A 144,179-nucleotide genomic window follows, 5' to 3' on the forward strand; every position below is an offset into this window, starting at 1 on the left:
CATTTGACATTTCCATCCCTTCCTCTTTCTTGGAATTCTTCTCCACAGCTTTTGCAGTAATGATCCCATTACTCGCTCAGTCCTCCCTGACTCAATCTCATTCTGCCTGTTCTTAGAATCTAGTGTTTTCTAGGTTCTGTCCTTCTCCCTCTTTTCTGGCTTTGGGATAATAAAATGACAATTATTCATTTCAGGTACTATGATAAAACCCAGGGATGCAAAATGACTAAAACATCACCACCTACTAGGAATCCTTGGAAGGTTATCTAACATCTCCTAGCCTCAGTTTTCTGATACAAAAACGGGCGTCATACATACCTGAGGTCCAGATCTGCATTTCCAACTCCCTACCATACATCCCTAGCTGCAAGACCAAAAGCAAATGATGCAACACCCCCCCGCAATCTCTTCTACCTCAGTAGTCCCCTGCATGCTTAATGCAAGAAGAGCATTCCTGTCGTCTAGACACAAGCTAGAAACCTGGGACCATCCTTTGCGTCTCCCTTTATTTCAACCTCCACACCCAATAAATCTCCAAGCCTATCACTTGTCTATCAGAAATATTGCTTAAATACCTGCCACTCCTTCACTGCCTGGCCCAGACCTCCTCATTTCCCACAAATACTATTTCTGGCAAATACTACAGTAGCCTTTGCTTTCCTTTCCTCCAAGTTCTACATCAACCCTAAAATTCATCCTTCACAATGCTGCCAGAGCAACTAAAAATACAAACTTGATCACATCTGCTCTAAAAGACTTCAGCAGCTCCCTGTTGTCTAAAGGGTAATATCCAGACCATTCGTAAGACACTTCCTATTTTGTCCACAACCTCCATTTACAGTCTCATTTGCCTCCTCCCCTCACCTGGTCACTCTCAGTTTAGCCACATGTGTTACTGGACGTTCTCCAAGAGGAGTGAGGTCTGTGTGTCTTGGTTTATGTTGTGCACCCTCCTCATGGTGCTTTTCTCCTGTTCCCCCACATGGCGACATCCTCCTGGGTTTCAAGACATGATGGAAAGGCCCCCCTCTTCCTGAGGCTTCCGTTGACCCTTCTCAGGAAAAATAAAGCACTTCCTGTTCTCACGTGCTCACTGGACTTTGTTCCCTCTTCCTTTTGTAGCCTTACCAGTTTGCATCCATAGGTGTTTGAGAGCTATCTGCTTGTGGAGTAAGGACTGCTTCTCAGGCATTTTACTATCCGAACAGCTCACCATGGTCCTGTGGCCAGCACTCTACAAATTTATGTTCCATGAGGAGAGCAATGAAACAAAGAAACTTGCAGAATGTCTCTGGGTCCAGGGTTATATGGCAAAGCTGGTCTTGTGTTGGTACGGGCATGAAAGCAGTATTTGTTCCTCGTCCCAACAGATTCCAGAATATTCACACTTCGACTAATCCTGAATCCTGTGACACTTGGTCTAAGGCACAAAGCCACAAAGAGAACCATTGAGTCCACACGGGGGCAGTACAGTCACTTCCACAACCTACCCACGGTGCCTGGTTGGGGCCAGGTTTCTCACCCTGAAGGTCCATTTCTAGCCAGAACTACAGACCCAGCTTCAGCTTCCGAGGCTCAAACTCAAGAAGCTAGTTTTCCTTCACCTCTTTTTCCTGGGCTAGAGCCCCAGACCAAGAGTAGAAGGCTTTAATTTTAAGGTGATTAAAATAAAAAATCATATGTAGGGGATAATCGTGAATTGCTTGCTCCCAGCACTGGAGCAAGATTAATCACTCTCTGTTCCTAAATAATGAAGACACTTCCCTACAGAAACAGCGCCGTCATGTACCCAGATGGGCACTACCTTTTTCTGTGGGTCCCCAGATGTGTGCGATGGGCCCTAAGCAGAGCCACATCCATGCTCCCCGGGGTTTTATGCTGGTTAAAGACAAGTGGGCGATTACTCCCAGACCCACGCACAGCACCAGCATCTCTAGTGTCAACAGTGATGATAACTTTTCCACAAAAATTTTCTTTCTGCCGCATTCCTCTTTTAAGAGCAGGCAGCCACAGCTGTGACCAGTCTGACATTCCTTTCCACTTGTTTTTAATAATGCCTCTTGAGTTAGTTTGCGAAAAGATTCTCGACTGAGATTTTTCTTTCTATCTTCTAAAGTGCTTATTACTAGAAGATTCAACTTTTCGATTCTCTGAAGAAAATTCTTTCCTAGGAAAGGTAAGAGGTTAAAGAAAATGTAGCTAAAATTAGTTCCCTTTTTGGCTCTGCAAAAGGGGTTGCAGCCATGGAAATAGTCAGAAGCAATAACTTAAGGCTTCAGAAATGAGCTCTTGACCGTGGTTTGAAAGCGCTCTCCATGAATCCTATTTCATAATTACCGCCTGATTCTTATGGGGCACTTTACAGCTTGAGTGAGTGTCTACCAGTTTCGTTCCTCAGGTGAACCTTCTGGTTAACTGTGTCCAATTTTGAGGCATCGTGCTGAACTCTCACCCTACAATTTATTTGCTGATGACTATTTAATTATACCTGCCAGCCTTCAGAAATCTCAATGATTAAGAATTATAATACTTTGTTTTATTAATCTGCCTGGATTCCTTTTCATCTGAGGAAATCAAAGTGTTTCTTGTTAATTTTCAATATACCTAGAGGAATTTGGTAGCGAGTGTTAGAATAAAATAGAGTTACAACGATGATAATTACCTCCCCAAGGTCATTTTAAGTCACCAGCAATTGAGATAAGAATTTAGAGATTTGGGCGGTCTGTTTTGCATAGTTAAGACGAACTTTGACCATAACGTATAAACCATATTGTCTATCATCAGATAGGATCGACAGGTCCTTGCCGCTGTGAGCAGGAAATGCTATGTCTGTGTGTATACAGCATGTGTCTGTATATATAAACGAAACACTCTATCCCCACAGTTAGCACTTCTCATCTCTAAAATGCAGAGAGCACAGGAGAGCTGGACCAAAGTTGGTCCACAAACTTCCAATGACTCTTTGAGATTCTCGTGTTCTTTACCAAACAACAGGACCCACCAAGATTTACAGAACAATCTGGCTAACATTTGAAATTGAATGTTATCACTTCTACTTTTCCTAAGAAAGTCCTTGCTGTGAGGCCACATGCTCTGTGGAAATGGAAGGAAAGGGGAAGGAATGAGAGGGACAGTGTTGATCTAGAGTCTAAGTAATGTTGCCACAGATTTCTGTGTAATTAGCAATGAATTTCTATTCTTTAATAAAGGTGACAAGTGTCTATCAAGTTGATCGCTTCTGGAGTTGGGAAATGGGTGTGGTGGTAAGGGGGGGAGGGAGGGGAAGAAGGGTGAATATGCAGAGACATGCCTCCCCACGATTAGTCAGGTAGAACATGAACCTGCCGATGGAGATAAATGTTAGGAGCTGAGGAAATGGGTAGAAGTAAATATCTTCTCCAAAAACAGAAACCAGACTAGAGGCTGTGGACAGAATTTGCCTCTAATATTTGTATTGTAATACTCAAAGGTAGTTGGGCCGACGTAAAAATGTGACACTATCTGATCACCTAGGTAGTCTGAGGATAGTATGTATCTGGAGGAGATTTTGTTCTATTTTCAGTGCTCTGAAGGATCTCCAAAATTGTTCAGCTAAATTTAGGTTGTCCCTTTAATTATCTCTTTACCATTACTTACCTATTACTGCCTCTGAATGATGGCTTCCTGCATTTTTCACTTAAGGGTAATGAACTGCTCTCTTAATCTCGTCCCATCATTCAACTTTGTTCCAAGGAGGTTCTATAGAGACAATTTCCATTTTAATCAGAAGTAAATGGGACTATTGCCTTTCAAGTGGACCATCTGTGAGTTTACCAGGAATTTTATCAACTTTGATCCTTATTCAATCTAACTTTCCACCAGAGCTTCCAGTACAGTTCTTTCAAGCCTGCAGAAAGCAGAGCTCAGAGCTCAGGGTGTAGGAAATTCCCCGTGCTCCCCATGCCAGTGCACGTGCTCCAGCCAAAATGATTCTTTTTATGAATCCTCATGTGGGAGAGGTAGGGGTAAGCCAGTGGGAAGGTAAGAGAAGGAATGTGTGGATGTAGTCTGCAATACCAGTGTCAGTCTAGGTGATGGTGGGCACTGGGAACTTCTTCTGGATGAGCTGGGAGCAAGTCCTTAACATGACTCCAGTCTGAGAGTCCTTTGGGCTACCAAGGTCGTCTTAAATGGACACTGCCCTCTCCAGTGTGATAGTCTCAAAAGTCCTGATGCCGGATTGGGCTGAATGTGTGGGCGAGGCAGTGATGTAATCGTGTGGACAGGTCCAGGCACTACCCACTCCACAGCAGGACCAGGAGACACATGGGGCGTATCTATGGTGGCATCGGCAACTGGGGTAGATGGGTTGGGCAGCAGACAGAGCCTTCTGGCGCCCAACTTGTGCAGGCCACCGCACAGGCTTTGCTTTTATAGCTTCCAGATGACTTCTCTGGCCTTTGAAGTGGAGTAGTTTAGGATGCCTGCGGATGCCCCTGTGTTCAGTGAACAGCCCCTGCTCTCCATCCAGGGACCTGCTGTCTTCCTGTCCTCTAACTCATTCATCTTCCACACTTGGACAAGGAATCTTCTTGGATATCCAAGCTTTTCCAAGCTCCTAGTCTGTTTCTTTCCTTTTTTAAAAAAAACAATTTTATCGATCAAGGCAATTGACATACAATAAACTGCACAGATTTAAAGTGTACAATTTCATAAATTTTGACATATGTATTTACCCAGGGGAAATGGTTACCTCAGTCAAGATAATGAACATATCCTTCACCCTAAAAGTTTCATAGTGCCCCTTGGTAATCTCTCCTTTTTGTCCCCATTCCTAGACAGCTACCGTTACTATAGATTACATTTCTAGGATTTTATGTAAGTGGAATCATCTTTTTTTTGTCTTCACTTAGCATAATTATTTTGAGATGCATCCATGTTGTTGCGTGTATCCATAACTCATTGCTTTTTATTGATGAGTAGTAATCCATTGTATGGATGTATCATGATTTGTTAACCTGTTGAGGAATCGTTCCTCTTGTTTTGTTTTATAAAATCATAAAGTGTTAGAGCTGTAAGGGGTTTTACCAGATCACTTGATCTAAGAAAACCCTTGTACAGATTAGATAAGTGAAGCCAGAACACTGCTTAAGAATTTCCTTGGAGATTATTTAAAATTCAGATTTATACCTCTTCCTGACATTTGATTCCAATAGGCTGGACCCAGGATTCTGCACTTTCAACAATACCCTCTGGTGATTCTAATCCAGATATGTGGTCTACTATGTTTAATACGCTGAACTAAATGATTTAAATAATTTGCTCAAGGTCATAGAAGGTTAGGAGCAAAGGCTGGATTTAAGTCTGCAGTTTTTCATTTCTAAGTTCAGGGTCCCTTCCAGCACATCATGCTGACACCAAATAACATCCAACACATGGACGCTGATGCTGTCTGGCAGCGTGAATCACTTCACTTGCTAATGAGAGAATCCTGCAGCTCTGGGAGTCTGAGCTGCTCTCCTCTGTTTCCGGAAGAGGGCACTGATGATAAATCCTTTCTTTTATGCAAGTTCCTTTCTTTCTTTCTCTCTCTGTTTCGTTCTCTCTCTCTTTCTTTCTTTCTTCTTTTCTACCTTCCCTCCCTCCCTTTCTCTCTTCCTTGTTTCCTCCCTCCCTCTCTTTCTTTCTTTTTGTTTTTCTGGTCACCAAAGTTGCAAATACAAAAAGCAGTGAAGTGAGACAATCATGGTATGGGGAATTATTTTACTTTGATAAAAAGACAAAAAGAGAAATTTCTTGACTTCATTACATTTTCATATAACCTTACCCATAGGTGTTTTCACCTATTGGTTTCTGGTGTTTAATTTTGTGACTCTACTTTCTCTCAGTGACCGTCTTGAAACTGTAGAGGTACACAGGGCTGAGTAGAATATGCAAAGTCAAGGATGCTGAAAATTTAACCAAAGCTGAAGAAACTTTGACCTTTAGGAACAAAAACAACAAAAAATGTTATCCAAGTAATTTTATTCCTTACCTCTTTCTCTTGAGCGTGTTGGGAGTAAGCCATACAGCCTCAGTTGATATGTTTTTCTCTTAGGTTATGATAATTTCAGGGACCTTTGGGCTGCCTTTCTCCAAACTCTGAAAATTTGAACTCAGACAGGAAAACCTGAACCCTGACTTGATACCTGGTGGCTGAGAGTGTTGCTTCTGTTGCACAAAGCTAGCTAAGCAAAGATATTAAGATTGTGAAAAACCAAGCAATAACATATCAGTTGAAAGAAAAGGGGAGCATGGGTCCAACTCAACCTCTCAGAAAAATTTGATTCATCTTTGATAGTTTGGGCATTTTCCTAACAATACTTTCATGATGAATTGGATAATTCAAATATATTTGCTACTTTTGAAGCCCTAGAATGAAAGCCGGCCTTTTCCTCAGTCAATGAGATGAAATAAGAAAGGGCTTGGAGAACTCAAAAGCTTACTTGGGCGAAATTGTGAGAAGGCACACTGTGTTTCCAGGGACCCCAGACTGGCTTCCTCCTCTTCCAGAATCTCTTCCTGCCCTCTTCACCAGGTATGGGCATTTCAGTGTTTTCCTTATTAGACCCTTAGTGGGAGTTACATGGGGTCTTAAGTATCCTGTGCTATCTACATTCACATTTTAACTTTAACTGTGGGCATGAAGGGCTTTGTCTTGAGTCACAAGGCTTGGTAATGAGAAAGAAGATTGGTAATTAGATAGAAGTTCTAATCTGTGATCATCTATTCATCATTTGTGAGCCTGTAGGAAAGTCATTTAACCATTATGAGTCTGTTTCCTCATCTGTAAAATGGTAATGATGATCATAATCTGCACATTTGTGAGTGGCTGCAGTAATTAGAGATACTATGTATAAAGTGCCTGGTCCATAAACGGTGGTTAAAGGGATGTCAAGGAAACGAGTGTTAGGCATGCAGGAGATGGAAACTTTTGAACTTGGCTTTTCCTTTGGACAAGAGGACTTCCAGAACAAGTGAAACTGGATCACCAGAATGGAGAGTGATGGCCACCTACTCAATTAGGTTGGCTCTGTGTGGTGTGCCCCACCGCTGTGTGTCTACCTAATTTGTCTACATGTTCATTGTAATCATGGAGCCTGAGTCTTGGGAGCATTTGTAAGAGTCATAAAGCTAACTGGGTGAGTGTTAAATTGAGAAGGGACTCCAACATACTTGTAAGTTTAGCTATTTCAGTGTCACTGCATTTGACACACAATTATACAATACATGCATATACAGAGTGACAAATGATTCTGACAAGGAAATGAATCTTGTTACTTTATGGTCACACTTCTATGACAGTACAATTTTATTTTGCCAAAATGTATAACTGTGTTTATGCACATATACACACTCCGTCATGGCCTATTTCTATACCCAACCCAAAATAAACACAATAAAAACTGTCTCTTTACAATCCAGTTAGTTATTTCTTGCATGTGTTATGACAGAAGCATTCACTGGGATTTGTGTTCTTGGGTAATGAGGAGCTGTGATAGACAGTAACAGAAGAGGCTTCAAGTGGAAAGTTCCCCCAGATTTTCTCACTGCCTCCCTCCAAATTTGATATGCTATGATGTTTTTAGTCTTATTACTACAGTGTCTGGGTGGAGATGTTGAGAAAGAACAGATGAAGCACTAGAATCTAAAAATGAGTAAACAGCTGTCAAGAGAAATTCTGAAGAAGTGTCCTAAAGCTTGGAGGTTTTAAAGAGTTCATTCTTGGCATCATTGCCTATAATCAGTAATTAGTAACCCATTGAAATGGCATTTGTTAAATACCTACATTATAGGTAAAGACTATTGAAATTGCATTAAGCCAGTGGGAAAACATAGTGCAATATTCACTCTAGAATAGATTTCAGTCGCTGAGAGTAGGTAGTTTGCCTGAACCCAAGTGGTTCTTGGGAATCAATAACCTAATTAGCTCCAGGAGACAGATCTCCAGACTTAGCAGAGTGGTACAGTTGCTGGAACATCTGCCCACGGGCACCCACCTTAGTGGAGAGATCATTTTTTTGCAAGTATTAAAGCTCAGAAGAATTCAGAAAACAGCTTTCCAGGTGCTGAACAACTATTTATCAATATTACAGTTGGACTCATTACTGTTCCTGCCTTGAAGCTTTTGCTGAAGCCTCCTTCCAATCAGTCAGCTCAGGGTTTAATCTGGTTAATCCCACTGAGCACTGGAATCCTTTTTCTGCTATAGTTTTTCCTCAGTCCAAGGAGAAGGGACAAATGTTTAGCTTCACAAGAGGTTTGTGTTCTCCAGCACTGCAGCAATGGCAGACATATGTGGCAAAAAGGAAGCAAATTGTTTTTCTTTTTCGATGGATAGATGAGAAATGTTTGTAGTTTCTTAAACTCAGGTAAAGTTAAACCATGTGTGTTTCTGTTGCATGGCTTAACTGCTGGGTGTGTTAAAGAAGTTAGTTGATGATGACGATCAGGTATGGTGGCATTTTCCCATTTCCAGAAGTGCTCAGTTTGAGCAGATAGTGGGTACAAAGCATAGGGTTTGTAAGCCCAGGCCCCCATAAAACTCAGATTAGAAGGTTGTCTTTAGGGCTGGCCCAGTGGCGCAAGCAGTTAAGCGCGCGCGCTCCACTGTGGCGGCCCGGGGTTTGCGGGTTCGGATCCTGGGTGCACACCAATGCACTGCTTGGCAAGCCATTCTGTGGCGGTGTCCCATATAATGTGGAGGAAGATGGGCACGGATGTTAGCTCAGAGCCAGTCTTCCTCAGCAAAAAAAGAGGAGGATTGGCAGATGTTAGCACAGGGCTGATGTCCTCACAAAAAAAAAAAAAAAAAGAAGGTTGTCTTTGCCACTGCCTATCAACCTCCTTTCCTATCAATCAAAATATTTGTGGAAATTAATGGTGGTCTGAATTATGTCAGTGGCATGAGATAGAGGTAAAGGGATGGCTTCAAAGACATTAAAAAGGTAGTATCAAAAGGATTTGGTGACTGTATTAGCTTCCTAGGGCTGCCACCACAAACTTGGTGGCTTAAAACAACAGAAATTTATTCTCCCACAGATCTGGAGGCCAGAAGTCTGAAATCAAGGTGTTGGCAAGGGTGTGTTCCCTCCAGAGGCTTCAGGCAAGAATCCTTCCTTGCCTCTCAGCTTCTGGCGACGCCACACATTCCTTGGCTTCTGGCTGAACAACTCTAGCCTCTGACCTGTCTTCACATGGCCTTCTCCTCCTTCTCTATCTTCTGACTATGTCAAATCCCCTCCCGCCTTTCTCTTTCAAGGACACTTGTCATTGGATTTAGGGAACACCCAGATAATCTAGGATGATCTCATCTCAAAATCATTAACTTAATTATATCTACAAAGACCCCTTTTCCAAATAAGGCCACATTCACATGTTTGTGGTTAGGACATGGATATATCTCTGTGGAGGTCACCATTCAAGTCACTTACAGTGACCACCTGAATATGTTAGTTTGTTTGATTGAGAAGGTGCCGGTGAGGATGAATCCCAAGTCCCTGGTCTGGACAGATGGGAAGATCGTAGTTTGGCATATACCTAGAGAGGAAACAGAGGAGATGCTGTTTTTTTCATTTAGTTTTGGACACTGAGTTTAAGTGGGGGATAGAGAAAGTGGAAACTGGACATCACCATTTTGCCTCATATCATCACAGTCTTGAGATTTCCAGTAACGCATCAGTGTTATTCAATTAGCAGTCATGAAAACAGATAAAGGCTACAGCACTTCTGAGTTAGGTCTTAGATTATTCTATCACCTTTGCAAAACTTTACTTTAAAAATACTTCAGAATAAACAGTAAGATGTATGAATGAAATTAATTTTTCCTTTATATCCTACCAGCAGTGAGTTAGCATTTAAAGTATCCTGATCAGGAATCCACACCCCAGGAATGATTACCAAGCACTTTAAATATTTCTGTGGAAATCTGCACATGAGGATTTGCTAAGCAGCATAAGAAATAATTTTTCACTGATGAAATGAGTGTATTCAACTTATATGTAGACTCTCAAGTCCAACCACCTTTGCATGAAGACTTATGGGAATCTGGCAGGCCCAGCCACCCAGCCCAGCCACTCCAAAGTTCCCTTCGAGAAGCCCTCAAATGTAGACCTCATTTAGTCCCAGGTCCCACACTTCACAGAGCACCTTCTCCTGATCAGAATATGGCCTGTTCCCACCATTAGAACATCATGGCATCTGCCTTGGAGTGAACCTTTCATGCAAAGTGCCTGTTGGCCTGTCTGAGGATAGAGAGTGTGACTTCCCCAAACTTACCAGTTGTAGTTGACTGTTTTTGTGCCTACTTGTTAATAAATTTGAGTATTTCACAGAATTTGGCTTCAGATTGACTTCATCTTAGCCAACCGCTTGTTGAACAGGATGTGGGGAAGCTGAGGTAGACTTACCTACTTCTAATCCCCAGAGGCTATTGGTCAAAAGTTTTATTTACCAAAAGTCTCAGGCGGGCCGGCCCAGTGGTGTAGTGGTTAAGCTCGCATGTTCCACTTTGGTGGCCTGGGGTTTGCTGGTTCAGATCCTGGGCGTGGACCTCCTCACCATTCATCAAGCCATGCTGAGGCAGTGTCCTACATAGAAGAGCTACAACTCTACAACTATGACATACAACTATGTACTGTGGCTTTGGGGAGAAAAAAAAAGGAAAACAAAAGAGGAAGATTGGCAGCAGATGTTAGCGCAAGGCCAACCTTCCTCAAAAAAAAAGTCTCAGGTATTTGTTGAATGAACACATTAGCATGGGTAAATTTGCAACAGAATCGTTGGCCTTTGAGCCCAGATCCCTGCAAGGACAGTTGACAATACACTGCGGACCTGGGTAAAGAGATGGGCTGGCTGATTGCCTCATCCATAATCCGAAGACAATGGTCTGCCTGAAGTCAGGTGTTGTATAGTCACTGCATAAAACCTAGAACTCAATGATTTCTCTGATTCAAGAGATTGGATCCTCTGAGAGACAATCTCAGAATTAAAAGTGTACTAACAGTGGACTGCAGTGCTGTGTACACAGCAAGCTCAGGGTTTGATGAATATATATGTGTGTGTGTGTGTGTCTTGACTTGCATTTGCAAATAGAGAGAGTGGTGCGCCAGCTTCAGGGATTCTTTAGCCTTGCAAGATCTTCTATATGTACACACACACACACACACACACACACACACACCCCACGCCTGAATGAGAGGAGATAGCCTTTCTGGTGCTTTATAACTGATGCTTGAAAATTGGAGGACTAATAAACGATTGCTATTTGATATTTGCTTCTATAAATGCATAGTATTCTTGATGATTGAAGTAATAGTTATTACTAGAAAAATAATAGCTTTCAAAATTCCATTTATTAAACCTATGTGATTTGAAGGAGTTACAATAATACTGCATCAGTTTAGAAACTACAAAAGGGAACAGTTCTAGTAATTTAACAGTGCTGTTGGTTCTCTGTATCATAATGTCACCACTGGTCTATACTTCTGAAGGTGTGCATAACTGCAACAAATGGAAAGAATTTATTGAAGAGAGACCATGGAAGTATTATAAGCAAATGTATAGTAAGGGTAAAATTCTCTAAAACATTTTATGTTTCTAAGAGTAAAATTTGCATATGGAAGAGAAAATGGCTTTCATAAATGAGGGAAATGTGTCAGTTTTAGGGAAGACTGCAAGCAAAGAATGTGAAATACTAGCTCCCTACTTATAACTCTTAGCTAAATCTTATCTTCTCCCTATTTTTGGTGAAGGAATTAAAGAGTAGGCAGAAACAGGAGATGTGTTGAAACTTTTTATTGGAATTATCCTTCTAAAGAAATTTATGCAATAACTTAAGGGCAATCATTTGGACTTGACACTTCTCTTGAAGTAGAGCCAGCGAGTATCACATAGCTACCCAAGTCTCAGGTCTGAACAATGCAAGAGGCTCTTACTCTGATGGGAAGAGGAGGGGGAGGCAGACTCGGAAAAGAAAATCGGGAAAGAAAGAATACAAACCCAGTGGAAATCTCCATTTTTTCCTTATAATCATGGACTCATAGAATCTTAGCAGCAGAGGTTCCCTAGAGGTCACCTCATTCTGTCCCCTCAACCGCATTGCAGACAGTGGTCACCCTGGCCCACTTCCACTTAGGGCAGTCTTTACACCTCACACAGCCCTGATTGTTACAGTGCTTTCTCTCACGGTGAGTCCAGCTCCCTCCCTTTAGATTTGATGGGCCCTGCTTCTGTCCTCTGGAACACCTGGAATAACTCTTCTCCCTCTTCGGCCTGACAGTTTTCAAATATTCAAAGACAGCTGCCATCTCCCTTCCCTGTCTTAAAATGAATAAATAATCAGGGACAGTTAGACATGTCTGAGGTTTGGGATGGCAGGGCCATTCTAGGGTGTGTCACACCAGCCCTATGCAGATGTAGGGAAACAACCTGACAACCTATGGGGTTGTCCCTATATCTAGAAGGGTCCCTAAGATAGATTTATTTGTCCCCATCTCAGTTTCTTTGGTCAAAAGCCTTAAGAAAAAGAATTCTCATGCTATTTTGAATACTTTGTTCCTAAGTGAAAGCTGAAAAAAGTCTGGGCATCATGAATTGTGACATGATTTTTAAACTGCTATTTTCATTCATTATTAGCCCAATTTTATGTCTTGGTTTTATGCTGCAAAAAGAATGAATATAGTGTAAACAAAAGATTACCATGATGTTTTGGTAATGCTTAGACCAAATGATTATTATTATTTTTTTCTTCCCCAAAGCCCCAGTAGATAGTTGTATGTCATAGATGCACATTCTTTTAGTTGCTGTATGTGGGACGGGGCCTCAGCATGGCCAGAGAAGCGGTGCGTCGGTGCGCGCCCGGGATCCGAACCCAGGCCGCCAGCAGCGGAGCGCACGCACTTAATCGCTAAGCCACCGGGCTGGCCCGATTATTTTTTATTTACATTTTTTTCTTAAGAATCCCAGAGAGACAGCCTTACAGGGACTTGCAATTTGAATGTAAAATGGCAAGTATAGTAATCATCCACTCAGCATTCTTTTGGACATCTACTAGTGTTGTGTTGTCTGTAATTTACTTTAAAACACTTTAACTTAGACAATGATTTAGTTTCAGTAGTTGTACATCCAAGCGATGCTTAGTTACCATTTGAAGTGCCCTGATTAGGAATACACTATGGGAATGGATATCCAACATTGCAGAGACATGAGTCACAGGCCCACACCCCAGAGGAGCTGCTCCAGCTCTTTAGCTAGTTTCCTTCTTAATTTTTGATCAACACCAGAGATTTTTTAATGATTATATTACTAGAAATATGTTTGTGCTTATTAGAAATGATTTCTTTATTGATAAGATTAGTAAAGAAATGTGGATGTGCTGAAAGTATTGTACAGGAATTCCTGCTCTCTCATGCACAGGGTATAAGAAGCTCACAATCCCAATAACTGTAGCCTTCAGAAGGGCACTCCTGACTTCTGACTCTGACCTGGTAGGCTCCAATTTAGAAGATTTTGGTCATTTGACTCCTATTAAAAAGTTAGATAAATCTCGCCACTATAAATAAGCCTTTCGTTCAAGGAGCCATCAGAGCACCTGAAAGTGTAGAGATCTGGGACTTTGTTAAACTTAAAGAACAGTTTCTAGGACTGCTTTTGTGCCTCCTTGTCTGTATGTATGGCAGAATTCCATCTGAGACTTACACCGTATCATTCTACCCGGCAGTAAGGATATGGGAGAAAAGACCAATGGCCCTCACCCACCTCTAGTTGTTGAAGGTGTGTTAGATTGGATAGTTGTTCAAAAACATTCACTCTCTCCCCCAACCTCCCCCACCCCCAGGTAAAGAGTACACTTCCCCATGCTTTGACCTCGGGATGGGCATGGGACATGCTTTAGCTAATGTGCTATTAGTGTTCATGACAGAAGCAGGGGCCTCAATTGTGCTTGTGCAGGAGGCTGCCCTCTTGCATCTCTGCCAAGACCATGAGCAGGACATGTCCTAGGTGGTGCTATGGGATAAGGAAGCTGAGAAACACAGGGAGCAGACCTGGACCCAACCTGCAGCACAGAGTTCCCAGCCATCAGCAGAGCTGTGGCAGCGGACCCACAGAGAGACCTCCGTGTTTATTGTGGAAGGCCACTGAGACACTGTGGTGGTTGTTACATGGCAATTGTTGACTGGTATACGAGGCTATCAGTATTTACCCCCCTAAACCTAACAATCACGAATGTCCAAATCAGATTAGGTACTAGGCACTTTACAAATATTACTTCATTCAATTCTCATAACAAATCTGGAAGGTAGGCATTATTTTTCCTATTGTATAGATAAAGCAATCAAGGCTAAGAGAGATAAAACAACTTGGCCCAAATCACAGAGGAGGAACAGGACGAGAGTTACCTCCCAGAGTCCATCCTCTCCCACCACACTTCATGGCTCACTCTTACCGATTTGCTTAGATTGAACTGAACATTAACCAAAGCTGTATCTGTGCACACAGCAAGAGGGACAAAAACTGAACCCATGAACCAGTGAGGGTCATTCATGTGCACATTCATTCATTCAACACATGTTTAATAAGCACCTACTATGTGCCAGCACATTGCGATATGTCCTGGGGATTTAGTGAGACAGATGGAAGACATTGTCGCTGCCCCCACAGGGCTTACACTCTCATCTTATGATAGATGTGCTTGTTAAATACATGCTTCAAGTTTTGTTTGTGGTGTAAGGATTACAGCCTCATTTTACACTGTGTCTATAAACAGCGACCCTAGACAGAGGAAACTCCCTGTCTTTGTGCAACTTTTAACGTGGTGACCACTAACTAGTTGGAATGCAAGTAACAACTACTCTCAGAAATACATTCAGCTACTGAGGATAAACCTGAGTTGTTCCACAGAGCTCTCTCGTATATCATAGGTCAAAGAGTTTGAGAAGACAAAGTTGCTCCTACTGTTCTACAGGGAGAAAAAAAAAAAAGCCAGGGGATATTATAATTCTTGTAATAAACATTATTAAACCCAGATGATTTCTAAATTTTAGAATAAAAATAATTAATCTACTGAAAGAATGGTAAACCAGGAAAGATGAAAAATTATAATTAAAGAATGGGAGTGACATTTGGTATCAGAGGCACTCAGCAGACTATCTGAACAGTACACTAAACAAAGTGAATTATTTCTACTATAATAATGGTATTTACTATAATACAATGGCATACTAGAAATCTAATTGCAACCTGCCAAGGATTTAAAAAAACACAGTTATAATGTAAAAATACAAAAAGAATAGATATGATCTGTATTTTTAAAAGAACATGGTAATGCTACTATATGGTTCAATTTTCAGATATCAGGATTTAATACAATAAGAAAAGACGGAGAAAATGAAAATTGGGGAGACTTTTGAATAGGTGCTTTAAGAAGGAGATTTGCAACCGAATGGAAACAGGCTGATTTTGATTATACTTTAATATGAGATAAAGTAAAGATGGGGTAAATCCAGAGTAAAACATAATTATAAGTTTCTGCATAATCCCTGGCAAAAGTATTAAAGATTAGATTCCAGAATTGTGTTAGTAGCTCCACACAACTTTGAGCATTCACGGTTACTCACTGTACATTAAGCATTGTCAGAAAACAGATAAAAATGTATTCCTAGATGGAAATAATCATAAAGGTATTTAATGAGATATCTGGATTTAAAGGTTTGCCTTCCTCTTTCTGAAAAAGAAAAAAAAATAATAATTCTGCTCATAATAGAAAATAATCCATATAAACACCAGAGTAGGAGTAAGACAGAATGCTATGAATTCATTTCCAAGTAGAAACTACTTTTTCTATTAAGAAAGTATGAACACACCATGCTTTATACTGTCCCTTGATTTCTTTTCACAATATCTTTTGCATATGTTGATGAATTCCCACGGGAGCACATTCAGCTGGGAAGACTGATAATGAGTCACGGAGGTTAATTGACCAAAAATTCAGACGAGCAATGCCTAGCTCCACAATGGCTGAGAAAAATGGGCGTTATTCATCCTAACATAAAAATAACCCACAAACGTGAAGCGAAAAATCAACAGCCCTTAAATTAATGACAATCAGTAGATTTGCAGTATTACATACAGGTGAGAATAACAGCGTCATTATAGGCAAGTATCTGAGATATGGGAATATCTGATTATGAAGAGTCTGAGATTGACCAGGTCAGTGTTGATAGAACTGTTCATGAAATGTGGTACTATCTCTTCTATACTCTAAGAAACCAACAGCACGGTAATAAATCTGGTGATTTTGGTGCCTTTTTTGTCTGTCTACCTCCAATACAGAAGCAGGTAGACGTACACAAAATAAGCTTCTACTAGAAACTATGATGGGTGATAAACACCATCTGCCATAGCTAGGTCAAATGGACTTTTAAGGGTTGTATTTTGTAGGAATGGAGAGAGAGAGAGAGAGCATTAGAAGATATTCTTTTCAGAAATGGATGCAGACATTTTTGCAAGTGAAATGAAAAAAAAACAAAAACCTGAGGCAGTGTAGGTAGGGAAATATATGTAAAAGTGCATTCCTGCAGTGATATAGGAATTTCTCTGAAGATATTGTTTTAACCTTATCCATTTCAAGGTATTTTTCTGGAATATGTGATTAAATAATGATAATATTGACTTCTTATATTTTAAAAAGGATAAGGATATGTTATTTTATTATTTTGTTACTTTTTGAATTCATTATTAAAGATATTGACATTTGAAGTGGTTAGAGTACTAGAAGACTTAGATATGGCTATGAATTTATTATGTGTTAGAAAAATGTGTATTTTATTTCTGATTACAATGGTAATACATTGTGGGAAATTTGGATAATCAGAACCATAAAAAGAAGAAATTGAGGGGCTGGCCTGGTGGTGTAGTGGTTAAGTCCATGTGCTCTGCTTTGGCGGCCCACAAGTTCAGCTCTTGGGCTCAGAGCTATGCACTGCTTATCAAGCCATGCTGTGGCAGGTGTCCCACATATAAAGTAGAGGAAGATGGGCACGGATGTTAGCCCAGGGCCAATCTTCCTCACCAAAAAGAGGAGATGTTAGCTCAAGGCTAATCTTCCTCACCCAAAAAAGAAAAAAATAAAGAGATTGACAAATCTATAATCCTATTACACAGTTATAGGTGTTATCATTTTGGCATATTTCCTTCCAGTAATTTTACTGCTCTCTTTAAAAAAAATATACATATTATATGTACAAATTTGTGTTCTAGTTTTTCTAAATAACACATCAGAAATAATTTCCTATGTGATTAAAATTTTTAATGAAAATCATTTTTAATTGCTGTGTAATATTCCATGACATAAATGGGCTCTACCTTTAATTTTCTGTTTATTTATATATTTATTTTGGGGATGTTAAATGACCTCAGAACAAGTGTCTTTGAATTTCAGAATATTTTCTTAGCAAAGATCTTTAGAACTGGAATTACTGAGTCAAAGGCTAAATATTTTATATGATGCTATGGCAGACAGTGGCTAGCTATTTTCCAGACTTGTTTGATTTTCCTTCTGGGCACAGAGATAGAGTACATTTCTCAACCTCCTTTGCAGTTAGGTGTGGACTCATGAAGGAATTCCTTCCAAAGAATGTGGAAGAAGTGATGAAATGACGTACAGGGCTTCCAGGCGTGGCCCCTCATCACCTCTCACACAATGCTAAGGCCTCTCTCTTCCCTCATCTGCTGGCTGTATGTCATTGCAGGCTGAGCTTAGAAGGCTTTTGCTGAAGACAGCAGGGCATCTGCCAGGCTGTTTCTGAAAGATTGTGGAGCAGAATACCCTGAATTTCCACTGCCTCTACTTGATATTATGTGAGCGGGAAATAAAATTCTATTATGTTAAGCTACTGAAATTTGTGGGTTTATTCCTTTTAGTACTAGCACAATCTTAACTAACAGGAATATTGGCCTTGGAAATGAGGTACAACTCTCTAATAAAAACCTAAAATATGTGGCATCAGTATTGGGTGGTGAGGAAACTATGTCAGAGGATGGGAAGATGGAGACCCATGTAATACAGTGGTAAAATATGTGTTAAAGCTGCCACTGGAGATAGCTTGAAGGCAGATCAAGTACTCACTGAGCCTGTAGTTCTAGGGAAAGAGACTGGAAAACAGGATTTTGTGGTGTGTATTGGTTGTTACTGGTTTCAATTAGGAAGATATTAGAAGAAAAAAATGAGTCAACAAGTAGACAGATGATTTTCAAGCAGAAATAAAAACAAATACAGAGAGAAAAGAGATTTGGGGCATCAAAGAGTTGGAAAAGCTAGCTGTTTCTAGACCTCAAACAATAGGAGAAAAGATTGAAAATGTCTTTAAGTGATGGCCCTGTGACAAACACCAGATTAAGGGCATAGTCTTGGTTCCCAAGACTCTCGTACTCCTGTATGAACTCAAGGATGCTGGCATTAGGTTCTGTGCATGCGAGAGAGGCAGCATGAGGGTGAGGAAGCAAGGAAAGAAATCAAGATCAATAATTATGTTCAGGAAAGTATTTTGGGTGGGGTTCCTGGCATGTGGAACTGTATGGAAGTAAATGGATTAGAAGCCTACTAAGTAAAAACATATTGACAAAGAAATCATAAGCCTGGACTGAAAAAGCCTTTGACTGCTTGAGCCTTAAAATCATCCTTGGACCCCCAAACCTGCATGAGCAAGAAATGGGCTGAAAAAGCTGTCCGGTCCTCCTGGAGAAAGTCTCCACTCCCACTGCAAACATGACCAAGAAGAAGGACCAGGACAGACCTCCCAGAGGGCAAAACCAACAACCGTGGAGAAAAATGGACAGAGAGGCTTCTCACATAAAGCAGAATCAAGGTCTAGCCAAAGCATTTCTCCCCCCAGACGTAGGAGTCTTCAGACTTCTTGCCCAGCATGAGTGCTATAGACCAATGACTCCCGTGTCCAGAATCTTCTCTTTTTTGAATGGAAGGATTTTTTTTTTTTACAATTATCAAAAATCCTGTTTGGCAATAAAAAAGGAATGAAGTACTGATACATGCGACAAGATGGATGAACTTCAGAAACACTATGCAAAGTGAAAGAAGCCAGAACAAAAGACCATATATTGCATGATTCCATTTATATGATGTGTGGGAAAAAGGCACATTTATGGAGGCAGAAAGCAGATTAGTGGTTGCCTGGCACTGGGGTGGGAGTGAGGAATGATTACAAATGGGCGTGAAAGGCCTTTTGGGGTGCTGGAAATATTCTGAAGCTGAATCGTGGTGAGAGTTGCACACCTCTGTTAATTTACTAAAAAATAATTGAATTGTATACTCAAGCAAATTTTATGATTGTAAATTTATTTCAGTAAACCTTTTTTTTTTTTTGTGAGGAAGATCTGCCCTGAGCTAACATCGGCCAATCCTCCTCTTTTTTGTTTGTTTGTTTGTTTGTTTGTTTTGCTGAGGAAGACTGGCCCTGGGCTAACATCCATGCCCATCTTCCTCTACTTTACATGGGACGCCGCCACAGCATGGCTTGACAAGTGGTGCGACGGTGCGTGCCCAGGATCGGAACCAGCAAACCCTGGGCTGCCGCAGTGGAGTGCGCACACTTAACTACTTGCGCCACCGGGCCAGCCCCTCAGTAAACCTTTTTTTTGGTTTATTTAGATAACCTGCTGATGAACATGGAGGAAAACAATGCACGGTAAGAGTGAAATTTGTTGTAACCTTTTTGGAGACATTTACTAATACATATCAAAACTTCAAATGTTTGTATTCTCTTACCTAGCAATCCCACTCCTAGGAATTTATTCTAAGGAAATAATTGGATACATGCTACAAGGTTGTTTCTTGCAAAGTTGTTTACAATATTGAATAATTGAAATAACTTAAATGTCTGTCAATAGGGTATTGGTTGAATATATCAGGATATATCCAAACATTGAAATAGCCACTCTAGTGTGGTTTTTTTTTTTAGTAGCCCTCTTTTTTTAAAATTTTTATTTATTTATTTATTTTGTGTGTGTGTGTGTGAGGAAGATCAGCCCTGAGCTAACATCCATGCTAACCCTCCTCTTTTTGCTGAGGAAGACCGGCTGTGAGCTAACATCTATTGCCAATCCTCCTCCTTTTTTCCCCCCAAATCCCCAGTAGATAGTTGTATGTCATAGTTGCACATCCTTCTAGTTGCTGTATGTGGGAGGCGGCCTCAGCATGGCCGGAGAATCGACGCGTCGGTGCCGCGTCCGGGACCCGAACCGGGGCCGCCAGCGGCAGAGCACGAGCACTTAACCGCTAAGCCATGGGGCCGGCCTCTAGTGTGGTTTTGCCATGGAAATCTTAATGCGTTTATGTAGAAAACTATCCAACAACAACAGAAATGCAGTTAAAGGATGGTGGTTATGGTATGGACCCATTTACATTTACAAAACATGGGGGTGTAAGGCTAGAGGTTATAAACTTTTACTTTTCCTGAAATATGTGCATTCTTTTCAGCCACCATATATTTTTCAGAAAAATAGCAACAAAGACATACACACTTTGGAAATAAGCGCTTATGTTAAAGTAAAATAAAAATCAGATTAAAATTTCATGGCTTTATTTGATATGTTTGTATGAGTACATTAATTTGACTAAATTCAGGGATCCTCCCCTCCAGTTTGAAAATAATTAAATTTATGTGCATGTGTGTAACTCATTTGATGTTAAATCACCCATTTGACATACATTGTCTTATTTTAATTTCTTTGACATTGATGAAGTAAATCTTATAATTCACCTTCATTTAATTTTTCCTATGGGCTGATTTTAACTAATAGGTAATACCATAAGTAAAATCTGGTCTGTGTTCTGGAGGAGATTCAACTCTGTGATACAACATATAGGATCTTTTAACAAAATGAGCTAAAACAGTCAGATGTGGTTTGGAGTGAAGGTCACTCTTTCAGGTCTTATCCCTCATAATTACCTAAAGAAAATGGAAAAAAATGTTTAGAGGCTAGATTCCTACTGGGAAGTAAAAGTGGAAAGAATTTGTAAATTTCTTTTATATAAGAAAGTAAATATTTAAGGAATTTTTCCATCAAATAGCCCAGTAGAAATAAATGTGACTTGAATAGCTCTTTCTTACAGTATGTTACAAACATATTTGCTCAAGGGATTTAAGATATTTGTTGATAGATGCTTGCTAAAATCCAAAGTAAAGTATCTTTCTGTACATATATCAATCAAATCTAGGATAAAAAATGAGTAAATATATCAGATGATGTATCAGAGTTTTCTGAATAGATTAGAGCTGTGATTGGGGGCAGACGATGGAAAAAAATCATCCCCTTAAAAGGCAATCTTTGTCAGAGTTCCTCTGACATTAAGCAACAGGGGATAAGCTATGTGTTAGAAAGAAGAAGTGCCTTGCAGTTTATTTCAAAAAGGAGCAAAAATAGTATATTGGCAGGTATTTGAAGTTCCAGGTCATGTAGGTCTCGACAGAAAACTATGAATTTAAAGCAATAAAACCTGTATTGAGAGGTGACTGACAAATGAGTGATTAGACATAGTTTGGAACCAATAAATATTCATGACAATAAAAATAGCGTGTTTGTATTTGAGGAAGAGAGAAATACTTGGATATGAAGCACAGGACGTTAACTGCCTGAAAAGTAGAAAATTCTGGGGCTATTTGAGAAATAAAGCACTGAACTTTTATTTAACGTAAGAAACTATCATTTCTTTGAGTCTTTCTGTAAAAGAGAAAATTAAGGGCTTATCTTGCAATTTAATACGAAACTATTATAAATTTTTAAACCGACAGTATTTAGAACTGTAATAACCTTTTCAACAGGTTACCATTTTCCCCTAGCTTAAATACCTAATAGAAATGTCGTATCTTTTTTTTTTTTTTTGTGAGGAGATCAGCCCTGTGCTAACATCCGCCAATCCTCCTCTTTTTTTGCCGAGGAAGACGGCCCTGGGCTAACATCCGTGCCCATCCTCCTCCACTTTATATGGGACGCCGCCACAGCATGGCTTGCCAAAGCAGTGTGTCGGTGCGCGCCCGGGATCCGAACCAGCGAACCCCGGGCCGCCGCAGCGGAGCGCGGGCACCCAACCGCTTGCGCCACCGGGCCGGCCCCTTGAAATGTCATATCTTTTGACTGGACAATATGTGGTAGCATCATATTCTTATTCCTTTAGGCCAGATACAGGAGAAGCATTTGCTGGAGAGGGGACCCTCTGGCCCAGGGACAGCCAGAGGGTCGGGCATCTCCCAGTCAGTGTTACTGTTCCTTCTCCCTAACATTTACTGGCTCCCTTTCTTCACTGTTATTTTGGCCTCCCGGGCAGTGGCCACATTCCTTCAGGAGCCTCCGGAGAAGAATCTGTTTCCTTGCCTTTTTCAGCTTCTAGAGACCACCTGCATGCCTTGGCTTGTGGCCCCTTCTTCCATCTTCAAAGCCGGTAGTGTAGCACCTTTCAAAGCTCTGACTCTGATCCTCTCTTTCCATTGTCACATCTTCTCTTTTCCGATCCATGAGCCTCCCTCTTATAAGGATCTCTGTAAATATACTGAGCTCACCCAGATAATCCAGGATAATCACCCATCTCAAGATCCTTAACTTAATCATATCTGTAAAATCGTTTATGCCAGGTAAGATTCAAAGATTTTGGGGATGAGGATGTGACATCTTTGGGGGGCCGTTACTTAGCCACCACACATATCAAGACACAAAAGAAGACAGGGAACATTTTCTACGGGAGACCCTTGGAGACTAGACTGTAGTGGAAAGTTGAAAAGTAGCTGCTTGAGTTGATCCAAAAGGCAGTACATTTCAAATTGCAGTGTGCTTAAACATCACTCGGGGGTTACCAAAAATATATTGCTGAGCCCTGTCCCCAAAGATTCTGATTCAGTGGGTCTGTGGTTCAGCCTGGGAACCTGCATTGTACGTGCCAGCTCACATTCTCCCTTCACCAGCAGTGTTACTGGAGAGGGCTCAGTGGAGTTCACCCAGGACCACACCCGGAGGAGCCGAGGAGCAGGAGGTGGTGACCAGCACGGAACCTGAGACAGCCCTACAGCAGCATCATTATTAACTCCAGGGAAACATCAAAATTACTGGGGGGAGCTTTTAAAAGTACAGCTTTCCCGAGCTCCACTCCAGAATTGTGAATCCAGAGGTCTGGGGAGGGCTAAGGCCTGTGGTTTTGAAAAATCCTTCTGGGTGATTCTGTCTGAGGACCCTTGCCCCTTGCCCTCCATAGCATTCCTCAGTGTCCTTGGCAGTCTCATCTGATCCAGCTGTGGCCAGGGGAATCTCCTATTTTCCTGTCTTTAAAAAATGATTCTACCAGCTAATCTTCTTTTTCTTTGTGATTAAACTATGGATCATGTTAATTTTTTATTTTTATATTTGTTAATATTTTATTTTTTTCAGTGCCTGTCTCAGAGCCTGGCACACATGAAGCACTCAATAAATGTTTTTGGAATAAATCAGTGGTTCTTAGACTTTATTCTTCGTCAGAATCACCTGGAGGACTTGTTAAAACACAGATGGCTGAGCCTCACCCCCACAGGCCTGGATAGGGCCCAAGAACGTGCGTTTTGAACAAACTCCCAGGTACTGCTGGTGCTGCCAGACTGGGGACCACACTTTGAGATCACTGGAATAAATAGAGTTTGAATTGTTAAAGCTCTAATTCTTTTATTACAAAATGAAAAAAATTTTTTATGTGGTTGAGGGATTTAAAACTTTCCCCGGTTTTTGAATTGTCCTTACCTTTTTTCATCATTTCTACTTTTTCTCTTTAAAAATTTTATCCTCTAGAAATTGAAAAAGAAAATCATATTTCTCCAGTAATAGCTGTCCTATAATGTTTTATTCTTTATTTCTTCTCTATATGTGAATTCTGTAGAGACAAAGCAATTGAGAATATGTGGGGAGTTCCTATTGATAAAGGATGTTTTCAAACTCTTATCTTGAGCATTGTGGATGCAGAATTTAAGAGGAAGGTATCTCTTAACCTGAGGTTTTAGTTTGATTTGCGGTTTTGCTTGTTTGATTAGTTGGGTTTTTTTGGTCATACTTCTCAAAGTGAGTGAAAATGTAAAGGAAGAGACTCAATACACGTTATGAGGCCAGTCACCACTAGAAACACAGCACAATTAAGAAAGAGAAGTACTACTGAGGGATTTGTCCAATTTGCCTGAGACACGTCAGTGCATACTTTCTATTATAGAAATAAATATAAAAATTATGCAGTATATATTTTCAGGAAATTTTATTTCTTTGAAAAAATAGCTGACTTTTCCATCCATATTTATGCAGCTAGAGCTCATACATAGGGGATTGATACCCCTTATATGTACTTTTTCAACCTACAAAATCCTTCTTAGGATTTAAGGACAGCTTTCCTTATTCACACAAAATTATAATAGTCCACTTTCCTCACAAAATACTCCCTGAAGTTTGGATCAGCCTTGCAGACAGCCTTATGCCTTTGAATTTGAGTGTAGTAGCAGTTTCTGGTGGTGAAGTAATAAAAGATATTGATTTTATTTATTGTACTCCCACGAAAAGGCTGAATAACTAGATTGATGGGATGGAGGACTGCTAAAAATATTTTTATAGGGTTGGGAAATTTTAATCTTGTATACAGTGCTGAATTTGACTATGTTGCTGGGCTGAAAGGAGGCATCTGTAAACAAACTCTTGCAATGAACTACTCTTGCGTGGCTGTTAGTGGTCAACACATTTTTATTGAGTGCACACCATGTTTGCAGTCCCGTGTTAGATCATTTCCTACCTTGACAGTTTTTTTTTTTTGTCTTTTGCATTCTTTTAAAGGATATAAATTGGTTAAAAAATTGGTAAAAATAATTTTATTGTTACCCAAAATAGGTATACTCAAGTTAAAACATTTAAGATATGATTTGTCTACAATGAAAAGCACAGATCATAAAGGTACAATTAGATAGATTTTAACAAAGGCATCTACTCCTGTAATGCACACCCTTGTCAGTCAAGACATAGACATTTTCATCACCAAGAAAGTACCCTCAAATCCCTTCCCAACCAATGCCCCTCCCTCCCGAAAATAACCACAGATCCGGTTTCTATCGGATGCGCTCTCCTCTCTGACTTCTTTCACTCAAGAGAGTGCTTTTGAGAGTCACCCCTGTTCTATGTGTCAGGAGTTAGTTCCTTATATTGCTGAGTAGTATTCTGTTGTAGGAGGCACAGGCAAATTCCCTACGTTGCACTGAGGCTTCCCCAACGGAGGGAGGGTGCAGGCAAGATTGAGGGCTATCCTTTATTTCCTTCACTCCCCATTCGTGTAAGCCATTTTTTCCTTGAAGGGCAAACCTCTGACTTCCTTCATCAGTAACACTAGGGCCCTACTATTCGATCTGATCTTATTAGATCAGAATTTAAATACAGGGAAGAGGGCCTGGTATTGCTAGCAAACTCACTGTGGACTACTTAAGAACCTTAATGATCGACACTATTGCTTTAAGCAAATATTTTGCAAATATAAAGTGTTAAGGAAAGAGCTAGAAGAGTAACAAACAAAGTGGCCAGACTGCTCCCAGAAATTCCTGTTGATGGATTGAACGAAGCGGGTTTCCAAGATGACAACAGGCAGCAGACGGTGTGAGGCGACAGGAGCAGGAGTCCTGGGCCCCTCCTCCCCCCAGTTAAGTGGAGGAGAGAGAGAGACTCGGATGGAGCAAGTCACTTCACCTCCTTGTGCTGGAAAAGAGGGGTCTGGACAAAACAGAAGAGGAAAAGGAGAGAAGGGAAGAAAGTGAGACTGTTAGTTTGTGGTGTCCCAAAAGGGGAGAAAACAGATTTGGTTTACCTAAAGAACCAAAGCCCTTCCTCCTTTTCCCTGATCACTCTCCGCCCACCTGCTGCCTCCCCGAGGGCTGCCAACCTCACCTGTTTTCTCCTTGTTGTCGCCTCCCAGCAGAAATGTGAGTACAGCTTGAAATTAAAAGAGCAAGCCTATCAGTGCTTCTGAATCACTGGTTGAAAAACAGCCCAAAGAAATGGGATCTTTTCTCACATGTATGGCGAAAAGGCACTTAAAATGCCAACATGATAACAACAACATAAATAAGAGCAAAAAGCCCTGTGACGCACCGAGAAATATCAGGCTGGTGTCACATGCTGTCCAATGCAATGTTTTAGATGATCTAGGGGCTGAGAGGGGAGGATATACTTTTCATTTATACAATTTATTCTTGTAAAGTATCCAACTGCTACAGAACATTTCCACCGCTGTGGTAAGGTGTCTGGCGATCTCATCGCTGCAGTCGCTGCACAGATCAACACACGTCTCCTGTTTCATCTGTCTTGTTCAGTGCTGCTCAGGGCATATCTCCTCCGCTGCCACCATCACCCAAGAGCCCTGGAGGGCGGGACTCAGAGCATCTCCAGCTAGGTTGCATCAACAGGCTAAAGCATCTCCACCCTCCACTCACCTTGGGCCGTTCCCTCCTCTCTTCTTAGGGCTCAGGGGAAGGTAACTGAAGCCATTCTGACCATTGTCCTAGCCAGATCTTTCCTCTTCCTCAAGAGAAAAGCTTTTACCTATACTTAGGTCCATTGGGTGTTTTATTACACATCATTAGTGGAATATAGTCTAACAAAACTACAAAGAAATCTTCACCTTCAGTGGTCTTGTTAGTAGTAATATTGATATATTCTATTAAACTATATTATTTTGAAATTATTACATACGCTATACTTATAAATAAGTAATTATGTTACTGTTATGTTAGTGGTAATGTTAAGAACCATAATTTTCACTGTAGGAGAAAGGAGATACAAGTGTGAAATTAAAAATAAATTTAGATTACTTTTGATTAAATTTGAATTTGAACTATTTGGAAATTTTAATTTGATATATCAAATATTCAAATATATTTGAATTTGAGATATGAATATAAATTCATGTTTTTAAATGCTTAAAATTTTTTTTTTTTTGCAAGGAAGATCAGCCCTGAGCTAACATCCATGTCAATCCTCCTCTTTTTTTTTGCTGAGGAAGACTGGCCCTGAGCTAACATCTATTGCCAACCCTCCTCCTTTTTTTTTTTTCCATTTTACTCCCCAAAGCCCCAGTGGATATTTGTATGTCATAGTTACACATCCTTCTAGTTGCTGTATGTGGGACGCGGCCTCAGCATGGCCGGACAAGTGGTGCGTAGGTGCGCGCCTGGAATCCGAACCAGGGCCGCCAGTAGCAGAGCTCCCGCACTTAACCGCTAAGCCACGGGGCTGGCCCCTTAAAAATTTTAAATGTTTTAAAAATTCAAAATGTTAAAATACCCTAGCTCTGTCCACTGAAAAGACCCAGTAGCAATGACAACCCAGTAACAATGAGAATGTTAGCACCCAAACTATAGTCTCGGAACACTTCCCTGCTAAACGGAACCGGCGTTTCTTGGAGAGATCACTGGTTCCGGCTGTGCAGCAGCAAATGACACCCCGAGACTAGATCACCTTGTTATGCAGGAAAACAAGGAAGCTGTCCACGGGCCAAAGGTGGCTAATTTTACCATCAAAGAGAAAAATGACAGCAATTGATTGAAACACACTAATTAAATAAATATCCCTGAATTTATAATGATACTCAAAAGAGAAAGGCAAAGCAACTAACACAACTCATGTGTCGCTATTGGAGGAAGTCTATCAACTCCATATTCTGAAAATTAGCAATTAAAGGGAGAGAATTAGTCTTGATCTGTCTTTCCCGCAAAAACTGTATTTGCAAGTTACAAAATAGCTCTAGTTGATGAAGGAAAACTTTCCTTACAGAAATATTGTACCTAGTAAATGTAGAAGGAATGATAGAAAAATCACCATTTTTGGAACATCTAATGAAATAATTGATTCAGGCAATAAATATCGATTGATGCTATAATTAAGAAGCAAAATATTACTGCTTCTCTGGCCATGCTGAGGCCACGTCCCACATACAGCAACTAGAAGGATGTGCAGCTATGACATACAACATCTACTGGGGCTTTGGGGGGAAAAATAAATAAATAAATAAAATTATAAAAAAAAAAAGAAGCAAAATATTAATGAGGAAACTGTATATTCCAAGGGAGCCAAAAGGTCACACTACAACTTTACAACTAGGAATCAGGTAGTCACCACCTGGATCTACTGCTCAATCAGCATCGTTAAAAGCAGGGCAAACAGAGATTTTGTACATCCTGGTGTGATGTAATATGAAGTACATAGGACCACCTGTGAAGTGTCTGTGCCAAAAAAGTTAGCTCTGAGTCTAATCAAGCCTTTGTATCTAACTTCTGGGTTACAGAGACATAGAAGATGGAAACAGGTTGAGAAAATCAGCAAAATCCAGATTGTCATGGGACAACTGATGCAGTCTCTTTAAGAAGTTACTGTCTGAGAAACAGGTAATGGGGGAGATGAACATGCCAGACAAAAAGAGACTTGAGAGACATCACAACCTCAAAACGGCCCCAACAAAATTCCCCTGTTAGTTCACTCTATATCTTGAATTTGCATACATATTTTCCCAAAGGACTGTGGTTGTCTTGTTGACTGACGTAGTGCTTCTGCTAACTTCTTGTGAAGAAAGGAGCTGGCTGGTGATTCCTGCACCCCTTACCCAGTTCTCTGCCCTCCCCTTCCCACCTCCATTGAAATCCAGAGGGGATAAGTTCACGAAACTACTAACAAGTAGAGGGGCATAAACAGACAGAAATAGTTCTTACTCAGAATGGAGCTGGTCTGAGGCAGTCATGGATTCTGGGGGGGCACAGAGTCAAGTGCTGTAATAAAAACCAGATAATTTTGTGACCAATAATAACAGTTATAGTTACATTTGCTGAGATACAAGTAATCAAATCTTGTGCTCTGTCTGTGATGGCAATCATTGCACGCGGTGCAGGACTGTGCTGCAGGGGTCTAAAAAGAAATTTCCCCCTAATTGTGTGTAGAATATGAATAGTCGATTAGAGCTCTCTCTCGAGGTATCACATATAGGTAGCTCTAATGGGAACAGTCGTCCAAAATACAAACCCCATTTAATCAGGCCCCTTGTTTAAAATTCAGAACATATTTATATACATGTACATGAGTATGTGTGTGTATCTATCCAGTTTCATTTAACTTATACTCACACTGTCAGAATTATTCTGACTTCTTTTTAAAAATTTTAATTGGATAAGTTTCTTAGTGAACCATAATTAGATGCTGAACAATTACAAGTTAGTAGCAGAGATTAAATATCCTTAAAAGGAATATTAGGGTATAAAGTAAACTTATGTAATAGACCATAATCTTGCAACTAGAAGGATGTGAACCTATGACATGCAACTATCTACTGGGGCTTTGGGGGGAAAAAAATGAATAAATAAAATCTTAAAAAAAAAAAAAAAAAAAAAAAAGACCATAATCTACCTAGATCAATGATTGTTTCTACTCCTTTTTCTTTGTCATAGATTCCTTTGAGGATCTTATGAATATTCAGGATTCTCTTCAGAGAAAGATGTAAATATGTGAAAAATTAGTCACAATTTCAGAGGGTTCCTGCCAACTCCCCACTGGGGCAGACTGCATCTTCCAAAGATGGCCACAATAATGGCTTCCCTCCCACAGACTCTTCTGCAATGTGACTTGCTGCTCTCCCACCAGGAGGTGGAGCCTAATTCTTCTCCCCTTGCTGCTGGGAAGTGATTTGCTGAAACAAAAGAATGCAGAAGAAGAAATATTTGGGGACTTCCAAGGTTAGGTCAGGAGAAGTCTTGCAGCTTCTCTCTGGGACTCTTGGGACACGCCCTCTCATGACACTGCATCTCTGAGCATAGTGATGTGTGGCCTCTCAGGTTGGCACATTCAGCTGAGCTCATAGCCAACAACTTGTACCAATCGCCAGCCCTGTGAGGGAGCCATCCTTGACGCTCAGCCCAGCTGAACCATCAGACGATTCAACCCCAGCCAACATCTGACTGCAGCTGCAGGAGAGACCCCCTGAGAGAACTGCACACCTGAGCCCAGGTGGCCCACAGAACCATGAGTGATAATAACAAACTGTTGTTTTAAGCCACTAAGATTTGGGGTGATTTGTTACACAGCAATAGATAACCATAACACCCACCTAGCCCTGTTGAGAACCACTGTTCTTAATGATTTATTGAGAAAAGGAAATCAAGTTAGTAGATTGCAGTTAAAATTCTTAGACCCAACAATTTACTAGCTGTATATTTGTATATCTTATAAAAATTACTGCCTAATTTTTAACAACATTTAGATATGTTCTGATTTGAGTGTTTTGGGTTTTTATTTCATTCGCAAATCAATAAGAGTACACCTGGCTATTTAGATATCAAGACGGCCTTGATTTCAATACCAGAAAATAGAAGAAAAACCTTTTGAAAAAATTGTTTGTTATGCTTTGACCTAGAACTTCCACTTTTAGATATTTTTCCTTAAAAATAAATGGTTAATTTAGATAAAGATTTAGTTAAAGGATGTTTATCACAACATTACATATAATAGGGGAAAATTGGAAACAATCTAAATGCACATCAATAACAGACTTAATAAATGATGGCATTCCCATGCTAAAGAATACTATGAAATAGATAAAATGAGATAAAACTATTCTTATTGACATGGGAAGATGTTCAGGGTATACTGCTAAGTGAAAAAAAAAGCAAATTGCTAAACACTAGGTATAATTAAATATTTTAATAAACAACAATAAAACACATGTGTACGTATAGGAAAAAACCTCTAGAATTACATACCATGCTGTTAACAGAGGATACCTCTGGGCGGTGGGACTATAGGCTGACTTTCAATTTCTATTTTCAACATTTTTATATTATATGAATTACTTTTGCAATGCTAACAATTTTAAGAATACTAGTTTTGTTTAAATGTTATATGAAAGGAAAAATTCATAAAATAAAATAGACTGTAGACTGGAACCCCTTACTAAAAGTTTTTTTTTCTTTCTGTATGAAGAAAGAAGGGACAGTGAATCCATGTTCTCATCTACAAAATTTACCTTTTCAAGGAATTCTGTCCCACTTACTATACCTGAATAACTTCTCCCTGGCACCATGCCTCCTATCATTCATCGTTTTGGACTTGTGCTACGATATACACTCTTTTTCAAAGATTCCTAAATAGGTTTTACACGTATGTATCTTCATCTTCAACTATATTGTAAACTCCTTGGGTATCGCTTTTTCTTTGTATTGTACAATCTTCTATCATCAATAAATGCTAAGAACTTGGCTCGTTGAGGTGCTAATACAGGGGTCATCGAACTACTGTCTTTGGTCAAATTTGACCAACTACCTGTTTCTATACAGCCCATGAGCTAAGAGTAGTTTTTACATTTTTAAATGATTGAAAAAAATCAAGAGAAGAGTAACATTTTGTGACACGTGAAAATGATGTGAAATTCAGATTTCAGCGTCCGTATACAAAGTTTTATTGGAGCACAGACACACTCATTTGTTTCCATACTGTCTACAGCTGCTCTCACACCACAGCATCAGTTATAACAAAGACGGTACGGCCCGCAAAGCTCAAAATATTTACTATTTTGGTTCTTCACAGAAAAAGTTCGCCAGCCCCTGGGTTAATATAATGGAGCATCAGAAGTTTCTTTTAAAATATCTGCTGTTGTCGAATGCCTTTAGTAGTATGGTAGATTGCATTACTGTTCTCAATTCTTCTCTGCTGCTTGTGCAATAGGATTATATACCCAATAACCTTGCACATGTGATGTTGCAACGTCTCCCAGTACAGCACACAGTAGACAGCCCTGCCCCAGCGTCTTCAGGCTTGGCCGTGACATGCTTTGGCCAATGGAATATTAGCAGATGTAAAGTGAGTGAGGCTTTAAATGTGCTTGCAGAGCTTGGCCTGGGTTCTTGAGTGTCTGTGATCTGCCATGAGGTAGCAGCCATTTGTCCAAGTAACCGCTGGATCCAGAGTGAGAGACGTGCAGAACAGACCTGAACTTGAAGCAGAGTCAGCTCAGCCAGTGCACAGACCCACGAGCAAGAAATGAGTGTTTGCTGTTGAGAGTCACGGAGGTTTGCAAGTTGTTTGTTATGTGAAAATCTGACTAATACTGTGGAATTCATCACTCAGTTATGGTGATGTTTGTGTAGCTTTATTTAAAAATAAAGAAACTGGAAATCTCATTAGATTTAGGAAGAAGTGATATGGATTACCCCAGGTAATCAGTAAATGTAACATATTCATACTGCTTTATGGGTATAGTCATAAGTTTGAGAAAAGTCTATTTACCTCTTCCACTGAGCTGTTACGATGCCTTGAAATCACATTTTCAGCGGACTTATTGCCCAATATTATGAAAGCCACTTGGTTGATTTAAAATGAACACGCTGAACTTCCATGCTTCTCCACTCCTCCACCACTCCTGTCTGATGTATGGAGTGACAAGTGATTGTATGCATTTCTGTACGTGATTTCCAAGTCTTGAAATGCAAATGTATTTTTACCTGTAAAATGAGAATCTTTGGTTGATATAAAATTTTGCTCTAGTGAGTATTCTAAACCTATACAAATTTGGTGCTATGTACCATTAGTATTTAGAATCTGGTTATATTAGTTAAGGTGTATAATTCTCTTAAAGCAAGGTTTCTTAACAGTGGCACTATTGACATTTTGGGCTAGATAATTCCTTGTTGTGGGTGGCTGTCCCGTGCATATTACCATTTCAGCAGCATCCCTGGCCTCTATACACACTAGATGCCAGTAGTACTTCTCCAGACCCCACTCCCTCCCTGAACCTTCTACAGTCATTCACAATCAAAAATATCTTCAGACATTTCTATATGTTTTCTGGGGGCAAAATCACCCAGATGAGAACTGCTGCCCTAACGAGTGTGTGTGTGTGAGGAAGATTGGCCCTGAGCTAACATATGTGCCCATCTTCCTCTATTTTACATGTGGGATGCCTGCCACAGCATGGCTTGACAAGTGGTGCGTAGATCCTTGCCTGGGATCTGAACCTGCGAACCCCGGGCCACTGAAGCGGAGCATGCGAACTTAACCACTACGACATGGGCCAGCCCCCTAACGAGTGAATTTCAAGGCAGTGATTTTCCTACTGGGTTACAAATTATAATAATCTAGTAGGCTTTTTTTTTAACATCTTATTTTGAAATAATTTCATGTACCATTTGTTAATATGTGCCAGATGTACTGTTTCATTCTTTTTCTACATATATGCATAGATACTTTTTCTGGATCAATTGGGAATAAATTGCAGACAGGATACCACCTCACCCCCTAACATTCAGCGTGTGTTTCCTAAGTATAAGGATATTCTCTTCCATAATCACAGTGTGAGTAACAAAAACAGAAATTTTAAGATTAATACAATATTATTATTCAACCCACAGTCCCTATTCAAGTTTTGCCAATTATCCCCAGAAGTGACTATTTTTCACAGTCCAGGCTCCGGTGAAGGACACACACTGTATTTTGTCTCCATATTTCTTTCATCTCTAGAGCAGTTCCTCAACCTTTCATTGGTTTTTATAACCTCAATATTTTTCAAGAGTACAGCCTACTTTTTTGCAGAGTGGCTCTTAGTTTGGATGTGTCCGAAATCTCCTCATGATTAGATTCAGGTTGTGCAGTTTTGGCAGGAACATTTCGTGAGCAATGCTGTGAGCTTCTCGGTGCACCTCATCAGGAACCACAGGAAGTAAGTTAATCCCTTTGTCATTTGGTTACGGTGGTGCATTAGTTTCCTAGGGCTACCATAAATTACCACAAACTGGGTGGCTTAAAACAACAGAAAAGCTTTCTCTCACAATGTGGAGGCCAGAGTCCAAAATCAAGTAGCTATCAGGGCCGTACACCCTCTGGAGGGTCTGGGGTATAATCCTTTCCTGCATTTTCCTGCTTCTGGTGGCTGTCGGCGTTTCTCGTAGCTGCTTCATGCCAGTCTCTGCCTCTATCTTCACATGGCCTTCTCTTCTTTCTCTCTGTCCCTGCCGTCTCCTCTTCTGTCTCTTATAAGGGCACTTGTCATTAGGATCTGAGTGATCCAGGATGATTTCATCTTCAGATTTTTAACCTAGTTATATCTTCAGAGACCATTTTTCCAAATACAGTTATGTTCACAGATCCTGCGAGTTAGGACATGGATGTATTTTTGGGGGGCCACCATTCAAGCTAGTACAGGGGGGGCCTGCCAGGCTTTTTCACTGTAAAGTTACTATTTTACCTTTGTCATTAAGAAGTAATTTATGGAGAGAGACTTTGAGAAGAGTAAATATTCTATTCCTCACAAACTCTCACCCATTGCTTTTAGCATAGATATTCATGATTCTTGCTCAACTGGTGATTTTTAAATTCCATTATTCCTTCTACATTTGTTATTTGGCAGTCTATTGTAAGAGTTTTTCTCTCCTTCCTTCCTTCCTCCTTTCTTTATATCCATATAGACTTATTTTATTCAATGGCTCATAATCTAGTATTATTTTTACTTTATTTTCATGTCCGAGTGTTCCCAGATGTGACCAGCAAGAGCCCCATCGAGCAGGCTTCTGTGTTCAAGCAGGGAATGACACGCTTCCCATCATTCTTTGAGAAATTTTCTACTTTCCAGCACCAGAAAATGTTCTAAGATCATCTTATATTTTCCCCACCCCAGCCCTAGAATCAGCTATTTCATCAAGGATCCTTTGTTTCTTTTAGTGGGGAATGATGTTTAGAAACCAAGATTTGGGGGTCTGAGAAGCTCTTTAAATAAACAATTTTGAGCCCCACTTTCAGAGATGGTAATTCACTAGTCCTAGGGTAGGACCCAGAAGAGAGTGTGTGTGTGTGTGTGTGTGTGTGTGTGTGTGTGTGTAAAGTTTTAGGTAGTTCTGTTGCATAGCAGTGTGTGGGAAGTACTGCTCTAATGCGTTTAAACCATGATTTAGTTTACACTACATTTTTCAGAGCACATTTTTTATCTAAAGGGACAAATAATTGCCTCATATCGTAATTACTAGATACCAGAAAACTAAGCAAGATAAAACCTACAATATCTGAAAAAACATACTGGATATCAGATGTCAGTGATGAATGTCTAAGGTAGAAAATGTGTTCCATAATGTAAAACAATTATTGATTACAAAATCAAGTCAACTTAGATTCAAGTCTAGATACAATTATAATCTCAATTTAAAAAGAAAGTGGAAATTTTACTTTTAAATTGCATTCCTCTGACTATAATCTCTCTCCCTCTCTCTCCTACACACACAAAAGAATACATCACTTTGTGGGGAGGGGTGCAGGGAACACGAGAGTTTTCACAATGGAATAGAAAAGTCATCTATTTCAATATCCATTGCTTGACTATCTTCAATAATAGATAACTGGGAGAAGGAACAAAATTACTTCAGCGAAGCCAACTGTGCTGTTGAATAGCTATATTACATTTTGGTATTGAATGTGAAAAAGCATTTTTTTCCCATATGAAGTTTGGGTTAATCTTTTTTTATTTCTTAAAAAAATAAGAGCATTCCAAGGAACTAACATTTATATCTTGAGGAAGAATTTCTTGTTCTATCTACAGATGATCAAGATGTATACTGAAACCCTGGGTCTGTAACTTTGCCTCAGTAAAAAGCAATACAATATATCTCCTCTTTCAGATAGCAGCACTTTTTGTCCCCCCTGATAATCCCTGAGATAAATTAGAAGAAAATGCTCCATGGGAGTAAGAATTAGGATTCTTATCATTAACAGATAATAATAGTTGTCATTTTTGAGTATGTGCCAGGAATTTTACCTATCATGTCTATTTTACAATAAAGATGATAAGTGCAGAGAAATGAAATAACTTGTCCGAGGTCACATAGCTAGGAAAAAGCTAAGCCGGGACTCACGCCTAGTCAAGACAGGCTAGGTTATGCTCAGTGACAAACAAATGTCAGCAGCTCACGCTACACGTGCACTGTGGGTTGGCTGTGGCTCTACTCAGTTTCCTCTTCATTCTTGAACCCAGGCTCACAGTGAAGCCTCTGTCTGGAATATTGCCAGGAATGGTGTGTGGGGGAAAGACTATGGCGAACCACACACTGGCTCTGACCACTTCTGCGTGACAGAAGGAGCAAAATGGCTTCAGTGCAGCCAAGTGTAGTGTTAAACAACTATGTCCCATTTTGGTATTGAACATTGGTATTTTGCATTTCAACAGCCAGAGCAAGCTATGGCCAAACCTGATGTCAGTGAGGGGGGAAGTATAATCCTCCCACGGGAAGGGGCAGCAAACATTAGTGAGCAGTAACCAGCCTACCACAGACTGGTGTGCGGATGGCATGACTTAACCTTAAGCCAGTGCAGCAGGCCCTTGGTCTCAGCGACTGGTCCATGTTGGTCCAATCAGAGTGAAGCAAAAATGGTTGTTTGATGGTTGGGGTAGGAGTTGACCTTGCTCTTTCTCTCATCTGGAGCTGCTGCAGCCATTTTTCTGCCACACAGTAAGAAGTGTGACAAAAAGGCTGATACAAGCAGCAAGGCAAAGTCAAGAGAAATGGAGCCCCAGCACTGAAGACCCCATGAACCTCTGGAACAGCTCACCCTGAAGGTGATCCAACCTCTGAACTTTCCAATGATAGATCCCAATTGATTAGGCTAAACCAGTTTAAAAAAGATCTTTTATTACTTCTAATACTAACTGATAATCTTAAAATCCAAGGCCTAGCAAAGTCTTAAACTGTGTTGGAAGTGTGTGTGTATACATACACACACACATGTGTGTATGTATAATATGCTTAATTTTCTGTAAAAACAATGTAGCAACATTATGAAAATTTTGAAAAATAAGAAGGAAATGACCCATAATCATATTATCCTGAAACATCAACTATTAATCAGGTTTGCATATGTCCTTCCTGTCATGTGCATTTCTTTTTACATAGGTTGTATCAAAGTATACAGATAATTTTGTATCTTGACCTTTACACTTACATGTACATTTGAATTCTTTTCCCACATTGCTACATAATATTCTAAGGATCACTGGCACAGCTGCAAAATATTCCAGCAATCAGCTATAAAACAATGTAGATGAAAATTTCCCTAATTTTGAACACTTTGTTTGCTTCCAGTTTTTAACTTTATAGATAACAGTGCCATGTATGTATTAACATATGTTCATGGAGAAAAATGGGAAAGGAATACACAAAACCTGATACCAGTGGATGCTTTTGTTTAGGCCTCTGTGCCCTCTGGATCATAAGGTGATGAAACTCACAGAATTAGGCAGGGGTTGGGCTCTGCCTACTGGGAGTCATTGTTCTAGATATCCATGTATGCAAATCTGGTCTTATTTATTGTGCTAGGTTAAAAGAAATGGCATAAACAAATTGAAATTTTTGGTAGAATAACGAGTTCTGATGTGGAATAATATTTGGAATAATTGGTTAAAATTTGGAAAATTGGTTATTCAGAAGACAATAACTTCTAGGTGGAAGCTAGTAGGATAGGGAGACTTGCAAACACATTAGTAATAAGAAGTCAGAAGGAAATGGTACTGAGATATATCAATCAAGATTATAGGCAAAAATAGTCTTTTTGTACTGAGGTCCTCCACTGGCAGGAACTGCTTATGCAAATCTGTTTGGCCACTGTCAAACAGATGGGGAGCTTATGCTGAAGGAGGGCAGCCCCTTACTGTTTACTGCCCTGCATGGATCAAATGGCTCTGCTGGCCTGGCCTGTTCCAATGGCTCGCTGTCTCTGACCTTCGATGGCTCTCCGTCTCTGGTCCAGCATTCCTCAGACAGTCCACAGCTTGAGAACTTTCCAGTGAACTTGACATGATATTTCCCTTGCTAGCTTGAGATTCATTTAGATTTATATCTATCTGTCATAAATATTTAAAAGGGGTGATGTGGTTACTCAAGAGTAGTGTCCAGGCAGTTCTCCAAATCTATTTATCTTTCTCAGTCTCATTTAGGTGGACCCTTGATTAGATGTAGAACTTTTTCTCCCTGCTAATCTTGGTCTGGAGGGACAGGGCTACAGCTATAAATCTTGACACCTGTTTCTCAGTCCAGGTCCCAAACCCAATTTCTTGACAACTATATTATCAAAAGCATTTAACCTGTGCCCACAGGAGCACTAAAAGCAGAGCCAGATAGTTTGTTTAGTAGATCTGATTTCCTAAATTAGGGAATCTTTCTTTGGCAGAGTGTGGGCTGTCTTGGGACAAAGCTGTTTTATATAGTAGAGCCATAAAGGTACATATTAGTAGCTTCTGAACAGAGAACAAAACGTGGGCCTAGATCTTCGAAAGAAACCTAGTAAGAAAGTATCTCCTAATAGCACAGTTGGTCAAGCAGGGGCTCACAGGGAGAGGCTATGGCATCTTCTCAGAGACGATGTGAGTATAGGTTGACTTAGAAGTGAGAGGATCTCTAGCTCCCAGGAAGTCGGGGAAAGGATGAGGACTACCAGCAAAAATTAGGCCTGGAAGACAGTCAGACAAAAGGCCATCCCTCCTGGTAACCCTTACATAATCACTGCATACGTGACCAACTCGTGCAATCACTTTGACTGAAATGATTAATAACATATACCTTTGGCTAAATTCCATTCAAAGTATACAAAGAAATAGCAACTATCTTCTTTTTTTTTTTTTTTTTTAAGATTTTATTTATTTATTTTTTCCCCCCAAAGCCCCAGTAGATAGTTGTGTGTCATAGCTGCACATCCTTCTAGTTGCTGTATGTGGGACGCGGCCTCAGCATGGCCGGAGAAGCAGTGCGTCGGTGCGAGCCCGGGATCCGAACCCGGGTCGCCAGCAGTGGAGCGCGCTCACTTAACCACCAAGCCACGGGGCCGGCCCTACAACTATCTTCTTCTTATGAATTTTAAAATGTTTTAATTTCCAACTCATGGTTTTAGTATTATTTTAGACAATGCCTTAGAGTCACCATTTATAGCACTTTTTTCCCAAAAAACTCCAGTATAACGCCAAGATCATTTATCCCCCATCATTCAAACTTGGGGTTATGCCAAAGCCTATTACGGGATTTCATTTTGATACTTGATCTGGAATATTGACTGTAGACCAACATATCCTTATTCTTTTCCAACAAATGCTAAACCTTCAAAGCAGCACCACACAAGTGACTTGTGTATTAAGGCCTTGCTCCTCAGGCTCTCAGGGCCCTGGAAGGTGAGCTCTCTGGGGCAGACCAAGCCTGTAGCATTCACTGGCTTCTCCTCAAGCTTAGTAAGTACCGTGCTGGCTCAATGCATAGTAAGTGTTAATGGATTTCCTGTATCCTTAGAGCACTATTTACAGAAAAAGAGAGAGAAAAAGGTTAAGGGGAAGCAGAGTAATAGATAAACAAACGTTATAGGATGAGAGAACTTGAATGAAGCTCCCATTTTGTGAAATATGTGCTTAGCACATAAACAAGGTGTGTACCTGTTTAAAAAGAGAGAGAAGTAGAAAAGTCCGTAGCAAGTTTTCTCTTTTCATAATTCCCCAATGACAGTATATTATTTCAGATTTTCTTAAGGGTTTTTCTCTGCACTCTCCAATTACTCTTGGAGGACCACTACTGAAGGATGGATCTGGCACTTCTGCTTTCTGAAATAGCCCTGGTACCTCATGGAGATGAAATTCTCTGGCTTTCAGTTCCCATTTGGTCATAGCCCCAAGCACATCAATCTGACAGGCCCTTTATTGCTTTTGGCAGCACAGTGAAGTCTGTGCACAAGAATGGCTGATGAGGGAAACTCCGCAGAAGGATTCAGGAGTGAGAGCAGCCTGGACTGGTTGGGAAAGGGCAGCCAAGGGAGCTGGTGCCCTGGATGCTTGTTAACGGGGATGGCAACTGGGAGAGCTATTGCTAACCCACAGGGCCCCGATGGGATGTCCCCCCTCCCAGTTTCTGAGGGAGCCATTGCCCGCCTCATACATTTTTTAGGTCCTCAACCCAACCCATTGCTTGCCCAACAAATCTGTAAAGACTAAAGGCAGGGGCCGGCCCGGTGGCGCAAGCGGTTAAGTGCGCGCGCTCCGCTGCGGCGGCCCGGGGTTCGCTGGTTCGGATCCCGGGCGTGCACCGACGCACTGCTTGGCAAGCCATGCTGTGGCGGCGTCCCATATAAAGTGGAGGAAGATGGGCACAGATGTTAGCCCAGGGCCGTCTTCCTCAGCAAAAAAAGAGGAGGATTGGCGGATGTTAGCACAGGGCTGATCTCCTCACAAAAAAAAAAAAAAAAAAAAAGACTAAAGGCAGATCCTGAGAATCATCAAGAATAACTTGGTGCATAGAGAAAACCAGTCACATCACACCACAGTTACTCAGGGAGCAAAGAGTCTGAGGTCTTTGGTTTTATTTCTGAATGAAAAATTTACTTTAAGGTGGAAATATACTTGACATCTTTACTTTAATCAGTCCCCTGTAAAATGGGCGTAATTGCATTCGTTTATGCCGCACAGATGTTATAAGGATTAATTAATGCTTTTAAAGTGTGGACTTCAAATCAAAATTACTTCAACTTAAACCAAACAGATGCTTTTTAAAATAACAGGCACATATACCAGTATATGTTAAATGTTAAGGAATTTCCTTTTTTGCTCTGCTAAAATTTAAAAACACTAAGCAATAGAACGTTTTCAATCCTACTGTGTAACTCCAGTCATTGATTGCTGAAACAGTATATCATGTAAATACTGTATGACTTAGTAATTCCTTGCAGAATCTGATTCATTAGGGAAAAGTACTCTCAGGCTATTTTAAGCACTTAGGTACATGTTCTCTGAGCGAGTCAACTGTCATAGCAACTGATCTGCCACCGAGAAGCAAGGAAGTGACTTACCATCAGAAGTGCTTTTCCTCTCCCTTCGTTTGGGAATCTCTCCTTGGCTCTTAGAATGAAATTTCATGACTCAGACACTGATCATGGAAAATTTCACTGAATGAATGATAATTCTTTGACAACTTTAAATTTCTGAAGTACTAGATTTAATGGATGCTCAGATGCTATGGTTTAGCTCTGCAGGTTGGAAGAGCACACCAGAATACCAGAAAATCATGACAAATGAATGGGAAAAATGAACCCTGTGAGTTTGTGTAATTGTATCCAGAAAATTCAGATTGAAAAAACCCAGAGCAGTCAGAAATTTAAGGCTAATCTAGATCGTCTTAATTTTAATCACATTATGGTTAATCTGATCCACATGGAATTATAAACTGCTTTCCATATTCCAAAAAAGTCCATCAGAAAACCAACCAGTGGCTTGAGAAAGCAGTCTCCCACATTTAGACACTGTCTGATGGGGGGAAAAAAGTCAATTCTTTGGGGGAAAATGTTTTAGTGGCTCACAATCAATGCACAATGAAACAATCTGCCAAGGGGAGACTGTGTCATGACTTCTGATGAACAGAAGTTGAAAAAGGGCTCCACTCTAACACTTGAATTTTCTAAAGTCACAAAGTGTTTGTATAACTTGGCCGTAGATGTCCACCAAATCAAAGCATCAGACTTGGGAAAATATTCAACACTTCATTTGAACTCTTTAAAAAAAAAGTGGGGAGGGGGTAACAGAAAGGAAATACACATCCGAAATCACTTAACTGAAACCTTGGGGTCCAGATGTGTTTTGTAAGTTGGGACTTTTTCCATCTCGGATAGATAAAAAGGTAAATATAGCATATCATACATAAAACCCTGACTGAGGTCTGGGCAGCACCCTGTAATAAAACAAACTGATATTTCAGCAGCGAAATGTGTGAACGTTCACACTGACTGTGATCAATGAAGATTAAAAATAGCCTTGAGGCAGTTCAGGGCAGGTGTTGTTGCCAAATGACTTCAGGCCTGGTCAGGCTATGATGCCGAATGAGTTCTGAAAAGCCTTTCATTTATCAAACCTCTTTGGACTTCAAAATTGGTGGATAAGAGATTGCGAGCCTGTACTGCTTGATGCAATGACTGACACGTGTCTCTCTCTCTACACTGAATAAAGCTGAAAGTATGCGCTGTTCAAAAAAGAAAATAGGTGAATTAAGGAGTGGGGGAGCTACAACGAGTTAGAAAAGGAAAACAGTAATATTTGGGAACATCTGCCTTCCAGCAGAATATTCTTTATGTTTCTAATAAAAACAGGAAGTCGAGGGGAAGAAGAACTGATCTGAGATGTGTAAGGTGATTCTTGTGTTATGTTGGCCAAAATATGGGCAAGTAGGACATTCCTTCACACAACAGTGAGGCAGGAAAGTGAAAGAAGGAAGAATGGATGTCTAGCGATAATAGGGTTGATTCTGTGACAGGCACATTTGTGGAGAGGCGAAGAGTAAGGGCTTTGGCATCAATTCACAGACTTCCTGAGTTCAAACCTGACTCCATTACTTGCTTAACTTATCTAAGCCTCAGTTTCCCCATCTGGGAAATGAAGAGAGTAATATCATGGGTTGTTAGGAGGCACCAATAAAATAAAACCCGTAAGACAGTTAGCACAGTCCCTGGTGCATGGTTAGCAGTTAAAAATAAACTAAAATAGGGCCGGCCGTGGCTTAGTGGTTAAGTGCTCGTGCTCCGCTACTGGCGGCCGGGGTTCAGATCCCAGGTGCCCACCGACGCACCACTTCTCTGGCCATGCTGAGGCCACGTCCCACATACAGCAACTAGAAGAATGTGCAACTATGTCATACAACTATCTACTGGGGCTTTGGGAAAAAAAAGGAGGAGGATTGGCAATAGATGTTAGCTCAGAGCCGGTCGTCCTCAGCAAAAAGAGGAGGATTAGCATGGATGTTAGCTCAGGGCTGACCTTCCTCACAAAAAAAAAATAATAATAAAATAAAATAAAATAAAAAATAAAAAAGTTCACACTTGTAACTAATGGTAGAGATACAAATATCTCATTCATCTAGTCTGTTTAGTTTACATCAATGGTGTCACGGGATTAGGTACCAATGCACAATTTTCTCACCTGCAATATGCCTCTGATGGGGCCACTCTTACAAGGAAAAACACCTTTGAGAGATGTCTCTTGAATAGGAATTTGCTTCAGTTAAGCTGTAAGAGGCTTTTTTGTTGAAGTAACTTACTTCCCCTCTCTAGTCCACTGCCCTGAACCTTCCACTTTGTTTTGTGTGACAGTAGGTTTTAAATCAGTCAATGTACAAGGCCCCAGAATTCTGTTACATCTGGCTTCAGAAAATTATTTGTTTTCTTCTATAGTTTTCTGAATTAATCTTATTTCTTGGTTGTCATATCTCATAACTCACAACCTTTATGTATTGAATTTTGGGCTTTCTCTTTCTCCTTCACCATAAAGCTACATCCCCAAAAGATAGTCAGTCCTTTCTTTTTCACTGCAAAACTAATTCACATACTTTGTTGAATTTTTTTTAATCCAAAGCCAAATAACATAGGAGTGTGTGTGTGTGTGTGTGTGTGAAGTAAACAACTTTAAAAAGGGAAAATCTGCTGTTAACTTCCATAATTTCATCACCTCCATCCCACTTTCCAGAGATAATTGATGTTAACCACTAGGGCTGTGTTCTTCCAAACAACTTTCTATGTATATGCAAACATTGATATCCTATATATTAGGGAGAAATCTGTGGTTGTTGATTTAGAAAAAAATAAAATCATTCTATATATCCTGTTATGCAGCTTGATTTTTTTCCTATTTAACCATGTACCATGGACACCTTCTCTTATTATTATTGTTCCCATTCTTTTGTAATAAGTTGTGTTCTGTAAGCATAATTGTGTATGGTTATTAACTTTTTCTTCATTCACTGAGTTAATATTTATCGATCACCAAAATGAGGAAAATATGCTAGTTGGTACAGAAAGTGCAAGGTTGTATGAGACATAGTTTTTGCCCGCTGGATGCTTATTATAACCTGGAAAGAGAAACAACACAGGGACACATATAAAACTACAATATTAAGTAGTATAGAATATGTAAACTTAGATTTTAGTACCACTGTAGGTCAGAAGAAAGTAAACTAACTTTTGGAAGGGCTGATCAGGAAGGTTTTTCTAGGAGATTTTGGATATAAATTGGGTCTGAAAAGCTTGATTGGATTTCAACTGATGTAAAAGAGGAAGAAAAAATACCTTTAGCCAAATCTCTGAAAGAAGAAATGATAGGACATGTTTAAAGGAAGGCCATAATCCAAATGCATTGATTGTAAAACACTTCTTGATTTCAGAAATATTAAAAAGTGGGGGCAAATGTAAAAATTAAATCAAGAAAACACAGTATTTGGTCAATTTGAATGGAATGGCAGATTTACAGAAGGTAGAACTGATCAAGAAATCTAGAAAAGTAAGTAGAAACAACAAATCACGGAGAGTCTCGAATGCCAGGGGAAATCCAAAATTTGCATATTTTCACTCTTGTATATAATTCTCTTCCAGATACTTCTTTTCTTCTTATCACAAGCCGTTAGAATTTAGGAACAGACCAGACAAACTAGTCTTAAAACATAAAAGTTTGTATTCTGGAGTCCTTATTAAAATGATATCTTTAAAGCTATTGTCCATTTTGGCAGGCCCTCCCATTACAGACTGGTTTTTTCCATAAAGAGAGACACATTTCATATTAATTTACTTATGTGCCCAGCGCTCTGCTAGGCACGAAGATGTCAGTGGTGAACAAGATAGTCCCAGCCTCACATGCTCATGGCTTGGTTGATAGAATTTCCAGTGCCTTCTCCCCACTTCCCAGACATCATCAGTGTCATATTCTGCTGGCCTATCACCCATTAAAAATACACATCACCTTGACGTCACCTTCTGCTGCCTTGGCCTTGTTTCTCATTTGTGGTTATGATTTCCTGCTTGCCCTGCTGAACTCTGATTTCTTGAAATCCCCACACTCTTTCTTAACACCTAGGTGACTTTTTCCCACTGTGCTTTTATGTAAAGCAGAACTATTTACAAATGAACTTTTAGTTGTTACAGCATCTCCATAATTATTTCCTAAAATAAAAAAAAAATATTGGTTTTTGGATTCCCTTTATGTTGATGAGGACAACTACAATGAGGATGATGAGGAAGCAAGGTGGACTTAGAAATATGCCAAATATCTCCTACAGAAAAGGTTCTGTTAAAAACACAAATGGAGAAAATCTCTATTTGGGTCTTAGAATTAGGCATGTAGCTCAGTATACAAATTTAGGATTTTCATTTTCTTGAGCAGTTAACTCCTTTACTGTTGTGAAATGTCCCTCTCCATCCCTGATAATATTCCTTCTTCTAGAATCTACCTTGTCTGACGTTAATATAGCTATTCTAGTAGCCTCTGAGATGGTCTCCAATGGTCTCCACCTGGTGTACACACTCTTGTGTAGTCCTCTCTCACATGGTACCAAAGTTGGTCTGTGTAACCAATAAAATATGGCAAAAGTGAAGCTATGTCACTTCTGAGATTAGTTTATAAAAGACTGTGGCTTCTGTCATAGGCCTTCCGTCTCTCTCTTTTTCTTGGATCACTTCCTCTGAGGGATGCCCTGTCATAAGCGGCCTATAAAGAAGCCAGGTGGTGAGGAGCTTCTGAAGCCCCATGTCAACCACTATGTAAGTGGGCCTGGATGCAGATCCTTCAAACCCTTCCAAGCTGGATACCTAGACTGTGAGAGACTCTGAACAAGAATACCCAGCTAAGCCACCCCAGATCCCTGACTCACAGAAACCATGAAATAATAAATGTCTGTTGTTTTAAACTACTAAATTTGGGGTAATTTGTTATACAGCAATGAATAACTTATACATCTAGCTTTCTTTTGATTAGTATTTTCATGGTGTTTTGAGGGTCCCCAAACTACTCCAAGTTCAGTGATTAGCCAGAGGACTCACAAATCAAGAGAAGGTTATATTCACAGCTAAAGTTTATTATGGTGAAAGATACAAAGTAAAGCAGCAGGAAAGATATTTTCACTGGGCAGAATCCAGTGAAATCCAGAGAGGCCCAGTACAGGCTTCAGAGTCCTCCTTCATCAGAGGCCACATAGGATATGCTCTCTCTCTTAACAGTAAACTACAGGAACATGTGTGAAACATCTCTACCCAGGGAATTCTGTTGGATTCAGGTCCAAGGATTTTTTGGTGTGCTGCTCACATAAGCATATTTTGCTATGCAACCAGCCATGGCAATTGAAACCCAGGACTCCAACAATGAAACCTGGTGCACATCATTAATCTTGATATTTGTGCAAATCAACCTGATAAGCTGGTAGAGCATAGCCCATTGCTCCACATCAAAATCATCAATCCCTGACATCCAAGGACCATATTCTCAGTGGTGGCCAAGGGTCAGTCACAGTTCCAGGTCCTCCTAGAGACATTCAAGGAATAAGCAACCAGACCTACCTGCTCTGTTAACTATTTCCTCCTAAATGGTGGACACCAGTTAGCACCAATTGCCAAATATGTGGATGAATGAGCCTTCAGAAAATTCCAGCCTCCAAACTTCAAGTCTTCCAGGTTAGGCCCCAAACATGAGGCAGAAATAAGCACTCCCCACTGTGCTCTGTCAGAATTCCTGACTCACGGAAACCATAATAAACAATAAATTATTATTGTTTGAAGTCACCAAGTTTTCGGGGTAGTTTGTTATATAGCAATAGATGAATAACATAGGGTAATATTTTCTTGTGTCTTTGCAAGTCTGGCAATTTTTTATTGGCTGCCCGACATGAGTTTTATGTTTGAGGGCACTGGATTTTTTTGTATTTCATTAAATAGTGTTCGATTTTGTTCATTGCTAGCTAAGTCACTAGGAATTAGGATCCTTTGTAGGATTCTTTTCAGGATTGCTTTTAAGTTTGTTAGGGTGAGTCCAAAGCAACCTTTAGCTTAGGGCTAATTTATCTCCACTATTGAGCTGATAACTTTCTCAACAATATTTCAGGGATTGGCAAACATTTTTGGTAAGAGTCCATACAGTAAATATTTTAGGCTTTGCAAGCCACATATAGTCTCTGTTGCATATTTTTCTTTATTTTTACAATTCTTTAAAAGTATAAAAATCATTCTCAGTTTGCAAGACGTTCAAAAACAAATCTGCAGGCTGAATTTGGCCCATGGGCTGCAGTTTGCCAACCGCTGCCCTCTCTGACGTCTTTTGCATTAAGAGGTGTTTCCACTCTGGCTGAAATGAACATGAACTATTCCCAGCCCTGTTATGAGTTCCAAAAACTTTCCTGCCTACTCATTCTCATGGTTCTGTCCCAGCCCTGGTGGTTTCCTCTCAGGCATGTCAGATTAGCACTCAGCCAAAGACGTGAAATTTCCCTTTAAATTTCCGAGACTCCATCTCTCTCTGCACAGCTCCCTCCTCTCTGGCACTCAGTTCCACAAATCCTAGCCACTGTGGCCTCTCTGAACTCTGATCTCTCTCTTCTCTCAACAAGACTGCAGGTTCTGTGTGGGTTCCCCCATCCTGTGTCACTGCCTGGAAATGGCTTCTAGGAAATAAGTTCAATCCCATGAATCACTTCCTCTGTTTCCTCCTTTCAGAAACCACAGTCCTGTGTTTCTTGTTTTTCAATTTTTTGAACCATTGTTTCATATATTTTGTTTTCTAGTTGTTTCAGGCAGGAAGGTAAATTCAGTCCCTTTTACTCCATCTTGGAAAGAATCTCTATTCATTCTTGAATTTACTTATTATCAGTGGTCATGTTTTTATTTGCTTACATATACTTACTCCTATGTGTTGGTTTCTATCCACATTGCACATAAATTTCTAATAGAAACTATTTAGTTCTATTTAATTTTTTCACTGTTAAACACAGCACCACATCCACACTCATGCAGATCATCATAAATGCCACTAACAAAAGCTATATGTCAGTGACCATAGACTTACAAGATTTCTAGTTGAGATAAATCTTAAATGATCTAATTGATCTCAGTCCAACTCTACCTTTACAGAATTTCCTATATAGAATTTCCCTCTTCAATATCTTTAGTAGTAAACATGTAATTTTGAGGGACATATTCTACTTTTTAGGATAGCCTGTTTCATTGTTGGACAGCAAATAATTGTCAGAAAATGTACATTATAATGAGCTAAAAGGTAATTCCTTACAACTTTTTAGTTCTTATTGAATTTGTGTTGAACCTAAACGCAGAGGACCTTTCTTACCAAATCCTTTTAACCTTGTTGGGCATTATTGATTCAGTTTGCAAATACGTGTCGTGCTAGGCTCTGTGCAGAGCTTGGGGTTGTAGAGGTGAGAAAAAGAAGGTAATGTCCAGGTCTCATGCATCTTTCAGTTGGGTGGGGGAGTTAGAGAGTAATCAAAGAAATTAACATGTAAACATGAGTAAAATTAAAGTGTGATATGTGCCATGAAGAAGCATGGTGTGATGCCATTATATAGAGGAGGATTTGATCTCCTCTTCCTCCTTCTTCTTGAAGGACATTCTTGGGGAGATATGAGTTGAGATCCGAAAGCAAAGTAGAAGATAATCAGACAAGAGAGGTGAGAGCTTCCATGAAGAGGGGATGACCTGGGTAAAGCTACTGGGGCAAGAAAACAGCAACTGATGTTAAATCTAAACGTAGGACTTTCAGATAATCCTCTTAAATACTTGACTCACTCAGTGAATACACCCAATCTCAGAAATATCACTACATTACCAAAAATACATTTCTGACGTTTTGGGCATACTTGTAGGGAGGCAGATTTTATTTCACTGTAAGGTAGTACTGTGGATTGCCCTTGGAATATTATTGTCCCCACCTCAGGTTTTGTGGGACCCGAAGCTTACACATTTTAGGGGCCCTCTTTAAGACAAGAAATACAAATGATGGATACAAAGTTAAGCACAGGGCTTGGAAGAGGCCTTTGTAAGTAAGAGGCCCTGCTTCATTAGTTTCATGGTAAATCTCACTCCTCCTTTGAGGTGTTCAGACAAAGGGTGCATGACCATTTACTGGTAATGTTATCAAGGGAGTTCAGATGTTGTATAGAAATCTGGACTTGATAGATGTCTAAGTTTCCTCCAAATGCAAAGATATTCTGTTTACTAGGCTTAAATTTGAGAATTGAATAGGTCAAAGTTTGACTCTGCAATCTTCACCCCCAAGCTGGTATATAGAATGAGTTGTCTGATAGTCTAACAATGGTGTGATATTTGGGACTCAGTGGCTGGGTGTGGGTGTGGGTGTGTATCTTTCAGGTTCTGAATTAAATGAATGTGAAGGTTAAATGTCTAGTTTCAACCCCTAGCCAGTTGTTTTGTTCTAGCCTTCAAATCTCAAGCCATAGAATCTGAGCTAAAAAGTCTTCTGAATCAAAGCCTGGGTTTGATTCACATGCTAGCCAATGCTTGTCCACGGAGAACACGTCAGGGCTGGCCAGAGACAGACCTGCACCCTCTACCCCCACTATTCCCCTCACACCTGATTTTGCTGGTCAGAGGAAGCTTGAGGAGAGGGGATGGATGCTTCTTCAGTGCACGCCCTTCAACCCTGCTGCATACACTGTCTGTGCCACTGGCAGAAGGGAAGGAGGGCACATTACAAATGAGGACTGCCACTCCCTCTCGGACGAACAGAAACAGAAACAGGACCCTCAGAGTCAATTATGCTCTGAATCATTTTTATACAACAGGAATAATACGGACAATAACAAAATAATAACAGCAGCACTGTGACTGAGTGCTTTTGCATTCCCAGGGTAGTTGTGTGGGAAGATCATAAAGCTCTTAGGAAACTTTAATTAGAGCTCAGATGTAGGTGAGTGACATGGCTAAAGTTCCTGCCATTCTGGTCGCCAGAGAAATAAAATCAGGTGAGGTTAAGTGGTCAATTTATGGACAGCTGGTCATGCTCATCTGCGATTGCTTTTCCAGTCTGTCAGGTTTTCTGGAATCTGACTTGTTGGCAGCTCTGCCAGGCCCTGTGCCCTTGCTTGCAGGAGCTCAAGTTTAGAGCTAATATGTCAGTAATGTCAGCTCGTTGCCCCAGGGCTTGGCCACACCAAGTCTGGACCTGTTGCTTTGTTTTGGAGTAAGTCTACAAGGGACACTCTGAGCCCGGGAAGAAGAGTCCTGGAGGCAGGTAGACTCTGAGCACCTGCCAGGCGTGGTGGGGACACAGGGACAATGCTTTTCAACAGGAGATAAGTGACTGCGAACGGCTCCATGTTGGTTTACGCTTTTTCTACTTTAATATCCAGGAACAGTTAGAAAACGTATTTTTCCTATCTATGTATTCTTAGAAACTGCCACCACTTCTAAGGAGACAGGAACACTTGAGTGTTAGTAAGGAAATAAAAAATAAAGTCCCCTTGAAGATATGCGAAGACTGGGAACTTCATATCCTGTATGTCCCCTACGCCACAAGACTTCTGGAGTGCCTTTGTTTTGTGCCCCGTGAGGACAGAGCAGTTCTGTCTCAGCCAGGGGCTCTGGGACCAGTGATGGGTGAGTGGGTTTGCTCACCCTGGATTCAATCCCAACTGATAAGGAATTTCCCAAACATCCACAGTTTCCATTAACATTATCCAAACACCTCCATGTTGATACAAATCCACTTCAAATCCATGTCCTTTTTTGTGTGTATGTACCAACAATTGGGAGAAGGGAAAATATTGTCTTTTACTTGCCTATTATTCATCCTAAAACAATACTTTTCAAACTTGAGCAGCTTTCATCAGGTCTGGCGCTCTGGGGTTTGGAGAAGCAGCCCCGGTGCACCCAGACTTCTTGGGCATAATTTCAAAATCCGTGATTCTGTTCCTTCGTGCTCCCTTTTCCCTGGTTCCATCTGTCTTTATTTCTAAGGCTCATTCTTTCCCTTTGAATTTTCATTGTCTTTCTCTGGGCCTTTTCTCTGTCTTTGATGTCTTCCTTACATCATTGAAATCAGAATTTCCCAGACCCATCCATCTTTCACTGTGGTTCTTGTTCAAGGATACCCTAATGAATTACTTTTATGCTTTTTTAAAATGTTTTGTGTATAAAAATTCCCAGCTTATGACTTTTTTGGTCTCAGTACTAATTGAACTAATGTGCTTATTTAGGAAAGAGTTAACAACGACTCCTGGTGCTTTTCTTAGATTTTAACTGATAGCTCAGAATCCATCTTTCTGCAGGTGAAACAGTTTTTCCCCTTCAATTCTTCCTTATTTTTGCACACATGGAAGCTCATTTCTCTTTCTGCTTACAGGGTCCCATCATCTCTTCCTTTCTCCTCAATGAGTTGACACTGCATTACCTGGCAAATCTTAATATTAGCAATAATTTACCAACAGTTTAAATAAAAGAGTCATCCTGAGACATGGGCTTGGTGAGGGGAGCCTTCAAGAGAGCACTTACTGTTCTCCATTCCAGGTGTAACATTAGGACACAACACCACAGGGGAAAAAGCTGCTTGGTTAGTGTCTTTGTTTGCTAGGGCTCCCATACCAAGTGTCACTGACTGGGTGGCTTAAATAACAGAAATTTATTTTCTACCAATTCTGGAGGCTAAAAGTCCAAGATCAAGAACCAACCAGCAGGGCTGGTTTCTTCTGAGGCCTCTTTCCTTAGCTTGTAGACGGCCCTCCTCTCCCTGTCTCCTCACTGGGTCTCCTAATATCTCTTTATAAAGAATCAGTCATTGCATTAGGGCCCACTGTAACTCATTTTAATTTAATTATCTCTTTGAAGAACCTATCTCCAGATACAATCACATTCTGAGGTACTGGGGGTTAGGATTTCAGTATGTAAATTGGGAGGGGGTCACAATTCAGCCCATAACACTATATTAACAACTCCTCATACTGGTTTTCAGCAACTACAATTAGCTCCAGAACACAGCCTAAACCCTTGAAATCTGTGCAAAAGTTGGATTACGGAGCCCTGTTAGGGTCACATGTCACAGACCCCTCCCTCACTTTACAGTCTCTTCATAACAAACGTAAACAAGCCACTTATCTGATTGCCCAAACTGCAGCAGACCATGCATAGAGTAACCGCCAACCAGAAAAAAACTGCACTGCCAAGGCAGATGTGCAGACCGCAGCAGGAAGTGACTCCAGCACCGAGAGGGCAGCAGAAGAACCTTAAAAGGGCAAAGCTGTATTGTCAAGTGCCACATAGTATGAAGAGAGCAGACAATAACAATGCTCCTGACTTGTCAAGAGTAGGTGATACTTTCAACAACCTATAGCAGAAGGCTGTAGAAATTTTCCCACTAAATAGCATGAAAGTTGTTTGTGCATTTGAAGGAGATAAACTTCAGTTATTAGAGTAATTCACCTATGCAAAATTAAAATTTCCCAGTTCTACTGGATGAATGCTTCATTCTATAGATGATAGATAAGGTCCTGCTTGGAATTCATGAAGGTTTTGCTATAATCCTGAACATGAGCATGTAAAAAAGGGCTCTGGGGGCCAGGGCTTTCCTGTCCCCATAGACTTAACCTCCCAATGAGGCTTAACAAGCAGTCACTGAGATTCCCTAAGAGTTTGCAAAGATGTTTATCAGACAACTTTTTAATTTAAGCCATATCCCCTGTAGCGTGCAGTGAATTAATATTTTAATAATTTCTGTAATGCTTTTGTGACTAGTGCAATTATATGGCCTTATATTTTGTGTGTTCATGTGTTAAGCATAACCATTTTAGTGGAAACATTTAAAATATATCACAATTTTTATAACCTTCTTTTGGCATTTCTTCATGTTTTAGTACGCCAGGAACCTCAAAAAGGGAGCCACCTGGGCATTTCTCAGCTCTGGGAGGCCCTGCACTGGAATGTGCTACGTGCTCAGCCTCACCCTCCTCTGAATCATCGCCTCCAGTTTGCACTTCATGCCTCTGACCACCTTCTGTCTCCTATCATAGGTATTTATGAGGCTGTCTTATCTATCTTACAAGATTGTGAGCTTAATTCCCAATGGTCAACCCTGCCCCCTGATGGTACTGTACCTAGTCTGTTTTCTACTTGTGAAACCATGTCAGTCTTTTGTGATGTTTGTTGCAGATGCCTTCCAAGGTAACCCTCAGAACTCTTCCTTATGTGCAAAGGGAGATCACCCAGAATGCTTTGCTAGAGAGTTTGTACAGCTCACTGCAGTGGTGTGCTGGTAAATGTTTAACAACTGGGTCTGGGGTGGGTTGTGAGAGGCAAGGCCTGATTCCTCATGTTTGCTGGTTCTAGACCTCACTGAATGTGGAGTTAGGAGACGCACACAACGGTTCTTGCTGGCCAGTCCAACTTCAGAAGGTTCCAGTGCATCTCTGGATCATAGCTCAGGGATAGTGAGAAATGCTATTCTGTAAGGAATGGAGAAGCCCATTGAATCCCTTCTCCACCTGCACAGGGAAGCCTGTAGGACATATTCACAGGACTGTCTCACTTTCCAGGTTTGCCTCCTCTCAACCCTCTCCAACTAACTGCACAAGATCTTGACAAACCCTGAAATAGCTTTCAAGTCATGAGCAATGAGTCACAAGATAAATCAGATGTTTCTTAATGGTCACTAATATGAAGGCAGTTCAAAACTTTCAGAATTAGTCATGTATACATACAGGCTGACTTTGGGGTTATAGTTATTAACTCTCCAAATTATCTTTTTTCAAGCATTTGCTCAACTCCCTATCCCTTTGCACGCACACACACTCACTTCTTAGACACATGTAAGGTGTCTGTGACTCAGTGATTTTTATCAATGAGAGGCAATGGGAACACTCTCTCCCCATCCTACCTCTTCTCTCCCACTTCCATATACCAGAGTGAGCAGATTTTAAACGTATTTAATCAGGGATTTTGGTTTACTCTCCTATCTCCCAGTATGATGTTTTGTTCTTCACAGATAGTCTAAAACATTTAAGTTAAAATTAACTCTCATTTCATGTAGTATATAAGAAATACTTTTTTCCCCCTCACTGCAGGCGCCCGTACATGTTCACTAATTCTTGCATAAACAAGTTGAGATCATTTCTAATCTAAAGGAAACTTTTCGTCTTTAGAAGAACTAGTTTTCCTGCCTCAGACAATGAAGGTTTGACAAAAGAGGTGTCCGGCTTGCTCTCCTCCTTCTTTGTTACAATAACAAGCATGTAGTTGTCCATCTCCCATAAGCAAAGTCTTCCCTAAATTGCCACAGTCTCAAAAGTCTTAGCCAGTTATGACCCAGATCTTATGCTTAGCCATGCTGGTTTCTGAGACTTGAGGGGTGAGAAAAATCTGAGTCTTAAAAACAAATAAACCCACTAAGAAAACTATAGTAAAAAAGACAATAACAACTGTTAGTGAGGATGTAGGATGCCTGACAAAATGTTGGTGGGGATATGAAATGGTACAGCCACTTTAGTAAATAGTTTGGCAGTTTCTAAAAAGCTAAACATAAACATGCCATATGACTCAGCAATCCTACTCCTTGGTATCTACCCAAGAGAAATGAAAATGTATGTCCATACGGAGACATGTATGGGAATGTTCATAGCAGGTTTATTTATAAAGGCCCCAAACTGAAAAAAATCCGAACGTCTATCAACAGGTGAATGAAAAAACAAAATGTGGCATATGCATACAATGAAATACTCTGCAGCAATAAAAATAAAGAAGTACTGATACATGCTACAATCTTAAAGAGCCTCAATAACGTTATGCTAAGTGAAGAGAGCCAGACACAACAAACTACATGTTGTATAATTCCATTTATATGAAATTTCTGGAAAAGGCCAATCTATGAGAGACAGAAACCAGAATAGTGGTTGTTTGGGGACAGGGGATAAGAACAAGGATTGACTACAAATGGACACAAGGGATCTTTTTGGGGTGATAGAAAGTTTGCACATTTTGCACAAAAGTAAATTTAGTAAAAATCATTAAATTGTATGCTTAAAAATGGGTGAATTTTATGGTATGTAAGTTATACCTCAATAAAGAGTTGAAAAAACAGCATAACTAATACAGGCCTTTGTTAATTTTATTTAGCTGTTGTTTTCCTTGTCTGTTTCCAAATCCAAAGTGGCTACGTGTCATCCAGTCCATGTTTTCTTTTATTAGAGGGAGGCAGGGTCTAGATCAGGCCCAACAAATTCACAGAGGCATTGACAGATATTTTTCAGCTGTAGGCATACTAGTCACATAGCGTGCGGGGAAGGACACGGCCTATTCATTGGGTTACCACAACTGGTTTCACGTAGTTGGCCCTGGGAGGGAATGACATTCCTATGGAGGAGTGTGGGCCCCTGCGGTCACCTGCATGCTGAGGGAACTATATTGGATGTAGGATATTGCACTATCTTGATTCCTGGGGACAAAGACACTCCTTGTTGAATGAGAGCTAGTCATACCTTAGCCAGCCCTGGTGGTCTAGTGGTTAAGATTTGGCACTCTCACTGCTGACCCAGGTTCCACACCAGGTTCCAGGCCGGGGAACCACACCTCCCGTCGGTTGTCATACTGTGGCAGCTGCGTATTGCTGTGATGCTGACAGAATTTTGCCACCAGAATTTCAAATACCAGCAGGGTCACCCATGGTGTACAGGTTTCAGTGGAGCTTTCAGACTAAGACAAATTAGGAAGAAGGACCTGGCCACCCACTTCCAAAAAAATTGGCCATGAATACCGTATGAATAGCAGCGGAACATTGTCTGATATAGCTCTGGAACGTGAGAGGATGGCACAAAAAGACCGGGCAGGGTTCCACTCTGCTGTACACAGGGTCACTAGGAATTGGAATCAACTCGTGGCCAAACAACAAGTCTTACCTTGAAGGATGAGATCATGTCTTTCTTACCAAATGTCCTCTCTTCTGCTACAACAGAATAGGAAGCCCATAGGGAAACTTCTGGTTTCAACTTGGGCTTTTGACATTGCCTTTTTTTTATGTTGTGTCTCCAGAACAGCCAAATATAAGATGGCACTTGCCATAAGGGGACTAGCCAGGAGTTGGAGGGCAGGAACTTTCGTAAGGAGTCTGTGATATTGTTCCAGCCTCAGGGGGAAAATAATACACTATTTTTTGCCTATCAAACTGGCAAACTGGAAAATTAAAAAGTACGTACTGTTCTAATTTGGAGTATTTAGAAAATAATGGGCCTGAGAGTATAGTCCGGGTGGCTTAATCTGCTTGCAGCAATAGCTCTAAGGAATGCTTCGCCCTGGTGGTCTAGTTACTCTGTCTGTGGCCTCATCTACTTTTTTGTTTTCATATCCTCTGATTCTCTTGTGTGTACCTGATTTTTTTAAAGGTGTATTCATCCTTTTTTTGTGTGTGTGTGAGGAAGATTAGCCCAGAGCTAACATCTGTTGCCAATCCTCCTCTTTTTGCTGAGGAAGATTGGCCCTGGGCTAACATCTGTGCCCATCTTCCTCTACTTTATATAGGATGCCACCACAGCATGGCTTGATAAGCGGTGCGTTGGTCCATGCCAGGAATCCTAATCTGCAAACCCCAGGCTGCCAAAGCAGAGCGCGTGAACTTAACCGCTATGGCCCCCAACTTTTTTTTTATTTATAGTGAGAACACCTAACACGAGATCTACCCTCCTGAGAAGCTTTTCACTGCACAATCCAGTATTGTTAACTATAGGCATGATGTTTTACAGCACATCTCTAGAACTTTTTCATTTTGCATAACTGAAATTGTACACCTGTTGAACAGCAACTCTCCATTTCCCCCTCCCGCAAGACTCTGGCAACCACCATTCTATTCTCTGTTTCTATGAATTTGACTATTTTAGATACTTCATATAAATGGAATCATGCAGTCCCTGTCCATCTGTGTCTGGCTTATTTCACTTAGCATAATGTCTTCCAAGTTCATCCATGTTGTCGCATGTAGCAGGATTTCCTTCTTTTTTAAGGTGGAATAATATTCTACTGTATATATACACCACATTTTCTTTATCCATTCATCTATCATGGACACTTAGGTTGTTTCCATATCTTGGCTATTGTGAATAATGCTGTAATGAACATGGGAGGGCAGATATCTCTTTGAGATCCTGATTTCGATTAGCTTGGACAAATACCCAGAAGCGGGATTGCTGGATCATGTGTTAGTTCTATTTTTAATTTTTTGAGAAACCTCCATACTGTTTTCTATAGTAGCTGCATCATTTTACATTCCCACCAACAGTGCACAAGGGTTCCCTTTTCTCCACATCCTCACCAACAGTTGTTATCTTTTGTTTTCTTGATAATCACCATCCTAATAGGTGTGAGGTGATATCTCACTGTGGTTTTGATTTGCATTTCCCTGATGATTTGTATTTACTCTTCTATTACTAGTGCCTGTTAATGCCTGGAACACAGCAGATGTTCAACAAATATTTGTCGAATGAGTGATTTAAGTTATAAGCAACACCACCCTCAGTACGAGCACAAATGAAGATTCAACGTGAGCTATGGGGGTGGGGAGAAGGGAGGAAGTAGTATGACACAAAAGCAAAACTGGTGGGATTCCCTCTGGTTTTATATGAGAAGGCTGCCCAAAGCGGCCGGGACCTGGGGACTTGGATAAGTTCACCACAGTGGAAACAGGTAACTGTTTTGAGAAGGAGCGAATTTAAAACATTTTGCACAATCTTTTAAAAATCATTATCTTAAACATTTGCATTTCTGGAAAGATCATGGTTTTCCTTCTGTTTCTATGTGGCATGACGGAAGCAGCCACATAAATCCTATGATGTCTGTGTGAGCTGGATTCTGGTCTTGACTTTGGCGAAAAATAAATGAGTGACCTGGAACAAGTCATGTGGGACCTCAACTTCCTTATCTGAATCTGAATTATGAGGGAAGTGGGCATCATGATGCCATCAGCAGCTCGTAGGATTCCCTGTCCCCTCCTCTCTTGCCAACGCCCACAGCTGTGGCTCTTGGGTTCACTTCCTTTTCCCCCCCATGCAGCTGCACCCAACCACGCTCAAAAGAACCAGGACCAGGTGTCTGGAGGCTGAGTGATGATCAGTCCAGGACAGGCAGCCTATGTTGCCATGCTTGGGGTGAGCACGTAGGGATGGGGCATGAGATGAAGAGACTTAAGCATGGGCAGGGGCAAAGCCTGGAGAAGAAGTTGTAGGAAGACTGGATCCTGCATGCCCAGCATCTTGGGGCAGAGGGAAAGAGAATACAAGGGCGTGAGGACAGAAGGAACTACCTGGGCTAAGAGACTTGTGCGCAGGTTGGCTGGGCTCCAAGTCCTGAGGTTGTCACTAGGAAGCTTGGGTCCTTAGACAATGCTCCCTCCCTCCCAATCCCCATAAACTCCAGGATGGACTTCTAGCAGCCTCATTAAGGGCCTTCTTCACACTATAGTGTAAGCCAATTCCAAGCGAGGATTAGATCTCTTGGGATGAAAGGGCGTGAGGCACTGTGAGTCTAAAGTGGGAACAGGCTCCCTCTCCACCCTTTGCTCACCAGGGGAAGGTCCTGTGAAAAAGGAAGCCCATGGGATCTTCCTTCTCTTTTCCATCTGGAGCTCACGTAGGCCCACCTGTGTTCCACTGGATTCTGCCCCTTGAGGGTTTACCTCTGCTTCTGGGCTTCCATACTTCCCAGTACCCTCATTCTTTTTCAAGACTGCATCCTAAGAATCCTTCCTCTAGTCAAGGCTGGACCTCAGGAATGCAGAGCTAAATGCTTCCATTCCTTTCTTTCTGCCCCATTGCAACTCTCTCCTGAGGAGGAGAGAGTTATACGGGGGAAGCAAATAGGAGACACAGCTTATGCTTCCTTCTGATTTTGCTTGGGATAGACAAGGCCTCCTAACAGACAGACTTTTTGAACAGACTGAAATAAAGAAGCCAACGAACAGTGCAGGCGGCACTGGGCGGCATGGCGTATGTCACGTACTTCAAGGGAACACTGTGTTGCTCCATTTCTTCTTAAAACTCAGCTGCCTCAAGTCTTGCTTTTCAGCCTTGGCCAATAGCTGTGGAATCTTGATTGACCTGTACATCACGTTTGCTTGTCTGATCTAGTATTTAATTTATTTTTAAACCTTCCTGACAAGGCAGGTATGCAATATTTCCTGAAACATTCTTTACTCCCCAACTCCCTACAATTAGGCTTTATTTTTCAAGAGAAAATTGTTTCAAGTATATTTCTAATATCTCCAATGACTATTAAAGAAATCTAACTGCTTTGCCCTCCCTGCCTATCAATCCAGATCCTACTCCTGCTTCTGCAGGACAGTATTGTACTTAGAGTTGGGGTGTTGTTGAGGATGTTAACCCCTACATCACTTTATCCTCACTTTACAAAAACCTGCAGAAAAATATCTCCTCTTAGACCTAAGTGCAGGAAACCTTTTGCTTCTCCTCTTTAACCAATGTGTTTTCACAGATGAGCACGTGATTCTTATAATGATCATGTTTCTTTGTGACTTTGGCACAGCTCCACAGCAGTAATTGTGTGAAGCCTACAGCATGTCTCCTGGGTACTAATTTTCTATCGGTCTCATCTGATCGCTACCTATCTGTGTGTGTGTGTGAATGAGGTATGGGATCGATTTCTCCTAATTTTCAGGAAAGATTTCTCTCCAATTTGTTTATAATTCAGGCTATTTTTTTTAACTGTTTATTTTGAATGAATTTTAGGTTTGCATAAAAGTTGCCAACACAGAACAGAGAGAGTTCCTGTGCACCCTTCATCCATCTCCCTTTACTTTTAGTTCTATTTTCTTGAATATATTTGTGAAGGTCACCTGAAATTCTTGTTGGAACAAGGCCCACAGGTGTGTCACTAATTTGGCCACCCAGAGGCTGTGTGCCTCAGAGCAAATGGGTTGGAAATGACTGATGCAGACATCTCTGGCAGCTCTGACATGGATGGATGCCTAGCTTAAAAATGAACTGCACCTTCTAATAATTTGCTCAAAAGTGATTTGGCCACAAGCAACTAGGAACTAAAGAATATAATCCAAAGAAAACTGGCCAACAGGATAGTCTGGTTAAAATTCTGAATCTGCAGAAACTGAACTGTTAAAATATTAATAATTAGTATTAATCACAGGCTGGTTTCATAACTCTTTATGTGGCTTTAAGCATTTGTGTCCACGTAGCATATTTTTTTCCTACTATCTGGACATAAGATAATTCTTTGTTTTTGGCCAATAGAATATTAGTTAAAATTACATAGAGCTCCAACAGTTTGTGGCCTGCTTATAGATAGGTTATATAGCAGGTTATGAAACATTATTATAGCATGATCCTATTTTCAGGGGTTAGATGTGTGTGTGTGTATCTTGGAAGGAAATAACTCAAGGTTTCAAAGTGTCAACTGGATAGGTAAATTTATGAGTGTTCATCATATTCCATTTTGCATGTCTATATTTTCTAATTTTTTTGTATTGAGCAACATTGCTTTTATACCAAGATAAAATTAAGAAAAGAACTTAAATAATAAAATAAAGCATAAAAGAAAACATATGAAAATTCCATTTTAATAAATTCCTTTATTAATGGATATTTACACTGTTTTAACCAATCTACTTTTGTTGGTCTTTTAGGTTGCTCCATTTTTGTTGAACAATTCTTTTTTCCAACTTTTCAATATTGTAAGAAGCAAAGAGCATAAGTAATCACCAAAAAAAAAAAGGAACCAATTTTAATAATCAGACAAAAATGCTTAAGAGGCAGAGAGCTATAAAGCCCCCTCATGGTTCACATACCAAAAAGACCAACACTAAGAGAAGTGGTGATTGTGGTTACTCATTTTCATGTAAGTATTATTTTACCAGTTTTCCTATAGACCAAATTACTTTTAAACTAAATACCTATAAACACTTTATATTTGCTCAAATTATATTTGGCAAAATTTCATTTAACCAAATTGTTTTCAGTCAAATTACCTGCTGTAGTTTGTGAAATTTGAAACAGCTTGCACTTCCAGTCAGGGCTTGATGTACCGATAATGCACAAGAGTCTCAAAATGTGAAGCAAAAAGGATGCTTTCATCAGTCCTGGAGCCAGTTCAGTCTACCTTCTGGAATGTGCCTACCATTCAATATAATGGGTCACTCAAGTTTTTCAGGGATGAGCAAGAGTCACATTGTGTAGTGAGGAATAAATGCTCTAACAGGTATGGGGCTCTGGTAGAATTCTGGACTGGAACAAGACTAAGCCCTTCCCCCTTTCATTACTTTAGGTGACCGGTTAGTCCATAATGAGCCTTGGGACTGTGCTGGCTGTAAGTGACTGAGACTTTCTGCCTGGTTCTAGTGCAAGAAAAGAGTATGCTACGATTTCACTAAAATCTGAAGTGATGCTGAAACTTTGCAATAAAAAAACTTCATCCTTCAAGACGTTGAGTTTCCAGGGAAGTTGTCATGAAGCCACAATGAACGATGGAGGCTTCTAGCGGATATTATCCCCATGTTCACAGCATCTTGCCTTTTGTACATATTGAGACGGTGAGGAGGCAAGAGACAGGCTTAGGGCTCAGTCTCCTAAATGTTTGGTAACCAAAGGTGCCTTGGAGAAGAGAATTCGGAGTCTTTTTGTTTCTCACAAGGCGTCTTTTTGAGCCACACTGCTATTCCTAAAACCCTGTACACCCCGATGCTGTGATTTCAGGGTCCTTTTGCCTCTAGTGTCACCACACTCTACCTGCCCTAGAATAGTCTTAGAGAATTTATTTAAAAACAAAATCCCCAACAAAAACCCCATCTGCGCAGACCTAGCAGATTTGTGAATTGGAAAACAGCCCTGGAATCCAGGGTTCTCTCCTGACTGTGCAGCTCACTTCCTGAGTGGCCTGGAACAAATCAGTGATCGCTTTGCTCCTTGGTTTCTCTATCTACCTTTCATCCATCCTTCTGACGGATAATGATTAAGCACCAGGACCCTGTGGATACAAAAATAAGAAGAACCTGGTTTCTTTGTCAAGATACTTGGAATTTAGGGGAAAAGACAAACAAAAATCAAAGATTGTAAGCCAGTGTGGTAAGTGTCATGTTGGAAGTATGCACAGAATGCTAAAGGAGCAAAGAGAAGGAAGATCAGATCACACTTAGAGATGGGAAGGAGAGTCAGAGACCACTTCGAAGAAGAGCTGATGTCTTCTTGGAAGTTTGAACTCTGAAACGAAAGGGGTCCATCAGTTGATCTAGAAGAACAGTCCTATATCTATATTCTTATGTTAATTGAAGAAATGCTCATTTGAGCTCCCCATATAGGGAGAAGTTTTCCAGAGCTGCAAGAAAGAAGCAAAAGATATGAACATATTTGCCCAATTTATTCATGACTGCTTACACCCTAAAGAGTAGTCTAGGTCTTAAAACCTCCTTCCTAATGTGCTCCAAGAAGAAAATATTGGTTCCTGGGATCTTCCTGTCACTTAATGCATTTACCTGTGTGAAGGATATCTGGCCTTCATGAAAAGCCTCACCTGTACAGCTCCTCCCTCTCAACAGCTCCTTCCTCTGAACATTTCCTCGTAATAAACTGTATAGTCTTTTTACTGTAGGTTGAATCATTCAATGCTGTAATATTCACAGAGAAGCAACCACCAAACTTTGTCTCCATTTACGGTACATGTAACCCCAAAGTTAGTTTTTCATTAAATATCTCTGGTTACCATTAGATTTTATTTTAAAACAATACCACACTTTTCTAAAAGTGATTTGCTCCAAATCTGAACTAATTATAGACACAGTTGCAAATCTATAAAAATTGTTTAAAAAATCATAAGCAGACAATTTCAATTTTTAGCATATACTGTTGGTTCCCTTCCCACTGTCTACTTTTTACTCTTCTTGTTCCTAAGAGGATTCCAATTTGGTCCAGGATGCTAATTAGTCCAAGTCAGTCATGAGAATTCTATCCCCCTAGTCAGTGGTTGGTTTAGGAAAGAGCAATTCTGGGCCCTGAGGGCAAGTCAGCTGGGGGGCCCCTGGAAAAGGTGTCCTTCTTCTAAAAGAGACACAGGAGATGTTCTCCCTCCTTCCTTGGAACATTGCTGTGTCAGGATGTGCCTCTGGAACCACTGCAGCCATACTGTCACCAGTTGGAGGATGAAGCCAAGCATGAAAGAAGGCAGAGCTGGTAGAATTACCAGGAGCAAAACAGGCCTAAAGTATGATGCCTGAACTCCATCCTCTTTGGAGCTTCTTTGTTCCATGAGACAATAAATTGCCTTGTTGTTTAAGCCATGATAAGTCAGGATTTTCAATTATTTGCAGCCCAAAGCATCCTATCACCAAGTACACACTGAAGTGTATGTACTCCATTCATAGAACATGTCAGGAATTTAGTTCTAGGAAACAGGCTTATCTGATTTCCTAGTTTTAGCAACAGGCTCAGCTGATTTCCCAGTTCATGGCAGATTAGAAATAGCACATTAGAAGTGGAGAAAGGGACTGTTAGAGACAGACAGCTGGACAGGAAAGGAAGAGACCTCAAGGCAGAAACAAGAACTTGGTCACAGCAGTGTGGGATTATTTACTGTTGGGGCAAACAATCCTCCCACCTCCGTAGCCCTTGTGGGTGTCAGAGTAATCTCAATGACTAGTCCAGAGTGACGGCCACGTGTCATCAAGGGAGGTTTGCTTTCTGTTTACTGTATTCTGTTTTAGAAGGGGGATGAGGCTGACTAATATTTAAAAATATTTCTTTGTAAACAAGGAACAGGTTAAATGATTAAAGGGAGAAGCTATTTCGAAAAGGTACACAGAGACCAAACTCGTTCCCTTGCTATGCAATAAATGAGTGCTGTACATACATGCAAATAGAATCTGTTAGAAGTTTGCTTCATCGAGGCAGTATTTTGATTGCTCATGGAGCAGCTCATTTCAGTTTTGGTCCCTATGAGAAGCCCCAGCAGAGGAGAAGCAAAGCTGGCGGATAAGGGTGTGGTGCAAGTTACTTGCTTTTGGTTCAATGGCTCAGCGAGCCTGGCTAAGCTGTTTCCCCAGAAGCCTGCCTGTAGGAAGTAAATAAGCTTCTTGACTTGCCTCCTAGAGGCGGTTGAGCATTTGTAATTAAAATGTAAATAATTCTCAGGGCCAACAGCTTGTAGACAAAAATGACTGGAAAGATCACAGACACTAAAATTGCACCATGCAAAACAGGTTCTAAGTCGTTGTCTACACAAACGCTAAGCCCACCAGTTGGTTTAGTCACCTCAGTGAGAAATCACTCAAACGAAGTCATTTGCAACCATGCACAGGAAACCAGCTGGTTACAATACCAGCTGACGCTAGGGACTAACACTGAGGGTGGCTTGTTTGCCAAATTCCCCCGGCACAGACAACTCAGAACACAAGGGTTAAGATGAACTCAGGGCTTTTCTGCAATCAGCTGGTGAATCTGTGGTCCCACACACCTTCCACCCTTTGGACGGGGAGAGCTGCTCCAGGCTGCACAGCTGCAGGCTCAGCGCGGTCCCCAGAGGCCAGCCTAAGCCCTGCATAGGCTCAGAAGCAGAAGCTGAGCTGTCTGTCCAGGCATCCATCCACCAGGGTGTTACTCTGGTTTTAAAATCCCCCTTCATTTGAGGAGTACCCTGAAACTTAAATAAATAAATAATAAAAAGCTAAAAAAAATGGGAGAAAACCAAATACCCTTTCTATCTAATTACCATCAAATGTGCATGTGTCTTATACATAGTAAGCACTCATAATTTTTTTAAATGAATAATAAATAATTTAACCTGAGTACTATATGAAGAATTAAAGAATTTTATTAAGACTATTTAGATTAGTGGTTTTCAATGGCATTTTTTTCCCTTCACACTGGTGTATTGTCATCTATACTGAGATTGTTACTGGTAAGTTTATTATTAATAGCCAACATTTTGGCATTGTGCTAAATGCTCTACATTCATTATTTCATTTTATTATCAAAACAGCAAGTGCACAATTATTAAGCCCATTTTACAGATGGAGAAAATGAAACTTCGAGATGTAAGGTAATTTGCCTGAGGATGTAGATTGGGGAAATGGTGGATTACCAGTCAAATGTGGGTCCATTCCAAAGCCAAAGCCCTCACCACTTCATAGTTACTGACAACAGTTGTACTGAAGTTTTCTAAGATTTCCTCTAGTTTTTTAAATAAAGGGGACACAGAATCTCTCATTTGCATTCTAACGTGTTGTTTTGAGGGAGAGAGGAGGCTAGAATCATAGCTAACGTGCGGGACGTGGTATTATGTATGCTCATGAAGTCTCTCATATATTTGTCATAGTAGAGAAGAGATTGAGACCTGATGGTCGAGTTACTTATTCAGGTGATTCTAATTATTGAAACTGAGTTTAGTCCAACACTGCAGTATTCTCCAGTTCAAAGTTCTAAATAATTTTTACTCTAGTTTTTTCATTCTCCTGAAATGCTGACTTGATTTTTAAGGTTCATTTAAAAAAAACTGATTTAAAGTTTTTTCACACTCTACATTCATTCATATTTTAGACTCATTCATTTAGAAAGTTACCATTTATTGCCTTCATAATGTCTAAACAATACCAAGTCTGTAGCAGAAGGTTATGGCACCAGTGGCCTGTTTTCATAGTCTATCTTGGAAGATCCCACTCTCTGTGTTGATTACCTGGTTTGGGTTCACTTTCGTGATCTCCAAGTGAGTCCTACCTTTGTGATATATAAGCTGGTTCAGGCACCTAAATTTTAGAGTACAGTCTTTCAATATTAATTAAAATATACATATTATAATTTAAATATATATATATGGCTTTGGTAACATATGCATGTTACAAAATGCATGCTCACTATTTCAGCAATACATACTCAGTGGAAAAAAGTATTAAATAACAAGAAGCATATGAAAATTTTCAGAAATTTTACTGCCAAAGATAATTATTTTTTAAAGTTTAGTGTTTTACCTTTCATATTTTGGAGTTGATTCTATTTTGTGAAAGTTTCCAACTCTGTTCCTCTCCCCGACTTTGGTGCGGCCCTCTCTTTCTTTCTTCTTTTTTTTTTTTTGTGAGGAAGATCAGCCCTGAGCTAACATCTATGCCAATCCTCCTCTTTTTGCTGAGGAAGACTGGCCCTGGGCTAACATCTGTGCCCATCTTCCTCCACTTTATATGGGACGCTGCCACAGCATGGCCTGACAAGCAGTGCGTCAGTGCGCGCCCAGGATCCGGGCCCAGGCCACCAATAGCGGAGCACGTGCGCTTAGCTGCTATGCCATGGGACCGGCCCCTCTTTCTTTCATTTTTTATTGGAGCTGTTCTGCTCAATTTGATTCCACTTCCAGGAGTTTCTCCTCTGGGTGGGGCCCTGTCTTGGAAGGGAGCTGCTGTCCTCAAATCCACTATTTTGTGGATCTCCTTGTCTCACATCCTTCAGACACCCAGCTGCTTCTCCTCTGCATCCATTAACAGACACTGTGCGGTTTGCCATCACCTGCTTTTACTTCGTGGTCTGTGGGCACACATTGGGTTGCATATGTTGCATACGTTGTTCATTGGTTTTTGGTTTTTCTATTTAGTTGTTCAGTCTGTTTTTAGGTAGAAACACAGAAAGATTCAAAAGCCATGTCACTATTACTTCTGTCTTCCCAGAATCTCCCTTTACTCTTAGGCTTCCTATCTTGAATAACAAGTTAAAGCTAGCTTTAGACAGACAGAACAAGACCACTGTCATCCTTAATTGGCCCCAGACTAAGAAATAACGTTCTACATACTATATGCTTCACATCAGCAGCACTTCCAGAGCTGTAACAATGCTGATGCCAGGGTCCCATTCCCAAGAGACTCTGATTTAATTGGTCTGGGGTGGTGTGCTCCCTACGTGGTTCCAATGTATAGCTAAGGTTGACAATTGGTAATAAGAAAAAAAATTTTTTAAAGCATTTCAAAGTCCTTAGCAATCTACTGAGACTAAATCAGTTACTGTCAACTCAATTTGCACGTGAGTGTAGTCCCTTCCCAATTCATTATCCAGTATGGGTCAGGTGAGATTGACCCAGCCCCAGCGAATGGAGTAGTCAAGTGACCCAGGTGTGGCCAATCAGGGTGCTCCATTCCTGTCCAGGGATAAACACGTGACCCAGGCCAAACCAATGAAAAATTTCCCCATGATATTTGCTAGAAAATTGTAAGCTGCAAGATCAAGGTAAACTTTGAACTTCCTTTTGCCATCTTTACTCCAAAATGAGAAAAATCTGCCTGAGAATGAAGCATAGAGAGGAAAGCATTGTTGGGAGATGAAAAGAGTAGAATGTATTCTGATGACACTGTTGATGGAGATTTGAAAGGTCTGAAATGTAGTGCCCTCTTTGTCTAAATTCAGAATAAATTGAGAGAGAGATGCAGAGGTTAGGTAAATGGAGATGAAATAGTTTTATTACTGAGAAGCTGACTGAGCTCATGGCTTTGGATTGCTGCCCAAAAGAACGATCTAACCTTCTACTCCTTAGTTAATTTGATTTACAACCAGTCACTGGCGTGGCTGGAATCTTTAGACTTTGCCCTCCATCGCAGAGTGCTTAGCACAAGATAGGAGGGCAGACTGGTAAGACACATGATCTGGTCAGACAAAATGAAGGGCACTGGAAGAGGTGAACCATGCCCACATGCCAGATCCTTTTCCCAGTTCACCAGCTGGATAACTCTCTCCCAGGCCATGGCTCATGATTTGGTGACCTGAGTTTCTGCTAGATTTTAGCCCCCACCAGCCCCCTCTGCATGCATGTACCTGCAGACCCAGAGTACTCCTCCTACCCTGGGGAGAAATGAATGAGGACAATGAGGGTGCTGGAGTTCTTCTCATGCTTGCTCACCCTGAGAGATTTACAATCATCTGAGCCCTTGGGTCTAGCTACATATGAAACCACTTGCACTCCTGAATTTCCCAATTGTGACCAAATAAATTCTCTTTCTTTGTCTAAGCAGGTTGACTTAGGTTGTTGTCATTTACAAACCCAAAGTTTTGATTATGCTTAATAAAATTAATTTCAAGAAACATGGATTGAGTGGCTATAGGGAAATACTGTCTTTTCTAGTGCTGTAAATGGGCCTCTTTTGAGTGCACATTAGGCTTATTATTGGATTGGACATGATTGTCCTTTTGGGATCTTCATAATGTGGCCTCATCCTCAGGCTCCCCGAGTTCCCGTCACTGCTCCTTCACTCTCCCTCCTTTGGTCCGAGGTGGTAACAGTTTCACAATTACTGGCCCTAGCATGCTGAACCATCCCTTGTTGTTCCTCTATCTGCCCACACCTTTTGTAAACAGTCCTTTGATTAATCCTCCTTGAGTTATTCTACTTGTTCTTTCACTGTCACATCTTTTCTCATTGGCCTCCTGGCTGACAGCAGATCAGTCATCGTGTTACACTGACACAGGCATACCTTCACTGGCACCAAAATGTTCTCAGGACAGCTGACAGAGTCACTTTTAAATGTATTTACTATACAAAGGTCAAAACCTCTGAGTGTTTTGCTCAAGAGGAACTTTTTACTCTCCTTGCCCCCAACAAGGACAACATTTGGCTATCTATTTAAAATAAATCAATTTTTCAAAAAAAATATTCCCCCCCTTCTTTTTTTTCCTGATCGGATGAACAAGAACAATAAAACATAAAAACAGATAAGAAGATAAGAAGAAGTGTTCGCTTATTCAATTGCTTGCTTAGTCAATTTAAACTGTAAATGTTGCTGTAAAGTATAACATTAAAAAGGAGCTTGAGAATAAAGTGGTATTTTGGGGGAGAGGTAATGTGCTATGGTTTTTCATGCACTAGTCTCAGATGAGTGTACTATTTCTTCCTACTTTTTCCCCTCTTTTTTCTCTTTAACCAAGGGAGAAAGAATCTAAAATGTTATTCCTAATCTCCATTTTTTTCTCATTACTATCTACTAACTTCACCTGATATTAAAGGAGCACTAGACATAATTAAAGTTGCTTTTTGGAGGGGTATTTTAAATAGTACTGATGTGCTGCTGAGGTTCTTTTAGCTCCACAGTATAAATGAGTCAATAGCTTGCACTACATTAAAAAATAACCAATGAGAAGACAGAGAGAGAAAAAGAGACTTGCACGACAGTATGGAAGGGCATACAATATTTATGAGGAGCCTTAACAAGAAATGTGCATGACCTATATGACGACAATTATATAACTTTATTGAGTGTATAAAGCAGATGAATAATAATAATAAAAGTTAGCATTTCTGTGTGCTTCATGCTAGGCGCTGTGCTCCAGGCTTTCCCTGGGTCGCCTCCTTATGTACGAAGCAGAGAAGCACTGCAGTAGCCAGCACACGGCTCTTGAGCCTGACTCAGTTGACTTAACCTCTCTGTGCTTCACTTTCTCCATCTACGAAACTGGGAGAGGGACAACATGTACCACACAGGATTGTTGTAAGATTTAAATAAGTCACTACATAGAAAGTGCTTAGAACTGTGCCTGGCAAATAGCAAGCTCTTGCTATATGTTAATTATTTTCACCACTTCTTACAACAACCACATGGCACAGGCACCTTTATTATAATCATGTTACAGAAGAAACTGATATCAGAGAGGCTAGTAGCTTGCCTAACGTCATCTGGCAAGCAAGCGACTGGGACTCCTATGCTGACCTGTGCAACTCAAGAGCTAGGACTCTATATTTATTACGTTTGTGTTTCTAGATAAGAAGGCAATGACATTTGTTTTGACACTTTGTAGAGTAATTCTAGAGTTCAACTGGAAGAATGAACAGGTAAAGAATTTTAAAAATAGAGAAATAATAGGAGATAAGTCATATAGGATGACCTCAAAATTTGAATATTTCTATGTTCAAATAGAAGATAATTAGAGTGATGGAAATGTTCTCTATCTTGATTGTGATCGTGGTTATAATACTGTAATCCTAGCTAAATTCTTAAAACTTTACACTTAAAAGAAGTGAATATTATGTGTGCAAATTATACTGCAATAAAACTTGGGAAAAAAGAAGAAAAGTATAATTAAAAAGGCAAGCAATCAACTAGGGGTAAATTTACCCAAATATGACAAAGAGTTAATATGTTTGCTATAGCACCAACCAAAGCTAGTCAGTCATATAACCCATGACCCGGTAATTCTAGTCCTGTGTATACACCCAGAAATGAGTGCCTATATCTGACAAAAGACACGTAAAGAAATGTTGATAGCAGCCTTATTCATAATAGCTCCAAACTGCAAACAACCCAAATTTCCATCAACAATAGAATGAATAAATAAATTGTGGTATATCCATACAATGGAAAACAACACAGCAATGAAAAAGAATGAACAATATATGCAACATGGATGAATTTCTCAAATGTAATGTTGAATGAAAGACGCCTGACACAAAAGAGTACAGGATGTTTCCATTTATAAGAAGTACAAAACAGATTAAATTTATCTATGATGATAGAAATTAGAATAGTGGCTATTTGGGAGTGGTAACTGCTGACTGGGAGGAGATATGAGGGAGCTGCTGGATGCTGGAAATGTTCTATATCTTGACCTGGGTGGTGGTTACATGGGTGTGAACGTACATAAAAATTTGTTGAGATGTACACTTAAGATGTGTTCCCTGTATGTAAATGACGCCTCAAAAAAAAAGAAAGACTTAATCTGAATTAACAAGATGGGCAAAGACTTGAGATCACAAAAGAAGAAATCAACTGACTTAACTATTATGTAGACATGGATGCACACTCCATCTTTGTAATCAGACAAATGCAAATGAAAAGCTATTTTTAGGTATAATATCTAAGCTGAGCAAGATGAGGAAGTTATGAGGAAGATCCTGAGACGAAGACTTGTGTGCAAATGACTATCAAGGAAGTTCCGAAATGAAAAATCAGTAAGAGAGTGGGTGAAGTAGAGTAGGGGAGAGGAAGAAGCCAATCAAAGGTATAATTTCTGGTGAGGTCTCATTCTCAGCCTAGTCCCACGGGGAGCTCTGGAGTGTAAATGACATGGCATAGTTTATTCTGCCTCAAGGCAAGTGACCTGGGCTTTCCTACACCTCTACTAGTCAGGAGCTGGCTACCAGGGTAGGGAGCAGGACATCCCCCTACTCCCTTTCTGGCTCTCAGTGCACCCAGCCTAGGGGGCTCCTGTAGCCAAAGGGTAGTTCTGAGAAAGGTTGCCTGCCGGTGAATTAGGTTAGAGCTAAGTGTGCAGAAGCTGGGGGATGTGCACACAGAAACAATAAAGGGGAATCTAGCGGAACACCGACAGTGTCTGCAACAATTGTGTTGATGCTAGGGTGGGGGATTAGTAGCCTGAAGGCATCACCTTCATGGGATTCAAATGATGAATTATGACCAGTTGAACAAGTGGAGAAATAAACCCAGGAATGAATGAATGGTCTTCCCCTAATCTACTCTGTCTTTCTAACAACCTTTCCACACTTTTTATATAAAATAGGTCCTTTGTCTCTAAGTTTAGTAGAAGGGAAATGTAAGAGATTTATAAGCAAAGAGGTGAGGAGTTGATTTGTTTAGAAAACATTCAGATACTGTTCAAATCTTAGAATTTGATTAGTCATGTATGTGCCACAGGGAAGCACCTGGGTTGTGCAATTGTGTGTTTGTTCTCTCTGGCAGTTCTATTGGGTTGCCTTCCAGTCTTGTCTTACCTTTCACAGGCATATACAGTCCCTTCTTTGCTAGAGTGCTTTGCAGTTTATCACGTTTGATTTTAATGACATCCTGTGAGGCAGCAGGACTAGTTGTTTTCCAGAAGAGGAAAGTGAGGCCAGATAGATTAAATCCTTGCCTCTCAAACATAAGAGCCCATCATAGCCACTTGTGGGAGTTCTGTAAACAACTATTAGGAGCCTGCAGATGAGGAACAATTGCTGTTTTTTAAAAAGCTCCCAAGGTAATCCTGAAGCACAGCCAGATCTGGGAACACAGGGATGAAGTGATCTTCCCAGGTCCTAAGGAAAGAAAATACACCCAAGCCATTAATTTATCTTTTTATTCATTCCCCCACTTATTTATTGAGCATTTACTTTGTGACAAGGATTCTGCTAAATACTGGAAATGCAACAGAGAAAATAAAGTCATAATCCCCTTGGCCTCATAAAAGATTATGGTCTGGGGAAGGGATTAGGGTATAAAGTGGGAGAAGCAGGATATTGCATCACACAGTTCTTAGGGCACCATCCAACACTGTTGGGCAGACAAAGCCTGCATGAACTTAAGGATGAGACAGACATTGAACTAATAATTCCAAATGTGTTAAACCTTATAAAACTAGAGCTTTAGTGTATTTGGGGAATGATAATGTCAATCATCTTCACATACAGAAGAGTTACTGGTCATTGTGGGCCACTGGCACTGTCCTATGAAGACAATCAAAACTGGTAAGTGGTTATATATATATCAAGTGCTCTTTTATTAAAACATTACAGAGGCCCATGGGTAGGCTGACGTACAGAGGTGCCCCTGACCTTTTGATCTCAAATTCCACAAACCAGATTAAACTCCCTACCGTGGGATTTTTTTAGTTATCTAAGTCAAGTACAACCCTGCAGAGAACTTGCCTAGAGTCCAAACAGACATACAATTCATCCTTTATTTCCCATCTTCTTCTAAAGATTCAGTAGAGGAGTGGGGGAAGTGTTTTTTTTTAGATAAGACAGGAAGACATATGGCATTTGGTGAAGTTGAGCACACAGATTTTAAGGTTTTAAGGCCTTTAGACAAGTATTCCCCAAAAGCAAGTGTGAGCCATTTGTCTGAGTCTTGCAGCCCAGCACAAAGTGAGGGCAATGGGACTTCCCTTGTACGGGTAGTGGAGAGTATCGGCTTCCCTGGAACAGGGCAGCTCCATGGAGAGTCCCAGGAAGAGACAGGGGGACCCCACTTCCAGCGTGCTTTCCTCTCCACAGCAGCTGCCAACACACACACCATTTGCCCCAGAAAGTTGGGCTCTCTTTGTGTTTAAAAATACAATCTATTTCTTCAAAGTATCCTTAGCATATTTTTAGCAAGCCTCAAGATAATTCTAAAGAATGATTTAGTCTTCCTAACACTATTCTTATAGACTCTTGCCATTCTGATTTATTGAGTCACACTGTCTTCTGTCATCTTTTTTTCATGATCTTGGAGTTCATCAAAATCCTCATAACAGCCTTGTCAATTTCTTTAAGTTCTCTTTCTTTATTCCTCTTTAGTATAATTTACGATCTCATACTTTTGTGAGGCAGGAAGAGAGGGGTTCCACAGGAGTTGGTTAAGTTTTGGATTTCAAAGTATTTCCCTGAAGACAGCATAATGTCAACAAAGCAAGTAATTAAACTGAGTTGGTGCTGACTGTGGATGAAGCGTATGCCAAGTTGTTAACAAAGCAAGTCATTAAGCAAAGTGACTACCAAACTCAGTAAAGCAAGATTTGCCTTGGGTAAGCTATTCTGGGATAATACAAAGTTGACTACATTAGGCAAACTTTCAACCAGGGAAAAGGTTGAGGACAAAAGATAACTCAGCACTAAACAACCTTTCAGAGTTGGAGAACTGGAGGGGACCTCAAAAGATCCTTGGGTCTAAGCTCTGACCTTAAACACATGATTAACTGACCTTTCTGGGCCACATGCCAGTCCATTCCAGTTTTCAAAGTTCATCAGAACAGACATGCAACTTATTTTTTAAAAGCAGCTAATTCCAGTGTTCAGTGCTTCTAAATGGTTCTTCCTTGTGTCCAAATGAAGGTTCTCCCAAATTTAAGATCAGTTTTCCTTGGTCAAATTTTTGGCATCTTGAAAATAATTGCTCATCACCTTTCTCATTAAAGGAATTAAACACACAGGCTATAAAGCTAGATTGCCTGGGGTGAACACTGACTTAACCACTTGGACCCACAGCTTCTTAACCTCTTCCTTAACTTGCCTGAGTTTCCTCATTGGTAGAATGGAAATACTACCAGTTAGTTACCTCAGAGGATTGCTGTGAGAATTAAATGGGATAATGTATTTAAAGTTCTTCCTTACTACTGGTACATGGTAAGTATTCAATATTGATAATAATAATAATTGTTTTTATATAACGCCTCCTATATTTGAAGGTGGTAACTGAACCAATCTCCTAGTCTTCTGCTGAGCATTAAAAAATTCGAATTCCCTTTTGAAAACTTCAAAATTGTCACACTTTTTTTCTGGGCAATCGATCTGAGGCTATTTAACATCATGGTTAATATCCCTATACACTCAAAAGACTAAGAAATTTATTATATTACATCATGTTTTTTATAATGATGACTTTGAAGCTTTAAAGGAAAGATTGCATGATATTCATTATACTGAAATTCTTCTGAATTTGAGGAAGAAGTCAGCCAAGATAAATATTACCTTTTCTTTTTAAATCAGCCCTTAAAGGGACAATCAGCAATTAGCCAGGTCCTGAGAATATAGTGGTGAAAAGTAATAGACATGCTCTTTGCTCTCATGGTGCTTACAATCTGGTGGGGGAGGCAGATATTAATAAAACAGTCATAAAACCCAGGGCCTAATTAATAAGTGAGATAAGACCTATAAAGAAATGAACATGCTTTTGTGTGAGTATATTAAAAAGAAGCCTGACTGACCAGGTTTCCCTGAAGAAGTGACTCTAGAACCAAGACTTAAGGAATGAGTAGGTGATAACCCGGGCCAAGTGAAGTGGCAGTTGGGCTGGTGAGAGCAGCTGTGGGAGGGAGCTGTTCTGCCTGAAGGGGCCTGAGAGGGGAAGGAGTGTGGGAACAAAGAGGATCAGAAAGCAAGGTAGCACGGCTGGGGAGCTGACAGCAAGGGGAGGAGTACCACTAGACAAAGCCAGAGAAGGAGACAGGCTAGTCTCTGCAGGTCCTTACAGGTCTTGCTAAGGACTGTCTTCTTTATCTAAAGAGTAGTGGGAAATCACTGAAGATTTTAAGCAGATAGTGTAGAACAAAATCCGACTTGCAAAGGGAAATGGACAAATAAGGGGCTGGAATGGTTGCAAGGAGACCAGTTAGGAGACAACTGTAGAAGTCTAAGTGAGATGTGTTGGTAACTTGAACTGGGGCCTTCACAGTAGAGATGGAAAGAAACAGACTCATGTCACAAATATTTATAGGCAGGACTTGGAGATGGGTAGCTGTGGGGGCTGAGGAGGAAGAATGTGTTAGAATGACTCCTAAGTTTCTGACATGAGGAACTGAAAGGATGAGGCACCACTGACTAAGATGGTGAACACTGTATAATACCCAAACTAGGGTATTAGATTATGAATTTTATCTTGGACATGTTGAGTTTCACATAATTAGAAGATTTCTGGTGAGCATGGAATAAAAAAAAAAAAATATGGAGAGTCCTGATGGACATTTTGTCCAACTGTGATTATCATGGTTCTTAAGTGACTGTGATTGTGTTTGCTAGATTTAGTATCTGTCTTTCTAGAACAGTTACAATAAACCTTGCAAACTTCTTGATAACATATTGATAATAGTGTAGGATCTGGCAGTCCAGTTAAAGATGTTAGATTGAACATAAGCATTCAAATCCCTTCCTTCCTTCACCTAAGAGAACAATAAAGTGATTTTTAACAAAACATAAATACACAAGGGCAAAGTGAATGGGATAGGAGACAACAGCAGTTAATATTTTAGAAACTAGAAAGCAGACAAGTAGTAACTGAATTAGGACACTCAAGAAAGCTAAATTGTAAACTTGATGATAGCCAACCCAATTTACAATATAGAACCCTAAAAAATCGAAGCAACAGGTACTTTAAGAAGGGGGAATGAGGGTGGGGACTGCACAGGGGATTTGGTGGAAGAAGGGGGATTTGTAAGAAGCTGGTAGGTCCTTAATCCCCCACTCCTATTCCTTGCAGGTAGGAGTCTGCCTCTCCTTCATTCAGTATGAAACTGACGGCTTATTCTCAAACCAAGAACAAACAGAGGTAATCTGGATTGAGATTATGGGGAAAGGATGAGGGTTACAATATTGAAGACTGAGGATTAAGCTTATAAATCGTGTGTTGAGACTTCCTCAATCTTCTTCCTCCACTTGGCTCCTAGAACACTGTTAGCCAGGCTTATGTTTTCTTGGCAGAAGGCTGGAAGAATTCTCTGTGTAATCTAATCAGCCTAAGAGAAAAGATACTGACATAGGTCTAGTATGTTGGCCTATGTCACATCATCCTGTAGCAAACTCAACAAACAGTCCCCTTATGCACACAGAGCATCATCCCCTTTTCAATGCCCCTTTCTTAAAATAAAACTAGACAGCCAGCAATCACCAGATATTTGAGAAACACCTATTAATGGAGAAGACCAACAGAAGAAAGCAACTCGAAGAAAACAAACTCTGCCAATAGAAAACTTCAAAAACAAACTCTCTTGGGGCCGGCCTGGTGGCGCAAGCGGTTAAGTGCGCACGCTCCGCTGCGGCCGCCCAGGGTTTGCCGGTTGGGATCCCCGGCGTGCATCCATGCACTGCTTGTCGAGCCATGCTGTGGCGGCCTCCTTTATAAAGCAGAGGAAGATGGGCACGGATGTTAGCTCAGGGCCTATCTTCCTCAGCAAAAAGAGGAGGATTAGTATCAGATGTTAGCTCAGGGCTGATCTTCCTCAAAAAAAAAGAAAAACAAACTCTCTTGTCCTCAGAGAGATAAGAGGAGATATGAAACAATAACAGGGTTATCTATAAAAGGAATATTCAGTAAGCTCAAAAGAAACTTAGATATTAAAAATATGACATTAGAAATAAGAAATTCAATATAAGAGCTAAAAGATAAAGTTAAGGCAATCTCCCAAGAAGCAGAGTAAAAAGACCAGCATACAGATAGTAGGAGAGAAAAGATATAAAAATTAGGTGAGCAGTCCAGGATTCCAACATTTAATAATATGATTACTGAAAGCAGAGAACAGAGGATAGGAAATCATCACAGAAAAAACTTATGAAAATATCCTACACTGTCAGTGTCCAGAGTGAAGGGCCCACCAACCGCCCAGAACAAGGGGTAAAAACAGATGCCCACCTGAGTATATCATAATAAAACTTTCATTGACATAATCCCAGAACCTATAATAGTGCCTGGCACATAGTAGGCACTCAATAAATCTGTACTGAAGAATAAACTAAAACTCTAGAACAAGAGGGACAAAGAGATAAGACTACCAACTCCCAGAAAGAAAAAAAAGTTTAATATAACAAATCAACAACCAGAATGTCATCTGTCTTCTCAATAACAACACCTTAATCTAAAAGACAATGGAGAAAATGCTTTCAAAATTCAGAGAAAAAATAGGTTTCTATGCTGTGAAAACCATTAAATGTAGAATGAAGATATTTTCAGATGTGCAGGATCTCAAAAATTTCACCTCCTGTGCACTCTTTCTCAGGAAGTTCCTGAGTTGTGTCCTTCACTAAAATGAGGGAACAAACCAAGAAAGGGGCACACATAGGAATCAGGAAAAAGGATCCAAGACTAGAGAGAGGTGAAGAGAATCCCCAGAAGAAGGATGAAGGGGCTGCAATCTCCCAAACGGAGCTGATGCTAGGGGGCTTCTAACCCAGACTGGAGCAAGCCCGATTTCCTCCAGAAGATGAAGCGGTTAGAGTCCCCAGTGCAAGCGAATATACTGAAAGGAGATTTATACAACTGAGGGAGAGTTTGAATTTGCAATAAGGACAAAGAAAACCAAGCAAACAACAATAAAATAATCATGACAATAATTCCAGGGAAAATAGGAGGTTGTGTAGGGAAGGAGAAGTAGTCGTGGTGGTCTATAGGCATTACCTGTGAATAGCATTTGCCGGCTTATAATAATGTGAACACTGAATATTAGATATAGTGAAAATCACAGTATTGACTGTCTTAGTCTGTTCAGGCTGCTATAACAAAACACCACAGACTGGGTAGCTCATAAACAACAGAAATTTATTTCTCACCGTTCTGGATGCTGGGAAGCCCAAGATCAAGGCACTGGCAGATTTGGTGTTTGGTGAGAGCCCGCTTCCTGGTTCATAGACGATGCCTTCTGGCTGTAACCTCACATGGTGGAAGGGGCAAGGGACCTCTCTGGGGTCTTATTTTATAAGGGCACTAACCCCATTCATGAGGGCTCCATCCTCATGACCTAATCACCTCCTAAAGGCCCCACCTCCAAATATCACCACTTTGGGGATTAGATTTCAACATATGAATTTTGGGGGGACAAAATCATTCAGACCACAGCAGACTATATTGAGAAAATGGGAGGAGGGAGTGAGGAATGAAGGGAGTGAGGAATGAGGAACACAGAGGGCTAAGTCCTCACCTTCTAGAATGAGATGACCATAGACAACGCCTAAAACAGGAAACCCACAAAGTAACAATTCAAACACATAGCAATATGGAGGTAAATATGTTACTAATCAGCTTTTGCAGGTGGAGGGAATGAAAACAGTTGCCTCCAGGTTGTGAGAAATGGGGTAGGGAGGTAGAGGCTAGGGACTGTTGTTTTCAAACAAACCTTGAAGAACTGTTTGATTCTTTAAATTATGTACAGTAACTTCAGTAAAAATAAAATATAAATTAAAAAAATCAGGCTCTGGAAGTATACTGCTTGGTTATAGATCCAGTTCCTAACAGTTACTAATTGCATGATGGTGAGTAAGTTATTTAATTTCTTTGACCATCAGTTTCTTCTTAAGAAAAATGAGAATAGTAATGGTACCTATGGTGAGGGTAGTTGTGAGGAGTAAATTAAATAAAGCCTGCAAAGCCTTAGCACCACGCCTGGTCTATATTCTGGCATTTGGGGGATTCCTTTTGCTTTGCTTTTTGCCAATCCTTCTTATTTTATTCAGTCAGTCCTTCCCTGGATTATCAAATTACCATCACATTTCAGATCAGACTGGCTTCCCAGATACTGTACCCAACTGATTTTGCTTGGAATTCTGAGTGATCTCAAATACATGGAAAAATTACACCAATATCTTGTTAAGTGTCAAAAGCAGATAAGGCATGATCTCATATACATGGATCGGAGGAATTCTTCCAGAACATATTTGGAAATACATTCACTAGGAATTATGAGTAATCCTCATTTTCTTCTTTATTGTCTGAATTCTTTTTAATACAATGGACATGTAGTACTCTACAAAATCAGGGAAAAAATAGGCTTATTTTAAAACAACTCCTGGGGCTGGACCCATGGCATAATAGATAAGTTCAGTGTGCCCCGCTTCGGCGGCCCGGGTTTATGGGTTTGGATCCCGGGCGTAGACCCACACTACTTGTCAGCCATGTTATGGTGTCAACCCACATACAAAATAGAGGAAGACTGGCATAGATGTTAGCTCAGGGCTAATCTTCCTCAAACAAAAAAAAGAGAAAGATTGGCAACAGATGTTAGATCAGGGCAAATCCTCCTCAGCAATAAATAAACAAACAAACAAATAAATAAAAACAACTCTTTTGTCATAAATTTACGATTTCATGTGACTTTCTCATCTATCATGCATAAATTTTACTAGTTTGACTCTGTAAGAGTCTGTAAGCCAAAGTATTTCTAAGCTCTTAATGGCACTTCAGTCTTCCTACCCAACAGAGCAACATTCACAGCCTCTTTGGGGCATAAATTACTCCAATTTGCCAATACAGAAATTGAGGCTCACTGGCTTATCTGAAAGCCACCATCAGAAAGGGGCAGGGTTAAGACTCAGGTTCAAGTTTTCTCATTTTCAGTCTAGTGTTGTTTCTACCACATGAACTGAGTGCCCATCAATAAGTAACTTAATCTCTCTGGTCTCAAATTCACGATATAAAGGTATAAAGTAGACGATCTTTAAATCTCTACTCGTCCTAACATTCCATGAATTATTGAGGTATATGACAAGAGTAAGCCTGTACCATTAACAATATTTATTTCTTCCATATAGGGACTGTGGATTCTTTCTAAGTGCCCAAAAGTCCATGTGATTGTGAAGTCCAGCTTATTTGCATGCAATTTTCACTTCCTGTCTTATTCATAAATACCAAAGTACACATGGCTTTCGGTTTTATTTTCACTTTTGCAATCTCTTGGAAATCTTATTAAGGCTAAGCAAAAGATTTGGAAACGCATAATGCATTTCCCAAGAAGCTGCAAAGGTCGTGAAATTCACAGGGCTCTAACCTTCCTGAGAGGATGAGAGCTGCCTGGACAAGACAGCTCATTTCCAGTAATGTTCCTGGGTAATTCTCTGGAAATAATGGAGAAGGCATGGTAGTTGCAGCCTAATTGTACGCTTCCAGTTAGGGCTTATATCCAGTGGGATACCCACAGGATTTTCTTCTCCCTCTGCCCCAGACATTCACTCAGCAAACTGCACTCAGCCAGCAAGGAGAGGCCATAAATGATATAGCCCAGCCCAGTCCCCTGCAGAGCTCAGAAGATAACAAAAAGCAAGTTGCTGCCAGCGACAGTTTCAAACTGGATACAGATCAAAGAGATAGAGTGAGATTGCCCTTTGCTTAACTCTTGGCTAAACTGTGTGTAATTAACTGTGTAACCCACTTTTTCAGGCATTCCACTCCACCTCCCGACCCCTCCCAGCAGCTACGCATATGTCTTCTTCAGTCTGAGCGATTTTAGCCTTGATAAATTATGTCTCTGTAAGAGATAACCTTTAGTCTATGCTTTAAGACCCTGGACCAGTTCTTGAGAAAATTCTTTTGAAAAACAAATCACCATGAAACTGTTCTTAGAGCTGATTGTATTTAAAAAAAAAAACAGGCATAATCCCAAACACCCTTCATAAGTACCCATAAGCAACTTCGGAAGACTGTCTAATGCACTGATTACAGTTACTGATCTTGGGGCATGCTGTACTTGAGTCACTAAATCAAGTTAATTGTTATAACACTGCAGAGTCAAAAGCTCCATCCTGGCCTTTGTTTTCCCACACATTCAGAGGGGGATTTAAAATGGGAGGGAACGATGGTGGTGATAATATTCCAGGGACTACTCTGAGGCAAACTAAGCTTTTCTGTTTGTCAATCTTGTCTTCTGGTGCCCCTGTCTCAGCGGCACTCTGTTGCCACCCTACAACACATCTACAGAGCTCTTTCTCCCCCTCTCCATTAAAATGTTACCCTGTAAAGAATATGATAAAATCAGCCAAATTGGTGTGTAAAGACTGGTTCAGTTTACAGTGTTCCCTCTTAGAGGGATATTTCTTTTCATTTTAATAGCTCTCAGGACAAACGTGAGAGTCTGAGATCTGGCTTTACTTTTGAGGAGGGAGCAGTACGGACGGAAGCTACGTGGTATGGATCCCATCACGTGGCTCCTGAGGGCATTGACTGAACAGTTACTGATAAGGCCCAGGGGGTGGTATAATCCACATTAAATTAACTGTTTGGAATTTGCTCAGAGTATAATGGCCTCTGCTCTGGACTGGTAACTAGAAAACAACGCATGTAGCTTTCCTGACCCTTGCTACTGGGATCCTGTGAAATATCCTGGGGATTACAATTTTAAGAACTCTGACAGGAAATGTTTACAAAGTTTTGGACATATACAAGCTTCCCCAGAAGGGCCACAGACCCAGAGACTTTGCTGAGATGTCAACTTGAATTGAAAGGCTTCTGAAGCCAGTGAGTACATTGCTATGCTCACGAGCAAGGCCAGAAAACTGCCTGGTATTGTTCTTAACTTGTTTCGCAGGCAGTCAATGGTATTATTACTTTTTTGTGTGTCTCCCAATTGCTAGTTCTGGCAATACAGGTGAAGCTCTAAGAAATGATTGTTCTTAGCAAGGCAACAGAGTCTTGGTGTAAATTAGTGTTTGGAATATATAATTTGGATGTAGTTTCAGTCTATGTCATGAATGAGTCTTTTATATCAAGCAAACAAAAGATTAAAGTGTTTTAGTGAGTATTCCTGCCCCGTGCAAAAATTGTTCATCGAGTGAAAATGAAATTTTGGTGAAAGATCAAAAGGCAGTAATTTATTTTACAGATATCCTTCCAAATGCGTGAAATGGCATATGTCTCGGCTTACATATTGCAGCGTTGTTTGTAAAATCGAAAAATTGGAAATAACTCAAATGTGCGTCAACAGGGGATTAATCAAATAAATTACAGTATATCCATCAATGGAATATTATGAAGACCTATAAAAGAATGAGCGAGCTATGTTTCACTATGGAAAGATCACTAAGATGTATTATAAAGGAAAAAAGCAAGGTGCAGAATATTGTAAAAAGAGGTGGGGGAAAGAATATATATATACCTATTTGCTTATAAAGGCACAGACTATCTATGGAATAATGCACAACTGGCAACTTTGGTGGTCGAGGGGAATGGGGAACTCGTGACCAAGGAACAGACGTGGGAAAGAGATGTCAAACTAGAAACACTTTGGTATCTTTTGAATTGTTAATCATGTGAATGTGTTATCTTCTCAAAAATAGATTAAATTAATTTTTTATTTAAAATAGAGAAATAAAAAAAGGCAGTGATTTGTAGGGTGTGTTTATGTGTAGGGGTATTACAATGATTAAATGAAAGTTTATGTTAAGTGCCCGACACAAAAAAAAATGCTCAAAAAATATTAGTTTCCTTCTCCAGCCCCACAACAGTATCCTCCTCTCTACACACATGAGAATTAGGCAACACCCCAATCTTAGCCACACATATTTGCAAACCCTCTCCTTAGATGGCTAATCTCAGAAATTCAAAATTCATTCTAATTAGCCTCAATCACAGACGATGCTATTTTTGAAAATCTGTCCTCAGTTTCTGGGAATCCATTTTGTTTAGTTCTGGCAACCTCTTGCATGTTAACAGCCCACTATAGCACATCATCAAAGCATTTAACCAAAGGCCTTGATTCTAGTAACTCTCAAGGAAGTAAAGGAAAGCTATAAAACATACTATCAGATTTTAAAGGGCCACTACTCAAAAGAGATCTTGTGGAAAGAGTAACAAATTTAGATTCTATTTGATATTTGCTATGACCATGACTAGGCTTTTTAGAATTGGTTTGATTGTAACATTTCTTAAGGAATTCACTGTCAGTGCCATAAGTAGTGAAAACAACACTACTTTAAATTATTCCCCTTTGAAAAGTTTAATTAAAAACACGCATACATATGTGACGCACCAGGGATAGCAAGGACTTGCATAGCAGGAGAGCGATCCTGTGTTTACTCACTTGTATATACATACTTGGATACTACAAAATTTAGTATATTTAGCACATACTTTTTTGGTTGGAGAATATTTAAGTCCTCCCATAACTAAACAAGAAAAAAGAGGGGCCAGCCTTGTGGTGTAGTGGTTAAGTTTGGCGCGTTCCACTTCGGCAGCCCAGGTTTGCGGGTTCGGAACCCGGGCGCGGACCTGTGCCACTTGTCAGCCACACTGTGGTGGCAACCCACATATAAAGTAGATGAAGAACTGGCAACAGATGTTAGCTCAGGGCTAACCTTCCTCAGCAAAAAATAAATAAATAAATAAATAAAATAAATAAGAATTTGCTTCCTCACTAGGGAAATTATTAGAATCAATGCTAATATGGCTATTTAAGATCTGTTAAAAATATTTTCTTTGAAGATTCAAAGAAATAATGTAGTGCAAAAGCAATATAATTTTGGAAAATAAAAAGTACCCCAATAGGTGAGAGATACTATTGTTTCAAGCATGAGAACTGAGAATTTGGCGTCTTGGTCAAGGAGCTTTGGCCTTGACTCCTGGGATCAGAACTCTTCAATATGCAACTCACTGCATTTGTTTCTTGGTTCATTCATTCATTCATTCACTTGCCAAGTACACATCTATTAAAGAATTACCATTTGTGAAGCACTATGCTAAGTACCAGGAACATAATTTATTTCAGAGACAGATGCATAAATAGTTGATAACAACATGTTTTATAAGTGCTACTACAGAAATATGTACCAATAACTGAGAGAGCAGTGCAGAGGGAAGGATTCATTCTAGAAGGGCCAGACAAAAGTGTGGGGAGAGAAGTGGTTAGAGAGGCTTCATAGAGAATGCAAACAGCATCTGAGGTATTTTCTGAGGATGAAAAAATGAGGAATTCTAGACAGAGAGAACTACGTGGTTCAAATTAAAAAAGTGTAAAAGTGCACTTTGCATCTGAGTATAGCTGTGAGTAGTTTGATGTGGATCAAGGCTTCATGGTGGTGGGGGGGGGGAGGTTTCAAGCCATACTACAAACATTGGTCCTTGACCCAGTTGGTCAGCGATCCCCTGGCCACTATACTAATTTTCTCTATAAAGCCTATGTTTTGAATGGCTGAAAACCCAGGTGTATTTATTGGTGAGGTGCTTTCAGGTTTCAAGGAGCACAGACATGCCTCCGATCTTGGGTGATGGGAATTTATTAAAGGATATAAGAGGAAATTAGGAGGCAAGTATGGGAAACCATTTTAGTGGAACAATTAGGCCTCATGAAGAACCAGAGAATTGTTCACTGTTCTCCAGGATCATATAGCAATTGTAATGTCCCATAAGGAATACTGGGGATGTTGTCACATAGAAGGGTATGCGTTCTTCCTGCACAACATACCCTTCCATTCAGTTGATTTGCCTTCTCTGCTTCTTCCTCCTGCCATTATTACTGCCCTCTGGGTACTTCTCAGTTTATTTATCTCATGGATTCTATTTACTCATTGCTTCTACTAACTCATGGAGTCTGCTTAGCCTCTGTTTAGTTTCCTGGTTCATATTCCACTTTACTTCATGCATATGTCTGTGGTTTTGTGCAGAAAAGAGTTAACAACAGGCCCAAGACTGCTATTCTTAGAAACTCCTGCTTGCAAGGTTGGCCCTTAACTGGCATCTGAGCACTTAGGTTTCAGGAGGGTTCTGACCATTCGCTAAATGATAAGCATGGCTCACTCTGCCTAAACTATTTGTACAAATAATACAGCTTATGCTAAACACCTGCTTTCCTTCTGGCCGTCAGGAATTTGGTACGCACCACGAAGAAGGTACTCATGTGATCAGTCCTCAGTAAAAATCTTGGGCGTTGAGTCTATAATAAGCCTCCCCAATAGACAGCATTTCATACCTATTGTCACAACCTGTAGCTGAAGGAATTAAGCGCCTCCTAAGTGACCCTACTGGGAGAGGACTCTTGGAAGCTTGCACCTGGTTTCCTCCAGACTTTGCCCTATGCACCTCTTCCCTTTGCTGCTTTTGCTCTATATCCAGTCACTGTCATAGCCATAAGTATGACTATATGCTGAGTGCTGTAAGTCTTCCTAACAAATCATGGAACCTGGGGGTGATCTTGAGGACCCCTGACACAACTTTGCTTTCAGACTCCTGAAGAGAGAATATCTTATTCAGAGTCTACTTCCTGGTCCTTACGATGACCTGACCTCTGGCTCTTTCTTCATCCTCATCTCCTATCACTCCCCCACCCCCTGTTCTAGTTATGCCAGATTCCTTGCTGTTCCTCAGACATTCCAAGCATGCTCCTGCTTCAAGGCTTATGTACTTACTGTGCCCACTGCCTGTGCCTTTTCTCCCGGATATCTGCACGGCAGTTCCTCACCTCATTCCTGTCCCTGTTCATATGGCACCTATCTGAAATAACTATCCCCTCCCACCCACATGCCTTAACTGTCTATCCTTTAGATGAATTATTCACGGCACTTATCATTATTTTGCATTATATTGTTTATTTGCTTATTGCCTATCTTTCCCAATTAGAGTACAAATAAATGAAGGCAGGAAATTTGTCTGTTTTGTTCATTGCTCTATTTTTAGTTGCTGGAACAGTGCTGGGCACATAGAAAGGACTCAGTAAATTCTGTGTTTGCAGAAGGAGTGAATTAATAAATAATGTACCTCTGTTGGGCATATTTCTCATACCAGGCCACATTATATGCCCATGGACAGTGCACAGATGTCTGCCTTTAGGTTGAGCCCTGTGGCAGAGACTGCTGATTGTCCACCAATATCTACTCTCTCCTTCTTCTCTAGTAACAGAACTCCTGATTTTTGGCTGGGTACATGGCCACCAGAAATAAAGACTACATTTTCCAATCCCCCAAGCTGATAGGTGTGGCTATGTGACTAAGTGCAGGCCAATGGGATATAAGTGGAAGTTGAGTATGCAACATCTAGGTAGTATCCTTAATTAGAATGGGTTCTGTTTTTCCCTCCTTTTTTTCCTTCGTGCTGGGTGAAACTGGCTGTAATACTTGGAGATTTGGCAGCCATCTTGGATCATGAAGCAACCCTGGAATGGAAGGTACAGTCAATGGAGCAAGAAGATAGAAGGGGTCAGATAACGTGGAGGCCAATACCAATCCTGAAGAACCTACCTCTGGACTTTGACAAGAGCCAGAAATAAATTTATACCTTATTTAAGCCCAGCCAAGTGGGGTTTCCTCTCACTTGAAGTTGGCCCTAATCCTAACTAATACACACACTAATCTCCAGTCCGACTTCTTGAAGCCAGGTGGCAGACTTACAAAGTACAAAGCATGATACTGTATGAACTATTCACTTTGTTCAAAGGAAGCTGTGGGCATGACCGGAAGGCTGGCATGCAGAATGTTATCCTGTGGGAAATGTCAGCTGTGGAAAAGCATTACAGTAATGTAATATACAGCAATACAGCAATGAATCACCTCTTCTTGTGTCCACGTGCTTCTCTGCAATGTGATGTTGCCACTCCTCCCATCAAGAGGCAGAGGCTCTCTCTCCACCCCTTGAATCTGCTTTGGCCTTGTGACTGGCTTTGACCAACAGAATGTGACAAAAGTAACACTGTGCTAGTTCCAGAGTCTAAGCCATAAGAGACCTTGCAGCTTCCACTCTTACCCTCTTGGAACCCTGAGATCACCAAGCTCTGACGCCTAGGATAGCTTACCAGAGGATATGAACCCATGTGGAGGACAACAGAAGCACCCTAGCACAGAGCCAGCACCAACTGTGAGACATTTGATCTTGGATTTCCAGACTCTGCAACTGTGAGAAAATAAATTTCTATTGTTTAAGCTATCCAGTCTGTAGTATTTTGCTGGGGCAGCCCTAGCAAACTAATACAGATGTTTTCATATTGAAAAAGAACTAGTATCTTCAACGAGCACAAGGTCCTTACCCTTGAGGTGCTCATGTTGAAGTAGGAGGAGGGAGACATTAAATTTTAATACAAAGCATATGATAAATGCTACGGTGGAACCACGTGAAGAATACTATGGGAATCCAGAGGAGAGAGACCTAACCGGCTGTGGAGAGGGAGACAATGGTGGGTCCAGTGGGAAGAGTTTAGGAAACCTATCCTGGGGGTGAGATGCCACCTTCAGTGTTGAAGGAGGAGTAGGGATAATAGCAGAACTAATTACTGGCCTCTTTGCTGACCTTCTGTGCTTGATTGTCATAAAGAGCATTGGTCCCATACAAGGATTTCAAGAATCAGTAAAATCTCAATAAACATACATACACAAACTGGGGAATGGGTATACTGACACAGTGTTGCCAATATCCTATTTTACTTAAAAAATAAAAGGACATTTAAAATGGTATCTGTCATCATCACCACATCATTAAAGATATTTTCACATAAACAATAGGAAGCACATTATCTCATAATAAAGGACGATTCCTTAAATTCGATACATTTAGCTTTAGATTCCCTCCATTATCCTTGGTTTTTGCACTGTACATGCATTAGTAGTCTTAGACCAGCAATTTGATGGCCACTAGAGCTTCAAGGCAACTTTTATCAGTCAGATTATGAGCCAGTATTTGATTTCTTTATATAGCAAAAACTTCTAGTTTTTCTCCATACTTCCCTTCTTCCATAGAAACAGAGCTTATATGAGGTACATGGCTACTCACCCAGAGACTACATCTTCATCCTCTTTTCAGAGCTAGATGTGATTATGTTTAATATGATATGATTAAGTGTTGGCTAATGGGATATAAACTGAAGTAAGGCGTAAGGTGAAGTTATATGTAAATTTCCGGGTCACCTCTACCTTAAAAGATAAGCCACTTGCCTTGGAGTTTCTCTCTTTTTCCCTTCCAGAGATTGGAACACTGAATGTGCCCACAAGGTAACTGTGACCATGAGGATGAAGATATCATCTTATGGAATACTGAAGCAATAAATGGGAGGAATCTGGGTCCTTGAGTGACTTTGTCAGAGAGAGACTCTCCGCCAAGCTGGACCACTCACCTTGGGACTGTAACATGAGAAAGAAATGAACTTCCATGTTATTTAAGCCTCTGCATATAGATGTATACTTTTTAGTGTTTCTTTTTTTGGGACAGCTTAGTCTTTACCCTAATAAACAAGTCCCACTCTCTCTTGCTTTTACAGTGCTTTTACTTCCCCTTCAGAAGTTCCATGCTACTCCTATTATCCCACCCACATGGGATATACGAATTACTAGGTCACCAGAGGAAGACATTTATACAATATTCTCCTACCTAAAGTGGAATTCCCCCAGTGAAGCCCAGTTACCTTCTTACTGCTCTTGTATAGTTTCCCCCACAAGTCTCCGCCTTGTTCCCTTTGACCTACTTAGACTACAGTTAAGAGAACCATTCCCATGGTGGTTTGGCTGCTCAACCAGTGGACGCAGTTCACTCTCAGGACTTTCCACGCCGCCTCTATGACTTCCCTTTTCTACCTTCTGAACACTGCCTCTTTTACTTTCCAGAGAACTAGATAATACACATTCCCTTTCAAATCACACAGACACTTCCAATAGTTATTGAACTGATACTTTGTAAGGTATAACATAAAATGATGAAATATGGAAAGTACCTGACTTTTCGGTCTACTTGGAAAAAACAGGCAAATAAATAGGCAATTATAAATTAAAGTGAACAGTTCTATAATTGAAATAAGTACATATATCATGGGAATACTTAAAAGAGGCACCTAACTCAGTGTTTGTACAGGAGGGAGTATGTCAAGTGAAATAAAGGCGTGGATAAAGGTGAAGTAAATGTGTACCTTAGCTGTATAAAATGTACACCTGTTAATTAGTAATGAGACATAATTTTAAAACTTCGAATAATTTACGGTATATAAAATAAAAAGTGAAAGTTCCTCCACACATATTAACCTTAATACCCATATAATATCTGACATATGTTCTTCCAGATATGTAGATATAACAATATATATCCATATAGGGTTTTATTTTTCAAAACTCTAATCACTGTATACATATTGTTATGCAGCCTCCTTTTTTCACATGGGCTTGTTTCCTTATCATGCATGTATATTTACCTTATTAAAAAAATAGTTTATAGACTTCTCTACTAATGATACACTAACTTATTTAATAAATCTCTTCTTTTTTGACATTTAGGTTGTTTTCCATTTTTTTCTTCTAATAGTAGTATTTCAAGGAACATTCTATCCATTGGACTTAGCAATAAATATTAAGAGAAAAATATTACAATCTAAAGATCTTATACCTGCCTAAAATATCATGTATGTAAGAAAGAAAATTAGACATTTTTAGATATGTAAAGTACCAGAAAGTTACCTTCTGATTTTCTTCCTGGTGAATTCACTTGAGGAATCACTCTAGCAAAATCAAAATAAAAGTAAAACTCTATATCTCAGGGGAATTTAAAGCGTATAAAAACATGAATGAGTAATCAATTCAGTAAAATTTAAAAGACCAGAATAGAGGATCATAGCGTGGTTCCTGAATGAGGAACTTGAATATTATAATGAAATTGATATTTCCCAAATTAATGTTTAAGCTTCTTTCAATTCCAAACAAACTCTGAGAGGGGTCTGTTTTTGAATCATGACAAAATTTTCTAGAAAAACAAGTAAGCAAGGATGGTTAAAGAATGTTTCTAAAAAAGGGGCTGGAGGTTCGTATTTGCCTTATCAGACGCTGAAGAATTATAAATATACAATAGTTAAGGCATGGTAAATACTGAGAATAGACAGATAAACCAGTGACCCAGGAGTGACAGCCTGGAACTAGGGCTCATAAAATATAAAAAAATAAACATATAACATATTTTAAAGAAATTACAAATCTAAGGGTAAGGAATTGTTTCTTTAATAATTAATGTGGGGAAAAAGGAATTTTTTTTTTTTTTTTGGTGAGGAAGATCGGCCCTGAGCTAACATCTGCCAATCCGCCTCTTTTTGCTGAGGAAGACTGGCCCTGGGCTAACATCCATGTCCATCTTCCTCCACTTTATATGGGATGCCACCACAGCATGGCCTGACAAGCAGTGCATCGGTTGCACGCCTGGGATCCGAACCGGCGAACCCCAGGCCGCCGCAGTGGAGCGCCCGCTCTTAACCACTTGCGCCACCCGGCTGGCCCCGAAAAAGGAATTTTTTGATAAATATTTTATTAGAAATTTGCATCACAACATACATGCAGATAGATTAAAGAGTTAAAAATTCAACCATATGAAAATTGGAGAGGGCATAGAAGAAAGTTTCTATCATCTCTTTATGAGGAAGGACTCCCTCAAGCAAAAAAGCAATGGAAGAAACCATAGGAAAAGATAATAGATTTGACCACACAAAAATATAAAGTTTCTGTAGTTCAAAAGAAAAAAAAAAGAGATAAAAGGAAAAGGCAAATTACAAACTGGGAAAGATTTGTACAACATCCATTGCAAAAAACAGGGTTACTATCACTTGTCAAAACTCCAAATACTGGTTAAATCCAATTCTGAGCCTAGTCTGTGCCTAAACCTTCACCTTTGTAAAAAAATACAAAACCACGTGCACTAACTTTAAATTTACTGTCAACTGCCTTCAAGCGAGACTTTAGTCCTGTTCGAAAATTGTAATACATTTCCCTAGTTCACTTACTCTCCCAGGTTCCCCGATCACTATTTCATACCGTGTCCACACTTCAAACTTCCACCATCTCCTCCCCATCCTCACTGTAAACTGATGATCTTGCTTATTTCACTCAGGATATAGTAGCAATCAGAAGAGAATTTCCACACACTCATACCACCATATCATCCCACCCACTAGCATTTCCCATCTTGTTCCAGAAGAACCTTCTATGCTCCCATCAATCCCTTCACAGGGTGTCTCACTCCCACCCCCTCTCACCTATTCAAGGACAAGGACGTGTCTCCAGAAATTCCCATTCCTCCCTTTCTCTACTGAACCAGTCTCTTCAACAGTCATGATATTATTTTTCACATCTTAAAAAAAAATCTCTTTCGTCCGAACTTCCCCTCAAGTTATTGCCCCATTTCCCCACTCTCCTTTGCAGCAATCCCCCTAGAAGGAGCTTTGCCATTTCCAATTCCTTGACTTCCATTCTCTCTTGAACTCAGTCCATTCAGACTTTCACCCCCACCAACTCCATTGCAACTGCTCTTGTCAAGGTCACCAGTGACCTTCATTTATGCTAAACCCAATGATCAACCCTGTTTTATCTCGCCTGACCTATCAGCAGCATTTGACACAACAATCACCCCCCTTCCCAGAACATTCGATTCACATGGCATCCAGCCCACCACTCTCCTTACTATGTTCTTCCTGACTGTCATGAGAGGTTCGGGGGATTCGATCGGAGATGTAAAAGAAACTCTCCACTCCAAACAAATGGACTGAAGGTATATTTTATTATATAGAGGAGAGTAAAGGTGATAGTCCGCAAACAGATCCGAATAGGTCAAATATTAAGAGGGAAAAACATCAGCTTGACTGGAAAGGGAAAACATCCACATTGACTGAAGGGAAATGACACAAATCAACCGGAAAGAGAAACACCAGGTTGACAAAAAGAGAACACATCAGATCGGTTACTCACAACATCCACGGCCCACTGCCGGGAGAGTCCCTTCAATTGACATGGCTAGGCGGGAATCATATGTCCTGGGCAAGGCGTCCCTTCCCGAGGTGGAACTCTCATCAGGCCTCGGTTTCCGGCAGTTTATATAAGCAGTTACAGAGTTTTGCAGAGCAAGCATTTAGCATTCCGACGCACAAATGGTTATCAGTGGCGTACCTGCACTGAGGCCCCTGGCTATCGTCCCAGACCAGCAGTCATATACGTGCATTGTTCTCTCTGGTTATCGCCCCAGCCCGGCACAGATGGCCAGTCCGTCCCGTGCTATGACGCCCACAGAGCCTTGAAATGTTACAACTTGCAACTCTCTCCATGGGAGAAGGGGCAGTTCCCACCACACAGAAAGCAGCTTTTTATATTTCTTTGTGTGCTGGTGGCTTAGGTCAACGGAATGGCCAAACATGGCTGTACTCATGTCAAGACACTGCCCCACTGTTTTTCATCTCTAAAATGACCCTCCTGGTCTTTCCACATCCCCAAAACTGTTCCACTTGTGGTCTTCCCCATTTCAGTGAATGACTACTCCATTTTTCCGGTTGCTCAGACCAAAAATATGGAAATCCTATTTCACTCATCTCATTTTCTCATACCCCACTTCCAACCAGACAGTGAACCTGTTGGCTGTATCTTCAAAATCGATCCAGATGCTGATCACATCTTACCACCATCACGGCTACCACCCTGGTGCAAGCCACCACACCTCTCAAGTGGATTAATGCACTAACCTCCTAATGTTGGGTCTTCGCTGAAAACATTCCAACAGAGTCCTGTCTCAAAGTAAAGCCAAAGTCCTCATAGATGATATGTCCCCTCCCCATCCTCATCTTGTATACGCTCTCCTTGCTCACTCTGCTTGCGTCACAGCAGCCTTCTTACTGTTCCTGGAAAAAGCCAGGCAGCTTGGGCCTTTTCACTGGCTCCCTTCCCTCCTTTGTATCTTCCCTCAAATATCACCTTTCCTGATGAGTGTCTGCCACCATTCCTGCTAAATCCCTATCCCTTCCCTTGATTCATTTTTCACCTTAGAACTCATCACCCTCGAATATACTACATACTTTTACTTATTTATTTTGCCAATGTCTGTCTACTCACATTAGAATGTAAGCTCTACAGGGGCCGGCCTGGTGGCTTAGTGGTTAAGTTCGTGCGCTCCGCTTCCGTGGCCCGGGGTTCGCAGGTTCAGATCCCGGGAGGCAACCTATGCACCGCTTATCAAAGCCATGCTGTGGTGGCCTCCCATATAAAGTGGAGGAAGATGGGCACAGATGTTAGCCTAGGACCAATCTTCCTCAGCAAAAAAGAGAAGGCTTGGCAACAGATGTTAGCTCAGGGCTAATCTTCCTCAAAAAAAAAAAAAAAGTAAGCTCTACAAAGTCAGAGATTTTTGTCTGTATTATTTTTTACTGATGCAGTCCCAGTGCTGGCACATAGCAGTTGTTCAATAAAGATCTGTTGACTAAACTAATGAATTATGTTTAATGAATATACAAAAGGCAAGTGGGAGTGTAAATCTCTTCAAAATTCCTAAAATGTAATTTGACAATACATACCAGAAGTCTTAACTACATACTCAGTAATTTCACTTCTAGAAATTTATTTCAATGCAGGATTTCCTAAGTTAATATAAAGGAAATACTGTTCCAGAGTATTAATAGATATGTGGAAAACAAAGAAAATATTCTGAAAAAAAAAATCTCTTCTACCCTGCTGTGGTTCTCAGACTTGGTTGCACATTATAATTACCTGAAGGGTTTTTAAATATATTGATGCCTGAGTCCCACCTTCAGACAGTCTGATTTAATTGGTTTGGACTGGTTGTTCCTCTTATGATATTAGCACCCTATGATGATTATTATTGAGATCCATTAATTCATTAGGGGCTGTAGGTGGTAATCTTGTTCACATCTCTGGGCCTGTTTTTTTCATATACAAAATGAAGGGGTGAGAGCACTTTATCTGTCAGCATCCTTCCAACTGGGACCCTCTATGTTCAGATGGGAAATGCTCTTATTTAAGGGTTGGTAGGAAGTATTTGCTGTTTCTTCCTGGTGATTTATTGGTGTATTTGTGTGCAAGCAAGTGTGTGAAAGGAGAGCACATCTGTGAGCTTTATAATGCTCTGAAATAAGAAAAGGTGTTTATTTTTATTATAGAGAAACTAAGATAAATCAAAATTCCATCAAGAGTCATCAAGCCCTCCACTCAAACATGTGTCAGATGTGAGGTTAGGGGAAACTGTCACATACTTCTTGTAGGGCCAACTAGAGCAAGTTAAGGAACAGGACTCTGAAACCAGGAGAGCTAGTTTTTTAAACTGTCATTTGTTTATTTGGTTTTATATATGTGTTACTCTGTTTGGGTTGCTATGACAGAATACCATAAACCAGCTGGCTCATAAACAACAGAAATTGAGAAATATATATTTTCTCACAGTTCTGGAGGCTGAGAAGTCCAAGATTAAGGCGCTGGTAGACTTGGTGTCTGGTGAGGGGCCGCTTCCTGGCTCACAGATGTCCATCTTTTTGCTGTGTCCTCACATGGGGAAAGGGGTGAGGGAGCTCCCTGGGGTCTCTTTTATAAGGGCATTAATCCCATTCATGACGGCTCTGCCTGCATATCTAATAACCTCTCAGAGGCCCCACCTCCACATACCATCACACTGGGGATTTGATTTTAACATATGAATTTTGCGGGGACACAAACATTCGTCTATAGCGACAATGGACACTGGGAAACATTAGCAAACAGCAATGAGTAACTCTTTTTGAAACATCCAGACATATACTATGAAAAGGACTTTTGATCCTACAGAAGCCCTCTCATGCTCTCTTTGTATGTGTGATTTGTAGCATTTCCTACAACATCCCTTTAAGTATGAGGACTATGATATATACTTGAATTAGCTAAATCTTCTACCAATAAAGAAACAATTTTGTTTTATTAGTTTTGACTTAGTTCAGTTGCCAATATTTTGTTTGTTCAGTTGAATAAACAATAAATTCCAGCAGCTATTTACACATATGGTGCACTTGAAAAAAACATTAAAACACTGAAGCCAAAGCTGTTCATGCTATCTTAACAAGATAATGTAGCTGAGTGGAATTAACTCATTTAGGGGTGCCTTTCTTCCCAAGGGAATCTACAAAGTTATTCCTCACAAGCCAACTTCACTGTACCCACACAATTAGACAATGGACATCAGATAAAATGCTACTGCTCTTATCACTGTGAACTACAAACCTCCAAAAAAGTCCACTTAGATAACCAAAGAAATGCACGTTTTAGGACAAATAACCTGTTTTGTAGAAAAAGTTACTGCATGAAACAGACAGCTGGTTTTAAAGCCCAGCTTCATAACTTACTATAAAATGAGAAAATTCACTTCACATATATGAATTATTAAGCAATATATTAACAAATATAAAGTGCTTAGAAGTGTAAAATGCCTGGCACTCAACAAATGCTCAATGTGTGTTAGCATTTATCATTATAGGGATGATTTGTGTGACTACTGCTGCAAATATTACTAAATATTACTTATGAGTCTTTTGGTTAAACCTTTTTAAGAAGATTAAGAAAAGATCTTTTTTTTCCTGACCTTGCCAATTATGCTACAAAGTGGATTACCTCTGTAATGTGAGAACACTGTAGTTCTTGTTAATCTTTTTTATTGTTAGCATCACCAGACAAGACGTCTAGTATCAAACAGTACTTGGCCAGCTGTTTTATTGATGTTGCAAAAATTTTAAATAGAAGGATAGTGCAAAGAGAGTGAAAATGACCTTTGTGATCCCAGAAATCAGGACCTGGGAGTGACCATGGGTAGTGGGTGGCAGGCAAAACTTACAGGAAAATTTTTATCAGTGAGGACCCAGATAACTAGAACCTTATGTACAGGATTCTAATGGATGCCCTTCTGTATTGTACTGGATCTTACGAAGCAATATCTTCTTTACACCGAGTAGTGGTGTTGAGCTTCTCCTCATCTCAAAATAAGTTTATGTTTGGGCTACGAAAATGAAGAAGGCCTGAAGAACAACAGTCTTAGAAGGAAGAAGACCACGAAGCAATCTTGTGAGTATAGTAAAGAATCAGTAACATAATCATTAGGACCTAACTGGCTGGGCAGAGTGATGGATCTCTTTGCTTATCTCACTGAATGGTAATATTAGGAGAGATTGTCTGGGTGGCAATAGTTGTCCTAGGCATTCCCTTTCTCTTTTTCTTAACCACCACCCTTGAGGAGTGATTTGGGGGTAGGTGAAACCAACTGGCCTGGTTTGAAGACTTCCTGCACTGCCCATACCATCTTGTTTCTCAAGGCTGTCTTTAGTTTTGGTGAATGAGAAAGCGTTTGGTTGCCATTTCCTTTCTGAGAACTGCTGAGTTAGTAGGGAAGGAAGTAAATGTTTGGCTGAGTTCTGCCCTGTGGGGGAAGGGCAGGGCTGGCCTGCTCCTCTGAGCACCAGCTTCTGCTTCTGTGGGTCTTGGTTCCTAAGTGTCTGGTTCCTCTTTATAAATGTCAATGAAATTGTTCTGAGCAGCCCTACCTAATCCCCTTTCTGGGAATAAATGACTGAGGGGGCAGGGAGTGGCTAACTTTCTTTGCCCAAACTCTTGGCCACAACTTTGCTAAACATTCTTAATTGGTTTCCTGTCTATGGTTAATCTTTTAAAGATCTTGACAAACCTTCTAAAAGAAAAGGTCTGATTTAAATATTGCTTCTATGAGAATGTTTTTTGCCTATGTTAAAGAACATAGCTTTGAGGAAAATCCAATTGAAGCATCAAGTTCTGTCAGATAATCATGGTAGAATCAGAGCTTCTGATCAGGATCCAGAGTCTTTGGGAGCCCTGAGGTTGGATGTGGTTCTGCCATTAACTGACATGTTTCATCATTTGTTTTATTTGATGTTGAAATCATGTTTATAATATTATTTTACACCACTTTCCAGCATTACATCACTGTCTTTGGCACTCCAGGCCTCATTTGTCCATTAAATGGAAGCTTCTGCCTCCTTAAGAATGTCTTAAACCTCCTGCTACTGTTGTGATTACCTTTGAAACTCTTTTCTCTGGCTATAATATATCTATGCTCCTTTTTCCAGATGTTTGGGAAGTCGTGGTTAATCTAAAAATATTCAGAAAGAATCCAGGAAAAATTAAGGCATCTGCCATGCAAATTCTCTGACACTCTTCTCAACATTTCCGCTACTGTCACAAATAGTTAATTCAATGATTCTTTAAAGCCCTACGGATATATTTTGCTGCTAATACTTTATTTCTTCTTTCTGTTTTTGACCCTTATAATTCCACCACTGCAATATAAGTCTAAAAATTACCTTTAGGCTAGAAGGCTCTGGTGTCAAGATTGCCCAGATTCAAAATCCAGGTTGGCCATTCTTTAGCTATGTGGTCTCTGAGTTTTATCATCTGTAAAATGGGGATAAAAATAGCAGTCACTACATAGGATTGATGAAAGGATTAAGTAATCACGGTTTAAACTATTGTTGTTGTTTTTTTCTTTAATAATAGAAAATAGGCGGGGAGAAAATATTTATTGAGTATCTACTATTTGCCAGATACTAGCTGGACAATTTATTTATGACCCCATATAATCCTCTGTGAAACAGGCATCCTTTTATCTTTCACATGATTAAATTATGACTAGAAAGCTTAACCAATTGTCCTAAAGGTCACATAGCTAGTAAATAGTTCGAGCCCAGGTATGTTTCTAAGCACATGCCCTTTTCACTACAGGTAAAGAAAACTTTACTCATCTTCTTTTTTTTCCCTAGGTTATAATGTTTCAGGGTTTCCCACTGCTGTGATATTTCTTTGGATGTATAAAAACAAGTGCACGACTAGATAGCTCATGAAAAGACATGGAGGAAAGTTAAATGCATATTACTAAGTGAAAGAAGCCAATCTGAAAAGACTACCTACTATATGATTCCAACTAAATGACGTTCTGGAAAAGTCAAGACTATGGAGACAGTAAAAAGATCAGTGGTTGCCAGGGGTTAGGGGAGAGGGAAGGATGAGTAGGTGGAGCACAGAAGATTTTTAGGGCAGTGAAACTACTCTGCATGATACTATAACAGTGGATACGTGTCATTATACTTTCGTCCAAATCCATAAAATGTACGCCACCAAGAATGAACCCTAGATAAACTATGGACTTTGGGTGATAATATGATGTGTTAATGAAGGTTCACTGCAACAAATTTCCCACTCTGGTGGGGGATATTGGTAATGGGGGAGGCTATGCATGTGTGGGGGTAGGGGGTATATAGGAAATCTCTGTACCCTCCTCTCAATTTTGCTGTGAACCTAAAACTGCTCTAAAAAATAGTCTACAAAAAAAACCACACCAAAACCCAAACAAGCGTAGACAAGCAAAGCAAAATGGGGAAGGGGTGTAATCTGAGAGAGGAGGGGTAGGGAAAGATAAGTCTGCAAAGGAACTTGACTACTTGTCTATCCGCCTAGTATTATTGGGTGAAAAGTGCAAGACCAGGTTGGACGACGTGTGTTGAAGTCCTGCTTGCTCACAAGTTGCTGGGTGACCTTCAGCAAACTACCTCACCTTTCTGGATCTCACTTTAAACATGCTTAAAAAATGAGGCGGTTAAACTGATCTCCAAGTTCCCTTCTGGTCCTAAAATTCCAGCCTTGCAGCAAGGACCTGTCCCTGCCTGGTTTTCTGCTCCCTCCCCCACCAGCCACCCGAGCCTGCACCTTCTTATTCGACTGCACACTTTTTACCGTACCCACTGAGTCCTAAACACAGCAACCGTTCCCCGTGACCGTGGGACAAAGGGCAGGGGCGGAAGACTGAACTCAGAAGTAAAACAAGCAAGAACACCCTGAAGGTGGACAGCGACGGACAGAAACCGGCAAAGGTGAACCGCAGAGCGAAGAGAACGCCGCGCGACGACGGCGGAAGCGGGAGAAAGGTGGGGCGGGGCCGAGAGCCGATTGGCAGACTGAGGGGGCGGGGCCTGCGTTGACAGCCCTGGGGAGGAGCGAGGGAGGCTGCGCGCGCGTCGCCCGCCCATTCGCGCCCCTACGCTTCCCCTCCCCCGTGCCTGGCGGGGGGGCGGCGGGCGTGCCGACGCCGCATGACGTCATAAGGGGCGGGGTGGGCCGGGGGTCCTGCCGGCGCGCGGGCGCGTTCCGCAGTCGGTGTTTCGGGCGCTGAGGCTGCAGCTGCTGGGTTTGTGCTCCCAGTGTGGTGTCACGGCCCGTCCGTTCCCGGAGCCCGGGTCACACTGGCCGCGCGCCCGTGCGTGTGAGCGGGACTCAGGGCAGAGGCGTCCCCTTGCTGCCTTTTTTTCCTTCCTTCATCCAAAGAAGGGGGCAGCTCGCACGCTTGCTTTCCTGTCGCCCCGTGGGGAGCGGGGTTGGTGTGCGGAGTGGTTCGTCTTTTTTCTTTCACACTTGTGAGCGCTTTTTTTTTTTTTTCCCTCCATTTTTTAGACTCAGTGCCGTCTGGGCTGGTTTCCTCGGTCCCTGACTAACTGCTTTCTGCCCCTTCTGCCACCCCCGCCCAAGGTCGCCCGTCCGCCCTCGCCCCTGGCCCGGGAGGGTGGGAAGCTTGGTCCCGCTCCCTGCCCGCCCGCGTCTCCGCAGCCGCACCTGCCTCGATATGAATGGGGTCAACGACCCACTTCTTTTTATAAAAGATATTAAGCCCGGACTGAAAAACTTAAATGTCGTCTTTATTGTCCTGGAGATAGGTAAGTGGGGTCCGCAGCCCGCCCCGCCGCCCCTGTGCGTCCCGGGGCGGGAGGGAGGGGCGCCGCCGCCGCGAGCCGGGGGCGCCCCTCCCCCGCCCTCCCCTCCCCCCTCCCCTCCCCCCTCCACGTGGCCCCGGTGCCCCCGCTGGGGCTCGGATCCTACCTGCGGCGAGAAGCCGGGCGCGGCCTCCTCCCGCCTCTCGGATGCAGTGATCCCGAAGGAGGAGTTAGAGAGCCGGTCTGGAAGTCCTGGTTATCTGATACACCCTCCCCGCTTTTGATTTTTAAATCCTCACAGGACGCGTGACCAAAACCAAAGACGGCCATGAAGTGAGATCATGCAAAGTAGCAGATAAAACGGGCAGCATCACTATTTCCGTGTGGGATGAAATCGGAGGTCTCATACAGCCGGGGGATATCATTCGGTTGACCAGAGGGTAGGTGTGCCTAAAAGGTGGGGGCGGAGGGAGAGTGCCTGCCTCGGTAGCAGTCTGCGGAATCGGAGTTGGCAGATGCCCCGACCTTGGCAAGCTCTGAAGTTCTGTGTTTTTTCTGTGTGCAACTCCCAGGAATTTTGAGCCCCTTCGATGTTCACTTTGGGTGGTGGACAGGGTTGGGAAGTAACACCTTCGCTTTTAAAGCAATCGGTTTCAGCCTGAAATGTAACCCCAACCGCCCCCCACACCCCCCCATACACACAGTGTACCAGTTAAGTATTTTTTTAAAGTCTGTTCTGGGATTATTGAGTCTTTTTAGTAGATTGATAAGATTAACATATTCAATACTTTATCTTTTTCGTCAGTTACTTAATACAGTTATCACTTCTTTTCCAAGCTTCTCCCCTTTTTAATGGCTTTTGAAATCTTGCCAATATTTTACATGTACTTATTTTACTTATTTTATTTAGACGGTGTGGACATAAATTAAGACTGTAGTTGGAGAAGTTAGCAGTTTTTGTTGCAGGTCAGATTTGTACTTGGAGGTAAAAGTTAAGAGAAGTTTACAATATCTGGAATGCACATTCTCGAAAATGATTTCTTGTGCCTACTGCTCTAAGGTCATTGTACAAAAAGCAGAATGATGTGCAGAGTATATTTGGCAGAAAGACGTCTATGATACCTCCATCCAAGAGAGTCAGTTGGCAGATTGCTTTAAAAAATAATTTAGCACAACCTTTTTTTGGGTTAGTAATTAGACTGCCCTTAAAAATTTACCAAATTTTTATCTTAGGAAGATAAAAGGCCAGAAAAGGGTCTTGAAAATAGATTTTGGGAGCTTTTGTGATCAATAGAATTGTAATAATTTATTGGTCATAAAGGAAAAGTAGGTGGAGATTGATGTTGGCATAGTAAATAGAATCTCAGAGAAGTAGTATTGGATCACCCTGAATGGAGGAGTTTAGAGCCCTTAGATATCATGTGACAGACTTACATCATCTTCAGGAAGTGAGGCCGAGTTTCATCCAAGGAGGAAGTGAGAGTCAGGACTTAGACATTTTATTCTCGTACACTGACTCATTATGACACTAATTGTGTCTTAAATTTCCACCTCTTTAACTTCCACAAAAGAGTTCCTACCTGAGAGGGCGTGGTGAGGATTAGCATAATTAAAGTTTTTTTGGTTGCCAAACTCTCTCTCATCCAGTGATTGAAGGTATCTTATACACTGTAAACATCATCTCCTTCCAAATATTTTATATTTTGTAGTCACAGAAAATACATAGATATGTCTGTCAAAAAAATTGTGGAAAAACTAAATTTATTTGCTCTATAGTGTCTGTAGGATTTTAAGGAGTACAATTACCAAGAAGTACAATTTAAAGGAAAATTCAAAACTAAAGAAACTACTATTTCCTAACTTAAGTGTGATCTTGAAGTTATTATACTTCTTCAACATCTTCTGGAAAATGGGAATAATTATACCTTACTAAAATAACACATCCAGCTTGGAGTCTGGCCCATTGTAAGGCCCTTAGATTCTGGTTGAATCTAAGAAAAGTCGCTTTTGAAGAAAGGCATACATCTAAATAATGGTAATTTGAGTATTGGTATGTTTATCAGAAAACACTGCAAATACTGATCTCATTTATTTCATTCCTGAAACAAGTGAAAGTTAAATTTTTTAATTGTAGTAACAGTTCAAATTTTTTCTCAAAATAGGCATTAATTCTTACTTCAGTAAGGTGAAAGATTAGTGTACTGTCTCCTAAGTCACTTTTTGTATAACATAACAGAGTGGTGAATGGAGTTTTTCATAAATAACCCTTAGTAAAGGAAGAGAAACGTAGGATATGGAACTAGCAAATTTTTATAACCTGTATTAAAAGAACTATCAAGCAGTATTTAGTTATAATTTATCATTCTATGTTACCATAGTAATTGTATAATGAACCAATGAAAACCAAACCTTGGACTGATTTTATAATATTGATTAATTTACATTTTTCTTAGATTTGTGTATAGGATTATCTTATCCAATGATGCTTTCTGCATTCAAAATTCGTTAGGATAAACAATTGTTCATCCAAGTTGGTGCTAAAAATTGGGAATTTGGAAAGGCAGATAGGTGATAGATTTGTGACCTTAGTTTTTTTTAGCACCTTGATTAAATTTTAACACATTTTCAGTAGCTTGAGAACCCTGTCTAAATTTTATGGAGGCGAAGGAAACACTTATATCAATATCTGACTAGACTGAGTAAATGAGTGTAAAAGTGAACACTAGGTTGTTGATTTCATATATCCTGTGATTGAAAAATAATTTCTGCTTGAATCTGCAATTGAAATTTGCAATTGTTAATTGACTAAAGGTGTGATCTTTGGAGTATAACAATGCTTGCTTTGCAAAAAGACTGTTTTCTAGGTTAGTTATAGTTTAGATAATTATGTCAAAATTTGTCAGTAGATTTTTCTTTGTATTATTCCTTACTAATTAACAAGTTAGTCAAAATTAGATTCATTGTATTTGATTTGCTCTGGTAGACAGAGGGTCTGATCTCCACCTTGCTGCAATACAAAAAATTTGGTGGAAAGATTTACCTGATTTAAGTAGTAGGAAATGTACATATTTCTACAGAACTGATGTTTGTTTTCTTTCTAGGTATGCATCCATGTGGAAAGGATGTCTGACACTTTATACTGGAAGGGGTGGTGAACTTCAAAAAATTGGGGAGTAAGTATTAAAATGCATTTCATATAATTGAGTAAATTACAATATAATAGCTATAGAGTAACTGGTAGGTATAAACTATAAACGCCTTCCTTGGCTTTTTTTGACTGGTGAAGTGAATGCCTTCAGCAGCTTAAATGTAAAAATAGCTTAGCATGTATATACTAGTTTAACAGCTATCAGTACTGTTTCCTATAGTTGAGAATGTCAGTTTTTCCTGGCAAAGGGCATTAAGAATGCGCTTGAGACAAGCCCCAGTGGGAGCATTTCTGTTGGCTTGAAAACACGCATCTTTCAGGTGTCACAGGTGCCATTTGAAGTAGGTTCCGTCTTCTAGTGAATTGCCAAATTTAGAAGCTAAGTATGGGTTTCAGGCCATAAGTTTAAATTTTCTTTTTCTCTGTTTATGGGTGAATATGTACTTGTGGTAAAAGGACTTGAGCAGTGAAAATTGAAGTCCTGTGTTTATCCGCAGTCTAGGTACCGTACAGGCAGCTGTAATGTGAGCTTCCATATGCTACTACCCTGATAGTCTCCACCCTGACTTGGAGGAACCATCCTCTCTAGGGGTGTGAAGGTAATTCAGCCTCCATGCTGGCCTAGACATTTGGGATATACTCACAAAGTATGGTATAGGCAGTGAGCCAAATCATTAGTCCATTCTCTTTGGTTAATGCCGAGACATCTACTTAACACCCATCAAATTGGAGGTTATTTAAAGAGAGAAGCCACAAATGGCACACTGAACAAGAGAAGACTCTTCTACACTGCAGAGATAAGATACTTTGGGGAAAAATAAGCAATCTCGCTAGCTTTTAAAGATCAGAAACTGGTAACACTGCCTTCACTAGGAGGAAAATTAAGATTCACTTATGTTTGTGTTTAGAGTAGTATTAGAGCAACGTGTTATGAAAGGTCTTAGAGTCAATATTACCAAAACATCTCGGATCCTGTCCCGACCTTCATGTACCGAGAGGTATTTATGATAACGGAGATCAGTTATATGAAGAACCACTGGAGATCACTCAGTTCTTGGTGACTTAAACTTTGTCAGGGTTTGTCTGGTATTTACCTAAACTTGTTTTAGTTTCTTATTTGTGGGGTGAGGAGTTAAGAAAATGCTTATGTGTAATGTTAGTATACTCGATAGTGAACTTACAAGAAGCATTGGGATAAACTGTTGTCTTGATAGCCAGTTGTCTTCTCAGGCCTGCAGAATCCACTCTTAACCTTGAATGATTATCTTTGCAGATTCACAGTGATTGGTCAAAAGAGGGACTGGAGGAGAGTGTGTGAATGGATCAGTGCAAATCCATCACCACTGCTGGGAGAACCCTCTGGAATCCTAAACATGGTCCAGTGGCGTCAGCCTATGTGGAAAAACAGGACAAAGATGTATTTCTGTGTCCTTGATCTTTGACATGGTTTATTTCTTGCAGTGCAGAAGAATTAAAATACAAAATGGAATGTTTATACATTGTAGGCAATCAAATATTTGATGTTTTTATGGAACATTTAGAAAGTTTTTGTTGTAAACGAAGAGTGAGTTAGCATGTTGCTTTTTGGTTAATTCATTTGACACCGAAATTCTTCATTCCTATAAGTTCTGCATGTTCTGTAAAGAAGGTTGATTATTTCAGAAGTCATTTAACTTGTCCTTTATTTTCTTTTAGATTTTGTATGGTTTATTCAGAAGTGCCAAATTTCAGTGAACCCAACCCAGATTATCGAGGACAGCAGAACAAAGGGGTAATTAATCCAAATGTATAGTCTGTTTCTGTGATTAGGCTAATGGTGACTGTGTATCGTAATTCTATGGCTAGGTTTCTGACCCTGTTATACCCAGAGTATAATGAAGACAATTTAAAAAAATCTTTTTAAAGTCATTTTTATTCTATAGTTTTGTGAGTCTATATGTGTATCTGTAGTATCTAAATATATGTGCCATTGAGCCTTTGAGGAATGGGGAGTGGTATCAGGAAATACAGTAAGCTGTAATAGAAGCTATGAAAGGTTTGGAAAACATTCTTGGATATTTTAACATTGAATGGAACTGAGTAAATCTTTAAAAAATTTGTTGAAAAAAAAACTTCAAAATTAAAAAAAGAATGAGTACAACAGTGTTTATTATAATAATATAAATGTGTGGTTTTTTTGAATCTTCATTTGGTTAAATTAAAAAAATTTTTTTTAGGCACAGAGTGAACAGAAGAATAATTCCATGAATAGTAATATGGGTACAGGTACATTTGGACCAGTGGGTAAGATTTTTTTTTTCTTCATGTTTGTGATCAGGTGTAAGTATTAAGAGAATATGTCTTAGGAAAGATTTAGAGGAAAAAATTGTCTTTAGGCATAAATTAGTACTAAAAGAGAACTACTAGTAAACAGGGAATTCCCAAATAACTGATTTTTCTAGAAAGCAGATACCCTTTTAAGCTAATTTATTGAGCACATTCTGTATTTAAACATTTGGGCCAGTTACTGGGAATACAGTGGTGAACATTGGCTAATAATAAGAAATTTAAGTTTTAGTGGTGCATCATGTTATTTTTCTACTGATTTTTATCACATTTCTGTAATCTATTCATTACTTATAATGGATGCAGAATTACTGGTTATTTTCCGTACACCGAAAGCCTTTTATCTTCAGAGGAATAGCTCACCTTAATATTTCACATGCTGATAGCTACCTCTTTAATAGATTAGCCTTTACTCCTCCAATACCCAAGTGTCACGTGAATGGTTCTTGCGGCCATGTTAAAGATCTTTTGAAGTCTTTATTTAAGAATAAATAAGACTGAGGAAATAAAAAAGACTGAAGAGAGTCTTTTGTGATTGGAGTTTATTAGGTGGCCGAAGTTTTATTTGGCCTGATTGCTACATGTTTTGGTACAGCTGGTGATCATCACATTGTGGGAAACTTTGCTATCTTTTGTTGTTGGTTTTTTTTTTTATAGCACAGGCCACTGGAACTCTAATTTTTTTAATCTGTTTATTTTTCCCCCAAAGCCTCAGTAGATAGTTGTATGTCATAGTTGCACATCCTTCTAGTTTCTGTATGTGGGATGCGGCCCCAGCATGGCCAGAGAAGCGGTGCGTTGGTGTGCGCCCAGGATCCGAACCTGGGCCGCCAGCAGCGGAGCCTCGCACTCAATTGCTAAGCCACGGGGCTGGCCCTGCTGTCTTTTTTAAGAGTTAGAATTACATTGTCTCTTTTGAGACATTATTAACCATATTTGAACCAAATGCCAATACTCGTACAACATTCTGCCCTTTCTCTTTTTCCACGATAATGTAGGCAGTGCGTTATCTATGCTTTTTTTCCTCCTCTACTGATTTCTCGTTCTGTTGCCCAAACTGCTCTTTTTTCCTCTCTCTATTAATATAGCATCAAGTTAATATATTTACAGTAATCATACGTTTGGAAAAACCTAGAACCCACATTGAGTTTTTTCCAGTTTGAAAATAAAGCTGTTTGTTTTTCCTACTATTACTTGTAAACATTAAGAATTTCTGTTAGAACTTCAAATAGGTATATTTCTATAAATCAGTATCTGAACATGATGATAAATTTTGATATTCTTTTTTAGGAAACGGGGTTCACACTGGCCCAGAATCAAGGGGATGCCAGTTTTCATATGCTGGTAGAAGCAACGGCCGGGGACCTGTAAATCCACAGCTACCAGGAACAGCTAATAATCAAACAGTCATGACCACAATAAGTAATGGCAGGGACCCTCGGAGAGCCTTTAAAAGATGACCTATGCCAAATACTCACATGTAGTTTTTAAACTACATGCCCTACTTGAACACTTATTGCACTTTTATTTATTGTTAACTGTGAAAACTATGTCCTTTATCGGTTTCCTTTTACATTTTTGGTTTGTTAATAAGAGTGTTTTTGTTTATAGCAGAACTGTTAAGCTGCTCAAGTCTCCTATTGAGGAATGGGAACACTCTGAGAAGTAGGGGCATTTATTTTTAGAGCAAAAAGATCTTTGGGTATCCTCTAAAATATCTGCACCCATTTCGTGGGTGAGTTACTTAAGACATCAGCATTATAGCCTCTATGAGTCTATCTTCTGTATAAATTTTGTAATATTTAAAATAAGGCTTAGTGGGAGATGTTCTTTTGTCTTAAATTCAGATATTGCCAACTAAAGCAATAACCACCAAAAAAAACAAAAACTCAGTCAATGCTAGCAGCAATTTTTGAGTGTGACTCCAGGAATGATTGACTTCTTCATTGAGTGACTGCCATTAAGATTTTCCAAGGACTGACTCATCCTAAACTGTTGTTTTATTACCAGAAAACATATTCTTTATCAGAATTATGGGAAAGAAAGTGATCTGTATTATAATGAGTAATTTTTAAAAGAAAGCTATATTTATTTTAGGGTAGTCCTATTAATATTTATCACTTTGTGCATTACACAGAAGGAAAATTTAAAACTGAGGCCTTGAATATTTATTTTTTGAAGCTACCGTGTCGAATATTAAAGTATAACTTGAGGGAGTTTTAAAGTCATAATAATCATTGATCTAATTATTTAAAAAAAATTTTGGTAGATAAACGTTAGAGTGAAGGCAATTCAAATTGAATTCATGTAGAAATATGCAATCTTAAGTTATGTGGTCCTAGGTACTTGCAGAAACTCAGCCTGGAGTGAAAATCCTAGGCACTTAAACTTTTTTTGAGGTGCGTGTGTGTGTGTACGTATATTGTCAAAGTTTCTGAACACAATTCACAAAGCCTTATCAGCAAAAGTTAACAAATGGCTCTCTCAAGCGAATACAGCTTTATTCAGAAATGTAAAAGTAGAATTTATTTATGTGTTGTAAATGGTCCCCAGTTCCACTTTTTAGTGTAGGGTGGATAACTGGTCAAGTTTTCCTTTGTTAGAATTCAACTCTTCTTCAATATTCTCTCTTGAATAAAATTGCATTCATGTTAACAGACCTACCTAATTTTTGCTTTCAGTGATTTACAGTGGAGAGCCGGGACATTTGCCTGTAGTTGTCATGATGCCTTCAGCCTGGCGACTACTTAGCTATATTTGTTGCTTTGTCTTTTTTCCCCACCTTAAATCCCCCACTGGCAAAATAATTTAAGTAGACTTTGTTTTCTGAAAACTCCATAGAATTCGAATATAAAAATTTGTGCCAGATTATTTGTTTGCTTTAATTCAGGGTATCTAACAAATATTTCAGTACATGCTGTGTATTAGGCACAGTGTGGAGAGCGTTAAGGGTCAGACGAGATAATGAATAATTTCAAGGAGCTTATCTGTGATTTATAGTACTTTGGTAATGGAGTTTATAAATTCTAGAAAGAAATGTTTTCTTTATTCATATACTGATGATTATAGTTACTTTGACCTTGTGACTAGTAGTTTCTTAAGACGTTCAAAAATTGACAAATGTTTGGAGCAAAAAAAAATGCTACAAATTAGTATATAATTTTTTATTTTAAATCTAAGTAGAAGTTGGAGCAGTAACACTCCAAGTTATTTGTGGGAGGATATAGCCTTAAAGGTGATTTCAAAAGAAAGAATTTTGGAGTTTAAGAAAATTAAAATATCAGGTATGGATTGCTGAGCTTCCAATCCTGACCTGGTTATCTCGCCTGTGATGCTGGGCAAGTTATTGCATTGAAACCTCTGAAAGCCTTAGATTCCACAACTGAAAACAAGTAAGGAATGGTACCCCTTTGTGGAGTTACTGAAGATTTTCCACGGAAGTGATTTCTGGCACATAACAAGCAGTCAGATGTTTGTTGTCTAATCATACCTCAGTAACAGAAGAAAATGCAGGGTCAGGTGTGAAAGTATTGTTACCTTTAACATCGTAGGGAAAGACCTAAGCTTTTCCTTTTGTAATGGACACTTGCCTGAGTAATTGAACCTTGTTATTCTGTGTTTTTTATCATTTATTAACAAATTTCTTTTTTCTTAAGGGAAACCTCCAAAACCAAAGTGAGTCACAGTCCGTAATGAATGTTTGCCTTCCCAGTCTGCTGGAACAGTACTCATCAAGAAGTTAAGAGGAAGCAAGTTTCCTACCTTCCTCTTTCCTGGTGCTTTCAGCTGTCAACTTTTAAATAAGTTTAAACACCTCCTGAAAACAAAAACCGTTTAGTGTAGAAATACACACTACTAAGATTGGGTCCCATTTCATTTCTACAAAACAGTCCTGAAGTGGATTGAAGTCTCATGAGCCAGTGGGCCCCCCGTCTGGGCGGTTTCTTGGGGACTTGCCACAGTACGGAAAGGGGACGGCGTGTCACAGTGAAGGCTGCGGTGTGCTTTCCCATGGGCGTTCAGAAGGCGGCTCTTCTGTTAGAGCTGTGCCAGCTTTTTTGCTTTCTTCCTGTAGTTGTAGTAATTCTGTTTTAAATTTGACGACAGTTTAGCTTGAGGATACCCTGAATGTTTGTAGTACTGAGTATTTGTCACTCGTATTTATCATTTAACATTTTAAAAGTGTTTAATTTGCTGAGTTGAGTGATGATGCCAAGGGAATGATGTTGGAAACAAATAGATGTGAGGCTACTAAAAAGCTATAATTTATGATATGAGAACATGTAAAGTATAGGAAGCAGGTTAACTGGCCCTAAAAAGTTTTCTCAGAAGGTACAGATTGAGAGTGTTTACGTCAGTCTGAAGACACTGGGGCAGTTGTTAGCTTATGTAGACTAACATTCTAGTTTACTCACTGAAATGACTTCTGTTTTCTGGTATCATTAAGGTAATGACTGTTTGCTCTTGACTCTTAAGATCCTTTTCTCTAATGTATTTGGAAAGGGTCTAGAGACAACAAACCTGAAAACCATGAGACAGCAGAATCAAGGTGGAACCCTTTCCCCCACTTATGTCTGTTCTTACCTCTAGTTTTATTCTTGGGATTGCTTACCCTGTGGTGGCTCTTTTTTTTTTCTTTTAATCTGTTTCCTTCTCTTACTTATTTTATCCCCTATCTGATAACAGCCTATACTTTTGTATTAGAAAAGAGGGTCACAGTCATTGTCTAGTGTGGGTTATATGACAGGGGTAAAGGCAGATGTACTTGGCCACAGTGAAAACCTGTGTGTTGAGGATCCAGCCAATGATTAAATGTTGGGATAAACAGTCTCACATTTCACAAAGTGGCTATGGTGATTAACAGTTAAGGTATGCTTCTGAGGAAATCAAATTGTGACCTTTGGAAAATAGCACTGCCGTGAATGGTATGTTGTTAGGCCTTGAGGGAGAAGCTTGAAAAACATTTTCCAGGTATATTTTTTCTCCAAATTCCTTGAAGTTTGCTTTATTAGTAACGCAACAGAGTTGGTGTTCAAATACTGTAACCAAATTACTCCCGGTTTCTGATCTAAAAGGGTCTACTGATGTTTCTCAAAGCACAGATCACAGATGAAGGAACAGACTAGAGACAATCAAGTCTGGACTATCTGACAAGCCATTAGCATTTTTCCTCATTAAAAACATGAGACCCAAACATGTTACTTAGGGCTGTTTACCACTATGAGATAACCAGTGTGATGGGAAGAAAGTGAACATTTTATCACATTTGACAGACATTTAAGCCTTTTGAAAGGCCGTGAAGGGTAACCCACAATTTTATTGTGGCTCCCCAAGTTTTAAGAAGATGCCAATCCAACGCTTTCTGACTGGCTGTTGAACTGCAGTCGAGCCCAGGTCTCTTGAGACTGTTGACCCACCACAGTGCTCACCGTCACATCGTGCTTACTGTCTAACTTAACCTCAACTGAGGGGCTGTTGACATGTCTTTAAAAACCAATTCTTGATGTAACCATTTGTGATCAGAAATTCAAGTAAATTTTGTCTATTTTAGTCCGTCAAAATTTATGCCTCTGGACATAGTACAGTCTCCTGGTCCTTGTATTGAATATATATTGAATAAAACGCTCACAAAATAGTTTATAAACCACCTATGTGAGATTCTCCTCAGGACCTTGTCAGAAGTACAGATGGCTTCTCGGCTCTATCAGGAGAATTTATAAGTGTAGGTCTGGGAGAGCTATACTTGCAACAAAGACCGTGAAGATTTTTGTCTCCTGCCCTTGATATCTCCCCCTAACACAGAAATAACTTTTTTTTGTGAAGCAAAATTTCAAGATATATGTATCTCCATATATCCTCAGTTCCTTTTATCTTTGTGAGGCTCGAATATACCAGAGTTCTGGATTGTAAAACATGGAAAAATGGTGCTTAGAGGCATATGCCTCCAAAGGACAGAACTGATGGGTAAGGCAGGGTTGTCCCAAGCAGAATAGAGGTTGCTTGTGGCCTCCGGATGTGAGTTTTGAGCACTGTGAGTTTTGAATTAGGTTTAGATAGAAGTATTCAAATTATATCAGTGTTAAGATCAGATTATCTATAGTGGAGTCACCTAGCTTCCACTGGGCCTATGTAGATCAGAGTAAAAATAAGCTTTTTTACTGCAGGTTTCTGTTAAAAATTTTTTTAAATAGATTTTATTGGTTATCTTAGCAGATGTATGTTTGCAGCATCTTCTGTTTTCCTCCTATCCCCCAGAGCATTCCTCAATTCCCTACTTTATTTATTATGTGGAGAGAGCCTGGCCAAATTAAAAGTAGTGGATTGCAGGCATGATAAACATTCCTGAGGATGCATACGGAACCTACCACTTAAAGTGAACCTACCACTCAGTCCCGTTCTGTACAGAGGGGGTATGATAAATTTCCACCAACAGTAATATGCACAGCATATCTGACTGCAATGTGGGGCTAATTTTTTTTGAATTTCAAATATTTATAACGAGTAGGAGACTGAGTAAGACCTCTGACCAAAGTCGCTGGACTAAGGATAGAAAACATAAAAACAGGGTGGTCGGCATGACTGGTGCCACCTACTGGGTGATGACTAGGTCATTCCTGTCGTTGAGGAGTCTGGCCTAACAAGCGAGAAAGCGCCATTATTCCATTGGATACGAATTTTTGTCTGATGGTTTAAGCATGATAGGGACGATCATTAAGGGGTAGTTGGGCCATCTGTGTAATTTATGAACAAGCAACATTGTGACATCAAAACCCCTCAGTTAAGCAGGTTTATTAAGCCCTGAACTGCCCTAAAGCTACAGATAATACGGGAAAGGTTGCCAAATTTTGTATTCTTGTTACATTTGTCAGTGATAACTGGTGGGAAGTGTAAACTGTTAAAAATACCTTTGGGTGGGTGGTGTTTTGGTAAAAACAGTTGGAGTAGAACACGAAACTGCCCTTCCAAATTTTACCCCTTAGCCAGTGGTATTTTGTAGAATCCTGGCCGAATGACTTGTTTTTGTAGTTCTGTTACCTTTGCAGAGCATACCCTATTTTAAATGTCAGCGACAATGTGCTTTGGTGAAAAAAACATAGTTTTAAGCTGAGGAGATGTTGGTTTGAGTCTTGGATCTACTGTTTACTGGCTACATGACCCTAAGCCTCCTGATAAAAGAAGGATAATGGAGCTGCATCGTCGCAGGGCTGTGAGAACTGTGAGCCGATGTATGCAAAACGTGTGTTCCAGATCTAAGGCTCAACAAGTGTTAAGCTCTTCCTCCCTGAGCAATGGAAATAAGAGGCAAATACTGGTCATTTCTCCATGCCATTATTAGAAGACAATCTCTTCTGTAATTTAAAATCTGAAATATGAAGCAGTTTATATAAATTATTGTAATCAGGTTTTTTTTTGTTTTAAACAGTCAGGCTTTTACAGTCTTCTCTAGGCACAGAAGAGTAAGTATGCTGACAGTTGACCATGACAGCATGCAGAGTTGAGTCTCCATCATAAAGACCTGCCAGTAGCTGAGTATCCTCTGCTGTTTTTCCGTTCACATTTGTCCAGAGGGTGAGGGCATGGTTATGAAAGTTCAGAGGAAGAGAGAGGACGTGTGGGCCAGGGTTTGTGCCAGAGAGGAGGGCAGTGGCCAAGGGGAAGGCAGAGGGTACACTGGAAGGAATTCTGTATTCCCGGTGACAGCCCGCAGGATTGCTGTGCAGCCAGAGTGCAGAGTAGTCTGCTTCTGATAAAGCATTGGGTAACTTCCCAACATGTTGTTATGAAAAATTTCAAACATACAGCGATGTTGAACGAATTTTACTGTGCACACCTGGGTACTAGATTTTACCATTAACATCTGACTCGACTTGTGTTATCATATCCATGTATCCATCCCATTCCTGCATTTGTTTTTAATTTCATTTCATGTAAACTGCAGACATCAGTACAGTAAATATTTCTCTATTTCAGCATGCTTCTTCAATAGGGTTCAATATTTTGCAGGTGCTAGTGTAAAATTTACAAAGAAATGCAAAAATCTTAGGTGTACATTTGTGAGTTTTAATGAATGCCCATGCCTATGTAACTCAAACCTCTATCAAGATACAGGACATTGCCATCACTCCGGGAACTTCCGTCATGTGCCTTCCCAAGTCAGTCCCCCTCCCCAGGGCCATGGTGGCAGTGACTATTTTGATACATTAAAAACCATTCTTAGCTGAACTAAAGGGAAGTTTCATGTGTGCCTAGGTCAGCTCTAGATTGCCTCACTGAGTTAAATAACTCCAGCCATGCCAGAGTCCCGCCAAACCCAGTCCCTCACGCGTCTCAGAAATGCAATCCTGAGACCACGGTATTTTTTTTTTTTTCTGTCTCCTTGTTTCTGTTTAGCTTCAGCTCTGCCCTTAACATCTATTTTTTTCCTCAGGATTTACAGCTGGCCTCCTAGACTCTTGGGGCAGAAACTGCTGAGATGAAAAGCAGTCCAAGGACTGTGGCTGGAAGGAGTTCGCTACTTGGGGCCTACTGCTCGGCCCGAGGAGCAGCTTTGGTTGAGGGGGGCCCTGGCAGGATGTGGTATGAAGCCCTCTGGGATGGAGTGCCAGGAGGAGAAGGGGTGCACGGTATACCCTGAGTGCCAGGGATAGAAGGAGTACACAGGGAACCCTGAGTGCCAGGGGTAGAAGGGGTCCGCTGGAACTTCAGTGTTTTCAGGTCAAGTGCTCAGCTATTCAGCAGATTTTGATTCTAAAACTCGGATTTTCTTAAGGTGTGAGCTGACCAGAAGGGCCTTCTGCTTCTTGGGGTTTTGCCTTTTCTTCCCATAGGTAGGGATTCCGAGTTGGCGTACTCAAGAGTGTGTAAGTTCCTTGCCAAGGAAAGACCCCACCACTCTCAGTCTACAGGGAAGCATCCCTGAGAGAAAAACACTAAAGAAAACACAATTGTGTGTTCTTTCCCAGTTTGTGCACACATGTAGGCACACACAACACACAATCACTACCAACAAAGTTGTTTCTGCATTAAGCTCTGCATTCCTAGTCTTAGATACTTTCCTTTTTTCATCACTTGGTGCTTGAGTCCTCTCTACCCCTTCAGTGGGCTACTCAATTTATCAAGCATTTACTGTGTGCCAGTTCTATGCTGGTGAGTTACCTACATCATCTCACTTATTCTATTAAATGACCCAGTGAGGGAGGTTATGTTACCCTTACGTTAGAGATAAAGAGACTAAGATTTAGAAGGATTGAGTAATTGGCCTGAGATCACAGATTCAGGAATTGACAAAGTCCCACACTCCTGACTCACTGTCCACTGCTGAGTCACTGGACAGGGCTGGACAGGAGATGGTGTTTGAGTTGGTTTTAAAAGGGAGTGTAAATTCAGTTATAGGCAGAGGGGAGGATGGAGAACAGAAATACAGAATTTGATTAATTCATATTTTTACTTAGTCATACTTTAAACGTCAACTGAGTACAGACCCAATTAGTTAAAGAAAGTTAGTCTACAATAAAGGTAGTATCTAGACAGAGAAAAGGAGATAATTGGATTACCCCCCATACAAATATTAGAAAAACATGAGTGAATTCCTCTGTTATTTGGGAATGGAGAAAACTTTTCTAATAATGGCTCAAAATCTACAACAATTAAAGGAAAGATTGATAAATTTAACTACATTTGCATGGTTAATCAAGTATAAAGACAAATCGTAAACTGGGAACAGTATTTGTAATTTATATCACTGACAAAGGGCTAAATTCCTAATATATAAAAAGTTTGTAAAAGTAGAGAAGATGAATCACTCTTGGAAAAAATGGACAAGAAATATAGGCAGATCACAGAAAAAAAAAATGGCTCCTAGGCATATGAAAAGAATGCTCAACCTCATAATGAGAGATGCAAATTAAAATGCCATTGAGATACCATTACTTTTAGATTGGCAAAAAGATAAAAGTTTGAAAACACTCTAGTGACACTGTGAGAAACAGGCCCTTTCACTCATGGTTGGAGGGAACGTAAACTGCGGAATCCCTAGGGTTAAGGCGAGCCTTTGGCAATTTTACATTTGAGTATGCCCTGTGACCCAACAATCCTGCCTTTGGGGATCTCTCTCTGTGGCAGATTGTTTTCAAATGGCTGCTAGAATACTCCTGCCTATATGCATGTGTTTGGGTAGGCTCTTCTTTCCAGTGACAACGGGCTTGTCCGCGTGCCCTAGGACTGTAGTAAACTTAATGCAAGCAGGAGATTGAAAAGTACTTGTACATTGGGGCTTGCTCTCTGTTGACGTGCTTGGAACCCTGAGAGGCCACGAGAACATATAAAGGAGTGCTAGCTGGCCTCCTGGGGGATGAGAGGCCACTCGAGGCCCCTTGGCTGACAGCCTGCCACCCTCTCGACATGTGCATGAGTCTCTGGGACTATCCAGCTCCAACTGAGTCGACAGCTGACTTAAGTCACATGAGTGAGGACAACAGAAGGAAGGACAGGGCTGAGCCCTGCCAAAATTGCCGACCTACAGAATCTTGAGCTAATAAATGACGTTGCTTTATGCCACTGAGTTTTGAAGTAGTATGCTATAAATAGCAAAAGCTAACTGATACAGTGCTAAAGGTACACTGGCAAAAATATGAAAAGGCGTGTTCACTGAAGCATTGCCCATAATAGCAAAAGATTGGAAAAACTCAGGTGTCCACTAATTCAGGAACGATTGCATCCCTACAGGGCATTCACTCAGTGGAAAACTAAGCAACTGCAATAGAAATCTCCCCACTTCCTTTTATGAAGAGATTTTTAGGATATGTTGTTAAGTTGGAAAAAAGCAGGATTATATAGAATAGTACATATAGTGTGCTACCTTTTATTTAAGAAGGAGAGAATGTGAATATTTTTGCTTTTATTTTTAAAAATAGAAGAAATGACATTAATAAAAAATGATTTCTTAAAGGAAAAGGGAGGGGACAGATAGAAGCTAGACTTCGCTAAGTATTCCTTGTTTTGTAGATATAACTTTAGAATCATGGAAATATTTTACATATGGCTGAATACATACACACAGATATATATAAAATTAAGGCAAAAATACTTATATCTAAAGCTAAAGCAAAATGAAATAAATGAAAATTCTGTTGGCTTAACCACATAGAGAAGAAGAATTTCAAGTATTTTAAAAACAGTCATTTGTCTATGCATTCTTAGTGGATATATCCCAAGATAACAATGAATTAGGAAGAAATGTTAATATTGTTAATCTGAATCTATTATATATATATTTTCCAAGATAGATAAAATACATAATTTTTAATGATATTAGGAATCAAGAAAAGATATGCAAATATAAAATCAAAGATGCTAAGTAAAATTATAATGACAAATTTGAATTGGAAAGATCACTATGAAGTCATAATATATTTCCTTAAAAAAGATCGTGTCTTCTAAAGTCATTTTGGAAGAATCGATGAGAAACTTCTTGATAGATCTAGTTGACAATTCAGGACCCCCCTAATCAATCACAAAAAAATAGACAATCAGACATTATGCATTTCCTGATATGAAGCAGAAAGAAGTACTAACACCAGTATTTTTTCAAAAAATTGAACTGAATCTATTCAGGTCTCTAGGTCTAACTACTAGTTCACGGGATGGACAGGGTACTGAGGAGCAAGTTGGGCAATACCCATGGGAAATGACAAGACCAACAGCCCCAATTCTTCTACAAATCTGTTATAAGGAAAGCCAGGGGGGAGGGCAAGTGGTTGTGGAAAAGACACTTGAGAAACATTAATCAAATGCAATGTGTGGACTACTTGAATTTTGATTGGAAGAGAATTAGCTGGATAAAAGCACTTATTAGACGTTTGGGGAAATCTGAACACTGACTAGAAATTGATGATATTAAGGAATTAGAATTTTTTTTAAGTTGTGATATAGTTTTGTGGGTATATTAAAGGAGTCCTTACTTTTTGGAGTTACGTTCTGTATCAATTGGTGCAGTCAGGACAGGAACCACACGGTGCTATGAACAGAGAAAGTTTAATAAGAATTAGTATCAGGAAATTAACTAAAAAGGGATAAAGCAAACACTAAAGAAGAGAGCACAAGAATATATAAGGAGCAGCCACTACTTCCAGGGCCAAGACTGAACAGCCAAGGAAGGAGCAGACCCCCCTATCATACCCCTACTCGCAGTCATGAGATCCAGATCTCCTTGGACAGGTTGAGTTTGTGGTCTGCTGGATGGCAGAGAAGTTCACTGGGGTGGTGCAGGCTAGGAATGGCCACCAGCTCTGTGGGATGTCACCTGCTGGGCACGTATGAGACCCACTGCGGAGCTGGCTGAGACGCCAGCAGAACTCACAGGGAAGCCATCCATTTGGGTGCTGCTGAAACTCGCTGGGAGGTGAACACCACTGTGCGGCTCATGAGCTGTAGCTGCTTTCAACTACAAGTCCAAGCAGGGGAGAGCACAGTGGAACCTGGAAGAGAGGGCCCTTCCTCTTCCAGTGTCCCTCTGGCATTCTCCTCTGACAAAGCTTAACATCTTGTCAGCTGGCAAAAGAGAAATATTTATAGGGTCCAGCTCCAGTGCCACACATTGGAGCAAAGAAAGGTGGATTTGGATCTGAGGAGTGTTATACTGATGACTGGCACATATATTGAAGTAATTATAGATGAAATAATAGGATGTCTGTGATTTGCTTCAAAATAATCCTGTGGGTGGGGGTATAGATGAAATAAGATTATTCACATGTTGATAATAGTTGAAGATGGGACTGGTAGATACTGGTTCGTTATACTCTTCCCTCTACTTTTTATATGTTTCTCTCATATACATACATATATATACATACATATATAAACATATGTATATGAGAGTTATGTATGAGAGAGATACGTATGTTTATCTCATGTATATGAGACATTTGTTTTCTCTATCTGATATGTATCTGATGTATATATGAGATAAACATAAATGCATACGTGTGTATGTATATATAAACATTCCCTACTCATCTTCATTATAAAAAAGTTTGAAAATGTGAACTGACACATTATCTGTCCCTAGGAAGCCTAAGCTTTATATTATAATCTAGCAGTCTAGGTCTACTCAGAAGTTGGGGAAGCCAGGTATCAATCCTGTACAATCTCAATATGCCCTGACTAGAAAGACAGGACTGTCACTCTGGCTGATTATAGGAGAGAAAGGGATTTCCCTCTCACTGGCGAGTTTGGAGCTGGGGCTAGGAAGCCAGTATGGGTACAAACGTGTTCCTAACATTGAAAGGGGCCAGAATAATTGCCTTAAATGAGTTAATGTGCGTCAAGCACTTAAAACAGTGCCTAGAGGGGCCGGCCCGGTGGCACAAGCGGTTAAGTGCGCGCGCTCTGCTGCGGCGGCCCTGGGTTCACTGGTTCGGATCCCGGGCGCGCACCGACGCACTGCTTGGCAAGCCATGCTGTGGCGGCGTCCCATATAAAGTGGAGGAAGATGGGCACAGATGTTAGCCCAGGGCCGTCTTCCTCAGCAAAAAAAGAGGAGGATTGGCAGATGTTAGCACAGGGCTGACCTCCTCACACACACACACAAAAAAAACAGTGCCTAGAATATTCTAAGTGCTATGTGTTTTTTGTTGTTATTATTTCATGTTAATGATTTCCCATCATCAACCAGCCTGAAATGTGCCCTACTGCTGCCGAGTCCCCCTCCTGCGCTCCCGAGGTAGTGCTATCAAGAGTCCGTATGACCTGGGAATTCAGACCTTAGACTCTTGAGGGAGAGAGCTGACTAGTACCTAAGAATGTCCTGTTTTCCTGTTTCTTGTCTTTCTAGGGGAGAGGCAGCAGTAGCAGTTGCTGCTTCAGCAAATGCAGCAATAATAGAGGCTCTGCCGGCAGTGCTGGGGCAGAAAGGTGGCGACGGCAAAAGTGCTGGTGACAGCATGGGCAGCAGAGTCTGTAGTGCACAGCAGGGCCCTGAGCACGGACAGGTGCTGCTGGGCCCCGGAGGAGCTCAGTGCCCTCGGGGGCATGTGGTCACCATGTAGGGATCTACAGGGGCACAGGGAGGTAGGTGAGACATCTCATCACATGGTGAGGGTGAGGTGGAGGTTGTAGACGCCAAGGACTTTAACAGCTAGTGGGAGGAAGTTGATTGAACCTTGACCGGAGATTTCGTAGGAAAGTGTTTCATTTACTGCCCCTTCCGTGGTGGCGGTCTGTTTGTGTATGTGCACATGTGTGACACGAGCGTGCATATGTGCATATGTATATGGACATCTGTTTATGCAGCAATGGCACAGGAGGATTCACTCCCCTGGTAAAAAGGAGTCAAACTTCATATTTAGAATAAATAGACAAATAAGTGAACGTTGCTGGGTAATCAACCTGATATATTTTTTCTCTCTACAGTGGAGTTGCATTTCAGACACATTTAATTTATGAGAATTCAGCTAAAAGTGCTTGGCTTAGCAAACAAACGGCCAACAAAACAATAAAAATGAGATAGAAGTGAGAGAAAGATGAGAATCTTCATTTTAGCAGTGCATCCACCATGACACCAACAACTGGTGCTCCTCCAGGTTGCCTGAGTTCTCCTGTGATTCTCAGGGTGGAGCATCTTGCTGCTCTGTGGGATTCTAGCTCTTAAAAACACGGTTTTGTTTCTCATTTTTTGTTGTTTTGATAGAACATGCACTCTAAATGCAAACCAGCTACCTCATGCAGAACTCAGTGAAGAACACCAACTTCTCACTCTCTTTTCTTATGGACTTAAAAAATTTTGAAAATTATACTTTTCATGTCTGTTATAAGTAGAATATATATATTACTGCATTGGGCTATATACACAAAATTATGCATTCCAAATTAGTTTAAGGGAATTTTCAATAAATTTAGATGCTACATGGTTTTATTTTATATACTGACTTTAGACCCTATCCCCGAATACAACGTGACTCCTGTGTGGTTTCTATTACACATACTGAATCAACACAAATGTCTCATTTGAATGTGTTGAATCAGTGTTGCACAGACTGTGTCAAAATTCAACGTTTATCATTTTGTTTCAGACAAAACAACAATAGCTCCTTAAGACAGGGTGGGGTGAACATTGAAAAGTGAAGATGAAGTTTAAATGTAGCATCTGGGGAAGCAAGGGTCAAGGGATGCTGGAAAACAACGCTTTTCTTATCTCAAAGGGACTGGACGGTTCCTGGGTGGAAATGTGATAAAGCTACCACAAGGATGTGAACTTGGCTGTGTAAGTTGTGAAGCATAAGTCTGGTCTTACCTGGTCTTACGTGACAATGTGAATATTGTAAACTGCTTATCACATTCGAGCCATCCAAGCCCACCCCGACCCCCACATTTTAGCCGTGCTGCGTAGTGGCATGGAGCACCTGCTGATGCAAAGCAATCTTGTGGTCCCTGCTCAGTGGAACTGAAAGTGCTCTTGATCTGCCTGTTACCTTCCCTGTTCTTTTTCTGGACTCTTCCTTGGCATTATTGGTACTTCTAGGGTTTCAGCTTGCGTGGGTTTCTTGTTGACTGGAGGCAGAAGAGCCTCCTGGGAAGTGAACTCGCGCTGGCCCATTGCTGGGGCTCGGGAGCAGGGCAAGCTGGTGAGACTGCCTGATACTTGTGTTTTGAGGAGGAGAGGAAGGTGGTGGGAAAGGGTGAGAAATGTCCCAGGAGGAAAGGATCTGAGCGTGTGGAACTCGACCGAACAAAGCCTTAGTCATCAGTGAGGGAGGAAGCTCTGAATACAATGCAGCCACTGTTCCCAGAACGTGACCTTGGTCCTGCAGTGCTGGCTGGATCTGGGGAAGGAGAGAGCTGACGAGACAAAGGGAAAGTGCTGATGCTCTAAACTGTGTACCATGTTAGAGGACCAGCATGTGCTCTGAGATTCCGCTAGTGTAGGGTCTAACACTGCTCGGCCAAAGGATGGGGAGACGCTCTTCACCATCTGCATCTCAGGACCCACCTGAGGATTCAGGGGGTTGCCATCTGGCAGAGTGTTCACTGCGGGGCTCAGGGGCCAGTGGGGACGCAGGTACAGATGCAGAGAAGTGGTGGCCCCTGGGTTATGGAGGCTCCTAGAGCTCATGGGTCAGGGAGCACTTTCCAGGGAGCTGGAGTGCCCGCATCAGCCCTCCAGTGTGGGATAAACTCAATATTAACTTTTGTGGCTTTAAGTTTCTCCAGGATTTCAAATTATCTCCTTACGTATAGCATGGAATTTGCAACTTTATAAAAAGTAGTTTCAAATATATTGATGTGAAATAAATTTATTATGCTCTAAAACTCTCTTGTCTGATCTCTGGTTGATTTAAGCTTCTTGTTGTTTGGTATAAGGGTGAGTTTCTTGGCTTTCCTGCAGTATTTTCTTTAGACTTAAGAATGTTAATAATGCAACTGACTTTTTAAAATAAGAAAATACGTTGGAAGATTCTCCAACACTGTTCAAGAACAGTTTAGGAAGAAAATTAGTTTTCTCAGTTTGCTTTATGTGATTTCCACATGAACTTCCTAAAGCAAAATCAATGTGCAATAAAATCCTGGGTTCTGGAGCTGCTGCTGCCAGTTTCTCACAAATAAGCATATGAGATCGAATCCCCTGTCCTACACATGTCCTTTTCCTACATTTTGTGTCCAGGGACACTTTGAGAAAATTAAATGTAAAAATGTCTTGTTGCATGATAATCTCCACCTTGCACCCATCTTATCTCCTGCACTTTCTTGCCCCTGCTTCCAGTAGAACTTTTGCAAAGCTGCATGGTATTCTTTTAACTTGGCAGGCAGGAAGGAGAGAAAGTCAACATACAGGAATAATTGGCTGCTTTTCCTGATTATAGAGAAGGGAGAGAAAAGGGAGTCAGCAAGCAGGGCTCTCTCATCCTTTGTTTAATTCTTCCCTCCTTCCTCCCTCTTTGAGACTGGGGTCAGGGCTCACCTCAGTTCCAGAGGAGGTAGCCCTGACCATCAGGTGAGCTCCGTAGAGGCCTGGTCCTTCTTCTCACCAAGCAGGCTTGGACCCAGTTCTGAATCCTGCCATGCAAACGCTGCTCGTTAATCTCTGGCAGGTCATGTCTACTGGCTTCTCTTTTTCTTTCTCCCATAATCACACGCAGAATGTTGCTTCAAGCGTCCAGGAATTAATAAAGGAAGAGGCAAACATTGGATTGCCAAAACTCTAATTAACTTTGATATGGATTTATGTGTAAATTTGGATGAGTCACTGACTCAGTAAATGGGAGAGAAAATCGTAAAGATTAATGTAACAGCTGAGAACTTAGGAGCTAGAACTTCCATGCTTGCTTAATTCTTTCCCCCAACCCATGTCATTAGGAGAAAAAAATATCAAAGACCTTTACAAAGAGGGGAAAGGAAGGGAGATTATGCAAATTAAAAGTTCACAGGACTAAATCATTACTCTTGTGCAAATGAGCTTGTCCTTCATGGGCTTTTCAGGAGTGTTTTCAGGCTATATTTGCTGAGGATAATGAGAAATGGAGGCATGATTAAAAAGAGACTGATTATAAACTAATTGATCTTTCTATGTATCACAAGAGGTTAAAAAAAAAGGAAAAACTGAGGTCCAGTAAAAACTTGCCCTTGTTTACATTAATATTCATCTTTTTAAAAAAGTAACCGTAATGAATTAATGACACATACAGTGAGATTTCCCCCTCTTCCCACCCAATCCATGCAGATGTCAGAAGCCTGAACCAGCATGGCTGTTTGTCTGGCTGTCATGCCTAGGGGTCTAAGCTCTTTATTAGCTTCGGGGCTATTGCTGTCATGCCCCCTTTCCGCCTGATTTGGGGACTAGGAAAGAGCGAAGTTTTCTCACTGCTAACAGAAGCTTCTCATTCTGGGTGCAATGGGTAAAACCAGCAGCTCTGTGGGCTCCCAGACCACTCGCTTTCCCATCTGATGGAATGTTCCAGAGTTGAGCATCATCAAGGTTAAATAATTTAGCCTGAATCTCCCTTTGGCCTGGTGGTTGACAGCTCCAACAGATAAAAATATATTTTGAGTGATTGGACAGATTAAGCATTCAATGTTTTCCTAAATGATAAACTGACATGGTGATAGATATGAAACAACGCACAAGGCCTTATTGTGTTTGATTAACCTTGACTGTGGGTGCTTTTGTAGCTTAGACAGCGGGTTTGAACAAACTTGTAATTTCACAGCCTCACAAAAAAAGTCATTAATCTTTTATCATTTTATAAAGTAGGAACTTAGTATATATTTACTCATAATGAGGGGACATATGTAGGTTGACATAATTTATTGATACTTTATTTCACACCTGAGTTCTGTGGACAAATACTTATAAATAACATCCTGGATGTACATCTCTTCTCACCTGTCATATTTTTTCTTAGAATAAATTCATAAGACTATATGCCACAGAGACTTCTGAGGAAAGTAACTAATAGTGATGCAGACTTTGAAGGCTGATTTCTGGCTTTGCCTCCTATTAGCTGTGCAACCTTGTTTAAGTCACTTAACCTCTCTGAGCTCAATTTGTTGAGCTCAAAAATGGAGATAATACCACTTCATACTACAGTTTTGTATTAAATGCAAAACATATGCAATGTGCTTAGGCCAGTGTTGGGCACTTAGGAGAGCATTTACTGTCAGAGCTATTATTCTTGGAAATAGAATTGCTGGGTTAAGGGTATGTATATAAAAATATTCATGTATATTGCCAAAGTTCATCTGAAATTTTGATTATAAAGTCATGAACTCATTGACGAGCATATTATGGTGAGAGGTAATAGGCATGTCCATGAGTGGAAGCATCTGCCCTAGTAGTCACCTGTTTGTTTCGTGTCTGATCTCCTTTCTGATAACAGCACCCTGATTTGCCTTTGGAGAACCACGTTTCCTCTATTCTCAATCCATGTAGTTCCGTGGGGCTGACCCATCCTCTGGCCTCAGCAGGGAGCAGGAGTACATGCGACAGTCCTGGGTAATCAAGACATCATACCCCTGGCCACAGTGATTGGTTCAGTGTATGACTTGAGCTGGGCCAATGAGAACCCACCCCAGGATGTTTATTGACGTTACTGGGAAAATGACATTACCCTTTTGCTGAGGTTGCTAAACCTGGAGTTGCTGATGCCCATCTTTGCTCCTGTGTGGAAAGAATCGACAGGGGAATGAAGCATGGAGCAATGCAGAGCTGAGATATGGAGATGTGTCCCAATGACCATGTATGAGCACTTGGACGTGGCCGTGTCTGAACTTTTGAGTTACGTGAGTCAATATATTCCCTTTGTTGCTCAAATCACTTTGTGTTGGGTTCTTATTGAAAGGTGACCAAACCCGACAGATCATATTACATTCTTCAAGGTCATGTCCTGTGTGAGGAATAAACAGAGTTTCTGTCACATTAAATGTCAGAGACGTTTATGTTCCAGGATATTTCTGAATGATGGTAGGTCACAAGTCAATACAAGTTAAGTGATGCCTGTTTGATGTTGTCATTGGATTAAGACCCACATTGGACAGGTTTAGGTTTCTTTCAAAAGCATGACTGCAACCATGGATACCTGTTGATTCCCTGGTAACCAGCCACGGTTCTATGAATGTATGTGTGTGTTTCTGAAGGTAAATACAAGGAATTAAAAAAAAAAGATGAGTGAGCTGTTAAAATGAAAATCTGCAAACTGTATCTGTTGGTGTTAATTTCTAAGACTTCCTCCCTATAGGTTTGTATTACAAAACACAAACATTGTTTGTATTTGACTTTTTCATTTGTCCACAGTCAGTATACAAAGGCTGAAATAGAGGGTCCATGTTGAGGGGTCACAAAAAGTGAAGACAAACAGAACACAAAGGCCAAATTTGGGAGAGCTTAGAGCTCTGGTCCAAAGCATTTGCACTTAATTCTTTGTATAATAAAGAGCCCTTAAATATTTTGAATGAGAAAGTTCTTAGAAGATTAATAGGGTAATAATATGCAGATGAGAGTAGAAGGGAAGAGACAGGAGGCAAGGGAAGGAATTATTGGACTACTGCAGTGTTCAGGTTGAGAGAAAATGAGTAGGGCAATGGGAGTGGAAAGAAAACAATGTATGGAAGGCATGGAGAAGGAGGAGTAAACAAGACTTGGCCACCCCAAGAATAAGGGGCCACAGAGAGAGAAGAGTCAAAGACGAGCAGACCATTAATTTTCAAAAAAGACAAGTCAGTTGGGAGAACTTGGTTTGGCTTGGTGGAGAAGCTGTAGGGAAGGTAATGAGTTTGGTTTTATACTTATTTGAACCCTTTTCTATTTAGATTTCAGCTCTTTTAGAAGTTGAATGTAGTATGTAGAGTGGGAAGTAACCATGAGTTGGCCCTGGAACTTGAAAACTGCTCTCCCAGAGAGCTATACTTCCAAAGAAAAGTATGGAAAGTAACTTTAAGAGCAATAATCTTTATCCAAAGCCTGTGATTGTATTAACTTATCTAAAAAAAGAATGGCTCCTTAGAAAGGGAGTTGTTTGGTAATGGAGTAAATAAAATGATGAGTCATGGAGGCAAAGTTTGGCAGTGCCCAAAAAGCACTGTTTGGAGTGGACTGAGGCCTTCAGCCATCTGGTGTGATTGGCAGATATGATCCAGCATGAAAATATTTTGATTTGTGATGGGTGGATGTACTAGGCTATTTTAACCTTATGCCACTTCATAGTTTGTTCTAATTTTATGCTCACCAAACCAACCTTCTCATTATAATTTGGCTCTCCATATGGTTTCTATGCTGGAAGAAAAATTCCTTGTGAGTAACAGGTCCCTTTTCATTGTCTGTCATTAAACTGCTATTCTGGGTAAGAAGCACACAGGTCACTTCTGAGTTTCCATGGTGTTAAGTCATCATCCTCATGATCTGTCCAACCCCAGGACACAGGCAAAACTGGATTTCCCCATCTGTAAGGCCAAGGGCCAGTCTCCGCCTGGTAGTCACCTACCAGGTCAAGTCTCATGATAGGTAGGCAGCTGACCTTCCCCCTGGTATGTTTTGACTTTTCCATGATCTCTTCTCAAGTGTGTACATTCTCTGACTCAGAACATACCAGGCAACAGAAAATCAACATCAATGCCTCTGATCTACTGGAAGAGCTGTCATAGGCTGCAAGAATTAATAGCTGGGACATTTTTCCTCTTGTGAAACTCTAAGGCACCGCTCAAATCCTATTTAATTTGTTTAGTTTTGTGTGTATATGTATGGTGTGTGTGTGTGTGTGTGTGTGTTGTGTGATCATAACAGTTACTCTTAATCAATGTAGAAAAAAAATAATGAGAAAACAAAAATAAATAAATAAAAACAAGTTAATGCCCCTACCCAGATGCAACCACAGTTTGCATTTTGGTGTTTTTCCTCCTAGGCAATTTCATCTTTACTTCTAATTTATATACAATTTAAAAGCTTCATTATCTAGTTCCCTATTCCGCTGTAGATTCGAAGCAGCAATTTAGAGAAAGAAAAGCCATAAAAAGTAGGCACAATTTGTTAAAGTGCGTAGCACTCGGGAGTCATTTGATGGGCCACAGCCATGCACAGCTCAGTACATCCTGGGGTCAGTCATTTGTACTATAATTGGTACAATAATAATTTTACATCATGGTCACTTCAAATCATCATTAAATGGTTAAATTGTGTTAGGTATCTTTCTTTTAAAAGTCGGAGATATAAAGAATACACTTTTGAACTATATCATTCAAACTGGTTAATATGCATAAGGAGTGAAGTGAACCTTTAGCTGCCTGGAAACTTGACTATACAGAATTCTTCCTTTTCTCGGGTTCCACGTAGACAAGATGTAGCTAAAATTATTGGTTGCCTCCTTGGCATCCATTCCATCCCCCTCCCCTTATGTAGCAGCCATGCTCTTGGTGGGACTGCCCACACTCCTTTCTCCAGAGAAATTCTCTGCGTGGCCTAAGCTACTCATGATCATCACATCCCCTCGCCCCAGTAATTGATTCAGGAATGAGCCTGGAGCCATGGCCTAAACCAACAGCTCAAAGCATTTCTCTGGCACAGTGACCATTCAGAGGTAGACGCTGGTCCCAATTCGTCAGTCAGAATAAAGCCTTTAACTTCTGTTCAGTGGCTGTGTAAAAGAGGCTCTCTTCTGTAATCTGAGATGTGCATTTGAGTCCTGGAATTGCAGCAACCTTTTTGTTACCATGAGAAAGCCCACTTGAAGATTAGTTTTAAGGTATCGGAAGAGATGATTTATAGTACGTGTGTTACACTCAGAAGAAACTGAGAACACAACTAGTCCAGAATGTCACAGGTCCAGGGCAAAAACCAAAAGGGTCTGTTTTGGTATGAGCAAGTGGGTCTCCCAGAGGTGGTTGTGGTGAACAGATGGTGATGGATGTTTTAGATCCATTGAAACAAGTTCTAGACAGTAGCATGCAGTCAGCAATTTGTACCAGCCTCTCTGGCCCCTGGCTTTCCATGGTTTTCTCCTGTGGCCTCTCTGGGTGCACAAGCTAGCCGTTTACTTGGACCTCTGCCTCACCTTTCTCCTTTTGTGCCTCAGCTGCACATTTGCTTCTTCCTCCTCTTGGCTCTCTTGCAGCAGATGTTTCTAAGAAGATGGTGCTAAGGCCAAGAGCCCGACTGACTATTAATGCAACCCTGGAAGAGGGCAGAGCTGAGAGAAGGAGGAAAGAGTCCAGAACTCTGAAGTTTACTCCGTACCTGGGCTTGAACCAATAATTTTCATGTATGGTTAGGCTATTTTGATTTGTGTATCTTATCTCTCGCAATAGAAAGTAGAAACGTTTTACTGTGCTTTGTTGGAGGTGAAGTTAGGCCATCAACACTTAAATGTCCAGAAGTTTTGTTATGAGAGTGGATCTAAAGGTCTGGACACCAGTCAAAGCTGGGCTTGAGTCACAAGTAGGGAGGTGGTGGCATAGCACACAGGAGCTGCTCAGTAAATAAATATTGGTTGAATGTGATTGGAGTAGTCAGAATGCGTCAGGACGCGCTAGGAGAAAAGACACAGAGTAGAGGTCTGAAGACTGAAACTCCGGGTAGCATGAGGAGGAGAAATTGGAATTAGTGAAGGAGCCACTGGAGAGAGAGGGAGAGAGGCAGCATGTCGTCGCATCATTGTGCCTACTGAGAACAAAGTTTCCATCAAGGGCCGGTGATCTACAATGTCAAATGTTTCAGAGGTGCCAAGATAATCAATGAACAAGATGAACTTGGTAATTTGGAGGTAGTTGGTGACTTGGTGAGATGCACAGGAACAAATGGTAAGTGACTTTGAATTTTACTTGGTTTGGGATAAACATGGTGAAACAAAATTTCCCAGAAGACATTGGCCTAACAAAGGATACAGTTGTAGTGACAGACACAAAATTGATTTTCTTTGGTTCTGCTTCTATTTTCTCTGTAGAAAAATCCAGAGATTTTAAAATTCTTTACACATTTCTGGGGGACTCCAGGGTGTTTCTTGTGTTTCTTACAAACCACTGGTTGCCAAGTGGTGTCCACCATTTTCCTCCTCCCCTCCAGAGGGCTGTCTGGGGACACAGGTATGTTGGCAAAGGCACAGGGCAAGGCAGAGAAGTCACTTCTGGAAGACTAGCCAGCCACCAACCACTTTCCACACTTGTGGCATTCACACTGGGAGTTTCCCTACCATCAGGGCGTAGCTAGTCCTCCGCCCTAGGGCTCGGAAATCTCATTTTGCGAGCACACTGTGACAGTGCCATCCCTTTAGGTGGCCTGGCATTAACCAGGCTCTCAGAGGCTTGTTTCCTATGGGTGAATTTGTCAAATTTTGGAAAGCATTGTAACGAGGAAGAGATGAGAATGCCTGGATTGGCAGAAGATTGGTGAGTGAGGAATCCAAACATTAGGAGTGATTTCATTCAAAAAGTGTCCCCCAGCTGGGACAGACTGAAGTACTCTAGGAATGATGTTGCCAAGAAATTCAAAATGGTCGTGTTCAGTTAGAATTCCTTTTCCTCTAGATAACACTTGCATAGTTATTTGTAAACAATTTCTTGCTCTGGGATCCTGTTTTTTCCCCTGCTTATGTGGCTGATCATCTTCTATTCGTGTGGTTTTTCTTCCAAACACGAGTCTATTATACTTGATTAGGATTCTACTTACAATCAAATGCCAGCTCTGCCTCCTTGAGACTGCTCTCAGTCACCTGGATTGGAGTTGTAAGTGTTCACAAACTTTCCCTTCATACATCTTTAAAGACAACCTTTGGAGTTTATTCCCACAGTTGAAAATGTATATCCAGGGATGTAGATATTTTCTAGTTCATTCATTTGTTCATTCATTCATCCATCTGTTTATTCACTCCTTCATACCATAAATATTCACTGTATGCCTACTGTGTGTTAGGTGCTGGGATAATAGTGACTAGTAATACAGGCACAGTTGGGCCCTTCTTAGCTTCTGATGATGAGTGCTGGGAGATAGTTCTTTCCAGACCTTGAATATGGTGATTGTTTCTGTTGCTGCTGGAGCCCAAAAAGACATTGCCTCTGGGAGTATCCATTGATATCCATCAATGATGGTCAGTTTTCCTTGTTGCTGGCTCCACTGCTTTAGTACCAGTACTGCCTAAAACTAGAGACTTCCGGAGGTGGTAGTGAGGCAGCCGTGTCTGTCCCTAAGTCTGGGCTCAGGGCAGCTGGGGCTGTGAGAGCATACATAATATGTACTAAGGTGCCATCTTCTGATGCTGCAGAGGCTGATGGCTTCAGTGCCAACCACTCTGCTCATCATCCCATTCTCTCCTGACCTGTAAGGTTTCTGCTGAGAAATATGCTGATAGCCTTATGGGGGTTCTCTTATAAGTGACAAGCTTCTTTTCTCTTGCTGCTTTAAAGGTTCTCTCTTTGTCTTTGATTTTAGACAGTTTGATTGAATGTATCTTGGAGAAGATCATTCTGGGTTTAAATTTGGGGAGAACCTATGAGCTTCATGAACTTGATCACCGAAATCTCTCCCCACTTTGGAAGTTCTCAGCCATTATTTCTTTAAATAAGCTTTCTGCCCCTTTCTCGCTTTCTTCTCCTTCAGGGCCTCTAATAATGCAAAGATTGCTTCTCTTTATTGTGACCTATAGGTCCCAAAGACTTTCCTCATTCCTTTTTATTCTTTTTCATTTTTGCTCCTCTGACTGGATAATTTCAAATGATCTGTCTTTGAGTTCAATGGTTCTTTCTTCTGCTTGGTCCTGTTAGTTGTTGAAGGTCTATTTTGAATTCTTCAGTTCAAACATTATATTCTTCAGCTCCAAAATTTCTGTTTGGTTCTTTTTTGTTTTCTTTCTCATGGGTGAACTTCTCATTTTGTTCTTGTATTGTTTTCCTGATAGTGTTAAATTGTTTATCTCTGTCCTCTTGTAGCTCTCTGAGCATCTTTGGAACAATTACTTTGAATTCTTTCTCAGGCAATTCACATATCTCTACTTCCTTGGGATCAGTTACTGGAAGTTTACTGTGTTCCTTTGGTGGTGTTATGTTTCCCTAACTCTTTATGATTCCTGTAGCATTGTGTAGGTATCTGAGCATGTGAAGAAGCAGTCATCTCTTCCAAAATTTGTGGACTGATTTTGGTATGGAAAGACCTTCACTGGGGGATGGGTACATGCTGTAACATGCTGCAACCCACAGTCTAGTGGTACAAGACACGAAGTGCAGGGGCTTATGGTGGCTCTGTATTGGGGGTGTGTGATGTCTTTTTGGCTTGGCTGCTAGGGTCCATGACATCAACAACTGTGTGGTCCTTGGCAAGCACTTCAGGGGTTCCACAGTGGCTGCAAGAGTGTTGAGGTCCTCAGAAGTGCCTCCAGATACCAGAGCAGGGCATCAGTGGTGGTCAGCATTGGTGGTGTGCAAACACTTGGCTGTGGGGGCTGGCTACAGGTGCCTGTGTAGTGGCAGGGGCTGGATGCAGACATACAGGTAGTGGGGGGTGCAAGGCCAGTAGCAAGTGCTGGGGCCAGCTGTGGGCAGAGTAGCAGCTGTGGGGGCCCTGGATGACAGTGTGAACTCCTGTGGCTGCAGGGTCCCCCCATGGGCATGTGTATGGCATTGAAGGCTTGTGACGGGTCTTGCAGGTGCACAGCTGGAGGAACCAGCCCTGAAAGCACATACAGTGGTGAGGGTCAGCTGCTGGTTTCTTGCACTCAGTAGCAGAGGCCAGGGCTGGCTGCTAGTACAGATTCCAGCTCCAGCACGGGTTGGAGGAGGGCAGGGTTGGGGAAGGAGGAGGGAGAGAGCTGGTGTCTGCAAATGGGGAACTTGTTGGGGGGAAAACCTCACTGGTGAGATTTGTAGGGGGCTCATGGCAGCTGTGCTGGACCTTGGTTTCTTCAACAGTGAAAGCCGCTGGGGCGCTCTGCAGAGTAGGTCACTGGGAACCACTGTCGCTCCTACTGTGTGGCTGATGCTGGTAGCCCCTGCCCTTCTTCCTTGTTCCTAGCCATCTTTAGATGTCTCAGTTTTGAAGGTCGCTGGATAGGGTGAGATCGAAGTGAGTCCTTGGTGAAGAGCCCCGAAAGGCTGGGGAAGCTGGTGGCTCACCACATTCTCCCTTTCCTGGTGAGCGGGACTGTTTTGAGGCAAGGAGCTCCTCTTGGCGCTGTGCAATGTCAGCCTGGAGGATGGGATGATACAGGGAAGATGAAGCTGTTCTTCCTTTTTTCGTGCGGTTAATCTAAGAAGACATTTTGTTCCACTGTGCTGCTGAAGTTTCTTAAGCGGATTTCTAAGCTCTCCCAGAGCTATTTTTATTTGTGGATAGCTGTCTAACTGTTGATCTTTGTTGAAGGACGGAGGCTGGGGTCTTCTACTCAACCATGATGGTGACATCACCTGGCTTCCTCACTCTTTTATAGTAGCCCTCTTGTCTAGGACTCGCCTCCCTCGTCCCTACAACTAAAATGTACATCTTGACTCTCTCTTCGCTTAGAATGAGTTCTTTCTCAAGAAATTCTTTTTTTTTTCCTACTGTAAATAGACTCCTGGCTTTCCTGTTCCACCAGTCCTCCAGCTTTATGAAGACATTCTAAATCCCTCAGTAAGCAAAACTTAGGGTCAAGTCGATGTACCTGTAGCAGTTTAATTTAACTCTATCACCAAAATACATATATACACGCATACAGAACATTAATCCAGGGCCTAGCAAAGGACCTTGCACCATAAGAAGGAAGAACAAGAGGGAGGGAAGGAAAAGGGAAGAAAATGAAGGAGGAGGAATGGAATAAAGAATGATTCTAGTGCAGAATTCAAGAAATTGAGCACATATTAAATCCTTAATAATTTAAGATAGGAGGAATGGATGGAAGCAAGTAATGATTTACAGTTTTCTAGAGATTCTGGTACATTTTTTAGAGAATATATGTTATATCATCTAGAATGGATAAAGAGAAACAAGATTGTGATTGCCAATAGATACAATGTAACTGGCATATGTAACATAATGTTTAAAGCAAAATCCTCAAATACATTTACAAATTTACTTTATATTTCCAGGGATAGAAATGTCATTTCTTTGAAAATCTCAGATGACCAGGTTGTGTCAAATTCTTACGAATCATTTGTGAAATTCACGTGAAAAAATAACGGTGTCGAAACTGCTTATCCAGAGTGTAAGAAGGCTGCAGCATCAGCTGGAAAGTCAGGCTGTGACAGGCTTTTCACATCACTGAGAGGTAGAGCCCCATGCTGTGAGAGGCTGAGGCCCCTGCTGGGAAATGCTGTCTGCACATTTGCTGGGTTTCTTGTATTGCTGGGCTCTGTGTGTTTTATGGTGCAAGCCTGAAGCAGCAGAATATGTGAAATGAGCACAGGTATAGTCAAAATATCTTGTAGCTTTTGGTTGCACATATTTAAACTGCTTAGAAACAGTAGCTCCAGGTTCATACCTTCTGCCCTTTATGTGTGTTTAATCAGTTACAAAGCATATCTCCGCTTTGTAAAGCTATAACTATGAGGCTGATCGTTATGTTCAGAAAAAGGGACATACCAGACTCGCTGTTATCTGGAGTCTTATGCATATGAAACAATGTCTAGTGGCTGGAAAGGATCAGGTCCAGAAAGACTATTTCTCCCTAAGCTGAAATCTTTACTGTAAGTTTAATTACATGCCCCTAAGCAAAGACCCTCTTGGCCAGCTACAGAGGCAAAAGAATTTGTGGAGAAGGTGATTTGTGTGGACTGCTCATCTGAGCTCTCTCTAGGGATAAAGGGGCTTGGACATCTCCCACTATGTCCTTCCCTTGTCTGAAGACTTTGGTCCAGATGAGGTGAGATGAGAGTGACCAGGGTAACTGGTCTGATGACAGTGGAATCACGCTCTGCGTGGAATTCCAAAATAATAAAAGAGTGTTATATTAGTTATGTTTCCTCTTTCAGTTGCAAGTAATGAAAATTCAACTTGAACTGGCTTAAAAAATAAGTGTATTGATGCCAGGGTACATGATCAGCCTAGGCTGGATGCTAGTATGCAAGGATTGTTGTCAGGCACCTGACCCACTCCATCACTTGACTTGTTTTTTTCTTGGTGTTGGCTTTGATCTTAGGCTCTTCCCAAATAGCCAAAGGCTTACATTCTGCCACCTTAGCAACACCAGCAGCTTGTCTCTTTTTCCTAATACATTCAGAAACAATTCTCAGGTTGATGCTCGTTGGTCCAGATCAGGTCATATATCCATTCCTGAACCCAACATTTACTCTGATTGACAGAACCTGGGTCATGTGTCCACTCTTTTCCCTCAATCAAATTAGGCTCAACCCCATCCACGCCAGTGATCTAGGAGTAAGAGGGGGATGGCTCTGTTAGTTTTATGAAAGAACAAAAAAACCCAGAAAACTTAAATAAGTGGAAAGACATTCTTTGTTCTTGGATAGAATGGCTTAACCTCATAGAAATGTCAATTCTCTCAAGTTACTATATAAATTTAAGGAAAGCCCAATAAAAGTACCAATAAACTTTTTTCCTAGAGCTAGACAAATTGAATCTAAAGATAGTTTGAAAAATAAACAAGCAAGAACAACTAGGCAAACGCTAAAATGAGAAGCAATGAAAGAAACCATTCTTTATTCTTCCGTTAGAGATTCCAATATTACATATTATAAACAATACAGCAAAGAGTACTCTCTACATGTGTTCTTGTGTATATACGCAAGATTTTTCTTTAAGGTATCTCCTTAGAAGGGGAATTAGTGGGTTTAGGGTATGTTAAATAATTAAAATTTTTTAATTCTAAAGGTTTAAAAACTTAAGCACAGTGTGACATAGATACTTCCATATAAGTGTTTTCCAAGTCCAATTTATACGGTTATCAAAAATACTGAGCCCTGTGGCCTACTAGTTAAGTTTGGCATGCTCCGCTTTGGTGGTCCAGGTTTGGTTCCCAGGCGCGGACCTACACCACTCGTCCGTGGCTGTGTTGTGGCGGTGACCCACATACAAAATAGAGGAAGATTGGCAACAGATGTTAGCTCAGGGTGAATTTTCCTCAGCAAAAAAAAAAAACACAGAAAACCATACTGAGACTAATAGAACCCATCCCACAGAATGAGAGTTAATTGAAAGTTGTGTTTACTCAACAATTAACATAGTAATTATATTAGAGAAAATCTAAAACTAATAGGCATTTTGATGGTGTTAACTGAACCTCCAATCTCTCCTTAGCAGGAAAGTCATATACTCTTGGCTGACCTTTGTTTCTTCTTTGGTCACCTTAGTTCTTTGTGGCCTATGATTTTCATTCTGGTCCTCCTCCCATTCTTTCTGAATTGATTAGTCCTTGTATCAACGCCTTTAATACTTAAGAGAGTTCTCAGACTCTTTGAGTTTTTTTAAATTTCACATTTGACTGAGTTTTCTGTTCCAAGCATCTAGCACAGCGCTTGGCAAATAGGAGACCTTCTGTTCAACTGCAGTCTTCGTCAATTATAGTCTATAGCTCTAACTATCTCTGACCTCATTTGCATAGCTCCATGCAAAGTTCCATACTGAAATTTCCAATGCATATTTGGAAATAGTATTGCCAGATGGTTCCAACAAAAATACTAAGACCACTTGAGGAAAAAAAAAATTGACCACAAACCGAAGTTACACGTGCCACGAGGAGTGGTTTGTTGCTGATAATCTATACTACGTCTTATGCTTTATACTAGATAGTTTTAATCAAATATTTATTTTTCAAGAGCATACTTTGCTTTCAAACAAGTGGATAACACGTTCCAAGACAGCAAAATTTATTTTTTTTGTGCCAACACTTAATCTGCTGTGTTAATTGGTCCATATATTAACCATGCCCAGCACTGATTTTGTAGAGGAACCTCTCTGAAGTTCATTCCAGGAGGTTTTTCTGAGAATTATGCAAACTGGAGTAGCATTTTACAGTTGAATTTATATTTACCAGTGAATTTTAATGTTCATGTATCTTTATATGTCTATTAGTTATCCTTTACTGTGTAACAAATTACTCCAAACCTTAGTGGCTTTATGTAACATTTATTATCAATCAACATTTATTATTTTTGTGAGTCAGGAATTCGGCAGTATGTTGGCTGGGTGGTTTCTAATGAGGTTGAGTCAGTAGTCAACTAGGGTAGCAGCCACGTGAAGACCTAACTGGGGCCCTTACAAGGCAGCTCACTTAATGTAGTTGGCAAGTTGGTGCTGGCTGTTTGCTTCTTGCCATGTGGGCATCTCCAAGAAACTCCTTGAGTAATGGTCTATAGGAGCATGATCCCCTATGGCAAGCATACCATAGACCCTACGTGGAATTTTCAAAACATCACCTCTTGTCCTGGGATTCTGATAGTCTACTTACTTGTATTGATAAGGATGGTATGGGAAAAATTTAGAACTAATACTGTATGTAATAGGAAACATTACATCTATGTCATGATTTTCTGAAATCAAAATCAACGGCATTCTGTCTGCCAATTTTTGGGTGATATCTCAATGTCACCTTGAGACAACAATCCAGTGAGGTGGGCATTATTATTGTCTCCAATTTACAAATCAGAAAACCGAGAGAGAGTCTCCTCAGGTAACTGCTCCATGGACCTAAAATTTGAATGTAGGCTGTTGACTCTGAAGATTGAGCTCTTAAAAATCAAGCTATACTGTCTTTTCTTTGGGTCTTATTTATTTACAAAATGAAAAACTCCATTTTATTATGATAATTTTGAATGTATAATAAAGTAGAAAAATTCTATGAGCCTGCACGTACTCAACATCCAACTCCACCAGCTATCAACTGATGGTCCTTTCTATCTCATCTACACCTCTCTCTCCCTTATTTATTTTGAAGGAAATCTCTGACACCATGTAATTTCATCCATAAATATTTCAGTATGACTCTTTAAAAGACAAGGACTTTTATTTTTATTTTTATTTATTTATTTATTTTTATTTATTTATTTTTTTTAGCTTATTTGTTTATTGCAGTAACATTGGTTTATAACATTGCAAAAATTTCAGGTGTACATCATTGTACTTCTATTTCTGCATGGACTACATCATGTTCACCACCAAAATACTAATTACAACCCATCACCACACACATGTACCGAATTATCCCTTTCACCCTCCACCCTCCCCCCTTCCCCTCTGGTAACCACCAATCCAATCTCTGTCCCTATGTGTTTGTTTATTGTTGTTATTATCTACTACTTAATGAAGGAAATCATACGGTATTTGGCCTTCTCCCTCTGACTTATTTCACTTTGCATTATACCCTCAATGTCCATCCATGTTGTCACAAATGGCTGGATTTCGTCGTTTCTTATGGCTGAGTAGTATTCCATTGTGTATATATACCACAGCTTCTTTATCCATTCGTCCCTTGATGGGCACTTAGGTTGCTTCCAAGTCTTGGCTATTGTGAATAAGGCTGCAATGAACACAGGGGTGCATGTACCTTTGCAAATTGGTGTTTTCAAGTTCTTTGGATAAATACCCAACAGTGGAATAGCTGGATCATATGGTAGTTCTATCGTTGATCTTTTGAGGACTCTCCATACTGTTTTCCATAGTGGCTGCACCAGCTTGCACTCCCACCAGCAGTGTATGAGAGTTCCCTTCTCTCCACATCCTCTCCAACACATGTTGTTTCCTGTCTTGTTAATTATAGCCATTCTGACGGGCGTGAGGTGATATCTCATTGTAGTTTTGATTTGCATTTCCTGATAGTTAGTGATTTTGAACATCTTTTCATGTGTCTGTTGGCCATCTGTATATCTTCTTTGGAGAAATGTCTGTTCAGGTCTTTTGCCCATTTTTAATTGGGTTGGTAGTTTTTTTGTTGTTGAGATGCATGAGTTCTTTATATATTTTGGAGATTAAGCCCTTATCAGATGTATGGTTTGCAAATATCTTCTCCCAATTGTTAGGTTGTCTTTTCGTTTTGTTGATGGTTTCCTTTGCTGTGCAGAAGCTTTTTAGTTTGATGTAGTCCCATTTGTTTATTTTTTCTATTGTTTCTCTTGCCCGGTCAGATGTGGTGTTTGAAAATATGTTGCTAAGACCGATGTCGAAGAGCGTACTGCCTATGTTTTCTTCTAGAACTTTCACAGTTTCAGGTCTTACATTCAAGTCTTTAATCCATTTGGAGTTAATTTTTGTGTATGGTGTAAGGTAAGGATCTACTTTCATTTTTGGATATGGCTATCCAGTTTTCCCAACACCATTTGTTGAAGAGACTTTCTTTTCCCCATTGTATGTTCTTGGCTCCTTTGTCAAAGATTAGCTGTCCATAGATGTGTGGGTTTATTTCTGGGCTTTCGATTCTATTCCATTGATCTGTGTGTCTGTTTTTGTGCCAGTACCATGCTGTTTTGGTTACTATAGCTTTGTAGTATATTTTGATATCAGGGAGTGTGATACCTCCAGCTTTGTTCTTTTTCTCAGGATTCCTTTAGCTATTCGGGGTCTTTTGTTGTTCCATATGAATTTTAGGATTCTTTGTTCTATTTCTGTGAAAAATGTTGTTGGAACTTTGATAGGGATTGCATTGAATCTATAGATGGCTTTAGGAAGTATGGACATCTTAACTATGTTAATTCTTCCAATCCAAGAGCACGGAATATCTTTCCATTTCTTTGTGTCTTCTTCAATTTCTTTCAGAAATGTTTTATAGTTTTGGTGTACAGATCTTTCACCTCTTTGGTTAAATTTATTCCTAGGTATTTTATTCTTTTTGTTGCAATTGTAAATGGGATGGTATTCTTAATTTCTCTTTCTGCTACTTCGTTGTTAGTGTACAGAAATGCAACTGATTTTTGTATGTTGATTTTGTATCCTGCAACTTTACCATATTCGTTTATTACTTCTAAAAGTTTTCTGGTGGATTCTTTAGGGTTTTCTATACATAAAATCATGTCATCTGCAAATAGTGACAGTTTCACTTCTTCCTTTCCAATTTGGATCCCTTTTATTTCTTTCTCTTGCCTGATTGCTCTGGCTAGGACTTCCAATACTATGTTAAATAGGAGTGGTGAGAGTGGGCATCCTTGTCTGGTTCCTGTTCTTAGAGGGATAGCTTTCAGTTTTTCACCATTGAGGATGATATTAGCTGTGGGTTTGTCATATATGGTCTTTATTATGTTGAGGTACTTTCCTTCTATACCCATTTTATTCAGAGTTTTTATCATAAATGGATGCTGGATCTTGTCAAATGCTTTCTCTGCATCTATTGAGATGATCATGTGATTTTTGTTCTTCATTTTATTAATGTGGTGTATTACGTTGATTGATTTGCGAATGTTAAACCATCCCTGCATCCCTGGAATAAATCCCACTTGATCATGGTGTATAATCTTTTTAACGTATTGTTGTATGCGATTTGCTAGTATTTTGTTGAGGATTTTCGCATCGATGTTCATCAGTGATATTGGCCTGTAATTTTCTTTTTTTGTGTTGTCCTTGTCTGCTTTTGGTATCAGGGTAATGTCAGCTTCATAGAATGAGTTAGGAGCTTCCCCCTCCTCAATTTTTGGAAGAGTTTGAGAAGGATAGGTATTAAGTCTTCTTTGAATGTTTGGTAGAATTCACCAGGGAAGCCGTCTGGTCCTGGACTTTTATTTTTGGGGAGGTTTTTGATTACTGTTTCGATCTCCTTACTGGTGATTGGTCTATTCAAATTCTCCACTTCTTCTTGATCCAGTTTTGGAAGGTTGTATGATTCTAAGAATTTATCCATTTCTTCCAGATTGTCAAATTGGTTGGCATATAGTTTTTCATAGTATTCTCTTATAATCTTTTGTATTTCTGAGGTGTCTGTTGTAACCTCTCCTCTTTCATTTCTGATTTTACTTATTTGTGCCTTCTCTCTTTTTCTTGGTGAGTCTAGCTAAAGGTTTGTCTATTTTGTTGATCTTTTCAAAGAACCAGCTCTTGGTTTTATTAATTTTTCTATTGTTTTTTTGGTCTCTATTTCATTTATTTCTGCTCTGATTTTTATTATTTCCCTTCTTCTACTGATTTTGGGCTTTGTTTGTTCTTCTTTTTCCAGTTCCTTTAGGTGCATTTTTAGATTGTTTATTTGAGATTTTTCTTGTTTGTTGAGATAGGCCTGTATCACTATAAACTTCCCTCTTAGAACCGCTTTTGCTATATCCCATAAATTGACAAGGACTTTTAAAAACATAAACATTATCAAACAAAAGATAATTATCACTAATTCCTTATCATCATCAAATATTTGGTCAATGTTCAAATTTCTAATTGTTTCGTAAATATCATTCCTTTTTAAAAAAGATTTTCATTTGAGTCATGATTCAAATAATATCAACACATTGTGATTGGTTGATATATCTTTTAAATTTGTTTTAATTTATATATTCCCCTCTGTTTTTTTATTTTTTATTATTGTGATTGATGAACATGTATTTCCAAGACTTGACTATTATAAACAAAGCTGAAATAATCTCTTTGGATTTATTTTTCTGGGAACTGATGCTTCATGTCTTCATCCATTTTTTATTGAAGTGTTTGTTTTTTCAAACTGATTTTAAGAGTTCTTTATATGTTAAAGAAATTACACCATATTCTGATATTTATTTATGTCACAAATATTTTTTTCCAAGTTGTTGTTTATACTTTGACATCTTTTGTGGTGTTCTTCTCTACAAAGTTTAAAAGTGTATGTTGTCAAATTTATCAGTATTTTCTATTATGGATTTTGAATTTGGCATCTTGCCTAGAAAGGCCCTCTCTATGACAATATCATGAAAAACAAATTACACATGTATATTTCTAGTACATTCATTTTAAAAATATTTAAATCTTTTACTTTCTTGAGTTTATTTCAGTATAAGTGTTCTAGTTTTATTTTTTCAAACTCCTGCCAGTAATTCTAATATCATATGTTAAATGATCCATCTTTTCCCTAAAGACTTGATATGTCACCTTTAACACACTCTAAATCCCTGTGATATTTCTTTTTTCCCTCTTTTTTACTTGTAATTTATCTGTTAAAGAAACTAGGTTTTAGAATTTCCCAAAATATGGATTTATTGATTGCATATCTATAGTGTGCTTTAGCATATTCTGCTGTCCTCTACCTTTCCTGCAAATTGATGATTGGATCTTGAAGGCTGATTGGACTTTTGATTTTTTTGGCGAGACTACTTCAGAGGTGGTGGTGTAGTCTTCTGTGAGCAAGAAGATAGCGTTCGGATCTCTCTCTCTCTCTTTTGTGATGGCAGCTATCGTTGGTAATTGATGTCTAGATTTTATAATTCACTAGATGTTGCAAAATGGTAATATTCTATTACTATATCATTCCTTCTTTATTTGCTAGCTAGCTGAAATACTTGCATAAAGAGAAAACACCCTTCATCTACTATTTGGTTACTCAGTGGTCCAGTTCACATAAAAAATGGAGGGCACGTGCTAGATTATTTCTCTCTATCAGGTTTCAAAATAACGTCTTAACTTATCTATAGGATGACCAATTAGATGTTTTAGCATCATTATTAACACATAGATTTAAACATATTGATGCTTCAATCCACTAAAAGTATTATTTTTATCATGCTCAAACTATCTCATCTTTGGCCAATGAAAATCTCTTTAAGTCGGTTCCAGAATCCTTCTGATATGACTCTAATTGTTTTTAAGAGTTTTTTTTCCCCCCCTCACTCTATGGGTATGAGAAAATGTTCTGTGCTTACCTTATGTATCTTCTGCCCAAGACTTGGACTCAGGCATTTTTCCAAGGGTGTTGCACAGAGATGCAGCAGGATATTTTAAATTTTTGAGTGAAACACAGCAAAACTCAACACCTGTTGGTCAGGACATAAAGTGCCAGCACAAAGTATTTTCCATTTTCAACATTAGGTAACGCTATAATGTTTTCAATGATGGTGTGTATCTGCAGTGCTAGGTTTCTGGTGGTTGCTGGGATAAGAAGTAAGTGCCTCTGGAAGTCAATGTGGGACAGGAAATGGAGGTGGTGTGTCCAGTATGATTCCAAGGTTTGAGAGGCTGTGCAGATCCCAACAGGTGCAGATACCCTATTAGTCAGCAATTGTCGCTGTTGGAGAATGGAATTTTATTTTCAATGTATGTGTATTATTTTTTTTTCTAGTGGCTACTAAGTTGTTAGGAAATAAATACTGAAGTTCTTTGGACCTAACTACTTAATAAATGAAACTATTGCATATTTAATAATTTTTTATCTTGGGGTACCAAGAAAAAACTACTAAGACATCAAGACATAATGAACTGAGAAAGGAGCCTTTGGATTAAATTCTTCTTGTTTTTATCTGTTGGTGGCTAAGGGTTCTCCTATAAGAAGTGTCACAGCTGCCATTTTAAAATTTACTTCTACTTATCGTATTAGTGTCATCTTTCGTCCGTGTTTGCTTTGTAGCAGCTCCTCCAAATCACTTGCCCAACAGTTGAGGGTTAATTTAGCTAAAACGAGATAATATAATACAGTTGGAAGTGGTCCCAGTGCTAGTCCAATGAAACATTAGAGTTTATTCATTTGTTGAGACTTTTAAGTTGCTTTCTCTAACAATTGTATGTGGTGCTGCATTACTCCAGAGGCTGATTTCCTTCTTGAAGAGCCACATCAGCAAATTTAATTTCAGATGCATCTGGCTGCTCTACCAGGCACAAATTAACTATAGTATATTACAATATACTGAGGGAGATGAACAAGTGCAGGCGCCACTGTCGATTTCATGAAACTCCCACTCTTCTCTCAAGACGTTTTAGGAATTTAATGTGCACGTGGCCATTTAAAATACAGAATGAGGCAGGGTGCCAGGGTCAACCGGTATATGAAATAATAGCAAGGCTTAACTACTTTATTATTTTTCTTCAGATAAAGTAGAAATAATAGTTCTAATTTTTCTAGAACTTCTGGACTGTATTCCCCCTCTGGAGACCACTACTCCAGAGCACTTAGTTACTGCATGGTCACATGTTCCTTGCTACATCCTTCCCTAAGCTAAATCAGTGAAGGCATTTACTGGCTGTCAAGGCCTTAAGCAAGTCAACTGTGGCCAGGTCTGCACCATTTCCTGACGCTTGCCTGGTACAAGGAACCTTATCTGGCTGTTTTGTTCAGAAGCAAGTTAAATGGCCAGCATTTCTGAGTTTTCATACAAATTGGAGCAAAATATTCTGGGTGGCAGAATAAATTTGGGAACTAATAGGGTGGACTTTGTTTCCCTTGGTTTGCTCCACCTCCCAACCATCCACTCCGTCACTGAGTCAACATCCTCCATGGCCTCAGCAGGCATTCCTTTGCTCCAGGCATGGTCAGACACAGAAAAGTGAGCAAAGAAGAAAATGTTATTTGCATTTCTAAATACATTGAAAAATCCATAGTAGAATCAAGTCTTGAAAGCCTGGGTCCTTTTGATTTGCAAGGGCTTTTTGAGAAAGAAAAAATTTTTTGTTTTTGGAATTCCATAAGCTTTGCTTTGAATACCAAGAGCCAAAGGTCTTAACAAATATTTGTGTGTAAAGTTTATCCATTAACTATAAGTATGAGAGAACACTGCCACCCACCTCTACCTCCCCCCACAACACACACAGAGAAGAAATATAAAACCCTTTTCTGCGCTGAAGATGAAGAAAAGAATTTTCAAAAGTTGACTATGTCCTTAACACTCTCATCTTCCAAGACAGGAAGAGTGATCACAACTCCACGTAAAGTTAGGAGGATGCTATGGAAAAGATCAGTGATTCATTTTAGAGGATGTAGCCCAAGGAGATGGTCAGTTTCTCTGGGAATCCACTGGCTTGCTTGGTGCTGGCATGGTGGCTCAGTACTGAGGTGGGCATAGACAAACGGGCTTGCAGGCAGCTTCACATGTCTCAGGCAGCAGAGCATTCCTGATCTCTGAGAAGGTGTCAGGAGTTGGGGCTAGAGGGTGAGAGGATCAGAAGGGACATCACAGCAGGGATGAGGAGGATGCAGAGTTCATGGACTAGTCAACTGAAAATCATGGTGGGTATATGCACATTTCATGTCATTTACTTCCTTCCTTATCACTATCATTTTTGACCACCATGGACCAGGTACCTCTCCCTTTGCTGCCATGACTCTACATATGCCCAAGTAGAACAAAGATACAGCCCCCAGGGAAAAGTGAGGAAGTCCCAGAAGCTTAAAATGACTGAATTAAGATCCTGGAAAAAAGGATCCTGAAAAAAAGATCAAGAAAAAATGATTTCATTCAACATGCATTTTTGAGTTCCTACAAAGGGCAGAGATTGTTCTAGGGACTGAGAATACAGTAATGACCATAGGAGAGGAATACTTTGCTTTTAGGAGCTTACATTCTCGGGGGGAGGAACCTAGACAATAAAAAGATAAATGAACAAAATATATAGTGTTTTTGACAATGTGCTATTGAAAAGATTAAATCAGAGAAATGGAATAAGTGGTGTTGAGTAGGAAGGTGGTGGGCAGTGATGGAGAGGGGAGATTGAAATGTTAAATACGGTTGTTGGGGAAGTTCTCACTAAGAGTATAATATCTGGGGAAAGATCTGAAGGAGGTGAAGGAATGAGCCATGTGGGTAAGAGGGGAAAAGGCATTTGGGCAGAAGAAAGAGTAAGTGCAAATACCCTAAGGCAGGGTCATGGCTGGTGGGCTGAGAAATAGCTTAGAAGCTAGTGCAGCTGGCCCAGAGTGAATGACGGGGAGACAGTTAGAAGAAGGACTCAGAGAGTAACACTGGGAGTGTGAGGGTATATGTCTGTGTGTGTGTGT

The 144,179-nt window shown here is 40.3% G+C and overlaps 1 protein-coding gene and 1 long non-coding RNA gene across 2 annotated transcripts; one reads left to right on the forward strand and one right to left on the reverse strand.

Annotated features, from left to right (window-relative positions):
• Positions 1–24,911: 24,911 nt before the first annotated feature.
• Positions 24,912–99,816, reverse strand: LOC147916329 (uncharacterized). The gene is made up of 4 exons (XR_015553241.1): positions 99,619–99,816; positions 97,056–97,146; positions 28,773–28,829; positions 24,912–25,782 (listed from the first exon to the last, which is right to left on the reverse strand). It is a non-coding gene; the product is annotated as an uncharacterized LOC147916329 (long non-coding RNA).
• Positions 98,892–110,572, forward strand: NABP1 (nucleic acid binding protein 1). The gene is made up of 6 exons (XM_004426744.3): positions 98,892–99,455; positions 99,754–99,892; positions 102,554–102,625; positions 104,296–104,371; positions 104,817–104,883; positions 106,216–110,572. The coding sequence occupies exons 1-6, from the start codon at positions 99,365–99,367 to the stop codon at positions 106,383–106,385; spliced, it is 615 nt and encodes a 204-aa protein (XP_004426801.1). The 5' UTR covers positions 98,892–99,364; the 3' UTR covers positions 106,386–110,572.
• Positions 110,573–144,179: the final 33,607 nt, after the last annotated feature.

This window comes from Ceratotherium simum, chromosome 9 (assembly GCF_057802395.1).
Source record: "Ceratotherium simum simum isolate JZ-2026a chromosome 9, ASM5780239v1, whole genome shotgun sequence".
NCBI lineage: Eukaryota > Metazoa > Chordata > Mammalia > Perissodactyla > Rhinocerotidae > Ceratotherium > Ceratotherium simum.

What these genes read in the sequence shown, in the direction of transcription:
- NABP1 (XM_004426744.3), top strand. Translation starts at nt 99,365, where the DNA reads ATGAATGGGGTCAACGACCCACTTCTTTTTATAAAAGATATTAAGCCC. An exon ending in CTTTATTGTCCTGGAGATAG is followed by an intron (nt 99,456 to 99,753) that starts GTAAGTGGGGTC and finishes AAATCCTCACAG; the next exon opens with GACGCGTGACCAAAACCAAA. An exon ending in GAGGACAGCAGAACAAAGGG is followed by an intron (nt 104,372 to 104,816) that starts GTAATTAATCCA and finishes AATTTTTTTTAG; the next exon opens with GCACAGAGTGAACAGAAGAA.